Source organism: Protopterus annectens, chromosome 3.part0 (genome assembly GCF_019279795.1).
Source record: "Protopterus annectens isolate FY-2018-M chromosome 3.part0, PAN1.0, whole genome shotgun sequence".
Classification (NCBI taxonomy): domain Eukaryota; kingdom Metazoa; phylum Chordata; order Ceratodontiformes; family Protopteridae; genus Protopterus; species Protopterus annectens.
Genome location: NC_056731.1, coordinates 744358503 through 744502681, shown reverse-complemented (window position 1 = coordinate 744502681; position 144179 = coordinate 744358503).

Below are 144179 nucleotides of genomic sequence, written 5' to 3'. Positions count from 1 at the left end.
CCCTGGACTACATGAAAAGAGACATAGAGGAGCTGTCTGAGCATGTAGCCCAGGCCAGTATGACCCTGGCCTTGAGTAGCATCTTACCCTCACCAAGATTGATGCCACATTATGAAGACAAGATGATCAATTTCAACAATTGGGTTAAGTATTGGTGTCATTCAAAGGGGATCCAATGCCTGTCAGAGTGGGATGACATGCTCGACAAGCCAAGATGCTTCGCTAGGGATGGCTTGCACCTGTCACCCCTGGGCTTTCGGATATTGGCAAAGGCTCTTGCTACCCCAATAGTGCCTATTTTAGGCAAGGCTCAAAAGACAAACCCACCTCCATAGGTATCACAAGGGATAAGAAACTAAGAGTAATGCTACTCAACGCCAGAAGTCTAAACCTCAAGATGCATGCACTCGAAATTCTCTTTAGCATGGAGAACATTGATATCTGTGCAGTAACAGAAACCTGGTTCAAGGCTCCCGAGTGCACCCCAGCACTACCAGGTTATACCTCATACCATGCTTTTTGGCCCCAAAACTTGGACCGAACCACAAAAGTAGGGGGAGTATCAATATTCGTCAAAGATACCCACACCTCCAGGTTGGTAGCACAGCACGAAGCATCAGAGACTATCCATGTGCAACTAACAGTGGGTAAAACTGCCTTCCAGTTACAGTCCACCCTCCCAAACCCAGGAACCCCACTCGGCCTTTCTGAGAACACTGGAAAATATGAAGATCTCTCCAAACACCATTATATTGGGCAACTTCAACTACCCAAACATAGACTGGGAGCATTACTCTAGCTCCAACACCCTAGCCCAAAGGTTCCTAGAATTTATAAACTCAAATGCTATGGAATAACTTGTTACCACTCACACAAGAGGGGAAAACATACTGGACCTGATCATCACCAACATGGGGACTCTATGCTCCAGACCAGAAGTGTATCCCTCACCGGTAAGATCAGACCATAAACTAATCTCACTGGATATTCACATCCCGACCCCACCCCCGCCCAGAAAACCACAGTGAAAAACTTCTCTAAAGCAAATTTCACACTCCTCAAAACTGAGGTGGAATCCTTCAAAGCCCCCGGGCCTGTGGAAAATATGGCCCAGACCGCAGAATCCTTTATAAATGCATTCTATGAACACCTTCAGGAATGCATGGATTATGCAATCCCAAATAAAACCAAGACCCAATCCTCCAAAGGCAGACGTCCTGTCTGGTGGACCCCAGCCATAAACAAACTGTACAATAGAAGGAGGAAACTACTACATGATAGAGCAAAATCCCAAAAAGGGAAGGCATTTCTGATCAGTATTAGCAAAAAACTATGGGCACTCATAAAATCGTCTAAGGCCAGCTTAGAGAGAAAAATTGCACAGGACACTAAGGATAATCACAAGGCTTTCTTTAGTTATGTTAGGAACCTGGGTGGGAATTCCCAGATATGCTCAGAATTAGTCCAAAATGACAAAAAATACACCAAACCCACAGACATTGCCAACATCCTAGCTGACATGTTCAGCGCAAACTCCCCCCCCTCCCCACCAAAAGGGCAAATATCTATCCCAGCAGAGTGCTGCCCCCCTGACATCTCAGATTCTCAGGTAAGAGCCGCCTTCTCCAAAGCAAAAAACACAGCATCAATGGGACCAGACGGTGTCCCGGGCTGCGTCCTACATGAACTCCAAGAAGAGCTAAACCCAAACATAAAACTACTGTTCAATCTCAGCCTTACTACAGGATATGTACCCAAAGAGTGGTGTACAGCAACAGTGGTCCCTCTCCACAAAGGTGGTGCCTCAACGGATTCTGGAAACTATCGCTCCATAAGCCTGACTAGCTTGGTCTGCAAAGCTATGGAAAGGATCATCATGGACCTCATAAATAAAGATATTGGGGACCTACAGACACTGGATCCTACCCAGTTCGGCTTTGTTAAGGGCAGATCCTGCCTCTTAAACCTGGTTGATTTCTTTGAAACAGTCACCAAGGCCATTGACAAGAGGAAGGTGGTCCACACAGCCTATCTGGACCTCGCAAAAGCCTTCGATACAATACCCCACTCGGGCATTATAGATAAGCTCACCAGCTTAAATATAAACCCCTATGTCACTAGATGGGTTGCAAACTGGCTCAAGGACAGAACCCACATGGTTAGAATTGCTGGAGCCATGTCAGACTCCAAAGCAGTTACAAGTGGTGTCCCACAAGGCTCAATCCTGGGACCTCTCTTGTTCAGTATATATTTCTCGGAGGTACAGGCCAACACGGAACGACTGTGGCTGACCAAGTTCGCAGATGACTGCAAACTGGGTGCCAAAATTGACTCTCCAGCCAACACAATCATCCTCCAAAAGGGCCTCATAGAAACAGACAACTGGTGACAGAGCCATGGCCTCAAGCTAAACGCCAAAAAGTGTATAGTCATCCTTTTTGGCAAAAACAAAGTGTCCACAAATTACCACATAGGTGGTAATCCATTAAGTACGGAAGAAGTAATTAGGTACCTGGGGACCCAAGTTGATAGCAATCTCTCATTTGACAACCACGTGGCCAAAGTGGTTAGAGAAACATTTTATATAGCCCACCTAATCATGAAGGGATTCACATCTAGATCAGGGGAGGTCATCGTGCCTCTTTACTCATCCCTTATCAGGCCCATAATTGAGTACAATGTCCCTTTTGGGATATACCTTACCAGACACCTGCAGCAACTGGAAAGACCCCAAAAGTACCTCACCAAGAGGATCAAAGGGCTCAAACAGATGCCATATGCTGCCCGGTTAAAGAAACTTCAGCTCTACTAAGTGGCATACCGCCTGCTCAGAGGCGATCTGTGCCTGACGTATAAAGCCATGTCCAACCTGGAATTAATGAACATGCTGCATCTCAGAAAATCCAAATCCCATCGAGCTACACACTCGAGAGATTTGAACCTCAGCACTGAAATAATAGGACATGCTGGAGGGACAGATTCATAACCCAGAGGCTCCCTTCATGCTGGAATAAAATCCCAGTCCAGGTTAGGCAGAGTTCCTCATTGACTCTCTTCAAGAGGAATCTTGATGAGTGGATGGGAGTTTGTAGGTTTACCCCGGGTATCACTTCTGTGTCACTGTTAGACAGAGGCACAGTATACTAACCTCGAAAAAGGGCATAGCAAAATTAATTTAAATTGGATGGCTAAAGCCAAACACACTCTGGCTAGGCTTATAAATGCCCTATGGCAGATAGCCTAGTATGAACCTATGAACCTATGAAACTCATTGGAGTTCCATTGATAAGGAGTTTTATTTGCCAGCCTCAGTCAGCAGTAGGCCTTAATAGTTACTGAACCCAGGAAGGATTTTTTTTTACCTTTTCCTGAGTTCTGTTCAAATTAACAATTTACTTAACTTAGTTTTACAAACAACAGCAAAATGTCCCAGCGCGTTTCATTTTTTCCACCTTCTGCCTCATGTTGCACACTATTCTGACATGATAATAATTGCAACTCATATGTTTGCTAAGCATACATACTATGCTCTTGTCTGTAAGCTTAACTTTGACCAGTATTATATTTCCTTTTAATTTCATTTTTTTCTGTGCTTTATCATTTCACTTGCCATATTCATTTTAGTACTTTGTTCCTTTACTAATTCTATTTCTCTAGCCATTTATTGCATTTTACAAAGTTAAATTCACTTCTTGTTGCAACATTTTAGTGATATTAATATCAACCAGCCTAATTACAATTCTTTTTCTGAGTGTTTATATCAAAGCAACAGTTTTCAGCAAGATAATAGCATCACCTTACAAAAGCTTTTGAACTTTCACCTTTAGATTGAACATATTGTACACAAAACATTGACTGTGTTATTTATTAGCTTATACATAATACTCTGCTGTTTGAAAATGAAAATGAACTGTATATTGGTCCATGGCATATAACATAGAGGATTACAAGGAGGTCACAGACTGTAACCACTGCATTATGTGCCTGGTATATGCATGCCAAGAAATTCACCTTAAAGGTGAGGTTGGTTTCCTGAATTTCTTTGCTTTTCTTTGTCTAACTCATATGCTATCCAGAAATTTGTTTATTTCTGCCTTCAAATACTTTTGCAAAGTCAAATGAACCTTGTGGGTTACACTTCTTCCCACTCAAGGAAAATTCAAATTTCTGTGGTTAAACAGCTGAAAATTCCATAAAATAACAAATTTGTGTGTTAAAACTAATTCTCAGTAAACCATCTCACTATAAGCTCGGTGGATGTCACTCATCTCATTAATGTGGTTTTACATTTTCTGTTTTATGTTCTGACAAAATCCTGATTTTGATATCATGTCTTAATGTGCACCTCTAGTTACTAAAGTCATGTTGATTGGCAGTGTTAACTTCAGGATAAACTAGCATTTGTAGAAAAACATCAACTTTAATGTTACAGAAAATAGCAGCACAGCAATAAAGATGCTAAGAGCTACTCCACTCACCATAAGCACACTAGCAACTGTCAAACCAGACTCAATGCATTATGGGATACAGTATTAAAACATCAACTTTATTCTTTACTTCTTAAAAGTGGCAAGCCATTATGTATTCACAGTATATACAAGCATATAGCATCAATGCAGTTCCTATCATCACCACTGTAGGTTTTGCTTGTTTAATTTGGTTGACCTTTTCTTGAGGGTGCCATTTATGCCTTTGTTGGAGGTTATTCTGTCCATGCCACTTATTTTGACCTTATTAAAGCATTCAGTTTAATTACTCATGCAGGTTTTGTTGGTTAACTTAGCAACTTAAATAACCATTAAGTAACCATTATATTACTCCATGGCTTGTCAATTTCACTTAGGGTGAAAGTTAGTAGTATCTTATCATCTAATATATTAGTCACTAGTGCAGTCCCTTAGGAATTTGTGTTGGGTCCCCCACTCTGTATCATTGATTTCTCTGGTGAGAGGACAGATGTCCAAGGTTTCTGGTTGCCAAGCGTGTGAGTGTCTGCAAACAGGGTCCCATTATTGATTCTTCCACAGACGCTTATATTACTCAAGAAGGATAACTAGAGCTAGCATCTGAGGTTCTGTCTATAGCCTTAGACTCAATGGGAAATAATGCAGGGTAGTCATGCCAGGGAAACAAATCTTTCCACTGATTATTCCATAAATGGAACCACACCTTAAGCCTGCACAGACATAAATGATCCAGGTACTGTTGTCAAGAAAAAACTGTTATTTTATCATCCAATATCAATTAAACTAGTAATTTTTTTCATTGCCCAGTTAGTTAGCAAAAGTATATTTTGAAGATTCCAACATGTCTTACTTTCAGTGTATATATATTCCTCAATTACTAGCTGACAAATTAATATAATGGTTTAAGTAGCACATACCTTACCAAGTACATATAACGGCTTGAAGGTCTTCAATGATTTCTAACCAACAGACTCATCTGGCAAGGCTCTCTTTGCTATCCAAGTATATTAAATTTTTTACTTTTTTCATCTTTTACTGATACCTCCATGTCTTGCTTTCCAGACTATGAAAAATCCTGTTTTATTAGCTCTTATCGACTTACAAAACCCTGTCAATATTAAGAAGCTGCACTCTAAAACTCTCAGTTTACATCACTGTATAAATAGGACTTCTTGGAGGGATGGTTTTATTACCCAGTGTTATCTAGCTGAGCAACAAACTTTTATTGAGTACCAAATAGTGTAACAGCCTAGCCTTTTTCAAGCTGTCTTGGTAGTTAAATAGGTTCACATAACCTAATGCAAGAAATTAGTACTATAACATGAATCAATGAGGAAGGTAAATCTGCAGGTGATACTTCTTAGGGAATATAACTAGTATATATATGTCTTTTCAACCTACCCATATAGCAATAACTTATGAACCTACTTTTGTGTACTTAAGAAACAACAATGGGACAACCACGGCAAAGCACATATATTTAATAAACAATAAGCAGTAAACAGGTAAGCACTTTCGGAGATGCCTCCTTCATCAGATCAATAAAAAAATATAAAATCAGTCTGCGTATAAATGCACTCGAAAAACCAATTACATTAATTAAAACCTTTAACCAATTAACAATTACTAGCCTTTAAAATAGGCTTTAAAGGTATAAAACCATTTAAGCCTGGTGGAACATTTGCTCTCAAACCAGCTATCCAGTGGGTTTCTTTAACTTCTGTGGCATTCTTTATATCACTACCTTTAGGTGCAGGAGTGTAAATATCCAAAGTCATAAAATTAAAATCATGCTGTGGAAATTCATTAATGTGTTGAGCTACTGCACTTCTTTGCACATTTTTCTGTATATCATCCATATGCTGTAAAATACGTTCCTTTAACATTCTATTGGTTTTACCAACATAAAAAGAAGTGCATTCTGAACAGGTTGCTATATAAATCACATTTTTAGTAGAACAGCATACATAGTGTGAATACTTATATATAATTTTAGTAACAGGATGCTCAAACACATTATCAGTCTTAATATACCTGCATGCCTTACATCTTTTACATGAATATGTACCTGATTTGCCACTATATAATTAACCTAGGTTATTCTTATCACCAGGTCCTGGTAAATAACATAACAGACTCTTTAAGTTGCGATTTCTAATGTAGCTGAAGTTTGGCACATCACCTACTATATTTTTTCATCCTGACATCAGACAGTAATATCTTCCAGTTATTTTGTAGTATATTCTTTACATATTTAAAATCAGTACTAAAAGTGAAGGGTATCCTAACCTTACATATATTTCAATGTCCCTTATTAATTGAATATCCAGTATTATTTGAATACCAAGGTCTACCTTTCCCATCCCTCATGGACTTAACCCTTTCTGATGCTTCCCTAACTTCCCTACTTTTGTTACCACGTTCTAACAAATTATTCTCTGTTACATTTATATGATGTAAAAAAATCACTTTCCTTACTACAAAGTTGGGAAGTTCTCAGAAGCTGATTATCCATACATTCTTAAAAATCTGCCACCCCTTCCAATAGAGCATTTTTCCAGCATGACTTATGGTATAACAAAATGCTTATTTTACCCCCTTCATCCACTTTTAATAAAATATCCAAACATTCTATAAAATCTACTGATGAATGCACAATAAATCTTAAAAATGTGGTGGTTGTCTCTAAATAATTAACAAAAGTATCCAATTGTTGTGCATCCCCTTTCCACAAAAAAAGACATCATCCACAAATCTGCAATATAAACCCATACTAGCCACAGATTTTCTTCAGTCAAAATGTATCTCATCTCCCATTCAGCTAGAACCAGGTTTGCATATCTGTTAGCACAGGGTGTGCCCATGGCAACACCCCAACATGTAAATAAAACTTCTGTTCAAAGGCAAACACATTTTTCTCAAGTATAATACTCAAAAATCTGCATATATGTTCAACATAGTTTTTGTCCATATATGCTACTCTTTCATTAAAGCAATATATGCACCTTAGTCCTATATCATTAGGAATGACTGTAAAGAGATTCTTTATGTCTAAGGTCACAAGAATAAATCTTGCATTTGAATTCAAGTTCTCCATATATTCACTTAATTGTTGTAAAAATGTGAAGAGTCTCTTAACACAGAGACAGCCTTATTAACCATAGGTCTAAGTTGTCCTTCTACCCATTTAGAAATTGTTTCTGTAACCCATCCTAAGCCATTTACGATTGCCCTTAGAGGAGGTTTTTCCAAAGATTTATGTATCTTAGGTAGACCTGATATATTAGGAATCTTAGGGAAATCTACCATAAAGTAATCATATAAATCCTTATAAATAACGCTAATCTGTAATAGATGAAACAAATCATTCTTCACATTACTAACAATCTCTCTCACTTTTTTCATGTTCACAAGAGTATAAGTAGTTTAATCTAACAACATATTATCCATAGTTTCCACATATGTAGAATAATCTAGCACCACTACTGCACCTCCTTTGTCTGCAGACTTTATAACAATACTTCTGTCAGTAATGAGATCATCCAGTGCTTGCTTTTCTTTCAAATTTAGATTAAAGTGTCCTGGTCTACACCTGAACATAAGAAGTGCATCAATTTCACTCTCACAAACTTTCAAAAATGTATCCATCACTGGTTGAGAAACAGGCATAAATGTACTAGGTTTTTTATACTTATTATATTCAGCAGCAGCAGTGTTAGAAAACATAACATGTAAATTTGCATTCCTAGCAAACTGCCTTAAATATAATTTCACATAATGTAACTTCTTAGTAACAGCTGGTACAAAGGGCAAACCCTTGTTTAAAACATCAATTTGCACATCAGTTAAACATTTATGAGAAAGATTAAATGCCAGTTTAAACGTCTCTATATTGGACTGTCCATAGAAAGCTTCCTTCTCTTGTGGTTGTTGCTAAACAGCAGACCTCTCAACTGTCCCTAATCTTCAGATATGTCCCTGGTTTAGACTCCGATTGTAGGTTTGTCCCTCTTAATCCCTTTTAAAACTGGTAGCTGCTGAAGAAAAGGTGGTGAATTGCTCTTAATAAATAATGATAGTAATTCAGAGTTATAGACGTTTTATGTCAGAAAATTATATTAATCCACATTCTCTTATTCTGCAAATGTTTCAAGCTAATAGTACAGATATTTAAAAATGTCCCTGATTGTTCCTGATTGTCGCTGATTATATGAGGATTTGTCCCTGATTCTGTTGAGATTTGTCTCTGATCGGTTGAGAGCTATGCTGAACAGCATTCTTCTGTTGTTCTCTGGTGTCCTCATTTGTAAAGGTAGATGAGTGAGCAGGGGTAAAAAAGTTGCTTTAGTCTTTGGTCTGGCTCCCATCTCAATATTCTTAGTGGTTAGTACAGAAGAATTAAACATTGTGTGTGGACTTTCATCAGTTTATGTTGTAGCCCTATTTTCTGACTCCTGAATTATTTCAGTGGCCTTGATTTCAAATTCTGATGTAATAATATTATTCATTATTAATAATAATATTGAGACATTCATCACTTGATACATTCTGACCAATCACTGACATGGATGGCACATTGCTAACCTCCAACATGCCATCCTTTAACCTGCTGTTTTCTACATTGGGACTGATTTTCTCCTTTTTGCTGTTTGCCTACTTTATATACTTTTGCATACTTGCTGTAGTATCTTGGGTTGCAGCAATATTCCTTTGTAATGCTGAAAATGAATATATTCTTTGTATTAGTGTATGGCCCCTGCAAAGGTTCTAATGTACAATTTGACACATGTCCTCTTGCAATCATATTTCTTTCACTTATACTACTGAAAAATATTATAATAGTTTACCTCACTATATCTACTCTACTTTATGCAGCTACAGATATGACACAGTTGAAACACTTTTCTTATCTGATTCAATTCTACCTGATAAAAAGATATTATTAAGAAATATTAATGCAGGTGGGGACTTGTTCACTATTCTAGAGAAAAAAATTTATTTAAATACTGAATTAACTGCAGCTAGCCTGGAGATATGTTTTCAATAATACAGCTAAGATTAAACTTATGTTGAAATATAAATGTTTGAAGTAGTACTTCTTGTTAATCCTGTCTGTTGTAAATAGTATGTGTATTTATGGCTTCTGGTGATATTAGATTTTTAGCAGGTTGAAGATGTCAGTGGATGACAAAACTTACTGTTAGGTTTGCTGTGCTGCTATAAAGGGAGCTGTATATTGACCTCGTTGTTTTGATTTTAATAAAAGGGCCACCCGCCTTCCATTTTAGGCACTTTCAGCAAGCTTTCCATCTGTTATAAATCATGTTCCTCAGAAGACTTAACTGTTTCCCTTATTTTGTTCTCCTTTGTCCACTTGGCTCATGATCAAACCCAGAAGTGATTCCTCTATGGCATCAAATGTTGTAAGGATACACTCTGCAGGTAGAAACTCCTGAATGAAAACAGATTTATTTCATTGGTATATCTTTGTCAATTTTCTGACATTTTCTACAAGTACTTCCCTGGGCCTCTGTTGATAATAGGTGTTAGATATAGGAAAATCTGCCTGGTAACAAAAAGTAAGATAAAGTAAATCATAATTTCAGCATCTGTCTTAATAAATTAAATGCATACTCAAGTTTTCATGAAATGTATATTGTCATACTCCATTTATTAAACATTTATACAACAAAAGCACTGAGATCCATTTTGAAATAAGACCTAAGCAGAAAAGTCGCACATGGAACTACAATTCAGCATGGTTAGAGGTAAAATTATTATTGTGTTGCCATGCTTATAATACTTGCTTTTTCATGATTTGATGAAATAAACATGGTTATCAAGAAGTTAACTGATACAGATAGAAAAAGCTAGAATATCTTCTTGTTTTCCAATTTTGCATGCAGCCAACCCGACTGTAGAATGTTTTGTTTTTTTACATTTTTGCATATAGTATATTTTCTTATCAATAGAATTTGCACATTTGATTGCAGTGGTCTTCCAAAATTTAGAAAAGAAAGAAGCTATATGATGGTATCATTTTAATTGCAAATGCATTTGCATTAGTAGACAAAAAGCAGAACAGACAGCAAAGAGAAATAAAAGAACTTTTTAACACATCATTTAGCAAATAATAGTAACAACAAAACATTTCAAGAAATGTAATAAAAGTAATACAGCAGATATGCAGAATTAAGCTTCTCTAAAGGGTTCCTCCTCACTGAGTGTCAGGTGCCCAGATCACAAGACAGCAAGGATTAAACATGTTGCCATTGAAATCTGCAGTTTCTAGATGTCAACCAACAATGATTCCTTTGTTTTTGGAGATATTTTTCTTTTCTTCATGTTTGTTTTATATAACAGTTGGTATATACTGTATGTATGTATATATATGTATGTATATATATACATATATATATATATATATATATATATATATATATATATATGTATGAAAGACCAAAAGACCAGAAGGTGTATGTGTGTGGGGGGGTGTCTCCACATTCAGGGTACAGGGGTGACTTGCTTCATGCATACAAACAACACTAACTATTTGAGTTTCTCCCTTTTGTGTTTTGGAAATTTGTTTTCAGTGATATTGCTCATTGTCATGTAATCAATAGTGATTTCATAGTGTAATCATATAACTTCTACTCATTAAAGGAAAAACAATCATAAGATGTATTCTGTATCTAGAACTGTACTGTATCTAGAACAGTACTTATAAGTTGAATCAAAGGCACGTATGAGTAAGGCAATTGACATGGCCACTGAAAATTTGTAAGTGCAATGTTTCCGAAGAGTTCATCTTTCATTGCACACAATCAGTAATTTTTAAATAATTTATTACAATAAATTTTTGAATAAAGCTACGGAAATTATTTATATGTTCAAATAAATCCAATGAAGGACAGCAACAGTTTTACAAAACGTTGCTGTGTGATATGTACTAAGTGAAACCATAGTTTATATATATATATATATATATATATATATATATATATATATATATACATATCTGTATCTAAGTATCCATCTCTCTCTTTACACATATATATATATATATATATATATATATATATATATATATATATACATGTGTGTGTATACATATATACTTATAAGATACAGATAGGCTCCAGTCATGATGGGGAAAAGCAATGGAAGACAAAGTTCCTGTCAAATAAAGACAGAAAGAAAGAGATGGACAATAAAATCAAATCATTAAAGATTATCAGTAGAGAAAGAGCTGCATAGTGTCCTGAAGAACAATTAGCATACATGCATACATGACTGTGTTTAGGGAGATGCAATGAAAACCATCCTAAATTTTGCTATTAATATGACTGAAAATAAATCTTCTTTCATGAATAGTGAGATGTGTTTTAAAAGCCTGCTTGTGTGCATATAAGACTATCATAGAGCCCTTTCTAACTTGTGTAGATGCCCCTGAGGTTGTTTCCCAATTGGGTCATATGTGGTATTGCACCTATGTAATTATGCTGAGAATTAAGAAAAATTAATAGCTTGTTTTTGTGTTTTGACTGCTGCACAGGAGGTCCTCATGTGCACCTACTCAAAGGTGGTAAATGGCCCTTTTGGGTCCCATGAGAAATGTTGATCACTGTCTGACAAAAAGATTGTTCCAGACAGTCTCTATGGTACAGAATTAGATAATGTCTAGGTTTGCACCTGAGCTTCCAACCTAATAGGATGAGCTGTGGGAACACTTTACAGTCCCTCTGGACTTCTACTTGTTTTTAGCAAAACATATATTTGTCATCTTGTCATTCAGGTGGGATTTTTACAAGTTTATCTTGTCTGACTGCATTCATGTCTATTCTCTAGCTTCAACATAACTATCATATGTAGCATTTAAACAAAAATTTGTGTGCATATGTATTTTGCAAGATGTAAACTTATATCACTTGTTCATTTATCACAGTCTTGGAATCTACATCAAAAATGATATGTTTTACCTCCTAAAGAAACATATACAAGAAGAAGGCAGTACTCAAGAGGTACATTCAGTTGTGAAGGAACAAAAGATTTGCATGGATGGCACTTTCAGTTATACTGTATCATGTATGAGATGCAGTCATCTTCATTGTATGCAGACATTGCCATGATCAGTCTGGAAACCTGCTCATATAGGAGCAATGAGGACAGCCCAAAGAATGTAACCACTATTAATTCTTTGGACCACTGTTGATTACAGAACATACACAGGCTAACAAGCATTGCAGAGAGGGTTTGCATAGACACTGCTTAGGCATAATACAATAAAGAGAGTATTTAAACACTGGCAAAGATGGGATTTGATGAAATTAAATCAAGAGCAAGGATATAGTGTAGATGCATGCTATGATTTCAGTGATCCACCACAAGTTGTAGTTATTCTGTTTAACTGGTGTATTGTAGAATTAAAGCTAAAAATTAAACTACACACAAACTGGGAGGTCTTCCCTTCTAGTTTATGCAGCAAATGAGGTCAGTTATAATTAGGTAATTAGATACAGTCACATATCTCCAGTTTCCTGTTTACAATGCATGTTCTACTTGTCATATGAAGAGAATTTAGACTTCTTTGCGTAATGCTCTGTTATACCTGCTACATATGAAGACATATTTAGCATTGAGTAAGACCAAGCATAATTGGTTTAGAACTCTGTGAAATATCAGTCAGTTCTTGGTAATGGACTTCCTATTCCTCTAGAGAAAATAAGGTATTATGTACAATGACAAAGAAATATTACCCTAAAATATAACTCCATGTTTCATTTAAAGTGTAAACATCATCAGTAAAATTTGTCCAATCATTACCATGCACATTTTTTTTGTAATTTAAGTCAGAGTGCCACCATTTAATATACTTTTGAACCTGATCTGCTGCAGGAAGGAGGATGCACACTTTTAAATTCTAATACAGAACCTGATTGAATAGTAGTATTACTGGTTCACAAGTATTTAGGTAAGCTATGAATTATATAATTTGTTCAAATGTGCTCCCATGTGCTCCCTCTTTTCCCCCATTCTAGTGTGTCTTTCCTAATCCTCCTTGTTTCTGAACTTCTTTTTGATGAAAAGTAATAGAGATGTTACAAAACAGACTATAATGCAGATAGAATGTATAAACCAACCCAATTATTTACCATAAGACATCATGCCATTTAATCTAAAGTGTAGCCCTATTAGGATGTCAGCTTGCTGGTGTTGTAGTAGAAAGAGAACTTCATGAATTATATTGAGTTACTGTGTGCTGATCCTGTATAATTTTTATTTCTACCTTTATGAAAGACATAAGTGTTTTGGTTGTATACATGACCGTCATTAACTCAATGTTTTTGAAACCAATGAAGCAGAATTTTAAATGATAAATCATCACCTTACTTTCTGTTTAAAATCATTACAAGATATAATATGCACAAGTTTATTAACTGGTATGACTGAACATAAGTCACTTCTAGCACCATTGCCTCTCTATATACAAAATAGCTTTAGAATTCATCACAACCCCTCTGTTTTGCATATTAAATTAATCTAGAAAACTCTCTTTCTTTCCTGCCTTGTAGAAATAAGGTATTATCATATCAGTCCTAAAGATTAAAATGCCAACAATGCCTGACCACAAATGACAGCTGTCTGGTCTACTGTTCAAAATGCTAATGAAACTTGCAGCCTAGAATCTACAAAAACATTCTGAACATATATTTTGTTCTTTGTAATGATCAGCATGGCTTTTGAGGTGGTAGTCGAACCTCTATGGCTCTTTAACTCCTGAATGATTCTGTTGATGGTGATAATGACCAAAGCATGCTGACTTTCACCATGCTCACTGATCTTACAGAGACTTAACACAGTCAATCACCAACCCCCTTCTTACTGAACATCATTCATTCAGGATTTGTGATGATCTCTGGTGATTCATAACTATCTTCCTTAAATAAACTGTAAAGTAAAGGTAAAGAACTCTCTTTTCTCACCTCATGACATTTAAGTAGTGATAGTAAAGCCTGCTCTTCTAGAGATGTTGATTTTAAATGGCTATCAGTACATTGGATCCAGTAATATCACTGCATCTACTAAAGTGAAGTCCAAGTGCACTTCACTGGGATCCTGTATTGTGCTTGTAGTCAAGGAGTACACCATCTATTAAATTTGAATGACAAACAGATGAACTATGTTCTGACCACAAAATAAATGTCTAGTTGTCAGCAAATCTAAGATTAAATATATTTTAACTGAAACATGTATGAGATTAGGATAAGTTGTCAAAAACTAGTACATTAATCTTCACACTGAACAACCTATGAAAATTATTACACAGGACTCTATTTTAATCCAACCTTCCCATTTACTCCTTACACCGATTCACTAAAAATACATAAATTTAACACCAAGTTCAGCTTGGACATCTGGGAATTAATGTTTCAATGTTTTGTGGCTCACTTTACATCTATCACAGGACTCGTCCTTCCACAGCATGAATATGGGCTACCTACCTTTCCCAGTTCCTCATCATATATTGTATCCTTTCTGCAAATACTTACTAATAAAACATCTGCATTCATGCATTGTAACTATCAACCTCAAGATAACACCATTGCCATATCCCAATAAATACCAATTACCTTTCACCAAACACAGCTAACAATAAATACAGAGCTACTTCTTATTCAAATTTAAATTCAAAGAATTCTGTCTAGTGGTATCAAGGAAGCTTTCTAGCCAAAATTAAATCATGCCCTAAGCAATGGCCAGGATTTTGCTCCAGCATTCTAATCCTAAGAAAAAGCACATAAAGTGGACAAAATCTGGTCCACATTAAGACCCTCAGCATTATCAGTTTTACTGTCTAAACTCAAATAGCAAAAAAAAAAAAAAAAATGTTTTAATCTAAGGCTGCTCCTATAAGTGACCTTAGAGAAATAACTATCAGTAAATGAAAAAAAATTCAAACTAACAGCTGATATTAGCCTTGCAGTAATCAAACCTATCACTAATTATTTTCCTCTACACCATTATCCTATTTACTTTGAATAACAGTTCTTTGTATTTACATATATGTTATATACAATATATAAAATATAGTATAAGAAATGTATTGTAATTTGCAACTGTAATTATATTTAGTCTTTATATAGTTTTAATATAAACGTGCATAATGTTATAAAAAGCTATTTGTCATTGCTGTAAATGATATAAAATGTATAGCCTTTAAATGTAAGATTCTAACACTTTAGTAAATTCACAACATAACTTTGACCTACTAATTGCCTAGATTGTAATATTGAAATCACTGTTTCATCAATCTTTGTACTAAACTGCACAAACAATAATTGTAATAAAATATATTGTTTGTTACTGATACATGCATTATCTGATGACTCCGTTTTGTAAAATACATGTATTGGTTTGTCTTAGCCATTTAAATCTGTTAGAAATTAACTGTGTTTACTACTGAATGTATCATTACTGAAATGAATTAGAAATGTTTAAAAAGTATTGTTTGCATTGTTTTTGCCTTGAGTCTGGGTCATAGTTGAAAAAAGTATGTAGCAAATCAGAAGGGTTCCTATTAAGAGACTGAAGACGCATTATTTTGAATGCGTCTTGGTCGAACTTAAAAGACTGAAAACGCAAAATATCGAAGTGGCTTTTAAGCGAATTCTTTCCCTGGGAAAGAATTTGTTTGACCGCTTCATTACTTTGCCATTTTCGGTACTGTAGTGCGATCTCGGAGTTGGTATATTTAAGTAGGGGGGGGTGTGGGGGGTGAAGCCCCTTACTTAACGTAATGTTTAAAGTGTTTTCTTTTTTTTTTTTGTTGGAACAGCGATTTTTTTTTCCCTTGGAAAAAAGTTGCTGTTCTGACAGTTCGACATTGTAAGCTTTCGCTTAGATAGGGCCAATTAATCACCGTTCACTTTTTTAAATATTCAGTGATGTAATATAGACCCAATCAGAACATCTACAGCAATAAGCAAGAATGTAAATAAACTTTGTAAAAAGGATCAGCAGACATTAAAATGATTCTTACATTATTCATTGAAACTGGACAATTCAGTTTGGCTGCATAAGATATCACAAGATTTGTTAAGGGCAGTATATCTCCTTTAAATTCATAGTTTAATAAATTCATAGAGGTTACAAGGCAGAACCTTTCCATGAATCATAATCACTTTTCCAATACCCACTCTCATACAGCATCTCCTGTCTCTAGGAAGGCACACCAGGTCAGGCTCATGATGAATTTAACAGTGGCCATCCAATTGTGAAGGTTTGCCTAAAGGAAGTGAAGGTATTTATCTGTTCTATATGTAATGGAAGATTATTCCAGAGATGGGAGAAGCACTGAGCAATATCTGCCAATCCAGTATGTCTTATTTATTTGTTGACGGATCTTAGTTTAAGTGTTAATGAAGCTTAACAGCACAGAATGCTGGACATAAATCAGCCTACAAAAATTTATAAGACGCATAGTGTAGGGAGAGAGCTTCAAATCTGTCTTGGTAGCTAAAGATCTTTACTCTGGTCATCCTTTTGGTTAGGAATTTCTGGGGTCTTTCTAGCTGTATGATGTGTTTATTTGTATACATACTAAAAGGAGCATTATATTCTATAACTGGTCTGATCAGGACAAAGTATAGAGGAAATATAACTATTTTAACTTTGATTAGGTACCTTTAGTTAGTAACTGGGTTAGATGCAAGGATTTCCTGAATACTATTGCTATAGGATGGTGAAAGGATAGGAAGTTGTCGATGAAGGTAATAAGCTCTATGATGATCATTACCAGTCTGGACCGGGCTGCTATCTCAGCTGCCAGCTGCTGTTGAGATTTGTTTACCAAAGGTGACAATGCTACTCTTCTTTATATTCAAGTTGTCAGTTTGTAATGCACAGCTGATTTGTATGGTTTTGATCTTGCTGTAGAAACAAGTTATCAGTGAGCAAACAGCACTGCACTTTCTGGTATTGGCACATTTAGTTAGCCATATGATTCAGTTACTAGTTTGGAGATCCATGAAGTAGATGCCAAACAGAAGGGGTCCCAGTACTGTGCCCTAAAGAATGCCATTAGTAACAATTTTGCCCACCTGATGTGGTGCCTAGTACTTTAACTATGTGGGTTCCATCTGTCAGTCACTTTGTTATCCATCTCCCAAATAAGGGTCTACATTTAGTTGTTTAGGCTTATTTATAATTCCAGAATGGGGATAGTGCAAACAGCCTTTGTCAGATCCAAGTATGCTGTATGAATGGTATAGCCACCATCTACAACTTGGTTGATGTGTTTCAAGGAAGGTTACTAAATAAAGTAGTCATGGTCTCCTTTTGTCAAAACTATATTGCTGCAGGTCAAGAACAACAAGATGCTTTATATCAGACCCTATGAATGAAATGAAATATAATACATTTAATGATTTTGCAAATTTAGACAGATAGATAGAAAGATAGAAAGAAAGAAGGAAAGAAAGAAAGAAAGAAAGAAAGAAAGAAAGAAAGAAAGAAAGAAAGATAGAAAGAAAGATAGAAAGAAAGAATGATAGATAGAAAGCTAGATAGAAAGATAGACAGACAGATAGATAGATAGATAGATAGATAGATAGATAGATAGATAGATAGATAGAGAGATAGTTTGTTCCTGGGATCTGAGGTTGGATCCATTTATTATGTGATGAAACAATAACAGTTTTCCATATCTCAGGATCATACTCGCAGGCTATGCTTACATTGGACACTTTTTGCAGGAGTTCCGAGATGGTGTGTTTTGAACTGTTGATCAAGCAGCCAGGTATGTTGTCAAGGACCACAGAGGTGATTTATTTAGCTTGAGAGACTGCAGTTAAGACAAATTCGATAACAACAATGAAGTAAGGTAGGGACTTTGGACGCAGGAAATAGTTGAATCTACATGGAAGAAATTAAGTAATATAGACTATTCCAAGAGTAGTGCAAATACAGTTAACAGACAGAGTTTGGTATGATACCTGCTTGGTATTATAACAATAGTGTGAGTACTGGACAAGTAGTATGAAATAAACACAATAAGATTGCAGAGCAATACATAACCATAATTTAGTACAGATCATGATCACAGTAGTAACAGACTAATACAGGAATTATGTATAAAAGCAATAGGATGACAGCATCACTGTTGTAAAAATCACAAAAAGTCTACTCTAGAATAGTAGGATTTAGTGCCCCCTATAGTATGACTGGACGCTGTCTTGCATGCCACAAACTACACACTTAAAGGATTGATTGCCAGCAATAGAGTGAAGACATGTTGACATAGAATTAAAAAAACACACACTCCAAAGAGTTAATAGGCTCAGGTGCCCAAGGGCAGCCATAGGTAAAATGGAGGCTTAGGAAAGAGTTCCACTGCAGCCTTTGCTGCCTAAAACATCACCGACTTTCCATCATGCCTGCCCACACTATAAAAGCTATATTTTCCTGTTTCTTAAAACTCTGTTACTCTTTAGTTTATTTAGCTATCCTTTAACCTACCTACACTCTACAAGACTGTAGAGGTGTTGTAGATGCCCTGAAAACAATTTTAAAGTTGTTTCTGGTATTTTGATTCTATTTTTCTATCATTTCAAAATACAATTAACTGATCAAAACTGCACTGCAATAAAAGAAGAAGTGATAACTGAATAAATCTGAGGGTTGAGGAATCAGTAGACCCAACCACCATACACCATGTAGTTCTAGATGCCCTGAGGTACATTTTACAGATTTGTTTTAAACGTTTGATCCAGTGATAACCTGAACAACAAAAACAAAAAGAAAAACAATCGGTCTTATTTTTGGGGGGAAGAAATGTCTATACATGGTTCAATGTTCAAAGCTGACAAAAAAGTAGTTCCCAATAAACTGAGAATACAAATGCTTGTGAATATTAACAAATCATATATAGGAATAATGTCTACCTCCCTACCTCCCTCTGGTGTTAGGCTGGCTGAAACTAAAATAATAAATGATCTCAGACGTATTTCAAATTATTGTTGTTGTATGTATATTTACATACACACGCGTGCACACACACACACACATGTATATGTATATAATATATAATATATATATAAATATATATATATATATATATATATATATATATATGTATAGAGAGAGAGAGAGCATGCCTCCTCACCCATAATCCTCAAGACAGTCATCTTCTGAATGCCTCACTGATGTCAAACAGGGGTAGAAAATAAATGGCCACAGTAATGGCTTTCATCTTCTTGCTGTCAGATATATATATATATATATATATATATATATATATATATATATATATATATATATATATATATATATATATATATATATATATATATATATATATAATATATATATATATTTATATATATATATATATATGGATTTACTGCATTCTAACGAATTTGCGTTTCACTAAAATGTAAATCCACGAATGCGTTTACACGAAAGGGCGTTTCAACGAAAACACACTTTTGTGTAAAGCCATTAAAAAAAAAAAACACTTTTATGCAGGGAGGCAAGTCCCCCTGCACCCGCCATGTGGGGGGGCTATGCCCCCCACCCCCCCCTACTTTAATATTCTCACTCCGAGATCGCACTACAGTGGAGAAAAGGGAATGTTCCCTCATCCCCACTGTACTACTATCTCAACAACAGTCTGCTTAGTTGTACATCAACACTAAACGTTGATGTACAACTAAGTTAACATGGAAACCGCATATTTTTCTTTATATCACCACTTATTTTTTTATTTTACCTACTTATTTACGCAAAAGTGTGTTTACGATAAAACGCACTTTCGCGTAAATGCACTCGCGAATGTCACATTTCGGTAAAACGGGTATTCGCGAGAATCAAGCAGATTCATATCTAAATATATATATATATATATATATATATATATATATATATATATATATAGATACACACACACACACACACACACACACACACACACACACACACACACACACACACACACACACACACACACACACATATATGGGTCTACTTCTTATTCTGTAAATCCCAGATGCTGAAAATCCTGAAATGACAATCGCAAAACAGGAAACACTGAACCACATAAGTTTAACCAGGATAAGTAAACACTTGCCCAACATAGGCAATTATACCCTTTCTCGGCTGTAGTGCAATCCTGGAGTTGATATATATAGTTAAGGGGGAGTGTGAGGGGGGGTGCAGCCTCCCACCTAGGTGGTTTTAGTTAGTGCAATGAGTATCTTTGTTGTGTTGGGCAAGTGTTTACGTGGTTTGGTGTTTCCTGTTTTTTGATTGTCATCTTGGGATTTTTGTCTTCATGCTTCTGGGATTTCAGGAATTCAAGAATAAAAAGTAGACCTATAGATATATATATATATATATATATATATATATATATATATATATATATATATATATGGGTGCTCCAGTTTCCTCCCACATTCCAAAGACATGCAGTAGGTATATTGGACACTCTAAATTAGCTGTAGGTGGAAGTGTGTGTGTGCTAAAATGTGTGGTAAGAATGAACTACCAAGGCAGGGCTAGTCTTCTGGTGTTGCAAACCTTGGCTCAAGATGATTGTCACTGTTGAAGTGACACTGTGACCCCATGTGCAAAATGGGAAAAAGGGGATGATATAGATGGATGGATATCTATATAGATAGACAGACAGATAGATAGACAGATATAGATATAACTATAGATATATATATACAGTATGCCTTCTTACTATACCTTGAAGAGATCGCCACCAGTATACAGGTATGATGTTTGATTGAGAGGAATGTGAAAGATAATGATCACCATAATGCATTTCAACTTGTTGCTCCTAGACATTATATTGTCCCTAATCAAGCTGTAGTCATCTTCATGTGCAATTCTCTGAAGCTTGATTGTCAGAAAAATGAAGAGATAATAACTACACTGTCCCCAGCTCCTACCCAGGCTACAATAACCTGTATACCTTTGTGAATCACTACTTTTAAGCTAGATTATTCACAAGGCATAGTTTGATCATGGAGACTCTTCTTATCAGAATCACAATCCAATTATATAACCTAGGATTTGGGGGCTGCCAGACTTCCAGAAACTCAGAGAGTGTAAAGAATACATGACATATTTTATACCTTATTTTTGAAAGATAATTACTTAACTATCATTTTACTGTCACCCATAGGAGCATATAGTGAATGCGTGTGTGTGTGTGTGTGTGTGTGTGTGTGTGTGTGTGTGTGTGTGTGTGTGTGTGTGTGTGTGTGTGTGTGTGTGTATGTGTGTGTGTGTGTGTGTGTGTGTGTGTGCACAGATAAAATCTGTGATATTTTTCATACATGCACAAATACACATCAGTATCATTGGCTCAATAAGTAGTACATTCTCCTTTGATGCTGGATGATCAGAATATTATTAGTTCTTTCCCAAAAGAAGATAAATGGGCTAATTTTCCAATACTGACACTGAAGAGCAGCATAAGGACTTTGCTGAATTCTTCAGTCACCATTCTTCAGATGGGATATTAAAAGAAAGACAGCAGTTCAAATGGATGTAACAGAGCCCATGTAACAGATACCATGCCACTTACTGATAAGATTAGGGGGGATGTCCTCAGTGCCCTGGCCATATTTCCTTTAGTCTGTATAAATACCACCTTGGGTCTCCACTGAAAAGACCAAAGGCCTAGTGAGTCTACCCTTGTCAACAATGCATAAAGAAAGTAATACACACTCATATACAGGCTTACATGCAATTAAAATCGAGGAATTCTAATTCACCTATAGCGCATTGTTGGGTTTTGATGGAAACCAGTGTACCTGGACAAACCTGATGCAAAGACAGGCAGGACAAGCAGACTTCATAATGAAGGAGCCACAACCAAGAACACAGGCAGAGAATCAAGTGCTTTTAGATGATAATGCTACTCGTTCTGGCACTGAGCCAAAAATTAAATACTTTCACACACATTCTGCCCAGACCACCATAGATAGCCACTTATCATGTACAATGCTTGATATTTGGCTATGATAGAAAGTAAAATAAATTATGTCCAACTTGTTATTCTTAAGTATATGACAACACTGCCAAATGCAGACATCTATTCACAAGAAACAGTTCAGAAATCTATGTAAACACCCACTCGATGGATCTCAATCTCTTTTGCAAAATAAATAGATTATGGGGCAAGGACAGGCTTGTATTGCAAATAATACATATTTTATTGATGTGTCTGCCAGTCCACATAAAGCCAAATACTTCTCTTACTCTATTCAAATGTAATTTTGATGAATGGATGGGCGAACCCAAATTCAACATGGATAGGAACTCCTGTCCCTTATGGATAGGGGAAACATGTACATTTCCCAACATATCCTTGTTCAATCTATGTCTAGGTTATTTATATGCAAAACATAATGACTAAAATCTACCATGGAAATGCAAGGCTAGGCTTCTTAAAATGTTCATGGATCAAATTGCCTAATAAGTACCTACAAACCTATAAGTATAAACCATGGCAATAGTCATTTCAAACTGCAACACCTCCCAAATACATACATATAAAATCATAAGCTAAAGATAAGATGCTTTGGCACTTGCTTTTAGCAAATGCAATACATTATGTGAATCTGCAACTGCCAAGTCAGATCACTGAATTTTTAACAGTGTTTAAACAACAGCAGTCATAAGTCTATTTGATCTACAGACAGCATTTGTACCCAGGATGTATGACCCATGTACACCTTGGATGTCTGACTGATTTAAAAAATGGCTGCAATAAAGTATTCAAACTTGCTTTCAACAAATACACTCTAGATCTGCAAATACAGGTTAATGACTGTTTAACTAGATCATAACAATAGGGCCAGTCTTTTTCACCCAGCGGCAGCTGTTATATCCAGGAACTATAGCCAGTTTGTTAACTTTATAAATCTCAGATGCCTGTTTGTTGTAACACAACAATAGTCACAGTAATGTCTTTCTCACATAAACACACACTAGCCACGGTTAAATATTCAAATGTGCTTCTCACAAATGCACAGTAGTTCCACGAAGCTAGATTAATGACTGCTTACATTAAGTAAATGACAAAATGGTCAGGCACTTTCATACAGACAACCTCCTTACCTAGCAGTTATAACTAAATCTTTGACTGTGTGCACCTCAGAAGTCTGACTGCAATAAAGTGACCATGGTAATGTATTTCAGGTTTGTTCCTCACAAGCAATAGCAACAGTAAAGTATTCCAAATCAATTCTCATGAATGGCATTATTCCTACATAGCCAAAATAATAACCATACAACAGCAGGGTCAGTCATTTTCATCTGAATATTATCCATGGCAATATCTAGCAATTATAGCCACTTTGCTAACTGTGTACATTTTGGATGCCAAACTATAATAAAATAAAAAAAAATAAAGTAATGGCCACATTAGTGCATTTTTACATTGTTTCATAAAGTACATAGTTGCTAGCCAACCACATTTTTGCAAAGCTGTCCTATGTGCCTAATATCTGTTTGACTGCCAGAATAAAAAAAAAAAAAAAATATTTCCCCCTGCCACCAATTTTAGACTCTGTCTGCTGTTTTTACCATGGTCATCATATCCATTTAACTCTTTAAAACTTGTGGATTTTCATAACCCCATAATCTAGACAAATAATAGGATTCATTCCTCAAACATAGGAGAGAGCAGAGCACCATCAAATTAAGTGGCCATGGGTAAAATATATCACCTGCCAAGTATGGAACCATAGCCATAGCTACTTTTGAACAGGAGTGTAGCATGTTGTTTATTTTTTTAATGTATTTTAAGTAAAAATGTTGCCACCATGATTCTTTACTTATAAATAAATATGTAAATACATAAATAAACATTAGAAAGATACCCTAGCCAAGTGATACCCTAGGTGGCTATGGTTGAGGCTAGCTATGTGGGTAATGCACAATGATTGCTTCTAGGATGACATAAAACACGCATTCAAGAGTAAATACACTCAGGAGCTGTGGTTGTAAAATTCATTGGTGCATTTTGCTGTTGATTTTCCAAATGCCTATTCAAAACTACAGCATTTTTTTTTTTAATCTGCCTAACATTTTAAGTGAGACATTTCTGTATAGGTTTCATTGGACAGTAATTGGCTTGTTTGGCTCTCCAATCTGTTCAATCTATTTTGCCAAGAAACCAAAGTCTTTAGGCAAAAGCAGAGGCCCCCAAAAGTAAATTAGGTGCCCTTAATATTGTGGTCATATTCAGAATAATCTAATCCAAGTTACTTCAAACATAGAATATACAGAGATTGCTTAACCTAGTATGGTGCCAACTGTTAACAAAGCGGCTGAAAAACCTGAACCTGCTTTTCAAATTTTAGTAGACACAAAGAGTAACCAATACAGACTATTAAAAATGGGCCAAATGCAACTGAATTAGCTGTAACTGCCTTTTCAGTAGTTATCACAGATTACATAACAGAGAAAAAGGTCAGTTCAACTTTAAGAAGTCCTTCCTTGATAATTTCATACATGTAAAGAGAACGATGTTAAAAGAAGCATGTCCTGTAAATCAGTTATTTGTCTTAAATAAAATCTGTGAATATGGCTATGGTTTCTCTTTCTAAAGCAAATCTGTCATGAGTTACATATATTAACTTTTTCGCTAAGCAGACTTTTTTATTACCAAATACATTTTTCTAATTTTTTTAAATTTGCTAAATATAAATATCTCAACTACATTGGTTTGTTATTCTGCATAAAGTGAAAAACTTATATTTAATTTGATCAATGCTAAATAATTATTTTACTGATGTGATAGCTTGGAAAGCTGACATAGGCAAAAATAAATAAATAAATAAATTGATAAATAAAAAAATTAAAATAAAAAAAAAATTCATCAAACAGTAAGGATCAAATGACATTGATTTGCTTTAGGTTGCATTGATTAAAGTAAAAAAAGATATTTGATTAAAAAAGAGAGACTCTTCATTTAAACTGCAACACTCTGAGTTAGTATCTAGGAATAAGAGCCCATGGACCATGGGAATTATTAAATTCAAGGACAAAACAGTGTGTCTGGAAACCTGCATTCACAAAAACACTGCCAGTTTTGATGAAAGATCCAATGGTAAATGCAAAAAGCATTAATTTGGAATAACTTCATAGGACTCCAAGTCTGCTGCAAGTCTGGTCACATCTAAAGTCACTTCTTGCAAATATTTTGTCTCTAAAGACAGAGATAGATTGTTTGACTGCATTATTAACAATCAAGCATTCATTGCAGAAGGCTTTGTATATTTAGATTTCCATATAAAAATGAAATACATCGTGATAGTGTGGATGCTAGGGAGTTGCACAGCAGTGGATGTAAAGTGTATGTGAATGAAATACATGTCTTCTGTGCATTCTTAAAAGTGGTAATCCCATCAGAAAAGTCTTAGCATACACACCCAACAGAAATCAGAGACAGACAAGAAGTTGTAGACACTGCTGATAAAGAAGACTGCTAAGGAAAAGAATGCATTGCAGTTCACTCACAAATGCATACATGCTGGCAATAGATGGACTGCAGCCAGTGCTAATAGCACCATTACAGCCTGAGTTTGTGAATCTGCTACAACTTCCTCGACAGTCAAAATAATATGATTACTACTACCCACGGATGAGTGCACACCTGCCTGTCCTACCCCATAAACTGTGCAGAAACATGTATGCCCAGGGCACTGGCAGACATCTAGTAATTTGAAAACATCAGTGAGCACAGTTCTATTTAACCAGCACAGCTCCTGATGCCAAACAGCAGGACTAAATGCCTTCCAAACACACGTATGCTTGTTCTGGAAGTCAAAGGCAAAAACAACAAGCTGCTACTAAGCCAACAAAGTTCCTTATTCCAAGCAGCAGAACTAAACACCTCCAATAAGCACAGGCAGAGAGGTAAAACTCATCAAAGATAAACTCAGCCAGATAGCCAAACTCACTGAAGCAGGTCTTTTTAAATTCCAAAGGGATAAGCAAACAAGACAAGCAAAAACGAACGACTTCAATTTTATTAATCACCACGATACTGCTTTTCATCGGCACCCGGCACCAACTTCTTCAGACTTTGAAAAATAACAACTCACACTTAAGTGCTGCTACATTTAAAGCCATTGCAAGCAAAGTCTATTACAAAGCATACCCTCCAATTACCTTAAAGGAACAGGCACAAGTAGCTTCAATCTAACTAAAATGTTCCTATCCCATAAACACACAATATAAAAAGTTGTATGTGATATAAAATATACAACTGTAAAACTAATGCTGTTCCTTACATAGCACTTAAATAATGCAATCGAAAGTTAATAATATTATAAAAGCACACTTACTTTGAACCAAATATGCATAATAACACCGACACATTAAAATAAATAAAAAGCATGCCATAATATTTCAAATATTGATAAAAAGACATTCCATCTACCAAACATGGTATAAAATATATATCAAGATCACTCAGCCGGTCCTATGTCCAAATCACACCCGATGTTATGCCCACCATACATCATCTTTCCAAACTCCTCAGCTTAAGGACACAGCTGATAGATAACATACTATTGAGGCCGGGGTGATGGTAGGCTTCAAGTCTCAACTGCCACATAAGCTCCTTCATTTCTAATTTCAGGGATTCAGTCCCCCCCCAATTCACATAGTTCAACTGGTTAAGGACCATAAATGTAAAATCATGGCCAGGGTGATTGTAGGCATGACTTGCTAGGGCATTCTCCCGTTTAATCTTCTTCATGGCATATAAATGTTCATACATGTGTTCATTCAATCTCCTGTCCATCTTGCCCACATAAAAAGCTGGACATGATGAACAAGAAGCGAGATACACCACATGTGTCGATGCACAGTTGTATCTCCCTTTGATAAGGTACTTGGTGTCCCTAATCATGAAATATGTGCCTGACCTCACATATCTACAATGTTTGCACATATTGCACTTATACATGCCAGCTCTTGGAGTCATGTTGCCACCTTTCCTTTCCAACATGTTCATGATATTCAGACCCCTCCTGAATGTAATCTTCGGGGCCGGCCATAAATTATTGGGTCCTGTTAGTTCAGTTGGCAACAAACCCCAATTTTTCTGGATGATGGACACTATAGCTCTTGCATCCATGCTAAAGGTAGTAATGAAACTGCAATGGTATACACCTCTAAGTTGGCTGTCACCCCTAGGGTAGCTATTTTCCGAGACAGAGTGGCCCAAAATTGCTTATTGGAGGTGTTTAGTTCTGCTGTTTGGAATTAGGAACTGTGTTGGCTTAGTAGCAGCTTGTTGTTTTTGCCTTTGCCTTCCAGAACAAGCATACATGTGTTTCGGAGGCGTTTAGTCCTGCTGTTTGGCATCAGGAGCTGTGCTGGTTTAGTAGCAGTTTGTTTTTTCTTGCCTTTGATCTTCAGTTGTTTATTGTGATGCCCAGCTCTACCCTAGACAGTCAGGACAATATGGAGCAGAGTGATCTTACTATGCTTATTAATTTGCTCACTCAGAAAGTCGATATGCTGTCTCAACGATTGGATGTGATGTCTGAAACTATGCAGCCATGCAGCGGGTAAAATTATAAGGGTTTACAGCTCCCTAGTCCAGACCATTTTGGGTTGCAAATACTGCTACCACATAATAGTGAAGCAGGTTCCAGGATGGGTGACCCAGGAGCCCCAAGCACTGGATCAAGCCAGGGGTTGGGAGGAGCTGGCATCAGGCCATCTGATGGAACCTTGAATGGCGAAAGAGGAGCCGTACTACCACCTTATAATCCCCCATAGGGGAGTGGGCAAAGCAATGCTCATTTTAACTTGAACCAATGGTTGAGTCGAACATTCCAGCTGTCTACTGACTATGGATCAGCCGGTCCAGTATCCAACACACCCGAAGGTAATGACCTTTCTTCTAAACTCAATGCTTTTGACCAGAAATTAGTTAAGAAAATTGCAACTGGAAGTTTCTTATTTTGGAGAGTGTCGGCGTGTGAAGATAGTACCCAAGGGGCTGCGTTCTTGGCAATATCCCACGGGTTTAGAGGAGGGATCTAAATTCCATGCGGACCTCCTCACTATGTTCGATAGGCATGAATCTGAATTGATCGACCTTATTAGCACACACTACCATGAAGCAATCTCATCCCTAACTAGAGAAATTGCGGACTTGGATGAGGTTATTAAGTCAGACAATAATTTTCCTAGATATAAATTTGACTATGAATGGATATACTCCAGTATTGATGAGTATATTTCCAAAATTACCTCAACCAAGATTAAAAAATGACATTGAGATATCAAGGCTTACAGAGAGGGGGTAGCTTACCCAAAATCTCCTAAATCGCAAGGCAACTTTAAGGGGCGAGAAGGCGGAGTTCATGCCCCTTCGAATGGTCCTAATACTTCCATGAATCTTGGATCTTTGCCGAGTAGTTCAGTACCGGAGGAAGAGACTGGTGATAGGAGGGTTGGACATGCCAAACCCGAGGGAAGACGTGAGCCAGCGACTCCGACTAACCATTCGGGGAACCCTAGTTCTGGTTTGGATGGGGCAAATTTTTGGGATCCAGCCTCTTCTCCCCAACAGGCTTCAAACCGGAAGACCAGGTTCAGATACAGGACAAGGAGGAATCAAATGTGAGTGGAGTAGGGTACCCCGGCCCTGAGCAGACCACATTTGAAGTCATTTCCAACTTGGGGATGGAATTTCATATTTATAATTTTTCTCATTTCAAGTTTACCCAGACATTAGTTGATTTCATGGCTAAAGGAATTTCTTATGTTCCATCTAGAAGAGCCTGTGTGGCCAGATCCATTTTGGATCTTAAATTGTTTGTCAGGAAATTAAACTTATGTTTGTTGATGGGGGACCATGAGTACCAAAAGAATACTTTTCATGTACCTAGCACATACAATCCACCTATCCACCCTATGTCGGGGGCATTTGAGAAAATGTGTGATCTGGATTTTCAACATTTGCTACAGTCTAGGTCTGTGATGCATTTTAATGTTACCAAAGAGGAAAGGGTGGATTTTAATGAGTTATGTGCCTCTTCAGTCAGAATTATGCAACCCGACAAAGGAGGCGGCCTGGTTGCAATGGACATAGATGATTATAACAACAGAATGTCAGCAATTTTGTCTTCTGAAACTTACCAAGAGGTGTCCAAGAATGAGTTGAATGGAAATCTGGCAAGAGTTCGGTGAATCCATTGACCAGAAAATTTTCAACTTCATTTACTGTGCATCGCCTCGAGTACCTGTTTTGTTCGGGAACCCAAAAAGCCACAAAAACATTAGAGACCCTCCCATGCACCAGTTGGTGAGTGCTAGGAGTGTAACATATGCAGCAGCCAAAGTTGTGGATCACATTCTAAAAAAATATGTAGCTAGTGAATCATATATTTCTAAAGATTCCTGGTCCTTTTTGGAGAAGGTGAAAAACATTTCGTACAGTCCTGATTACTACTTTCTGATGGTAGATGTTGTTGACTTGTACTCATCCATTCCACACAATGTGGCGGTGGAATGGATTGAGTTGGAAATGACCACAAAGAAGGCACCAGCGAGTGAAACTTCAATGGTAAAAGACCTATTGGACATCATTTTAACATGTAACTACATCTCCTTCAATGATAGATGGTTCCATCAGTTAGTTGGAGTCCCCATGGGCTCACCATGTGGGGCGAGTGTGGCCAATTTGGTCATGGCCCATTGGGAGAAGGAATTCGTGTTTACTAACTCTATCTTCCTAGAACGAGTATCCTTATATACCCGTTTCTTGGACGACATTTGTATCATCCTCAAGGGTGACTCTTCAGTGACCAATGACCTGGTGGAGATGTTCAACAAGTCCACGCATTTCTTAAAGTTTACCTCTACTTTTGACACAGACAGAATAGCATACCTAGATGTGGAATTATTCAAGGACAGCAACCAGAACCAGTTTTTAAGCAAAATTCATCGCAAGCCCACTTTTTCCAATTCTTATTTGCATTTTGATAGTGAACATCCGGCCTTCCAGAAGAGATCAGTAGTAAAAGGCCAATTTGTGAGGGCGGCCAGAATGGTCTCGAGAGATGGTGACTTCCAGGAAGAGTGCCGGTTCATATCAAATTTGTTTTTATGTAGGGGCTACCCTGAGGAGTTGGTTGTGGATTTGTGTTAGAGGTTAGATCTAAAAGGGAAATGGGCTATTTTCAACCCATTTTGGGCCACTCTGTCTCGGAGAATAGCTACCCCAGGGGTGACAGCCAACTTAGAGGTGTATACCATTGCAGTTTCATTACTACCTTTAGCATGGAGGCTAGAGCTATAGTGTCCATCATCCAGAAAAATTGGGGTTTGTTGCCAACTGAACTAACAGGACCCAATAATTTAGGGCCTGCCCCGAAGATTACATTCAGGAGGGGTCTGAATATCATGAACATGTTGGAAAGGAAAGGTGGCAACATGACTCCAAGAGCTGGCATGTATAAGTGCAATATGTGCAAACATTGTAGATATGTGAGGTCGGGCACATATTTCATGATTAGGGACACCAAGTACCTTATCAAAGGGAGATACAACTGTGCATCGACACATGTGGTGTATCTCACTTCTTGTTCGTCATGCCCAGCTTTTTATGTGGGCAAGATGGACAGGAGATTGAATGAACGCATGTACAAACATTTATATGCGATGAAGAAGATTAAACTGGAGAATGCCCTAGCAAGTCATGTCTACAATCACTCTGGCCATGATTTTACATTTATGATCATTGACCAGTTGAATTATGTGAATTGGGGGGGGGGACTGAATCCCTGAAATTAGAAATGAAGGAGCTTATGTGGCAGTTGAGACTTGAAGCCTACCATCACCCCGGCCTCAATAGTATGTTATCTATCAGCTGTGTCCTTAAGCTGAGGAGTTTGGAAAGATGATTTATGGGGGGTATAACATCGGGTGTGATTTGGACATAGGACCGGCTGAGCGATCTTGATATATATTTTATACCATGTTTGCTAGATGGAATGTCTTTTTATCAATATTTGAAATATTATGGCATGCTTTTTATTTATTTTAATGTGTCAGTGTTATTATGCATATTTGGTTCAAAGTAAGTGTGCTTTTATAATATAATTAACTTTCGATTGCATTATTTAAGTGCTATGTAAGGAACAGTATTAGTTTTACAGTTGTATATTTTATATCCCATACAACTTTTTATATTGTGTGTTTATGGGATAGGAACATTTTAGTTAGATTGAAGCTACTTGTGCCTGTTCCTTTAAGGTAATTGGAGGGTGTGTTTTGCAATAGACTTTGCTTGCAATGGCTTTAAATGTAGCAGCACTTAAGTGTGAGTTGTTATTTTTCAAAGTCTGAAGACGCTGGTGCAGGGCGCCGACGAAAAGCAGTATCGTGGTGCTTAATAAAATTGAAGTCGTTCGTTTTTTGGCGTCTTGTTTGCTTATTCCTTTGGAATTTTAAAAGACCTGCTTCAGTGAGTTTGGCTATCTAGCTGAGTTTATCTTTGATGAGTTTCACCTCTCTGCCTGTGCTTATTGGAGGTGTTTAGTTCTGCTGCTTGGAATTAGGAACTGTGTTGGCTTAGTAGCAGCTTGTTGTTTTTGCCTTTGACTTCCAGAACAAGCATATGTGTGTTTGGGAGGCATTTAGTCCTGCTGTTTGGCATCAGGAGCTGTGCTGGTTTAGTAGCAGTTTGTTTTTTCTTGCCTTTGATCTACATTTCTATTTAACTCTGGAAAAAGTGTTTTCCAGTGGAGTACTGGAGACACAAATAGCATTTCCCAGTCCTGAGACAGGAAATCCCAGACAAGATTATGACTTATATGAAGCAACACATCATCATATACCACTGCCTGAACGAATGTGTGAAATGTTGTGATGTTACAGCTTGGGAGAACTTTTATGGATTACAGGTTCCATAAATGCAACATGCACAATGAATGCCTGTACATATGTCAGTAGGTAGAATTTTATTTATTTATTTATTTTATTTTACATTTGTTGACTGAGCTGAATATATGTCCATTTTCAGTAGAGGCCCGGGGAGAAAATTTCCAATGGTTATAACAAGTTAAACAGAGACAGGCAATACAATACTAAAATGTGAAGACAGAGCTAGTTAATGCGCGATATACACAATATAGTCGGAGCAAAAACCAAAAGTAAAATAGACAAATGTCTTCTAAATTTTATTTATTTATTTATTTATTTTTGTTACAGTATGTAAGAGATAACATGTATCTATATTGATGTTATATAAAGGTAGACCTATCAAGGGTATAGGGAGCAGAGATTGTAAGAATTATGGAAGAAGAAACGATAGAGAGGAAGAAGCAGAGCTAATCCGGGTTGTTGCAGGAGCATAGCCAGTGTTTATTGAGATGAATTTTCAGTTGACTTTTAAAAAGTGGGAGAAAGGACAAAGATAAGATATCAGAGGGTAGTTTGTTCCACATTTTTCCAACAGAGTTGGAAAAGAGTCAGTCACCTGCAGAGTTATTGGGTTTGGTTATATTAATCAGTAGTTTGTTGGAAGAGCATAAATGTTTCAGGTTATTGTATGGTGTGATGAGGTTAGAGAGTATAGGTATTTTAGTTGGTTGGTATAAGATCTTGTGAGCTATTAAGAACTGTTGAAGTTGGTTTGGAAGTTCAAGCCAACCTAGTTGTCTTAGGTTCAGGCAGTGGTGAGTTCTAAATGAGGATCCTGTAGCAAATTTAGCAATATTATAGGAAGATGTTGATAGTTTCTTGAGGTTGTTTTTGGGGAAGTGTATTCCCATCATTGTGCAGACTATGTGTGACCACCCATAATAAATATGGACCAACTAGTCATCCATTATGTATCTATGTATCTATATATGTGTGTGTGTGCGCGCGTGTGTGCGCGTGTGTGCATGTGTGTGTGTGAGTGTGTTTGTGCGCGTGCACGCGCGCGCGTGTGTGTGTGTGTGTGTGTGTGTGTGTGTGTGTGTGTGTGTGTGTGTGTGTGTGTGTGTGTGGCAATCCCTAGCCTATGGATGACTCAGAACTACCCTTGAACTACCCTTGAATTTCATGATGTATGACAGCCATGCACAGTAAAAGAAGATGCCTACAATATATCACACCAATGTACCTGCAAAAATCACTGAAATTGTATTCACACATCTCAAGATTCAGCTAATTTAGACAAGGTATAGGGATTCACCCCATGACATGCTCTTCACATCTTTATTACATGCTGTATGCTATACAACATGACATTGCATGCAATGACCTGGATAACTTAGTGCTTAATAGCAGGTATACCTCTCAGCACCTACTAAATGTTCAAATTTTTTGTGGGACTCCAGTGTGGATTTTACTTGTGGTATTTCTTGCCTCAACAAGTTTCCAACTTTTGTCGTTTTTTTTTTTTGTATTGTGGTTATACTTCATTACGTTTGTATACCTCTCAGCCTCTCAGAGTACGAAATCTAAACATAACCAAAAATAATGTGGGGACAAAGGCCCAAAATAGGGACAGATTTTAAATATTGCCCTTATAAATGTACAAAGCTGTTAGAATAATAAGCCTTGCTTTAATATGTGGTTTAGGAAGTATACAAAGTCTGAAACTCAAATATATGTCATTATTTAGTGACTTCTATCCTCACTAATTTGCCAGAAAACTACAAATTTTGTGAGGGAAAAATATGTACATTCTGCAAACGTCATGGTAGTTGAGAGATATGGCTGCAGGCATCCTCCCAGTGGTAGTCTCTGTCTACATGAATGGCCTGAAATGTTTTGGCACCAGCTATAGGGCCTGCTATACCTAAGGCTAGGTGAAGAGTACAGACCTTCACATTTTAGGTATGCACATGGTTCTCCATTACATAGATTAGGAACCAAGAATTATCTCTATGGTCACAGAAATCAAAGCCATCACCCAGAAGATAGTCTTTTGTGCCGATCAGCACTGACTGCATAGAGTCCACAGACATTAACTAAAGTAGTAATTTGAGAGATTATTATGCTAAGGTCTCTTTTCTTCTCCCAGAATATTGTCCAGTGCCTTCAGCAGCACCTAATTGGCCCATTCATTCTAATGGTAATGAATCTATGCATTTCTAAGTCAGGTAAGGGCCCTATGATCCTTTCATTCCTGCCCAGAAATCCCTAATCAGCCCTTCCTTCCCCATCAAACGTCAGTTGGTAGAGAGAGGTCCAGCATGCTTGTCTTTGGGGTTGCCTACTTTCTCCACCAGTGAGCATCCCTCTTCCCCCAAGTGGCTGCTCCAAGCTCCAGCATTTCTCTCTCCTAAGGTGAAGTATTCTTCTGCATGTTGAGGTTCACCTTAGCTACCTGTGTAAGATGTGCTGTCATAGCTCATTTCTGCTATGTGTCACAATTGTGGCAACACAGTAATTTCTCTACACCCTTGTTGGGTGAGCTGACAGCAGCTGCTTATGCCGTTCTTGTCCTATAGGTGCCACATTGAGTCATGAACAAAATTTAGGCAATTAGGTACTTTTTCCTAAATAAGATGAAGCCTAGAGTACATGCTGTAGAACCTGTAATTATTTATTCCAGTTTCAGCATTTTATGGTGAGATTTTTTTTACATAATGAGAGTTACCCTAGCTTGAACCAGAAATAACAGTTTCTTACATATCAGACATTACTCTAAAGGAGAATTTATGGTAACATCAGCATTTGATGTGGCTTTTAATTCTATGACTGGATGCAATTTACGAGAGGAAGAGGAGGATGAGGTATAGAATGAGATTGCAGTTTGTTTGGTTAGCAATGTGATTACATGTAAACATGTTGGCAGTATCAAGATGTGAAAGAGAGAAAAACAAGAAGCCATTTTCTTCACCTTTGGTAGCAATGAAGCCTTTATCCTTTGACTCTTCTTACGGCACATTTTAAAAGATTCTTTTGAAAAGTCAGCAAGACAGCAGGATAAAAGAAAGGTCAAATAGCAGCTTAGAGCTTTGCATGCATCATTCAATATGTACACAGGGAACTAGTGTAGGGATGAAAGTGTAGAAACTACCTCAAAATCTTTACAAACTGAAAAAAGTCTGTCTTTGATTAAGACAGATGTTAGGATTTAATTTTTTCTTAAATATCCAGGGAAAGTGTACAGACATCAGTCTTTTACTGATGGTAAAACAGTACCTACTGAAAGGTGAAAGCAGTATCTTCTGTAAGGTGTTAGGCCTTCCATTCACAGAGCAGTCTTTGAGTACATTGATACCAGTTTTAACGTTACAACTTGTAAAATCAGTAGCTAGCTAACAGAACATTACACTGCAGTTGCTTGAGACCCAGCTGCTCATGATCAATGCGCATACCTACAGGTGCTCACTTCCTCACTGGTCGCGGCCCACATTCTCACAGCCAGGTGTTCTTTTCCCTGCTGCACATGATCTATACTTTCACAACCAGGTATTCATTTCCCCACTACACATGACCGATACTTTTACAGCCAGGTACTCATTTCCCCACTACATATGACCCACATTCTTACAGCCAGATGCTCATTTCCCCACAGCTGATGACCCATACTTTTACAGCCCCTACTGCACATGACTAACATTCATAACCATGTGTTCATTTCCCAGCCAGTCAAGATCCACACCCTCACAGCCAGGTGTCTTTGCCTCACTGTTCATGACTCTCACATTCACAGCAGGTGCTCTGCCTCACTTAGCCTGCAGAGGCTGTTGCTCCAAAGGCAATTTCAGTTCATTCTATGCCGGAAACATCATTGCTTGCAGGAACCTGGGTAAGAAGAACAGCTATGTGATAAAACTTATAGTGTTATGGCTAAGAATCTAGTTGCAGTTGTATGGTTTAGGAGTGAATTGTAAGAGCAGCGTTAGAGACTGAGTGGCAGTTTTAAGTTTAGAGAATGGCGATTATGAGTTTAGAGAATAACTGGGAGTTTAGGTTTAAGGAGTGAGGTTTGGAATAAGGGTTAAGGAGCAACTAACAATGATCATTTTAGAGAGTTTAGAATTAGTGTTAGGAAGTTACTAGGTGATAAGCTTTAGAGATTCAGGTTTGAGATTAGGGTTAGGGAGTGAATGTGAGTTTTAGGTTTAAAGAGAGAGGTCTGATATCAGGGTGAATGAACAGCTGAGCATTCTAGGTTGCAAGAACAAGGTTTTAAGATTAGGTTAAGGACAATGTGAGATTTCTATGGTTAAAGTTAGGATTCTGGGCAGGCATAACTAATATACTATGTTCAGAGTGTAAACTCCTTTAAAACCCAACTGAAACATCACCTATCAAGTCAATTGATCTGCTCCTGTATATCACAAGGATAAATACCACTGTAATATTCATCTTGACATATAATTGAACAATTTCTCTTCACTCAGAATCCTATGTCCACACAACCAGTTTTCATATACACAGTTTATGTGACACTGCTCGCCCTCACTTCTATACTTCTAATATAAACCTTATGACAGCCATATATAATTATCTGTGAACCAGCTTAATACCTCACCTCTTCACTAATATATTAACATATTCTGCCCTATGACGTTCAGTCCCTCACTTCCCATTTCTTTGAATTTCCTGATCTATTATCAAACCCACCGATACATCTCTTCAAGTGCTCAGTGTTCAACATCTACTAAATGCATAAGTATCTTTTATACTCTTAACAGATACCTCTATTGTGTATAAATGTAATCTAATTAGCGAATATAGGTATAGTTTTTAATATAGATTATTTAATGTCTGTTCACGTATATTATAGAATGTCTGTTTAAAAATGTTTGCAATATGTTGGAGCTTTTCTCTCCAGGCTTCAGCTGAAATTTTTTTTGACTAACCCCTGTTGGAAAATCTGGTAAAAAAAAGCAAAATAAAAATAAATAAAATTACACATTATTTTCTCATCTATACCTTGAACCTCTACATACTCACTGGCAAACACCCTAATTGTTTATACTTTTAGCCCTTTGACCAAATTAATCATTAAATTGTTTGACTGTTACACCACAATCCTGGACATTTACTTTACACCAAAAGAACACATTTTGTACCTTCTCATTGTAAACAGCATCTGTTAATTATATTAATTAGTATCTGGCATCCTGTTGCTTCATCAGCATCCTCATGCCAGCGTTATGCCTCTGCTCTTCTGATCACCTGTTTTTATAACAAAAACTATGAGCCGTAGCTGGCTGTACATCTTGTAGACGTTGCACAACCTTTTTTTGCTCAATCTGCTCTTTTGCCAGAAACAGAATTCCCTGATTAGTATCCGCTAAGTACTGATAAAAAGATGGATCAGTGCCACGGATATTAAGTACCATTAACAATGTCCACAAGTATCTTTGGCATTCTTTCACTATTTCCTTTCATTCAAAGTTGTAATGTGAAAAATATCTCTGAAGTGTGAAGCATCCACTCCATTTCATTAGCTCTAAAACTAATGAGAGATTGCTGATGAGCAGTAACAATAGCGGCATGCAGGCAACCGGAATCAATGTTTACTTAACATAGTGACAAACCATTGGAAGAGAAGTGTGGCAGCATGCTGACGAGTAGTGTGATAGCTCACTTTTTTGGTTTAGGGGATCTCCTTTTCTTTTCAAGTGAGCATTTCATTAGCACTTTAACTATATTGAAGTTATTGTTAACCCCAAACTGTTTTCATGGACAAATTTTTTTCTACTTTGAAAAGTGCATATTTATAATTTACAATTAAAACTCAAATACAGGAAAGCTGACTTTTATCAGCAGCCATTGTTTGCACACTCACATCCATTGTTAAGGAATCAAACATGCAAGATGGCTGCTTGGTCATATGTTATGTTCAATTTTGCAAGTTCTGTGTAGTATCCTGTAGGTGTGTGATACCACTTTTAGATGTCTGTACCTGTCAGAGTGAGCCACGTATCTAAGGTTGATATTTCAGAGAGAAAATAACAGTTGATCATTGAGTTTTAGTAGCTTTACCAAGTGATGGAATTTTCAGATGCATGCTAAAGATCAGTTGTCTGAGTTCTGTATGAAGAAATTTCCAAAACAGAGAGTGGTTAACAAAACTTTCTGGTGTAGTAAATGTTAGAAGACAAGACATGAAAAGGAAGAGTGATCTTAATGAAAACAGTGGAGCATGTTATGAAATAGCTATATTGAATGGAAAAATAGAATCATATGGTATAGTTGGTTTAAAGTCCCAAAGAAACTAAAGACATAGAGGACAGTTGACTTTTTTCATGAAAATAGGCATTTTCTGTAAAATGTGATTTCTTCATTTGCCCATAATACCTCAGTATAGGCATGAGTTGATAATATATTTCTATGCATTGCCAGAGTTATTCTAGCTGAGTTCTATATGCATCTGTTGTGGAACCTTTGATTTTTTTATTGGTACATTATTTTTCAAACACAGACACATATGAGACTTCATTTTACTATTTCATATCACAGTTAGATTTTCCACATTCTGGATCAATGTGCTCAAATAAGGCTACAACATGTCTAAAGCTACTAAAATCTGGGTTGTTGGTCAGAGTGCATTTTTAAAACTCTGTATATTATTGTGCATTCAAGAGCCAGTGAGATGCAGCTCCTCTATTACTTCAGTACAGGTTTGCATACTTTCTATGATGCCTTGATAGGGGAGGCTTGCAAATATGTTTGTTTTGATGTTTCTGTATTATAACAGTGCTTTTTTGACAACTTTTCATATGTATGTGCTACATGTTTTTTTTTGTTTGCTTGGTGTTATCACTAAAAAGTATCCCCAAGATTTTCAAATTAAAAGTGATGTTGGTTCCTTTTGTAAGAGGCTACAATAGGACAGTTAGGAGTCTGAAATGATAACATCACTAACCGTATGTCATTGAACAAATGTAGCAAATGTGGTGAGCTCTATGTTGTTTTTGAAATGGCAAAGCCATGAAGTAGTAATAGTAAATGTTTATACTCACCTCTGACTGCCTATTACCCAGCAATGCCGGCCACTGAAGTATCCTGACATACCCTCCCATCCTGTTCTCCTCTCACTTCTCAGTTCATGCTTCCCCTCCTTGGTAGGAGCCTGTTCACTTATTACATTAATCCTATTTTGTAAAGCAAGGCGCTAACCATAGTTATGCCCATTCTACTTGTGATACCATGAAGATCAAATCTGTTTCAAGAACAGGTGGGAACTGCTAATATGGCAGAGTGTACTGGCAGTAAGAAATCTAGTTTTCAAAATGTTGGGCTATCAGGTGTCACAATGAAACTCTGCCATCATGATTCCTAATTTTTGGTTGGGATAAACTTATTTACCATGGACTTACTCTTGAATTAAGACATTTTCTGCTGGGGCATTTATTTCACATTTGCTCACAAAAAAAGGGGGGGGGCATGGTCCAAAGTAAATAATGACTGACTTCTTCTTCTGGCTTTTCCTGGTTAGGGTTCACCACAGTGGATCATCTGTCTGCTCATGATTGGCAGTGGAGTTTTACAGTGTCGAGTTGCCAGCCCGGTGCCCAACCTTCACACAGAAGGCATACACATGCACACACTCACACCTAGGGCCAATTTAGAGTGTCCAATCCACCTACAGTATGTCTTTGGGATGTGGGAGGAAACTGGAGCACCCAGGGGAAACCCACACGACCACAGGGAGGGCATGCAGACTCCACACAGAAGGCACCCCAGCCGAGGATCGAACCGGAGAACCTCTTGCTGTGAATGGCAATGCTAACTGCTGCACCACTGTGGCCGCCCTTAAATAATGACTGACTACGAGACATATATTTTTATCCCTTTCAAGAAGGTTTGCCATTTTTCATGCAAAGTCATTTCCTTGGGTCAATGTGTTGAAGTCCGCCTTGTTTTTTTTTTTTACTCAGCCAAAAACACAGTCAACCAAGGTAAGCCACAGTCTCCAAATCATATTAATATTAATTTATCTACTGCTTCTTGCCATATTCTCTGTCACTGCTATAAAAGTAGGATCAAACAACATTCCACCTCAAACTTTACCTTAACCTTTTCTTCCTCAGGCACAAACTCATTATTTAGTATGGCTTCATCATTCCTCCCCCTGACCCATCATGTCCACAGTCTTCATTTCCCAGCCTATATGCCTGAACACATGCTATATATTCTCCTGCCACTAATTCCTGTATCACCTACTTCACAACATTTATTAGTTTTCATACATCATGCTGCAGTTGTTTACAGACACCCATTTTATATCACAACCATCACAGCTCTCACTAGAGGATTGTGAGAACTGACCGTATATAGTATACATATTGTAAATATTGCTTTCCCTTGATTAGATATTGTTTTCTTTCCTGAATTATTTGCATACTATCTAGATCTTAAGGCATGTTGCTTTGTTTTGTCCATATGCTCCTTTATTTTCCAAGCACAGCATGTTATTTACATAGTGCTTATTGTATTTCACCATGTTGCATACATTTATTTCATTTGTCTCTCTTGATCTGTACCTGGGCTTCTCCTCTTTGGGCTTGCAAAGAAAATAGGATACAATCCAGGTGGTTACAATATTTAATGAAACATAAATGAATACATTTAGCAGACAGATTGATAGGAAAACACATAGATGGATAATAAGAAATATATGGTAACACGGGAAATTTTGGGCAACATGAGCCACATATTTCCTCTAAGCATAGTTTTACAAATTTCCAGGATCCATCTTTGACTTTTTTCTATGATTAACAAGCTTGTTTGTGTTCTGAAAGAACATGTCAAATGTACAATCAGTGGGGTGTATGTCATACTTTATTTTTAGATCCATATAGCCTAGGAAGAACATTAGACGTTTGGAATTTAAAGTTTAAAAAATATTGCATATAAAGCAATTGCAGGTCTGGAAGCAGCAGATGTCTTCTTGAATGATACAATTCTATAGTAATAAAATATATTTACAATTATATCAGCATTACATTTCCATATGGAAAATATTTTTAATTGCATTTATAGTAGTTACTGGCAACTTCCAGTTCCACAATTAAGATGCTGTTACTCTGTGTGATCTTCTTTGATTAGCTGAGTATTAAACATGTTCTAAGGGGCTTCAGAAATTTCAATTAGCCCCCTACTCTGTAAGGCATTTAATCCAGCTGAGACACCTTATGCCAACCTTTTTTTTAATCAAAGCTTGAGGCTGTTATATTGTATTGGGTTTGCTACAATAGCACGCCTAACTATTTAACACAAAACAGACATTTAAAATGACATTGTCAAAGTAAGTGAGCATTTCATCTCTTAGTGCTCAGTTCTGCATGTAGTATGCAAAATGAGAATGCTGTTAATGAGTAGAGGCACAGTGCTGATTAAATAAGAAAATATATCAAAATCCAGGCAAGAGGAAAAAATGAAGGGATAAATGACAGCATGTAAGCTTAAGTCAATTGCTGTTTTCCTAAACTCAGAGGTAGAATTATCTTAATTTGTTAGCCCTGAATATTCAGAAAGTAGAACAGCCTGTAGTGACCTGTAGAAAGTCAAGCTACAAGCTCAGTGCCTGAGGCTTAGTCAGCATAGACATTGTAAAACACAAACTGTAATGCAACCCAGATTTGAAAGCAGATGCCATGCATTCTGCATCACTCATAAAAATAAATATTAACTTTCTGTTAAAGCCTGGTATAACCCTGAGAAAATGTTTACTGCTTGTCAGGACAGCAGTTTTCATTATTGTACGATATGCAAGTTATTTGAACATTGTACATTTCAGGCAGTTCTAATTCTGTACTTATTCATGTCAAGCAAAGAACTGCAACTCAGATGAACAGAAGTGGCTAAGTGTTAAATGAAATCAGATAGCTGAAAGCTGCTTAGGATGTTACACTTGTCAAAAGAAATGCTGCCTCCATCCTTTATTTAATGTAATTACATTATTTGAAGAAATTGACAGTGCATTAATCTATTTACTTATTCATCCATTTCTTAACCAGGTGGGTAGGTGATCTGCTCTGAAAACTTCAGCCATGACCCAGGCCTATGGCAAATTAAAGGTCACAAATGGAGTTAACACCTAAAGATAAATAAGTACATTATATGCAAGTGCTTATAGAAATTTACAAAGAAAATAGATGTCAAAAATATTTCAATTGGTAGCCAAAAAGGACAGCATTTACAATTAAATTTAAAAATGTAGTATTTAAAAAAAGAAGTATGACCAAATTATCTCAGCTTCAGAACATGTGAATCACACTGGTGTCTAAGAGAATAGTAGTTGCCGTGATATTTATATATGCAATATTTAAAAAGGGCATATGAACAAATGAAGTGGCCTACGAAATATATGAATGCCACTGCCACAAAAGGGAATACTGCCAGCCCAGCTATCTGGAGTTTTGTAAATAATTAAATGTCATTTGTGAATATCAATATGATTTATATAGAAGTGTGACAGAAGGAGATACGGCCAGCACAGCTATCTGGAATTCTGACAATAGATATGTATCATTTGTGAATATCAGCAGGATGCAATTGCTTGTGGTACCAATATATTAGAACTCTATGTTGTCTGTATATCAAGCTGCTGGTACAGAAGTGTGTGTGTGTGTGTGTGTGTGTGTGTGTGTGTGTGTGTGTGTGTGTGTGTGTGTGTGTGTGTGTGTGTGTGTGTGTGTGTGTGTGTGTATAAAGTACCCTACTGGGAAAGAACAGAAATTTATATAAACTATTGTTCCTGTGTAAATATATATGTTTTAACAATGGGAACTAAAACATAGAGTGTTAGCTTGCAAAACATCAATAAAATAGTTGAAATTAAATTGTTTTATACTTGTGCTATAAAATTTAGTTTGAATGCAGCAAGCAGACAGGATATCTAGAACTAGGGAGCCTTCTGCATTATATTGTAAGTGTTGTATTGTTTTATATCTTCTAGCAGCTGCAAATATCTGATGGCTATGTATTTTCACAGGGAGATGCTAGATGCTGCATCAGTGGGGGCTGTTTGTGAGCCAGGGAACTTAAGTCAGGGGACAAAACGTGATGTCATGCTGCAAGTATCCCAGCAGCAATAGTTGAGATATTATTTAAGAATTCTCTGAGAGAGAGAGGGATAGGGCATTTTGTATTTGTCTTTGACCTGACAACATCCACACACCACCTCTGCACTTGCCTTGCTGTAGGTAAGTTAATTAGGGCACAGTAATTTATTTTAGATATAGTCAGGAATATAACTGATCATAATTTAGATGTTTTTCTTTATTTGAGTCTGTCCTGCAATGTTGTTTTAAATATTTCCTGTGATTTTGAACTCTGAGATCACTATGAATACATTTTTAGTGTTGTCTTTTTCTTTTATTATTTATTATTAACAAAAAATGATAAAATCCCACAGAAAATATAAAATAACCACCAAAAGGAAGCAGCAATTCAATCAAGATGAAGTCTTTTTCCAGCTAATAATCCAAACGTCAATGCTGAGTTAGAACTTCTTTATTTCAAAGAACAAAATGTGAGCGCTTTTGCAGAGATACTCTCCGCTTCTTCAGACATTACAAAATCAAGCAGTCATCATCAGTTATATAGCAAACATCAATCAAGCAATGATTCAATTAACCAAATTAGCTCAATCTTAAAATTACTACTTGGTAGTACTGTTGAAACAACCTGCTTCTATAAAAACCTAAAGAACACATTAGATACCAAGGTATCCTATATAACACTTAGCAATCTAATGTGTTCTTTAGGTTTATATATATATATAACTGATGATGACTGCTTGATTTTGTAATGTCTGAAGAAGCGGAGAGTATCTATAGTATATATTTATTATTAAATATATTTAAACCTTTCAATTGTGGCTGGTCTGTTAGTGATATTTAAGTTCTTAGTGTACTTGCATATCTATTTGGTGACACTGTACAGACCACTCCTAATAGACTGGCTGTTGGTCAAACTACCATTTGGATTAGGAGTAACATTACACATTAAAATTGGACACCCTTTGCTAAGGGCCTTAATGTACCTGATAAGTAGTGACTGGTGGCAGTGGAAACTACCTTATAGTTTGGGCAGAAGGGGGCATAGCTAATAAACCTGTGCCAGCCTTTCCCAGGTGTGTGTGTGTGTGTGTGTGTGTGTGTGTGTGTGTGTGTGTGTGTGTGTGTGTGTGTGTGTGTGTGTATAAATTAAACCTCAAAGTGGATGTGTGTGTCAGCTACTTGGGCAGGAATATGAAACACTGGCTGGACAGAGAGGGTGCTGGAGGTCTTAGTTTGGCCACTCAGCTGAGATCTCAACCCTATAGCTGTGCCATTTGGAAGTCTTACTGGGGATCTGGAGAAAGAGGGAGAAACCAGCCCTAGACTGACTGTGGTCTCTGTGTACCCTTAAGGAAAATTGTACTTTACTGTGTGTGTGTACTTGTCATCCTCCCAGTGTGTACATCCCCCCACTGTTGCCAGTGGTGAGGATTGAGGCTCCTTGAGTACTTGTTCAGTGCAGGGGCATCACAGACATTATAGGATAAAGTTACCTATGTGAAAAGTCAGCCAACTTATGTATCTGCTACTACAAAAATTATTGCACATAATTGGACTGCATAGTTGTACAGCGGTTTGCGTTGTCACCTGACAGCAAGAGGTTCTCTGCTTCGATTCTTGGCTGGGGTGCCTTCTGTGCAGAGTCTGCATGTCCTCCCTGGGTGCTCTGGTTTCCTTCCATGTTACAAAGACATGTGTCTGGAGCATTTCTCCTCTGGCCTCCACTGAAAATTGACTTGTTCCAAGTCGGATTTTCATGGTAAGCAAATGTTAAATAAAGAAATATTCTAAAAAGGTGTATTGTAGTAAGGAAATCAAATCAGCTTGCAAAACAGTCCAATTTAACATCATCTGAGGAAATCACTAATAATAAGTTTCAGGGCATAACACCAACCATTGATAATATTATTTTAATAAAATTAATACATCGGTGTGCATAAAAACAACCACTGCCAATTTAATTATGACACATTTATTAAAACTGTAACATTATATGTTTGCTGTTTGTGAAAGTGATTTGCTAAATGTCAGTATGTTTATGACCTAGCCTAGCCTTATAAACTGTGTGCTTTTCATTTTGAATAGTGATTATGGAATATCCATTTACAATTGGTGTATGCAGTCACTAGATTAGGACTGAAAATAAGTCACTTTCATCAGACATAAATAATGCAGCTATGTATCATCTTCAAGAGGGATCTGCAGAAAACTCATATTGTTGCTACATATCAATATATTGAGAGTGCTAAAATTACAGAAGGCAATTTCTAACATTAAATGTATTTTCATAGATTTGGTAGCTCCCAGTAAATCAGGCTCATATTTCTCACAGAGTCATGGGAGGATACTTCCACATGATTTATGTTAAAGTCATTATAATGACATGATAAGAATAATGACTCTGAATTTTCCTGAGCAATTTCTTCCAAAGAGTGAGCAAACACACAGACTTAGTTGTTAGACAGATTCCTATGTACATATCATGATAAAATTAATTCACTCAGAGTTAGGATATAAGATCTGAATTATCTAAACATTGTAACGGCCTCAAGTTTAAAGCCATTAGCTACCAAAATAGCAATTGCTAGAAAATGGAAGTCACATGTCCCCCAGATTCAGCAAACTTCCCTGCAAGGATAGCTTATTCTTGCATGGAAGGGACTGTTCCCTTGCAGCATGGCAGTGTGCCATGCATATTCATGAAGGCATGCTATCGTGCTGTAATACGGACACAGTTCTGTGTATGAGCACAGGTGCTGTGTTTGAGAGCAGTGCTCTCACAATACACATGCCTCCTGCACTCCATAATTACCGTACAGCAATGTAAATGTAGTGAAAGTATCTGCAGACACCAGTAACACTCAACCGCACAAGAAATCTGGACAAAGCCATAAAAACAAAGGGACAAATAGGGGCAAATGTGAGATATTATTCTCACAAACTTATGAAGTTGATAGAATAACAGACTTCGCATTAGCAAGAATTACCCAAAGGGTATGAAGTGTAAAACTCAAATTTCTGACATTATATACTAACTGCAGTCTTTAATGCTTTGCCACTAATGTTCAGAAAGCCACAATTGTATGACAAATGGACCAAAAATATAAGGGAAAAATTTGGACATTCTGTGAAGATCTGTACAGTTGAGAGGTATGGTGGACACTGTTAGTGTCTGTGGAACATACCTCTCAAATGCAAAGCCTGTCATGTCATCACCATTTGAAAAGCACAGCCCACCCACAGATAATGTTGCAGAAAGCAATGTGCATACCCCTATATTACAAAAATAAAACACAACAGTTTCATTTTTATTTCAGTCCAGAATAAAGTTTGTGTAGCTAAGCGGGTGGGCGCATCGCACAGCTCTGCTCAGCCTAGCTTACACATCATAAGGAGCTAAATAGGAATATACTTCAAAACATAACACTGTGGAAATAGCAAAGTGGTTAGTGCATTTGCTTTGCAAGTAGTTATTCCCTGTTTGATTCCCCCATGATGTCAATTTGCATTTTGCATGTGAAAGTAGTACATAATTTATTTTATTAATAATTAGGTAGTAAATAACATATATTTGTTAACCAGAGTAGTGTAGTAGGTCCAGATATGAGGTGTCAGTGTAATAAAGTTGTGAAACCCTGATATAAACACAAGTGCCCCATACAGTATAGTCACACAAGAATAAATGTAATGAAAGCACACAGGGGGATGTCAGGGAAGGTAAACAGAATTATAATATGTCAGGAATGATGAATCAATCCCATACAGCTGAATAAAACATAAGCAATGCTAAGCATTGCAAAGCTATGCTTACCAGGAGTAAGCATTGCTTAAATATGAATGCTGAGCAATAAGTAGCTCAGCTAAGTGGATTTGCCCATTGGTAAAGTAGTCCTGTACCTGCTCCTTTAAACACTGCCAACCTGAGCTAAGCAGGTTTGTCCTTGGCTTAGCTCAGCATATTCAAAACCATCCAATCACAGGAAAGGGTGGGAAATCGGCTGTATTTAAACCATGCAGGTGGGAATACAGCTCATAACTGGTTGTAGCTCCCCACTGTAGGCAGTATGGCAGGTGTTGGAAAGGGCATGCACTTCTTTGTGCAGAGATGGGGCATACAGGAGTCCAAGGTCATGGTAGGACTCCTTGTTAAAAAACATAATGTGAGACTGCTGCAGGACCAGTACCAGGGCTTCCAATACAAAGTGGAAGCCTGAGAAAGTCTCGCTTGTGATCTCAACAGTGCCACTGGCATCACTCGGACTGGTGAGCATGTCCAGCACCACTATGCTGACTTGAAGTGGAGGAAGAAGGATCTCTTGGACTAGTGGGTCCAAGAAGTATGGCAGAGGGGTGATGTCCCTGGCATGTGTAAGTATTCATATCAATAACTGTTTACCAAAGTCCAGCCCATGTATGTGATGGATAGGTATGCATAAATGTTTCTCTATCTTCTTAGCAGCTCTAGCTGAGCAGGCTGTGAACCAGGAACCCCATGCAAGCAGGTTGCAAAGGTTGCATCACAAGGCTGGTGACTAACAATCTAGCTTGTAGTATTCATACCAAATAAATATAAAGGAGTAGAATGTCACCTGGCAGTATTAAATTGGATATGGTTTGTACTGAATAAGCCAGACAATATTACAGTAATAGTCTCATATAGGTTATATATAAATAAAATTGTAACAGCCTATCAATAAAATTCAAAACCCTGGACTGGTTGTGTTTGCTCTGGTATGGTATGAATTGAAATGTGTACAGGTTATGCATAGCAACTATAGTTCTGAAAGCATTAAGCAATCAAGTCTCATCTGACAAAGTTAGTGCCACTGCACCACTTATTTGGACAAAGTTAGTGCCTCTGTAAGACATGAGATTAACTGATATGAAATGTTTTGTGCTCTAACATCTGATATCTGAATAGTAATGTTGTGTTAACCACTGTTTTAAACACTGTGCTATGTCAAAACTTATGTATAGGAATGTATGTATAAGAATGTTACAATTACAAGGTCAGATTGTTGAGAATGAGACAGAAATAATTCAAGGAAAAGACAACAATTTCTCAATAACTCCTTCTGATGAAACACAAAGTTGTTGTATTTTTAGCAGAAACAGCCGTGGTTCGAATCCCAGGAGTGGTAGTAAGCTGTATGCATAATTTCAACTAGGATTTTCTGAATATGTGTAGAAACAGTCAGGTAGTGTCAACATAAATTCTCTCCACTGGTCTACAAAGTAAGAGAAGGTATAAAGTATCGATAAGAAGGCTGCAGTTATACTGTGTCCAACACCTATTGTCCAACCCCAAGGCTGCAAATGACAGCAAGATAAGTACATACACCAAGTGGTCTCCCCCAAGAAATGTTCAAAGGTGTCACGCTGTCACAGCTACCAGTCCCTGCTGCCAACAACCAGGTTGACCGATAGAAATCAAGGCAGAGTATGGCAGTAGCACACACTCACACACACATGCACACGCACACGCACGCACACACACACACACACACACACACACACACACACACACACACACACACACACACACACACACACACACACACACACACACACACACACACATCACACACACACACACACACACACACACACACACACACACACACATACACAGTATGAGTGCACTTATGTAACCGTGACTATGTGAATATGGGTAGAAAAAGTCAGGTAATATTAACAAACATTCCCTCCACAGGTCTTCCAGGTAAGAGAAAGTATAAAGTAGCTATAAGAAGGCTGTACTTATACACTGAGTACAAACATACCACTGCCCAACCCAAGACCATAGGTTCTTGTAATAATACCTGTAGAGTAATGATTAGAGCAGTGATCATTAAAGCTGTGACCACTGCAAGAATCAACAATTGTTAACTGACATCTCTCTCTCTCTCTCCCCCACCTTATCTTTACCAGTAATCTAAACACATAAATGAATGAGTATGTTTTCCACCAAACCTACTGCTGGGACATGTGTTCTATTGTTCTACAAATGTTGAAATGTATTCCAATTAATGTTACCTGTTCAAATACTGTCATTGGTGGCCTGTTGCTATCAATGTAACCTGAATGCCGGTGTAATGCCCACTGTGGTTCCATGTATGCATGTGTTCTGTTTGCTATGCAAATATTACAAATCTGTTGTTTTGGGTTAATGGGAATACTCAAGCATGCTGTTATAACTAATCCTGGAATGTGTTTACCATTACTAACCAACATATTTTCTAAAACTGCAACACCATAGAAAGTCTGGGAAGGCCGATCCCAGTGGATCCACCTCTCCTGCCTCATCTGACCATGGCACCGGGCCCCAGCACACCTGGGACCAACCCTTTTAGTGTAAAGCTTGTTGATATTATGGTTCCACCATGTTGGTTTATTTCTGGGGTTTGTCCTGCACTTGTTCTTATGAGGTACAGCTGATTCTGTGCAGCGGTTTACACACTGGTATAGTGTGGTGGTGCATATTTCTGCATATTCAGTGGCATTAACTGCATTTGGTAGGGATTTGAAGCTTGCCAATGTATCACTTAGAAGGATGTAGTTTTTTTAAGGAAATTTCTAAAAGCACCTTGGAGTTTAGCTTTATTTTGAAGAAAACTGTTTTATGTCAGTCATAACAAGTGATAAAGATACACAAGGAATAGTGCAAGATGCTCCCATATTAGTAAGGACAAGATCCAAGATGTTACTCTCCCTATTGTTCCCCCTATTGATTACTCTGACTAATTGTTCCATGGTTTTATATTGACAAAGTCCAAGAATCTCTGTGCTTGTACACAAGTGGTATATAATTTTCTCAGTCTATAACTGGACGGTTTAGATCACCTAGGATAATGGTACTGAGTTTAATACTGAGTGATTTTTACCTCCTGTAGATAGGCACTGTGGCATTCTTTTGTCATAAAGTGTGATCTGTAGCTAGCTAATGTATGGTATGGGACCTTTCTGATGGTTATTTGTATATTAAGAAGCTTGAGTGCATTGTGCTGCTTTACCCACCTTGATGTGAATATCTTCTGAATGTAGACTGAAACACCTCCACCTTTTTCCCCCATCCTGTGCAGTAGCTGGTCTAAACATGTGAAAGGCACTATATCCCTGTACAGCTGGAGCTCTCTCAGCTATTTTAAACCATGTCTTAGTCACTTCACAGACATCAGTGCCTTCCAAGGTGAAAAGAGCTTGTGGGGAGTAAGGTTTCTTGTTAAGGCTGCTAGCATTGGTCAGAAACACCTTCATATTTTTCTTGGCTTGTTTCACTATGTCAGTAGGTTTGTCAGGTTAGCAGTGCCTAAAAAAGCACTATGGAGGTGGACAATGTCTTCGCCTATAGTCAAAACCCTAGAGGGGACAGGTGCAGACTATACTTGGCAAAACAGTGCTGTGTGTGTATAATATCCTCCCAGGCTGACATATACTGGAGCCCCTTTGAATGACACCAAGAACTAAGCCCATTATTGAAGTCAATTATTTTTTCCTCATATCGCAGCATCATTCTTGGAGAAGTTGGAATTATGCTCAGTGCTAGGCTTATACCTACCTTGGATACATAGTCTGCGAGGTTCATCAGTCTCTCTTCATATAGTCTAGGTAGGTACACCTCAAATTATTGATGCCAGCATGAACTATGACAGAATCATACTGGTACTTGTTGTTTAAGGACTTGAGTGCTCACACGATCAAACAGATCCTGGCACCAAACAAGCAAGTAATCATCACTCTTTCCTTGCTCAGCCTGGTAAGAGACATACCTGTATGTCTTACAGTAGAGTCACATATAGCACTAATTTTTTATTTGGTTGATGCCTACTTTATGGGCACAGCATGTGTGACTTTGGACTCCTTGTGCTATGTGAAGATGTAGGCTTAATATGCTGAGTACGCTTTGTGCCTGTGTTGTATTTTGGGGTCTTTGAGGTTTATGCAAGTTAATCTTTAGGTCCTCAGCAAATGATAGACTTAAAAAGCCATTTAAAAACTTCACATTTATTTCACCTTTCTAACTTCTTCCAATTATTGACTCTAGAACTGCCTAACTATAGAATAAATCAATATCTTCCTTAAATTTACCTAGTTTTTCTGATTGAGTCTGTCTAATTCTATTGCATGTTAACATATTAAGCTGTAATGTTGGTTTCTACCAAAACTCAATACATTTTGTGTGCTATACACATTTTTACATTTTTGTATTAATATTCTCTATTAATATTTTGTATTTTTTTGGAGCTTTTCTCCTCAGGCCTCTACTGAAAATGGATTTCTGACCCAGTGGACATTCCTGGTCAAGAAATGTCAATAAATAAATAAATATATAAATATTGTGATGGCCCTGCAAAGGTGTGATATGTTCTATACTGCTGACAATTTCAGTGTCTCAGTTTATTGTGTGTAAGAGTTTTGCCTCCAAGGATATTATATATGTACATTTCTGATGCACTGTGTTATGCTGTTTGAGTAATAGATGATCATCAGAAAGCATGAGACAATTCATACTCTGTCTCAAGATACCCATGTCAATCAGCCTGACCAGTAAAGTTGTGAGGAAGTGCTGATCTATGATACCGACAAGAATGAATCTGGGGGCAGGGGTAACTATAGGTGCTTGGAGTTCGGTTTTTAAATAATGTTTGGGTGGACTTGCTACTGACTATGCAAATCTGAATACAAGACAACTAGCCTGGAAACTTTCTTCTGCCACCAGCAAGATCTAATAAACTGAATATAGTAAAAAAATTCACTAATTTGACTAAAATTTTTATTTATTTATTCATTCATTCATTCATTTATCTATGTATTTATTTATTTCACAGTAACAGTGGCACTACATGTAGCACACTCACCTTTGGTGCAGAAGGCTTTGGATTTTCTTCCCACACCAGAATAATTGATTGCTGACACTACACTCCTGAGTGTGTCATCCTTAGGATGAGATGTTAAACCATGCCCTATCTGCTTGAGTTGGTGGTAGCTCAGGTGGACCCAAAAGATCCCATGGCACCTATCAAAAATACTAGGCATTTTTTTTATTTAAGATATACTTATTGATTAGTATATACAATATTCACAATGCATAAAACATAAAATAATTCTTACATCATTCACAATAATATGTACAAACTATTTACATTTCCTTCTTTGTTATATACATTATTTACACTTAAAGCATTCAGGAAATAAATAGACTTTTATCTGACCCCCATTCTAATTTACATAACCACAATCTTATATTTTTCAACATTTCTGATAAATCCCATTTATCATTGTACACAATTTCTTTAATCATTTGATTCCAAATTATGCACATATCATTAAATATTTTCCTATCTACCTTCTCAACATAATCCTTGTCTGTATCCATATAAAATGTCATATTCAGTCATATCCGTATTAATATTTTCATATACTTTAATCTCCTCTGGGTAATGTACATCATCTAGTTGTTTCCATAATAACTCAGTTTTTTTTACATTTCAAAAAGACATGTTCATCGGTTTCTTCTTTATCACAGTAGTCACATATCCATTCAATTATTTTTTATAAGGCATGTTCTCTTTGACCTGCAATTTCTTTATCACCAGTTTCAACAGAAAATCATGACATTCAACCTTTCATCTTTTTAAATCTATCATTTCTTACTTTTATAGCTCTAATTATAACTTGCTCTAATTCTTTCCATGAATATACAAAAATATTTATCCATTATGTTTTTATACCACATTTTCCTCCTATCTTCCTGATCCTCCACACACATTTATTACTTAATTATGATTTTTCTTGATACACTTTTATCTCATCATTCATATATTTATTTAATTTTAATTCTTATCTCTTAGCCATTTAATAGCTATAGACAAATTCAAAGAAACAGCATGGACAATAGAGTTTATCAATCCCAAACCATCATTTTCTTTCTCTACGTATAACTCCTCTCTGTATCAAATTAAGTCAAGACCCTCGTATAAAGGAAAAATAATGCTAATAATTTCTATCTCATATAACAAAGGCATATTAAACATACTAGCTAAATAGGATAGCTTTTCCAAAACAATAGAATTCAACAAATATACATTTTCTTAAATGAAAGTCTAAACTTTTCAAAAATCACACATATTTTTCATTTTTCTTATCACCTTTTGTCATTGTAAAAATATATCTTACTTTCCATATCTAATCCCTGATACTTTTATTTTTTGTAAATTAAATTTAATATAATTTATTTTTCCCTCATACTTCAGAACTTTACTTTTCACTGTATTAGAGCTCATGCCATTTTCTAAGCATTCATTTAACTTACTTAGGACTTTAACCATCTCACTCTAATGTTTAGTAATCAAAATAATATCATCTGGATAAGATAACATTAGAGGAATCTCAATACCTTACTTTGTTCTGTACGTACCATTGCTAACCACCTTATTCATTTAACTAGTTACTATATTCATAGCTAGTAAGAACATTATGCCAATCAAAGGCTATCCCTGTCTTATGTCTCTCTTGCAACTTATTTCATCACTCAACCACCCACTGATTAATACTTTTACTTTATTCTGCTCATACACCATTACACACACATTTTGTACCTTCTTACTCAACTTATGTGCACTGAATATATCCCATAACATGTCATGTTGAATAGTATCAAGTATTTAAATTAAATCTCCTACCATAACAAGTACTCTTTCTTGTCTGTTGATTACATCATCTACTATTTCTCTAACAATCATTAATAATTATTTATATCATCTAGATTTAACACTGTGTATTGTAACTACTATGATATATCAAAGTTTTAACTCCATTCTTTTGCATAATTTTCATAAAAATCTTATAATCAGTATTGTTCAAAACAATAGGCCCCCAATTCCTTATATCTTTCCTTTCAACTTTTTCCATACAAATTTAAATATTTCTTCTGTCATATTATTATACATTTAATATGCTAGCCAATCTGGTCCTGCTGTAGTATTTATATTATTTTGTCCTAATATTTTGTCCAATTCCTTAATTTCTATCTTTTTTCCAAATCCATATTTTCTAAGTAAGAAAAGATTTTAACATTCCATAACATCTTATCTTTCTTGCCCATGTTTTTTTAAAAAAATCTTGAACATTTTCTGCAGCTCTTCACGTTATATTTGTTTGATCTTTCTGCACTATTCCTTTTTCAACTATCACTTCTCTCATTAAACATCTTCTTTTATGACCTTGTTTAAGTACAGTGCTACCTCTTGTTTGTCCCTGAAGAAAATGTCTTTATTAAAATGCCAAGTTTTAAATTTTATCTTGATTCACTGTATACATTTCCTTTGCCATACTAAAATACTTATTATTTCTTTCTAAATTATCAAAAACTTCTTTACTTAAAATATTATACCTCTTCTTCATGTATTTTCTCTTTTGACTTGCTATTCCTGATAACATTTTTTATATTTCTTTTTGAAGTACATCAACAATTCTGACCATTCATTATAAAACTACATCATAGATATACAATCTCCTATAATTCTTTTTTTTCACCTTCTTCCTCCATTCTTCCTCATTCAGCCTTTTTAAGTCTTTCCATATCTTAACACCACCTATATTATCTTTTAACTCTATCCAAATAGCTTAATGATCTGAGAAATCTATTTCTGTTGTACCTTTACCTTTTTCCTCTAGACCTCCTGATATGAGAAAATAATCTATATGTGTTTTATATATTCCTTTGCTCTAGGTCCATATATTGTTCTTCTACAAACTTAATTTATCACGTCATAATTTCTTCAACCTTTCTAAAATCATTCCCTTTCATTTTCTACATCGTCACAATTGAAATCTTCCACTATTACAATACCCATGTTTATAGCAATATAGTTAAAAATTAAGTTAAACATATTTTTTCTTTCTTTGTTAGTCACGTATGCATATAATGCGAGTATTCTATATACCTTACATATCCATCTCACATCAATAATTGTTATCATACCCATTAAAACTCAAGCTATATCAATGATATTTACTTCTTCATTGATAAATATTCATATTCCTGAACATAAATCTTGTCCTAAATTCCAAAATATCTCATTTTCCTACAAATCTCAGCTTGCAATCTCTCTTAGTTTTGGTAGAAATAGTGTTTCTTCTAATATAATGTCACTATGAAATCTTTTATTCCATTCTATAATCACAAGTCTTCTAACTATCATTTTTGGACTATTAGCATTTAATGTCAGTATCCTAAAACTGATGCTATTATTCCATGAAATCCTAGACAGAAACAAGAAATAAAGCTTTCACCCATTTTCTTTCTTATTTCTTTAATATTTAATCCAAATAATTTTGTTTCCCTTTCCCTTACAGTTTTGTCAGTAGAGTTTTTTTTTTTAACTATAATCCAACTCACAGTTTCCTCATCACTGATTTACAGGCCGTCTTCTATACTTAGCTGTTGTTCTCCATGAAATGAGCTACTACCCTTATTTTTATTTTTAACTATTTTATCTACATCCTCTTCCACATTTTGACCCCTGTTATTCATTAGTTTGTTCTTGCTTTTGTAACATAAGATATTCATTTGACTCATCCTTCTTTTCCTTATAATCCATCCATGTGTCCAGACTTATTTCATTTATAACATTTTAACTAACATTTTTTGTATCATGTCCTTTTATACCATATAAAAGACATTTCCTTTTTGCACAATCAACAATCAAATGATCTGTTTTTCCACTATAGAAAACAGTTTTAGGTTGACCACAGTATTTCACAATACCTTTTTCTGCTTCCACATTTATAATACTAGGGATATATTTTTTCCATTTTCCATTTTTAAAATAAGATTACAATACCACCCCTACTCCATAAACCTCTTTTAGCAAACACTTTAGAAATGTCCAGTACTTCTCTGCATGTGTTACTTAAGTGTCTTTTTAAAGTCTCTTTTTCAATTTTAGCCCTAAATTGTACATGATTTTTTTCAATTATTTTCTTTTAAAAAGCTGTTATCACATAAGCATTTCAAGCCACGCAGTCTTTTTACTTTCATATTCCCCCAGAACTTTTCCATTGCTTGTCCATTTTTAAAAATATTACAAAACGTCTCCTTGATTATATGAATAAAATCTCTTACCTCAGCTGGTGAAATGCTGAATGGAGAAATAATGTTGTCCCAAATAATATACTTCTCCATCCATATTGTCCTTTACTGAAGATCCTTGCTGTGTAATTTCTTCATTGTTTTGCAACAATTTCTTTACCAGCTGCTACTGTTTTCGCTTTCTCTCTCACCATATCACCATACATTTTCACTCTTTTTAAAGCTTCTTTATGTAGAGACTCAGTCTCTTCATTGTGAATTTTGTCCATTATGTTCTCCCATGCCACATCTTTTCTGCACTTTGGTTCACCTTCATTTATTGCCTCTTGTAAGGCAACATCATGCAACCCTCCTGACTGCAGAGTTGTAACCACTACTTCATTATAATCCACACTATTGTCAAAGAACAGTTTCTCCTAAAACCTGACTCCTGAATCTTGAGATGGCACAATTGCCTTCCCTTCCTTCTCTTTCTCCATTTATAACCACATCAATATCAATGAATTAGAAGGCTCTACCATCCCTATTGCACCATTTAACTCCAACTCTTCACCAACTTGCTGTGAAGTCTCAACTGACTTCATCACTTGAACATTAGCTCCTTTCTCCTCTCCTCTCGACTCACTCACCAACAAATTATCTCTGACTTCAGAACAACATAACACGTCTGCAGATGTAGCCATAGCTGCAAGCCTCCTTCTTGTGCTAGCTGCCTACATGCTCAGAATGGAAGAAAGAAGAGTACCACTTGCAACAGTCCCACTCGCCAAGAAATGATGGAGTAGAGGAATTTCCCCAATGCCCTGGCAGATTTAAACTAGTAGTATAAATACCACATTGGGTCTCCCATGAAAAGAGGCTAGTAGCCTAGTGGAACTAACCCAATCAAAAAGACTAACTAACTAACTAACTAACTAACTAACTAACTAACTAACTAACTAACTAACTAAGTAAATGTTGTCAGATTATCGTAAGGGGCAGGCAACAACAGATGCACTGGGTGTAAAAACATTTCTACACCTTGGTGGGTGGAAAGGAAAAATGAGAGCACTTATCTGTCTTTCTCTGATATATAATTATATGTGTGTGTGTGTATGTTTGTGTGTGTATGCACATATGTATGTATGAATATACATGTGCAAACATCATAAATACAAATCACTGACATACAATTAAAAAAAAATCAAGTACACATATGATTGCCCCCCAAATGAAACACACTGTGTTGCACTCATATAATACATACTACACCTAATGCCCACCTAAATTGATACCGTTCCTCACTCAGGAATTATTGATAAACTCACCAAACTAGGCATGAACCCCTATATTGTTAGGTGGGATGCAAATTGGCTCACAGATAGAACACACAGTGTGAAAGTACCAGACTACAAGTCAGACTGCCAACCACTCTCGAGTGGACTCCCACTGGGATCGGTCCTGGGTCCTCTCCTGTTTGGCATCTACTTCTCAGAAGTCCAGGCCAACACAGAGGGACTCAGGCTGACCAAATTCACAGATGACTGCAAGCTGGGAGCCATTAATAACTCCCCAAGTGATGTAGACATCCTACAGGAAGGCCTCACTGAGACCACTGACTGGTGTCGAAACCATGGCCTTAAGCTTAATGCCAAAAAATGCGCTGTCATATACCCTTTGGGAAGAGCTCAGTTCCCACTAATTACCACATTGATGGGGGCCCACTAAACACTGAAGACATTATAAGAGATCTGGGGACACAGGTTGACAGCAACCTCTCCTTCGACCACCACATTGTCACTGTGGTCAGAAAGTCCTTCTATGTGGCACATCTCTTTACCAAGGGTTTTGCATCTAGGAAGAAAGAGGTCATCATTTCTCTCTACTCTTCCCTTGTTAGACTAATCATAGAGTATAATCCCCCATTTGGCATGTACCTCACTCGACACCTGCAACAGCTGGAGAGGCCACAAAAGTAACTCATGAAGTGGATCCTAGGCCTTAAACACATGTCCTACATGGACAGACTCAAAAAACTCCAGCTATTCTCTGTCTCATTTCATCTACTAAGAGGCAATCTCTGCTTGACTTACAAAGCCATGTCTGTCCCAGCACTGTTAGAAATACTATATCTAAAGAAATCCCAATCCCACCACACTACACACTCCAGAGACCTCAACCTCATTACCACAATCAACAGAACATGCTGGAGGGACAGGTTCATAACCCAGAAACTGCCCATGCTCTAGAATAGACTTCCCATACATGTCAAGCAGAGCACCTCACTAGCCCTCTTCAAGAGCAGTCTTGATGAGTGGATGGGAAATCGAAAGCTCAACCCTAGGATCACTCCAGTGGCTCTACTTGATAGAGTGACTGGGAACTAAAGATGGGTGGCACAATGCCAGAGCACGTCTATGGGCTAGGCTTTTAAAGGCTCCAGGGCCATTAGCCTAGTACACAGCTATGAACCTATAAACCTATGAATTAGTACAGAATTAATGTACAAAAGATGCACAGGCACCTATCTAACAAGTGCACACCTTACACTACCTCAGTTGTGAAGGCAATAACATTCACAAGACACCAAAATAAGTTATTGGCTCCCTCACTTTTGGAAGTCAGTAACATCCCCAAGACAGCAAAACAATTGATTAGCTTCCTAATAATTCACACCAAAAGGGTATAGACACATACCTGAATACACATGCACTACGCAGATTAAAGTAAACAAAATGCCATTTACATAAGAGACGTCACCCCTACACTCCCCAGTATGAGGCTCCTTCATTACAACACCATAACATATACACAAACTGCAGATGTGCTTTGCTTAGCACATATTCCCAGCTGTATAATGTGTGCATTGTTTGGTGGTATTACATAAAAAATTCAGAACAAAGCAAAGGATCATGCCCCAGGGAAGGGAAAGAATATGACTGTAAATAACCAATTACCACCCCATAGCTATTCTCTCTCCACTCTCCAAAATACTAGAGAGATGCATACACTCTCAGGTCTCAGACTACCTCCTTACTAACAACCTCCTTTCCAATCCTCAGCATGGTTTCTGACCAAACCATAGCACCACCTCTGCCTTACTCTCCTTTACTAACACTATCCTTCAGCATAAAAACAATGGCTATCTCTCCTCTGCTACTTTCCTAGACCTATCTAAAGCATTTGACATGGTCCCACACAAACAACTTATCTCTGTCCTCAATAACCTATCCTTCTCACAATCAGTCACCAACTGGTTTCAGAGTTACCTGTCTGACCGCCAACAATCCGCTGTATGGCAGAATGACATATCTCCCCAACTACCTGTCTACATAGGGGTTCCCCAAGGTTCCATCCTTGGACTCCTCCTCTTCTCTGTTTTCAAAAATAATCTAGCCTCTGCCACCACACATGGCACACTCATACAATACGCAGATGACTCAACCATCATCTGCTCAGCCCATTCCCTCCCCAAACTGCAAAAAGTCACACAGGAAGCCTTTTCCTCTGTTGAAACCTGGTTATCTGATGCCCAATTAATACTCAACCCAAACAAAACTAAACTACTCATCTTCCAACCCACTAAACATACTCAAAACAACTCTCATCACAGCAAAAGACAACACCACTATATACCCAACTGAACACACCAAATTGCTAGGAGTGGAAATAGACAATAAACTAAAATTTGACTTTCACATATCCATGACCATAAAAAAAGTCCACAAAAAACTAGGAGCATTATACAGAAATAAGCATCTTCTCAGCAAAGCAGCAAAGATTTCAATGGCAAATTCCTACATTATCTCCACCCTACTTTATGCCTCTCCAATATATACCAACCTAAGGCAATGCGATCTAAACAAGCTAGAGACCTGCTACAACAAAATTGCCAAATTCGCCACAGGGGCATCCTACCGTAGTCACCACTGTCTCTCACTTGCTGAACTAGGCTGGCTTGAATTCACTCACCTCCTTCAATGGTATCAACTCTCACTCGCCCACAAACTAGTAAACCATCCACTAAATGTCCCATCCCTCCAGAATCTACTCCAACCCTATCACACCACCAGACCACTAAGATCCAGCAACAAAAATCACTTGCAGATCACTAAAGCCAATAACTCTGCTGGTGAAGCACTATTCTCTTGCACCATAGCCAAATTATGGAACTCGCTCCCACCCACAATTACCTCCGTACCATCATTCACCCACTTCAAAACTTTACTAAATGTGCACCTAAAAACATGCTGGCTATGCCCTTGCAACTCCCACTCTAATATCACCCACCCCATCCAACCACTACCTTTCTTTCCACTCCACTAACTACCTTGATTATAGCAAGCTCAGATTCTCATAAACCTAGTACTTATATAGCAGGAACTTCTTATTTTAACATTTGTTAATGTCTGTTATGTACTTCACAGATAAAGATTCTAGTTGTCTACTGATGTACTATGTTCTTCATCTGTAAATATGTTGTAAGTAATTGCTATGTAAATTGTTAATCGCTATGTAATCCAATGTAACTACTGTCTGTTTATTTTAACTGTGGAGCTTTTCTCCCCGAGCCTCCGCTGAAAATGGACCTACGTCCAGTCGGACACTACCGGTCAACAAATATAAATAAATAAATAAATAAAATATGGCTGAGAATCCTTGGAGCCTGGTAGTTGTGTAAGCCCATGAGTATGAGCAAAAGAGAATTACAGATACTTTGCTCTATGCGATTCCTTTCCTTCAGATGTGATAGCCAGAAATGACATAAAAATAAGGACTACAAACTCCTAAAGAAAGTGTGATCCCAGGGCTGTGACTGAAACTGGTTATTTGTTATCATTGCTCCACACTAGATAACAAATTCAAATGCATACATTGATTTCTTTCAGCCCCGACATGTGTACTGAGGAAGATGAATAAACTTTTTAACATGTGGAAGTGTAGGAATCATTCTAGTGAGAGAAAATACACTCTGGATAGAGGAAAGGAAAGGAAATATTGAGTTTAGGGCATAGCTGTTTTATAAGTTACCTAAAACAAAGTCATTCCCCAATTCTGAATCTGTACTTTATCCAATTTGAGGTTGATGGAAGTCTATAAAGTCATTGAGTCTGTACAAGGCAGGAAACTAATCCCAGGTAAGAGGTCATTCTATCACACATATTTTTCATTTTTCTTATCGAGACCCCTGTATAAAGAAAGAATAATGCTAATAATTTCTTTCTCATATTTCAAAGGCATATTAAACATACTAGCTAAATAGGATAGCTTTTCCAAAACAATAGAATTCAACAAATATACATTTTCTTAAATGAAAGTCTAAAACTTTTCAAAAATCACACATATTTTTCACTTTTCTTATCACCTTTTCTCATTGTAAAAATAAATCTTACTTTCCATATCTAATCCCTGATACTTTTATTTCTTGTAAATTAAATTTAATATATTTTATTTTTCCCTCATACTTCAGAACATTACTTTTTACTGTATTAAAGTTCATGCCATTTTCTAGGCATTCATTTAACTTACTTAGGACTTCAACCATCTCACTCTAATGTTTAGTAATCAAAATAATATCATCTGGATAAGATAACATTGTAGGGATCTCAATACCTTACTTTGTTCTGTACATACCATTGCTAACCACATTATTCATATAACTAGTTACGATATTCATAGTTAGTGAGAACATAATGCCACTCAAAGGCTATCCCTGTCTTATGTCTCTCTTATTACTTATTTCATCCCTCAACCACCCACTGATTAATACTTTTACTTTATTCTGCTCATACACCATTACACACACATTTTGTACCTTCTTACTCAACTTATGTGCACTGAATATATCCCATAACATGTCATGTTGAATGGTATCAAGTATTTAAATTAAATCTCCTACCATAACAAGTACTCTTTCTTGTCTGTTGATTATATTATCTACTATTTCTCTAACAATCATTAATAATTATTTATATCATCTACATTTAACACTGTGTATTGTAACTACTATGATATCTCAAAGTTTTAACTCCATTCTTTTTGCATAATTTTCATAAAAATCTTATAATCAGTATTGTTCAAAACAATAGGCCCCCAATTCCTTTTATCTTTCCTTTCAACTTTTTCCATACAAATTTAAATATGTATTCTGTTATATTATTATACATTTGATATGCTAGCCAATCTGGTCCTGCTGTAGTATTTACATTCTTTTGTCCTAATATTTTGTCCAATTCCTTAATTTCTATCTTTTTTCCAAATCCATATTTTCTAAATAATAAAAGGTTTTAACATTCCATAACATCTTATCTTTCTTGCCCATGTTATTTTTAAAAAATCTTGAACATTTTCTGCAGCTCTTCACATTATATTTTTTTGATCTTTCTGCACTATTCCTTTTTCAACTTTCACTTCTCTCATTAAACATCTTCTTTTACGACCTTGTTTAAGTACAATGCTACCTCTTGTTTGTCCCTGAAGAAAATGTCTTTATTTAAATACCAAGTTTTTAATTTTATCTTGATTCACTGTATACATTTCATTTACCATACTAAAATACTTATTATTTCTTTCTAATTTATCAAAAACTTCTTCACTTAAAATATTATACCCCTTCTTCATGTCTTTTCTCTTTTCACTTGCTATCCCTGATAACATTTTTTATATTTCTTTTTGAAGTACATCAACCATTCTGACCATTCATTATAAAATTACATCATAGATATACAATCTCCCATAATTCTTTTTTGTTTCACCTTCTTCCTCCATTCTTCCTCATTCAGCCTTTTTAAGCCTTTCCCTATCTTAACACCACACATATTATCTTTTAACTCTATCCAAATAGTTTAATGATCTGAGAAATCTATTTCTGTTGTACCTTTACCTTTTTCCTCTAGACCTTCTGATATAGGAAAAGAATCTATATGTGTTTTATATATTCCTTTGCTATAGGTCTGTATATTGTTCTTCTACAAAGTTAATTTATCACATGTCATAATTTCTTCAACCTTTCTAAAATCATTCCCTTTCATTTTCTACATCAAGTCATAATTGAAATCTTCCACTATTATAATGCCCATGTTTATAGAAATATAGTTCAAAATTAAGTTAAACATATTTTTTCTTTCTTTGTTAGTCACGTATGCATATAATGTGAGTATTCTATATACCTTACATATCCATCTCACATCAATAATTGTTATCATACCCATTAAAACTCAAGCTATATCAATGATATTTACTTCTTCATTGATAAATATTCATATTCCTGAACATAAATCTTGTCCTAAATTCCAAAATACCTAATTTTCCTACAAATCTCAGCTTGCAATCTCTCTTACTTTGGTAGAAATAGTGTTTCTTCTAATATAATGTCACTATGAAATCTTTTATTCCATTCTATAATCAGAAGTCTTCTAACTATCATTTTTGGACTATTAGCATTTAATGTCAGTATCCTAAAACTGATGCTATTATTCCATGAAATCCTAGACAGAAAGAAGAAATAAAGCTTTCACCCTTTTTCTTACTTTTTTCTTTAATATTTAATCCAATTAATTTTCTTTCCCTCCTTTACAGTTTTGTCAGTAGAGTTTTTTTTTAACTATAATCCAACTCACAGTTTCCTCATCACTGGTTTACAGGCCTTCTTCTATACTTAACTCTTGTTCTCCATGAAATGAGCTACTACCCTTATTTTTATTTTTATTTTTAACTATTTTAACTACATCCTCTTCCACATTTTGGCCCCTGTTATTCATTAGTTTGTTATTGCTTTTGTAACATAAGATATTCATTTGACTCATCCTTCTTTTCCTTATAATCCATCCACGTGTCCAGACTTATTTCATTTATAACATTTTAACTAACATTTTTTTATCTCATGTCCTATTATACCATATAAAAGACATTTCCTTATTGCACAATCAACAATCAAATGATCTGTTTTTCCACTTTAGAAACAAGTTTTAGGTTGACCACAGTATTTCACAATACCTTTTTATGCTTCCACATTTATAATACTAGGGATATATTTTTTCCATTTTCCATTTTTAAAATAAGATTATAATACCACCCCACTCCTTAAACCTCTTTTAGCAAGCACTTTAGAAATGTCTAGTACTTCTCTGCATGTGTTAAGTGTCTTTTTAAAGTCTCTTTTTCAATTTTAGTCCTAAATTGTACATGATTTTTTAAATTATTTTCTTTAAAAAAGCTGTTATCACATAAGCATTCCAAGCCGCTCCGTCTTTATACTTTCATAATCCCCCAGAACTTTTCCATTGCTTGTCCATTTTTAAAAAATATCACAAAAAGTCTCCTTGCATATATGAATAAAATCTCTTACCTCTGCTGGTGAAATGCTGAATGGAGAAATAATGTTGTCCCAAATACCATACTTCTCCATCCATATTCTCCTTTACTGAAGATCCTTGCTGAGTAATTTGTTCATTGTTTTGTAACAATTTCTTTACCAGCTGCTACTCTTTTTCCCTTTCTCTCTCACCATATCACCAAACACTTTCACTCTTTTTAAAGCTTCTTTATGTAGAGACTCAGTCTCTTCATTGTGAATTTTGTCCATTATGTCCTCCCATGCCACATCTTTTCTGCACTTTGGTTCACCTTCATTTATCGTCTCTTGTAAGACAACATCATGCAACCCTCCTGACTGCAGAGTTGTAACAACTACTTCATTATAATCCACACTATTGTCAAAGAACAGTTTCTCCTAAAACCTGACTCCTGAATCTTGAGATGGCACGATTGCCTTCCCTTCCTTCTCCTTCTCCATTTATAACCACATCAATATCAATGAATTAGAAGGCTCAACCATCCCCATTGCACCATTTAACTCCAACTCTTCACCAACTTGCTGTGAAGTCTCAACTGACTTCATCACTTGAACATTAGCTCCTTTCTCCTCTCCTCTCGACTCACTCACCAACAAATCCTCTCCAACTTCAGAACAACATAACACATCTGCAGATGTAGCCATAGCTGCAAGCCTCCTTTTTGTCCTAGCTGCCTACATGCTCAGAATGGAAGAAAGAAGCGTACCACTTGCAACAGTCCCACTCACCAAGAAATGATGGAGTAGAGGAATTTCCCCAATGCCCTGGCCAGATTTAAATTAGTAGTATAAATATCACATTGGGTCTCCCATGAAAAGAGGCTAGTAGCCTAGTGGAACTAACCCAATCAACAAAGACTAACTAACTAACTAAGTAAATGTTGTCAGATTATCGTAAGGGGCAGGCAACAACAGATGCACTGGGTGTAAAAACATTTCTACACCTTGGTGGGTGGAAAGGAAAAAAATGAGCACTTACCTGTCTTTCTCTGATGTGCAAAACTATTACAATACAACAGTAATAAAAAAAAAATCACAACAAACAGCAACATCACAGCAAACAGCTACTTTGGAATTCACAGACCCTTAGCTCTGAGTTGATATACCTGGAACTACCCCAAAGCAAAGACAAGTCCTGAACTAGCCTGGCATACACTCAGTACACAAGAATGGAACCAGAACTTAATAACAGCAGTTAGAACACTTAAAACAGTGAACAATGCAGTTCATTGATGTACTGGAATCACTAATGTAGGCTTAAAGATCTTAGCTAAAGCAGATACAAACTGATGCTCTTCATATTGATCACTTTGTAAATCTATTTGTTCTTCTCTTTATTTTCTTACTGCTTTGGTACTGATGATATACCTATGCTATTCTTAATGAACATGATTTCTTTTGCTTTGAAACTTTTCTCCCCAGGCCTCCACTGAAAATGTTTTATGGATCAGTCAGACTATCCTGGTCAGCACGTGCAATAGCTAAAAATGGACATACATACATAATTAATAATAACATTTGCCCAAGATACAACTATATTATAAATTCTTATTTATAGTATGCAGATTAATAAAGTAAAGTTTGTATATTCATTCTGCTGTGAGTCTTAAAAAAGGACTTTTCCGTCTCTTATCCTAAGACCATCAGCAGCCATCCAAGTCACTTATTATGACTGTACTTCTCATTTTAAAATTTGTGTTCTAAACGGTTGTCTTATGTTAACACAATTTCTGCAAAGCTCCACATCTACTAGAACTTTCTGCTCCTTAGTGAGTTTTAAAAAATACTGTATCTCTAAGAAATCAAGACTCATTAACAGTGGGAGACAGATAAAATCAGTAATTGTATAATTGTATTACATGAAGCTTTATGTATGTTTCTTTGTTACATATGGGGATGTTATAGCGTCAAAAATATGAAAATAATGAAACTAGCTGAAGACGTTTAGGATTATATAGCCTAATACAGGCCACTACCTATTAATGACATAATGCTAACTACAAAATGAATATAGAATGAGGTTATAGTTTGGGTCATCCAAAGTATATTATTACCTCAGGTTTTATTACCCAATTTTCATAGAGTCAGAGGTGTCTCCTTTGAGAAAAGCTTCTTGCCCCTGCCCCCCTGAAGCTCTAGTAATACTTACTCTAAGATCACAAAGTGAGAAAAGGACATATTCCTAATATTCATCGTAATGTGATCTTTCGAACAAAACTGCCTGCAATTTGTGATCGTATGTGCAAATGATCAGTCAGGGCACAAATCAGTCCACTCTATCAGCTGTGCTTTCAACAGACTGCAAGTAACTTTATATCTATATATATATCTATATATATATATATATATATATATATATCTATATATATATATATATATATCTATATATATATATATATATATATATATATATATATATATATATATATATATATATATACATATCTTCATAAATATATATATATATATATATATACACACACACACACACACACACACACACACACACACGCACACACACACACACACACACACACACACATACAAAATCCTGGTACTCGCAGTCAAACACAGAATGCACGGACCAAAACAAATACACACCACCAAAGGTCCAGCATAAATATTTTCTTCCAGAATACTTTCAATAAGTCACTCCATATGGTCTGTTGAGTCACTTGTTCCTCTGTGGAATTACCTGTTCCTGATGCTGCTGTATGGCAGCTAACTGTTGTATGTGCTGTTGCTTCCATTAAACCTGACTTATTTGGATTGCTTCCATTAAACCTGACTTATTTGGATTGCCATACGGACTGACTTTTTTGAAAGTATTCTGGAAGAAAATATTTATGCTGAACCTTTGGTGGTGTGTGTGTGTGTGTGTGTGTGTGTGTGTGTGTGTGTGTGTGTGTGTGTGTGTGTATATATATATATATATATATAAGTTATATGTGTGTGTGTGTGTGTGTTTGTGTGTGTATGCACATATGTATGTATGAATATACATGTGCAAACATCACAAATACAAATCACTGACATACAATTAAAAAAAAAATCAAGCACACATATGATTGCCCCCCAAATGAAACACACTGTGTTGCACTCATATAATAAATACTACACCTAATGCCCACCTAAATTGATACCGTTCCTTACTCAGGAATTATTGATAAACTCTCCAAACTAGGCATGAACCCCTATATTGTTAGGTGGGATGCAAATTGGCTCACAGATAGAACACACAGTGTGAAAGTACCAGACTCCAAGTCAGACTGCCAACCACTCTCGAGTGGACTCCCATCGGGATCGGTCCTGGGTCCTCTCCTGATGGGGGCCCACTGAACACTGAAGACATTATAAGAGATCTGGGTACACAGGTTGACAGCAACCTCTCCTTCGACCACCACATTGTCACTGTGGTCAGAAAGTCCTTCTATGTGGCACATCTCATTACCAAGGGTTTTGCATCTAGGAAGAAAGAGATCATCATTTCTCTCTACTCTTCCCTTGTTAGACTAATCATAGAGTATAATCCCCCATTTGGCATGTACCTCACTTGACACCTGCAACAGCTGGAGAGGCCACAAAACTAACTCATGAAGTGGATCCTAGGCCTTAAACACATGTCCTACATGGCCAGACTCAAAAAACTCCAGCTATTCTCTGTCTCATATCATCTACTAAGAGGCAATCTCTGCTTGACTTACAAAGCCATGTCTGTCCCAGCACTGTTAGAAATACTATATCTAAAGAAATCCCAATCCCACCGCACTACACACTCCAGAGACCTCAACCTCATTACCACATTCAACAGAACATGGTGGAGGGACAGGTTCATAACCCAGAGACTGCCCATGCTATGAAATAGACTTTGCATACATGTCAAACAGAGCACCTCACTAGCCCTCTTCAAGAGCAGTCTTGATGAGTGGATGGGAAATAGAAAGTTCACCCCTAGGATCACTCCAGTGGCTCTACTTGATAGAGTGACTGGGAACTAAAGATGGGTGGCACAATGCCAGGGCACGTCTATGAGCTTGGCTTTTAAAGGCTCCAGGGCCATTAGCCTAGTACAGACCTATGAACCTATAAACCTATGAATTAGTACAGAATTAATGTACAAAAGATGCACAGGTACCTATCTAACAAGTGCACACCTTACACTACCTCAGTTGTGAAGGCAATAACATTCACAAGACACCAAAATAAGTTATTGGCTCCCTCACTTTTGGAAGTCAGTAACATCCCCAAGACAGCAAAACAATTGATAAGCTTCCTAATAATTCACACCAAAAGGGTATAGACACATACCTGAATACACATGCACTACGCAGATTAAAGTAAAAAAAATGCGATTTACATGGGAAACATCACCCCTACACTCCCCAGTATGAGGCTCCTTCTTCAAAACACCATAACTTATACACCAACTGCAGATGTGCTTTGCTTAGCACATATTCCTAGCTGTATAATGTGTGCATTGTTTGGTGGTATTACACAAAAAATTCATAACAAAGCAAAGGATCGTGCCCCAGGGAAGGGAAAGAATATGACTGTAAATAACAATATGGTTGAGAATCCTTGGAGCCTGGTAGTTGTATGAGCCCATGAGTGTGAGCAAAAGAGCATTACAGATACTTTGCTCTATGCGATTCCTTTCCTTCGGATGTGATAGCCAGAAATGACATAAAAATAAGGACTACAAACTCCTAAAGAAAGTGTGATCCCAGGGCTGAGACTGAAACTGGTTATTTGTTATCATTGCTCCACACTAGATAAAAAATTCAAATGCAAAAATTGATTTCTTTCAGCCCCGACATGTGTACTGAGGAAGATGAATATACTTTTTAACATGTGGAAGTGTAAGAATCATTCTAGTGGGAGAAAATACACTCTGGATAGAGGAAAGGAAAGGAAATATTGAGTTTATGGCATAGCTGTTTTATAAGTTACCTAAAATAAAGTTATTCCCCATTTCTGAATCTGTACTTTATCCAATTTGAGGTTGATGGAAGAATATATAGTCGTTGAGTCTGTACAAGGCAGGAACTAATCCCAGGCAAGAGGTCATTCTATCACAGGATGTATATGCCCGCATGTATACACAAGCATACAAACACACACACACGCGCACATGCACACGCACACACGCACACACAAACACACACACCCACACACACACACGCGCACACTTTGACACATTGAATCACTGACATTAATCTCCCTTCCAGACTTCCATTTATTAACGTTTTTTTCACTGTATGCAACCTTTTGTACTTCCATCCAGCTGTAGTCATTGCTGCAGCAAGTTTTAATCTGCTGTTAGAATCAATAGAGACATTGTGTTTGTTAATATATAATCGGTGCTCTATTTCCAGAGAAGTCCTTGCTTTAAGGTGTGGTTAAGCACATTTTCTTGCCTCAAGGCTTTGTTCTACATTAGCAAGACTAAAACGTTGATTATGCTGGGTGGAGATACTTAGCAAAACAATACTTAAATTTCTTAAGAAAGAAAATATCTTCCTGTGAACCAAATTTATTAACACTAAAGTACTTTAAGTTGTATTTAATCTCCTTAATATGATCAATGTACATTCCATAAAATGTTCATTTCACAGTTAACCTGAATTAGACAGCATAACTGTTTTTTTTATTTTTATTTTTTTTTTTTGATAAATTTTCAGCATATTAGATACACAAAATGATTTCCTCACATGCTTGCTCTTTACCAGTAAATGATTAGAACTATTCTCCACAACTTTCAATTTGTTCTCATACATATTGGTGCTGTTTCCTCTTTGTTTAACCTCCAGCTATAGCCTTCCTGTTTCATTTTTATTCTTGTAATCAAAAATATAGTCTTCATTCTTCCCTTTTTTCATCCCTTCTCTTTAACCGACAGCTGCACTTGCAAACAAAAATATCATCTACCAGATAAAGTGTGTACAATGCAAAACTTTGTGGAGAATTTGTCATATTTCTCTGTTAACTAAAAAGGTACCTGGCATATGTTGCAAACATGACAAAAACATGATGTAGTCATGTTACTGAATCAGCATTGCTCAGCCTAAAGCACACCCTATAAAGAAAGCCAAGTATTGTACATTAGGTACATTTCAGGAATTTCTGCATTATACTTTCTTTCTGAAGATCTAGCTAGATACAAGATAATATCCCAAAAGTGAGTACTGATTCAGACAGATGGTCTTACCCTAGGGTCTGGAGGAGATCCTTCTCTGTTACCCCCTTTTGTTAGATATGGAAACAAATAAATCATATATAAGGTGCTTAGTGCATCTTTCTAGATTTCCAGTTACACCACACCTATTACTTCTGTGGGGAAATATGTTTCATCAGTAGCTCTGATTAGTCTCAGAAATTCTGACACTGTAAGCACAAATGTGATTCTGACTTCCCGCAAAAGACAATGTCGCAACAAATCCATGTATTTATCAGTCCTACTTATTGTCAAATACAATGAGAAATTTAAAAAGAAATTCACTTGGTGAGTAGCTGATATAACCAAACATTATGATAAGGAAAAATGCCTTAACTGCACTGTAAGGCTAGAATTCCTCATAATAAGGACAATATAAAAAATATCATCAAGGAACTGAAAAGCACTATAAGGACCGGTAAAGCAAGCTGTTAATAAAGATTAGCTTTTTGTAGTGAAGAGTAACTACAAATCCTTATTTGGCAATTTTAGAAAAATAGGAATTAACATCTAACATTGGTCAGTATTTTTCTGTATGTGACCTTCTACTCCAACTGAAATAGCAACAAATATACTAGCAGAGAAGATCTCAACAAATTACATTCAAGCAACATCTGTGTCAATACCATCTATCACAATATCCCTTACACTCTCTGTCATCAATAAAGAATAGATTTCTAAGGTATTATCAAAAACAGTTTCTCACTGTTCCTGAAAACATGTCTGTATGCTTATTAAGTAGTGTTGAGTAGGTTGTCACTGAACCTCTCCTTAAAATGTTTTATCTAAACCTAAGCCTAGTTACAAGCTATTTTCCTGAATCCTGCAGCCCTGCTGTGGGTATACCTTTCCACACGTGTGGCCCTACCATCACTTTATTATAAAGCTTAGCCCTAAGCACTTCACAAAATTGAATAGAAGCAAATGTATATGAAGAGATACAAAAAATGAAATATGTGACAAATATGAAGAGCTATTTTGACATGCACGCATTCATAGGTTCATAGGTAGGTACTAGGCTATCAGCCCAAGGACCTACGTAAGCCTAGCCAACAATGTTCCCTGGCTTACGCCACCCAAGAAAGTTATTTTTCTGTGCCACTGTCAAGCAGAGACAGTGACACCATCCCGTCATTATCCCATCGATAATTTCCATGATAATTCTTTCTATGGCTTTACATATGAGACTAGTGAGATTTATGGGTCTGTAGTTTCCAGAATCTGTAGATACTCTACCTTTGAGAAGAGGGATGAGAGTTTCTGCTCTCCATTCATGAGGCACAAAACCTAGAAGGCTATGGTTAAATAGTGATTCCAGAGGCCCTGACAGGTCATGTTTCATGCTATTTAAAAGGTTGCCTGGGATATTGTCTGGGCCCATTGATTCAGTATTCCTGGCTTTAGAGAGTTCATTGAGGACCTGTTCCCTAGAGATAGTATGGTGAGTTATATTTGATGGTATTCCCTGAGGGGAGGCTGGGGGGGGGCAACGTTAGAGCTGAATTTGTCTGCCAGGATGTGTGCTATATCTTCTGGATCAGTATAGATGAGTGTTAACTATGAACACTGCACACATCTGTGTACTGCCTTTGAGGTTGTGGATATGACTAAAGAATGTCTTGTGGTTGTGCTTTGCCTTTGCCTGGAAGACCACATTTACCTCAGATATGACTTTGGTAGACTATTTGTCCTCCAAGTTGTGTTTTTGTAATTTGAGAGAGTGCTTTTATCATGATAGGTGTTACACCTCCTATTTTTTGTCAAGATTTTCTTCCTTCTATTATACAGCCTATTGATTTTATGAGTCCATTAGGGTGGCTTATTTTTTGAGTTATTTCTGTACTTATTCTTGATAGACAGAGCTGCCTGCCTGCAGCTTTTAACATGCTTGTATAGGGTTGCTTTGAACAATTCTGTGTAGGCAGCAGTGTTCTCAGGGTCGGGGGGGCCTGAAATGTTGCCAGATTATTATTCTTACACCCCTCTATCCCTGATTCATCCTTCCTTATCTTATGTTCCATCTCCTCAGTTACTACCTCTCATTCATCCTACCTCCCCCTTCTCTTTGCATCTCTCACCATTTCTCTGTCTTCTGTCCATGGTATCTATTCTCACTTGCCTCTTGTAATGTCTTCATACTGCTTTATACAATAAGCTGCTACCCCTGTAGCATAAGCTATCTCAGCCATTATGGCTACAGCTTATCCAAAACTCTCTGCTAAGCATAATTCCATTTTTTAACCCATGTTTTGACTTTGTAAACTGCTTTTTAAACTAAATGTTGTATTATATTTTTACATCTGTTAATATGTATGTTTTATACCCTATCCTTGTATTTGTAAATATTTTTTCATTTCTTATGTCATCCTATTTTCCCAGACTGTTCCTGCAAAAGGTCCATTGAGAATAGTGCATTACCCTGATAAACAAATATAAATAAAAAAATAAATACATAAATAAATTTAATGCTAGGAAATCAGCCTAAGAGTAGTTCTTGAATACTCCAGGGTTAGCTGGGGTCCCGGGTTTTATTTTTAATTCAGAGAAGACCATTTTGTGGTCTGACCTAAGCAGAGAGGACATTTGATTAGAGTATGTGCAGTCTTCTTCCATATTAGTGAGGATCTGAACCAGTATGTTTGTGTCCCTGGTCTGTGTATTGATAATCTTGTCCAGTGTGTTTATGTTTGCAAAATCCAGAAATCTCTGTGCCAACACATTCGGTGTTATATACGATTCCCAGTTAACAGTGTCATAAAATCACCCATAAATATGGTATTGGATCAGATTCTGAGTGTTTTCAGTAAGATTATGTACGTATTATGGGTTTCCTTGGTCATACAGGGGGACCTTTAGTTTGTAAGAAAGTGGTATGGAATTTTGTCTGGTGATTTCAATGTGGAGAAGCTCAAGCACATCATCCTGCTTGACCAGCCTTGAGGCATATTTATTTTTGTAAATTGAGACACCTCCATCTTTAGTCCATCTCTGTATAGTAGCTGGTCTAAATGTGTGGAAGGCATTATAGCCTTGTACAGTCAGGGTGCTCTGCACAGCTTTAAACCATGTCTTAGTGACTACACAGACATCAACATTCTCTCGAATTAAGAGAGTTTGTACGGAGTGGAGTTTCTTGCTTAGACTACTAGTAAAAAACAGTAACACCTTTAGATTATCTTGATTTTGATTTGCTATGTCAGAAGTACTTTCAGTTTGGTATTGCCAAAAAGGGCAGTATGGGGAGGCAATGTTTTAGTTAATATTCAAAAGCCTAGAGGGGAGAGGTGGAGAACATCCCTGGTAAAGCAGCGTGGTCTGCTGATCATCTCTTTCCGTGCTGACAAATACTGCACCCTCTTAGAATGACACCAGAAACTAAACTAATTACTAAAATCAGTCATTTTCTGTTCGTATTGTGGCATCATCCTTGAGGCAGGTAGAATGCTGCTCAATGCTAGGTTCATACCAGCCTGGGACACATACTCTGAGAGCACTATGATGTCTCTCTTCATGCAGTCTAGGGAGGTGCATCTCTGTTCATTTATACCCTCGCAGACTAGGACAAAGTAATTCTGGTACTTGGGGTCCAGAGACCTGACTGAGTGCATAATATGACGAATCTCGGCTCCTGATAAGCAACTGACTGTGACTCTCTACTTACTCATCTTGGTAAGAATAACATCTGTGTGTCTTACAACAGAATCTCCAATGATCAGAATGTTGGGTTGTTTGGTGGCTTGCCTTATGTGCTTAGAAACAAAGGCTTCATGAGACATGGCTGTATGTGTTGATGTGGGTGTTGTTTTAAAGGAGTGCATTTCTGGCAGCTGAGGGCATTTGTTATGTAGGACACTTCAATGAGCTAAACAATCTTTTAGAATAAAATAAATCTAACTATTACTTTCAAGTTGATCAGGATGACCATATTATTCCTACCCACTTCACTATTGCCATTTTGTTTGTCCTTCCCATAGGAACTCTCAAGACAATTCAGCCCACCTAAAAGCCTGCCTCTATGACTATACTGATACTTCTCACCTTTAGCAGGCAACAAGTACAGTTGTCAAAAGATGGCTGAAGGAATAGTAAACTGTGGTTCTGCTGTATCCAGCAGACAGACCTCTGAGCTCCTTAAAGTCTGTAAACATTGCCTTAGATACACCTCTAGAAAATATTATTAATGAGTGACTATCCTCAGTGTCTCCCAATCATAAACAAGGATCTCTTAAGTTTCACTGCCCATCTTGTTTCTGTCTCCATTATTAAAAATCCACACAGATTATCTATTACTTAAAAACTAATACAGTCTACTCAGCAAGGAACAGCTTGACTTGAGAAAGGTCATATCACATGGTTGTTGTCTGTGCCTATCTACAGTATTTCAGGGAATATGGATTATGGTAAAATAACCAAAATGATCTTTACTGAGCTCTCCAAAGAATTTAAGATTTAACCCTGCCCAGGACCTTTAATCTTTGTTGCAGAGTTTTCACATTATGACCTCTCTCCTATCTCCCCTGACCTGAAGAAAATTATCTCTGTTACAACCTATACTGTGAAAATGTAACAGTTCTTTGTCCTTATCTGCAGAATGTGGTCATTGGTGTCACATGAAGCTCACTTATGGTGTCACTGCTGTTCATAATATTTATATAAACTTTTAGTACCTTTAAACCAGGGAATCCCCAGCTATATTTTTTTGATGATGATATATTTATTTGGACTGGAAATGGTTATCTTAGTAAGGACTGGCCTAAGGTCAACTGGTGCCCTAGGCAAAAGGGCTCCACGGCACACCACCATCACACTATCTGGTGCCCCATCCTTGTCTACCTACACCAAATAAATACTGGAAAAGCACCCCTGCTAGACCAGCACCCTAGGCGGCTGCCTAGTTGGCCTATGCCTAAGGCCGGCTATGATCTAAGTATTATTAAAGAAAAACTTTCTAAAAACATTGCCATGATCTATATCTCTCCTTCAGTAAAATAAATGTGACTGGAAATGGTCTTTTAAATAGGCATATATTCACCCCCTCCTTGTCCTCGACACTTGGATTGTGTCCTCATGACAAGTATATTTCCTTCTCTCATTACAGTGTTTCTGGCTTGACCCTCAAGTAATTGCTGCAATTGTGGATAGGCTGATTCACAAATTAATATCAGCATTTTAAATGAATTATTATTTCGCTAAATGTTTAATTCAAGAAACTAAAGCCACTACACTGAAAGTCATCTTCATTTCCCATGCAATGGCAAGCTCCTGGACTTGTTTTTCAAGTGAAATAGAATACCAGTGATGCAAAGCAAACCAGACAGACTTATGGCTTAGACCTCCAGGTATTAGTATCACTGCAATACCTTCAACAAACCCAGCCTTTCTTTCTTAAACAGCAAAAATGTTCTTCTACTATTAATGTTCATAATGCCTTTTCTTGAAGCAGTTCTCCATCTTCAGCTATCTACGTAGTTTTAAGAAATTTACACACGGCTTGTACATCTTATCATGCAGTCTACTACCTTGGCTTACTGATAACATTGTTTCATAACGACTTCGTCTTTGTGGAGTTTAACAATTTAAAATGCACTGTCACTACATACAAATACTCTACCTACTTTTCAGCAATTTTCTGGCTTATTCACTATCATGAAACAAAAACGTTCTGCAACTAAAAGAACCAATAGATACTAGCAGCATGGATTGTTTTTAAGTAAAGTATATGTTCTGTATACCATAATATGTGTACTGGGTTTCTGTTCAAACTCTGAAGATTACAAGGGCAATTTACACCAAGATATAGAGTGCATTGCAGTGTTCTTACTGCTCTAAGATACAGTTATGTCAAAGTACTAAGTACCAAGATTAAGTTACGTCAGAGTACTAAATGGCAGGACACAGTTATGTCAGAGTACTAAGTAATGAGATACAGCTATCTCAGAGTACTAAGTTACAGGATACAGGTATCTCAGCGTACTAAGTAGCAAGATAAAGTTATCTCAGAGTACTAAGTAGCAGGATACAGTTTTCTCAGGTTACTAAGTAGCAGGATACAGTTATGTCAAAGTAATAAGTAACAGGATACAGTTATGTCAGAGTACTAAGGAGCAGGATACAGTTATGTCAGAGCACTAAATAACAGGATACAGTTGTCTCAGAGTACTAAGTAACAGGATACAGTTATGTCAGAGTACTAAGCAAGATAAAGTTATACCAGAGTACTAAGTAGCAGGATACAGTTATCTCAGGGTACTATGTAGCAGGATACAGTTATGTCAAAGTAATAAGTAACAGGATACAGTTATGTCAGAGTACTAAGGAGCAGGATACAATTATCTCAGACTACTAAGTAGCGGGACACAGTTATGTCAGAGTACTAAGTAGCAGGATACAGTTATGACAGAGCACTAAGTGACAGGTTATATTTATGTCAGAGTACTAAGTAGCATGATACAGTTATGTCAGAGTACTAAGTAACACGATACAGTTATCTCAGAGTACTAAGTAACAGGATAGAGTTATCTCAGAGTACTAAGAAGCAAGATAAAGTTATCTCAAAGTACTAAGTAGCAGGATACAGTTATGCCAGAGTACTAAGTAGCAGGATACAGTTATGTCAGAGTAATAACTAACAGGAAACAGTTATCTCAGAGTACTACGTAGCAGGATACAGTTATGTCAAAGTACTAAGTAACAGGATACAGTTATGTCAGTTATGTCAGAGTATTACGTAGCAGGATACAATTGTCAGAGTACTAAGTAACAGGAAACCGTTATCTCAGATTACTAAGTAGCAGGATACAGTTATGTTAGAGTACTAAGTAACAGGTTACAGTTATGTCAGTGTACTAAGTAACAGGTTATCGTTATGTCAGAGTACTCATTAGAAGGATGCAGTTATGTCAGAGTACTAAGTAAGAGGATACAGTTATCTCAGAGTACTAAGTAGCAGGATACAGTTATCTCAGGGTAGTAAGTAGAAGTGTACAGTTATGTCAAAGTACTAAGTAACATGATACAGTTATGTCAGAGCACTAAATAACAGGATACATTTGTCTCAGAGTACTAAGTAACAGGATACAGTTATCTCAGAGTACTAAGTTACAGGATACAGGTATCTCAGTGTACTAAGTAGCAAAATAAAGTTATCTCAGATTACTAAGTAGCAGGATGCAGTTATGTCAGAGTACTAAGTAACGGGATACAGTTATCTCAGAGTACTAAGCAGCAGGATACAGTTATGTCAGAGTACTAAGTAGCAGAAGTACGGAGGCCCCATGACCTCTACACATAAACGTCTGGGGAAGGGGGTAAAGTCCCATCACATCATTCTTTTAGAAGTATATCAAGAAGTTTCTGAAACTGTTTTTACTTCTCTGAATCACAGATTACTTGCAGTGTCAGGATGCTCACGATCAGGCCTCATGTTCCTGATAACCACCATGTGTGCTTACTAATTAATGCTGTAATGATCATGTATGATATTTCTGTATATTATTTCTATGAATTACATTTTCTATGTCCTATTTAAGTTTTTTATGACAATTGTTTCATGTATTTGTTTTTGTAGTACAGTAATCATGATATAGATGAAAAACAGCCTGCCAGCCCAGTCAATTTACCTTCGATAAAATTAAAAAAATATAATAATAACACAAAGTATTCTTCTGCTCCCAAGATCTACTTAACATACTCACTAAAGACTCACACCTTAAAACCATAAATTATTCTTCTGATTCTTTAACAATTGCAAAACTATACAAGATAGTACTTTTTATTCACATTTAAATACCTTTCAATTTTTTTTAAGTCTCTTATCTACTTAATTCCCTTATTCCACTATTTCCCAAAAGTCCAACCACCCAGAAGCATCCACTTCTTCCTGTGGTAAAATCTTCAGATTATCATTCAAGTTCATGAGTACAAGTACATGAGTGAGGTGTATGCATCCCAGGAAAAAGTGTGAAGTCCCTTGTTTATCTGTTTTTCCTCTACAGTGAACATTTCTTTATTACTCTGTCACATGATATGACTACCATTAAATGAACATCTACACCACATTTTGAATAGTTTATTTTATTTATTTATTTATTTATTTATTTTAATGTATTGATGAGGTAGGCACTGGTCCATCTGGGGAGACTTTAGGTCATACCAGTGGGCAAAAAAAAGAACATTTGATTAGTTAAATTTGTACAAAGACAACAGTACACAATGCTACCATTATTTAGTAAGCTGTATCAAAAAACTAAATAATGTTTAAAGAGGCAAACAGCCACAATACCATGTACATGCATTGGCAGGACTGAGTATGTTTGTAAGAGATAAGGAGTAGAACATTGAGAGGGTTGGATGGGGGCAGAAATATACTGTGTCAGAGCAGTAACGGAAAAGGAAGATATTCTGAGGAAAGTAGCTTGGGGTGATACTTTTGGATATAGTCTGCGGTATTATGCTGCTTATTGTCTTTTTCCACTCACCATCATATCTGTCAATCTCTTAGCACAAGAAGTCTACACAAAGCCAAACATAATAGGGGGACTAATGTCCAACAATAGGGACAAGTTTTAAATATTGCTCTTATAAACTTAAAATGTCTAATATAATAGGTTTTGCATTGGTATATGTTTTCTGAAGGATATGAAGTCTGAAACTCAAATGTTTGTTATCTAATTACTTCAGTCCTCAGTTATTTGGCAAAGAAGCACAGATTTTATAAAGAACAGACCAAACTATGAGGTAAAAAATCTAGGCATTCTGCAAAAATCTGGACAGTTGACAGGTATGCTCACCATAGATAGTTTACCCGTCCTTTAATCTTTTTTCAACACCCTAAGACATTAATTACTCTTGTTTTATACAGAAACAGTGCAGTTTTTGCTGCCCTTCATAGTGCAGTATACATACATTCATTCACTTATTCATTCTCCATTTACGCATTTTTTTCCAGTTCAGGATTGTGGGGAGCCATGGCATGTTCCAGCACTCAGTGGGTGCAAGCAGAGACACAATTTCTTGGGGGAAAGTTAGCAAATTGCACGATGCACACACACACACACACACACACACACACACACACACACACACACACACACACACACACACACACAAACACACACACTACACCTGTATGTATGGGCAGTTTGTTGGATTACCAAATGACCTATTTTGTATGATTACCAAATGACCTACTGTACATCTTTGAAATGTGGATGGAAATTGAAGCACCTTGTAAAAGCCCACATGGGCAAAAGGAGGATATATAGAATCTGCACAAAAGGTGCTATCACTGGGAACCATACTGGAGACCCAAAGCACTTCATCACTGTACAGTTGTTGTTCTTTACAAATTTTACGTTAGCTATATGTGTCTGTTTTGTATTTGAGAAAATTAGCCAAACTTTCCCAACCATCAGTCCACATCCAGATAGGATCCTTAGTCTTTTACATTTCATGCATTCCTGAACCACACTTTTTTAGTTGATTTGATTTATTCTCAAAGTTGTAAAATCTTTTTACAACTGTAAAAATCCCTTCCACCTGAACAAAAGGAAACTAAAATCATAAAAATGCACCCGCCATCTGTTTTTTTTCTTCCTGTACTGAAAAAAAGCATTATTTGTTTTTATTTTGCCATCACTACCAAGCTGAGATTTGTAGTTTGTGAGGAACCTTTCAATCTGAGTTGAGATTTGGATCCAGGACTCATGAGACTGATTAAAGCCTGTCTTGTGATTTTGAATTGCTCATAAATCTTCCAGAAGGGGATATTCCTAGATGTTTTGAATGAGGTGGCAGCGACCCTAATACTTTAAAAATTCTTCTTTAAGTCTAAATGTTTTGGAGAATTATTGCCCTGTCTCAGTTCTTTCATGTCTCTGTATGATGACTGAGAGAGAAGATGCATGATTATTTGATGTCACACAAACTGCTTGACCCATGTTAGTCTGACTACAGATCTCTGCATATTATGGAAACAGTTCTCTTAAGAGTAGTAAATGATCCCCTGATGGTAAAAGTAAGAGAAAATATTCCATCATACTTGTATTAGATCTCTAAGTGATTGTGAAATTCTGAATCATGAGATCCTAATTGTGCAGGTCAGTCATTATTTGTAGTATTTTTGATTGTTTAATTGTATTTGTTTTCTGGGGTAGTGCACTGATCTTCATGGACCTTTTTCTGACTTACCCCAGGAGTAGTGCCTGGTATAGTGACTTGCTCAAACTTACATAGTTAGACAATGGAGGCTGAGGGAATCAAACCTTGCACCACAAGAAACAGCTCATTAACAGCTCCTTAATCCTCTAAGCCGACTGATAGACTTTCAGACTTTTCTCAAGGCATTGCATCTAGTGTGAATTCATCATGTGCCTATGCCTTAGAGTGTGGTGTATGCCTTTGTCATTTACTGTTTATACACTGCTCTAGAGATCATTATGAGGAAGGGTATTTACTATCAGTTGTCTGCTGATGTTACAACCTTTTTCCTTTCCTTCTCTCTGAGTGTATTGTCAGATTTTAACACCTTAGAAGACTGCCTGGAATTCACCTTTGACTGGGCATATGTTAATTGATTGAAACTCAGTCAGACCATAACCAACACTGTAGCATGCAGGGATAAAGCCCTGAATATGGCCCAGCTGACCTTTGTTCATTTAGCAGCTTGGGAAACTGAAGCACTGGCAAAGGAAGGATCGGTGTGCTTATTGTGTGTGGGGTGAGTTCACTGGGATATTCCTTGCATTTGATCCCTAGCAGAAGCTGGAGACATACAAAGGAAACATTGTTCAAAGGTAAAATGGTAGGGGACAACAGCTGAGTAATGCTAGAGACAGAACAATACAGCATGTTCCCATTACACATCTTCCCTGGATGAAAACAGGCATGTGCAAGGAATGGGGTATAATGGTCAGGGAAAGAGGTCCTCATTTGCAATATAATGTTGTATATGGAGCATTATATTGAGCATATGGAGCATCAGTCTATTCGCTGACAATTAGCATGGATCAGAATAAGCCTGTTGGAGGAATAGGAGTACCCAATACACCAGGTGGATGGGGAGAGGCCCTGTTATCAGCTGCTGATCAGCTGTGAGAAGGTAAAAAAAAAACAAAGAAAGAATGAAACTCAGTGCAGCCAAGAATGAGCCTTTACTAAAGCAGGTTACTATTCATCCACTGAACATTCCACTACTGGCACAGTTAATGATGTGTGATGACAATCAGTTTTGAATTTTTTTTTTCAAGTGCACTATTAGATCATCATTTTTTTAGTCTCCTTGAACCTCATGTTTACTGTCCTGGCCTCCAGGAACCAATATCCATTCTGGGTCTTTCAGCTACTCTCAGATGCTCCTCCCAGACTTAATCTGTTTTCCTTGGGGCAGTTTGTGGATCTTAAGGATTTTCTGGGGGTTCGGTGTTTTTGTTCTTCCATCGGGGGGGGTTATGACCTTCCAACTCCCTTTTCCCACACCCATGCTCATTGGTTATGTCTAAGGGCAAATCCCTCTTTGGACCATGCCTCCCTTAAGGGAATGTCTCAATGAGAGCCTTCTCACTTTGGATGGGCATGTCCATCCCTTTGCTGCTGCTCCATCAGTTGGCCAAGCCGCTAATTGAACCTGGGTCTGTCAGGACATCATTCTTCATGATAAGCTGGCCCTTATACATCAAATGCCTGATGTCATCAAAATATCATATTTCCATCTTAGAAACATTGCCAGGATTTAGTACTTTCTTTCTAGTTCAGACCTCCTGAGGTTAGGTTAAATGTCCTTCTTATTCTGTGGCAATTCTGCATAACTTAGCCTTACGAATAGTGATTTGTCAGACTTGTAGAAGGTTCACAGTTCAGCTGCATACCTCTCAACATCTTACAGCATGAAATCTGGAAAAAGCCACAAATAAAAATGGGGCAAAGACTCAAAAATAGAAACAGTTTTCAAATATTGCTATTGATAGAATAGCAGGTTTTGCATTAACATGAATTTTCTGAAGGTCATGAACTCTAAAACTCAAATGTTTGTCATTATTTTCCAACATCACTCTTTAATGATTTGCCACGAATTTGCCTGAAAATCACAATTTTATGAAAAACGGAACAAAAGTATGAAGCAAAACTCTAGAAATTCTTCAAAAATCTGTATAGTTGAGAGGTATGTTCAGCTGCCAGGTTAATTACTGCTCTGCCAATTACTTGCCTCATCACTTCTACTCTTTGTGACTTAGGCTGGCTATCTGTTGCTGTACACTGATTTCTTAAACATCTGATGTCCACTTTCTGCCCTCTTCATGCCCTAGGATCTGGATTTGTAATAGCTGTTCCATCCTTGTGCCCTTGCTAGGCAGCTTTGGTTTTCAGGGTCAGGACTGCAAGCCATTCCTGATGTATGGTTGAAAAGATTGAGCAGAGTTTATTTTTTTATAAAATCCAAAGGCACCCTCAATATGGATTGGACGCACAGCGCAGAAGTTCTATTTCACAAATTTAATTGCAGAACACAACACACATTAACGCTGTTAAAAACACGCACTACATTTTCGTTTCAGTTGACTTCATCAGATGCAGACTGAGTACTGCCAATTTATATTTATAAATACCTCCAAAACACAGAGTTCATCAATTAACCTTTCAACTTGTTTTCCATTTCAATGTAGCGCCTACAAGTTCAATAATATCCACTTACCGAGTCTTTCAATCCCCCAAGCTTTGCCGCCTTTTTTATATTTATTTAATTTTACATTTGTTGACCAGGTTTATCCGACTCAGCTAAGTATCCCTTTTTCAGCGGAGGCACGGGGAGAAAAGCTACACATGTTCTACAGATTATAATTTACAAAAATAAGTAAACAATCACCAACTGGTTTACAGAAAATATTCAAAGCAACATATACATAAAACAAGGATTTGCTACAGTAAACTAATCATTATGTCTGTCAGATTTAGAATCCTACATCATTCATAAGGACTAACAATAGTTTTGTCACGAGATGAAAAATCTTACATTATGTAGATAAGAATTATGTAATGCGCTTAGGTTAGAGAAATTAATGTGAGCCAGTGTCTAGAGAGTTAAAGAAAGTTACATAGGTTGGGAGCAGCTAGCGGTGTGCAGTTAGGGTTGATAATCTGTTTAAGGGGGGGTCGGTACAGAGGCAGGTCCATTGGCTTAACAGGTATTCTTTAGTGGCTAGCTTGAATTGACTAAGTTGTTTGAGTGACCTGATCTCTAGTGGGAGTTTGTTCCATGCCTTGGAAGGATTATAGCTATAGAGAATACATCCTTTCTTAGTTTTAGGTTTGTGGATTTGTAGCAGATCTAGGTTAGAGCTCTGGAGGTATCTAGCAGTTGAACAGTGGAAGATGACAGATGATAGGGTAGGACAGTAAGAAGGCTGATAAAGGATGAAGTGGATGATCTGGAGTTGAGGGAGAAGAAGCTGGTGAGGTAGTTCAAGTCAGTTAAGGTGTTTGAATGAGAGACAGTGATGTGACTTGTAAGTTTGACGTGCTGCAAATTTGGCTATCTTGTTGTAGGTAGATTCAAGATTGGCAAGGAGTGTGGAGTTAAGGCAAGTAAGAATGTGAGACCCAGAAAACAAACTGGGTAGGAGGTAGGCATAAGAGAGAGTTACTTTAGCGTCACTGGTGAGAAACTTTTTGTTGTGGTAGAGGAGCCCTAGTTTCTGGTGTTTTTTTTTGATACAGTTGTTAATGTGTACATCGAATTTAAGTTGGTCGTCAATGATGACACCAAGGAGTTTAGTGCTAGTTTCCACCTTGGTGTGTGTTATTGAGAGACAGGATTGTGAAAGTTGATTTAATGTGGTTGTAGTTTTTAGGAGGAAAAAGCAGTAGCTTAGTTTTTTGGGGGGTTAAGGATAAGCTTGTTATCAGAGAGCCAGTTTTCTACTGAGTTAAAGGAAGTCTGTGTTGCAGAGATGAGTTTGGAGGGAGAGTCAGCAATAGTGATGACCATAGAGTCATCAGTGTATTGGACCAGTGATGACTGAGGACAGGAAGAATAAAGAAGATTATTGAAGATGTTGAAAAGTAGTGGACCAAAGATGGTACCCTGAGGGACACCTATTTTAACTGGGAGAGGAGGGGAGAGTGTAGATTGCCACTTCACTGCTTGTGATCGGTCAGTGAGGTAGCTGGAAAACCATGCAACAGTAGCAGAGGAGAAGGTAAGGTTGGTTTATGCAGAAGGAGAGGGTGAGAGATGATGTCAAAAGCTTTAGAGAGATCTAAGAATAGGCAGGAGACAAGTTTGTTGTTATCTCTGGCAAGGGATATAGTATTAAGGAATGATAGTAGGGCAGTAGTAGTACTATGCTTTGGTGTAAAGCCATGTTGAGTAGGTGTAAGCAGATTTTCAGAGAGTAGGTCATGCATAACTTATTTATGTATGCACTTTTCTAGAAATTTAGAGAGAGGAGAGAGGATGGCAATTGGTCTACAATTAGTGATGTCTGAGGAGTTACCTTCTTTATGTATTGGTAGAGTGAAGAATTGTTTCCATATGGAAGGGATGCTGCACTCTGAAATGGAGCAGTTCATTAAGATAGATACAGGGAGAGCAAGAGAGTCTGCAGCTAACTGAAGGAAAAGGAGGAATGTTGTCGGTAGAGAAATTTAGAGAGAGGAGAGAGGATGGCAATTGGTCTAAAATTAGTGATGTCTGAGGAGTTACCTTCTTTATGTATTGGTAGAGTGAAGAATTGTTTCCATATGGAAGGGATGCTGCACTCTGAAATGGAGCAGTTCATTAAGATAGATACAGGGAGAGCAAGAGAGTCTGCAGCTAACTGAAGGAAAAGGAGGAATGTTGTCGGTAGAGAAATTTAGAGAGAGGAGAGAGGATGGCAATTGGTCTAAAATTAGTGATGTCTGAGGAGTTACCTTCTTTATGTATTGGTAGAGTGAAGAATTGTTTCCATATGGAAGGGATGCTGCACTCTGAAATGGAGCAGTTCATTAAGATAGATACAGGGAGAGCAAGAGAGTCTGCAGCTAACTGAAGGAAAAGGAGGAATGTTGTCAGTAGAAGCTGAGCAAGGTTTGAGTTTAGAGAGTAGGGATTTGATGTAGTTAATAGGTACAAGTTTGAGGGAAAAAGAATTTGATGAGAGTATAGTGGGATTTGATAGAGAGTGGTTTGAAATATTATTAATGGTAAAAGAGTTGGTACTGGGGTTAAATAGCTTGGATATAGAGTCAATGAGATATGTGTTGAAGGTGGAGGCAGTATCTTTGGGAGTGTTATCTGGACAAGGATTGGGGAACAGGGACCACCAGAATTTAGTATGTGGTTTAAGGAGTTCCAAAATTTTGGAGGAATAGATTTCAAGGCTGAGGGTGGATTATAATAGAAGTCTCTTTTATCTTTATTAATACACACACAAGTTCTTTGTATTTTAGCAAGTCTGCAGAGATGTTTGTTTTGGTCCATGTTTTATAGGTTCATAGGTTCATAGGTTGGTACTAGGCTATCGGCCCTAGGGCCTATATAAGCCTAGCCATAACAATTCCTTGGCTATTTCTTCACACACTATTTACATCCCTGGACCCATGTTTAGCAGGGTGACTGACGTGATTCCCAGGGTGAATTTCCTTTCTTGCAGCCAATTATCAAGTTTCCTTTTGAAGAGGGCCAAAGAGGCACTCTGCTTGACATGTATGGGCAGTCTATTCCAGATTCTGGGGAGTCTCTGGGTCAGGAACCTATCCCTCTAGCATGTTTTGTTTATTGTGATGACAAGATTTAGATCCCTGGAGCATGTGACTCTGAGGGATTGGGATTTCTTTAAGTGTAGCATGTCCAACAGCTCTGGGTTTGACATGGCCTTGTATGTTAAGCAGCGATTGCCTCAGAGTAGACGATATGCTACAGAGTATAGCTGGAGTTTTTAAGGCGGTCAGCATAGGCCATCTGCTTTAGGCCTGTGATTATTTTAGCGAGGTATTTCTGTGGCCTTTCCAGTTGTTGCAGATGCCTTGAGAGGTACATACCAAATGGGGCGTTGCATTCTATAATGGGTCTAATGAGGGATGAGTACAGTGGGACAATGACCTCCTTTTTTCTGGATGAAAAGCCCTTAGTGATAAGGTGCGCCACATAGAAGGATTTCCTGACTGTTTGGGCGATGTGGTTATTGAAAATGAGACCACTGTCTACCTGTGTCCCTAAGTCTCTTATCACACTTTCGGTGTTTAGTGTACTGCCCCCTATTTGATAATTCACGGGTACATGTTTTTTCCCAAAGGGGATAACTATACATTTCTTGGCACTGAGCTTGAGCCCATGTCTCTGGCACCAAGCATCTGTTTCAGTAAGGCCCTTTTGTAGAGTATCCACATCATTTGGGGATTCAATAATGGCTCCCAGTTTGCAGTCATCTGCGAACTTTGTTAGCCAGAGTCCCTTAGTGTTGGCCTGTACTTCAGAGAAGTAGATGCCAAACAAGAGAGATCCCAAGACTGAACCCTGAGGTACTCCACTTGTCACTTGTCTGGAGCTGGATTTGGAGTCAGCTACTTTTACAGTGTGGGTTCTGTCAGTAAGCCAGTTGGCAACCCATCGAGTGATGTAGGAATTAATGCCCAGCTTAGTAAGTTTATCTATGATTCCAGAGTGGGGGATGGTGTCAAAGGCCTTGACGAGGTCCAGCTAGGCTGTGTGGACTGCCTTACCCTAGTCCATGGCTTTGGAGACTGATTTGAAGAAGTTTTTTACCTGTGTGGCTGTTATTATTGGAATTTGGCAATCTTCCAGTATTGAGAATGGCCATTTAGGGGGGTGAGAGGGGGGTGAAGTTGGCACTGAATCGATCTGCCAGGATATTGGCAATATCCTTGGGATCAGTATATTTAATGCCATTCTATTGCAGCTCAGAGCAGATCTGAGCATTGCCATTTAGATTCTTAACATAGTTATAGAATGCCTTGTGGTTGTCTTTGGAATCTTTGGCAATTTTATTTTTGTAACTAGCTTGGGCGGATTTTATGAGGGATCTCAGCTTCTTACTGAGGCTGGTAATGGGGTTTTTTGCATCCTGGGATTTTCCTCTTTTCTGCAACAGTTTTTTCCTTTTGTTGTAAAGTTTGTTTATGGCAGGCAACCACCAGATTGGCTTCCTTTTTTTGGAGGAGAGCATCTTGGTTCTATTTGGGATGGCACGATTCATGCATGAGTGGATGTGCTCGTACAGTGCCTTAGTGTAGAACTCAGCAGTCAAACTATCAGTTCCCATCTGCATGGGTGTTATGAAGTTTGTAACTTATGACTTGAGTAGCATGAAGTTGGCCTTGGAGAAGTTTTTTATGGAGGTTTCCTTACTGTCTCTGTTTTTTATGGGGATGCTGGTGGAATTTGATAGCCACGGAGATATATTAGATTTAGTACGGACTGTGCGAAGTGGGGCAAGTGAGTCAAGAATACTGAGAAGGTTGAAGTTGAAAGACAGGGCGGCATCGTCAAGGGGGGAGTTGGGCAAGGAAATTCCAGTTAACTTTAGAGAGAAGAAATTTAAAGGTGTCAGGGTGGAAGTTAGTAAGCCTGTGGCATGTGATAATAAATCTAAGCTGTTTAGTAAAGTGAGGGATATATCTAAGTACTTTTATTGGGGAGTGATCACTTAGTGTGTTGGGAAGGGTTTCAGGATTGTGATATTTAGAGGGATGAGAGACTAGAATCCAGTCGATAAGGGTGCTGTGCGTATGACAGTTGTTGGTATGGGTGGCATCAGTGATAGGTCGAGTAAAGCCGTACAAGTTGATGTGTAAGGAAGAATTTGGGGTACAGAGAGTTATCCAATTAATATTGACATCACCAAGTATAATGGTTTCATTAGGAATATGTTGAGAGAAGTATGAGAGAATTCCATAAGGGTTAAGTAATCCCCTGGGGGAATGTAGATTGCTACTATTGTGACGGTGGTATGGGTATTAAGTACAAGGTTGGCTGTCAGTATTTCAGCAGCAGGAGAAAAGGACGGGATAGTTTTATTAGGAGTTGTCAGAGTAAGGTAGTTAGAGTAAACAATGACAACTCCATCACCCTTTTTCTTTTGGCAGTCAAGGTGCAGTGTACTATAGCCAGGAGGGAGAAAGTCTTTGTCATGATGTTGGGGTTTTAGCCAAGTTTCTGTTAGGGTGATGACATCAGGAGTGTGGATTGAGATCCAAGCATGAGGTTCACTAATCTTGTTTAATATACTTCTAGTGTTTATTGAGTAAAAGGAGGTTTGTTTGTTTGTTTGTTTGGGGTGTAGAGGTGTATAGGTTAGTGGTAGTATAATTATCAGTGGAGTTGTGCTGAGTGGGACCTGGATTGGGATGAATATCTCCTGCAAGTAGAAGAAGATTAGGGTAGTAGTGGCAGTTATATTTGTAAAAGTTAAAGATAAAATACTTTGTTTTATTTTTAGGGAATGTGGTGTAGGTGGGGGGAATTTTGATTTTAGGAAGAGGAGTTTCAGTAGAAAAGATAGAAGCGAAAATAGCACATGACTGATAAGGAGAGGAGGTACCCCTAATATGAGGTATTGTACGAACTCTGAGAATAGGAGATAACGGGATATTAAGTGAGCTGAGAGTGTGAAGGAAGAGTAATGGAGGATTACGTTGTTCCTTTTCACTGTGATAGGCTACCATCCCAAATTCAGGCTTGTAACCCATTTTTGTATTCATTAGATTCGATTGTGAACCTGGCTGAGGAATTTACTCTAACTTTTAGTTTCTTCATTTTTGAAATTTTGCATGATATTGCATGCCCTTAAGTGATATGACGTTTATGCCAACCAGAAGTGTATTTGTTTATAAATATTCTCTGCTAAGAATTAAGTTGTTTTATTGTACATGCTTAGTGATAAGTATCAAAGTTTACATGCATACATAAATAAATCTCCTGCATTCCTCTGCATCATCTCCTCACTGAGTGATACAAGTATGTCTGCGTGCATCTACACAGCATTCGCTTGCTTCATACATATCTGGCATACCTTCCTTAACATGTAGCACTCCACTGACATTCAGAAAGTCCACTGGTTTGCTTCTCTCTTATTCTGTCTCTTTCTCTCCCAAAAATTCCACATTTCTACACCACATCTTCTCTCCTTGGCATTGTTTAGAATTGATAGTCAGCAGCAACACTTTATTTGCCAGAAATGTTTTACCAAAATGCATGATTTGCAGAGCAGTCATTTAACGCAGCTCAACCTTCATACTCCTGTCTCTTATGACAGTATGATTTTCTGTCATTTCTTAGAAAGACACTCAGCAGCATTCAGGATACCAAGAAGAAGAAGGGGGTTTCAGCTATTTTGTGTTGTCACTATTACATTTCCTCCCTCAAAATAGGCCGTAAGTCTGGTGGGAGTAACAAGGTCAACATTATCAATTCTTTAAACTTCTTGCTCTTTTTCAGCATAGTCACCAAGCAATTGCTTAAAATTTAAAGTTCTTTTTCAACATAACCATTATCTAAATGCCTGATTGCTTATACTGCATCATTCCTGATGTGATATGATGGATGTTTTTGGTGTACCTGTTAAAGTTTCAAGTTTTTTATCTCTTTCCATGGTTGATACTGGTATATTATTTTTTGCAAAAATGTCATGCAATGTCATAAAAAGCAATTAAAAACTGTTACTGAGTTGGGTCTATTAAAACATCTTTCTGTACCTTTATCCCATGTATCCTCACAAACCTAGACACTCTTAGTTCTTCCAGGACTATGTCTAATGTGGGTGGCATGTGGTCAGTACTCATCATCCTAAACACTTCTATTTGATGGGTTTGATGAATTTGTATTCTCTACTTTTGTAGATACTGTGCAATAACTTTGTGTGTAGTATGTCTGATTCCAGCATGAAATAAACAACAGAATGACTTTCATTGTAGTGGATTTAGTTTCATGGATTAAGCATTTAGAAAAACAATAATTCATTTCTAATACTCATATGAGAAACAAAATCAGCGGATTAACACTGGATAAAAAAACACATGCAAAAAATAAAAATGAAAATAAAACAGTATTCCTGATTCCAGCATTTTCATCTCACAATCATTTATTTTTTCTTGGTTTAACATTCCTCTCATTGTCTTCCTCTGTTTCTTTAGGTATCTATGAAATAGTTTATCTTCTTTACTGCATGAATACACCATTTGTCTTTCAAAGAAGACTGCTGTTGCTTGCTCCACTGAAATTGCCTTCTTAATTCTAATTAATGCTTTTCTGTGTCATAACTTCTAAGTTTGTTTATATTTTCTAATTTATGCTTCTCTAAGCTTTGATAACATGAGGTTTGAAAATGCTTGTATGTCTCTCTTTGATATATGTATTTGTTCCACAAAAAGGATTGCTGTTTCTTAAATAATAAATGCTATTATTGCTTCAGTGCTGTTTGAAATAATTTTTCTGAGGCACTGCCAGTTCCAATACAATTTGCCCTCCTGGTGTCCAGAAGTCTCCCTTTTTTGAATGATACAGCTCTAAAGTCAATTAACGGTGCACAACACAGCCTGATGATCTCATGATTTCAAATGTCTCTTCACCTACATATCTGAGAACCTTGCCTCTTTCCTAAATGATAACACAAGGTCAAAGATGTTCATTCTTGTGTAGTTTTTAACTCCAGCTGTCTGGGGTCTGTCTACCTCTTCTTGTTTGTAACATTTTAACTACAGGCTGGGAGTTCCAGCTCAGTTGTGATGACACTGCTAATACTGACTTATTCATATTTATAATAGGAGTTTCTAGGCCATCTAGTCCTGAAACCATGTACACCTTGCCAATACCCACCCCCAGGCTTTATCTCCTTTTCCTAGAAGTGCAAAACCAGTTAGTCCTGGGGAAACTTGATAGCACCTATCCAGTCATCTAGGTTTAGTTTGACGAAAGATATTGAATAGCATTGTTTAGCCTGTAGAAGAAGTTTATTTCAGAGAAGGAGGAGGCACTAGACGATGACTGTCTCTCCATAATATTTTGTTTATCTGTTGATAACAGTTTCATCTTTGGTTCTATATTAGTTGAGCTGTTTAAGTTGTTGAGTTATAACAGCTTGAGGGCCACTAGATCTCTAAATGAGCAATAATCCAGTTAGGAGTCTGCAAAACAAAACAAAAAGTATAAGGATGGAACTTCCAGTCTCTCCTAATAACTAAGATGTTTAAGACCAGAGATCGTTTGGGCTTTTCAAGTTGACTGAAATGCCAAGTGAGACACATATCAAATTACATTTTATACTCTATAATGGGTTCAATCAATGTTAAATAAAGAGAAATTGTAACCTCATTGGATGTAGATAAACCACCTTTGGTTACTTGTCTGCTAAGTAGAAGGATTTCCTGACTACAGCTGTCATGTCATGGTCAAAGGACAGGCAATTGTTGACCCAAGTGTCTACATCCTTGACTACCTTTTCATTTAGTAAAGTATTACTTTATATGCTACATGTTCTGAGTAATTTGCATTTGCCAAAAGAAACAATACTGCACTTTTTGGCATTCAGATGAAGCTAATGTTCTTCATACTAGATATTAACTAGGGAAAGCGCTTTCTGAATAGTGCAGATATCTGATAAGGTTTTGACAGTTAAACCAAGTTTGTGGCTGCCATCTGCAAATTTAGTTAAGCAACGGTCTTAGTTATCATTTTTGGGGTCAGTGAAGTAAATCCCTAACAGGAGATACAGACTCCTGAGGACTATTCTGGTTACCTTAGCACTATTTGAAGTAACTCCTGCTTCACAGGCTATGTGTGTTCTATTTCTCTGCTAACTGGCCATCAATCTTACTTCAAAAGGGTCTATTATTTATGCATATTAGTTTCCTTAATTCCACCATGAGATTTGATGTCAAATGCTTTGCTCAAATCAAGACAAACTGTCTGTGTGAATAGCATAACTGCTGGTCTGGTTGCTAATAAAGGCATCTACCAGAAAAAAAAAGGCTACTACAAGCCTACAACCTACAGACTCTGCATCATCTGGGACAAGGTTGTTGATCACCAAAGAGCCTGTGTCCTGCTTCTTATCTCAGAATTAGTGCTGCTGTTTTTTTCTGGTGAAAGAACAAGCAAAGGGACATTGTATCACAGCAGTTTGAAGCTGTAGTGAGACTAGCACTAGTAGTAGCCAGGTAGCAGCCATTTAGGTGAATTCCCACTAGTCATGATTTTTGACAAAGCTAATTCTTTGTTTTTTTCTTTTCCATAAGTACTGCTTGATTAGCAACTGTTTAACCTCACTTCAGAATATCTCCCTAAATACTTCATCCATAAATTGTCATGGCCTACTCTAGTAGTTTTCTGAGTGCCCTGTATAGATAGAAACACCTTTAGTTGACATTTTTCCTGTAAAAGCACCCCTCAAATTTCAGAAACTAGTTGCACACAGAGTAGTTAGTTGGCAGTGACAAGAACTGCCCTCAGAGTTGCAAACCAAATACTCCCGACTTTACTTTGTATTCTCACTGCAACCATCTAATCAATAAAAAGGGCCTGTTGCCATGGATATAAGCTTTCCCAGTACCTCCATTACCATCCTGGTGATATGGTCATCCTGAAGCAATACAAAAATTGCATCATATTTACTGACAAGCTAATTCTCAAGCAAACTGATAAAGAATGTGAGAGATATATTTATACAATGCCACTGGATGAGAAGCTGTGACATAAAACACTCCTATTGTCCATCAGCTTGTTAGTAGTACATATGCTACACCCATCACACATGGTACAGAGCTGATACATAGATCCACATATGCTGAGGCACTTGAATGTAATCTTCCAAAACTCCAAAGACACCCTAGATGAAACACACACAGGGGAGGCTCATACTATCAGACTGCAGGACTGCAGCTGCTCCCCCAGCTGTCAATTGACTTTTAAAAATAAAACAATTAGCTTGCAAGTGAATTCTCAGAACAAACTGCACATGCTTGCTCGGCAAGTTTCTGTAAATCTGGACTGCTGTTTAACCAGTCCGGATTATGAAGAGAAGGCATCTATACACTGAGGCTCGGAAGTCTATGCAGTTTGTAACTGCATAGACTTGAAGGGGATCAGACTGCAACATCTGCAGTCACATTCATGGGGATACAAGGCATTACATACGTAGATAGCTACTGATTGGCTCTGGCTGTAAGGGAATTTGTATTTCTTACAAGGGAAGGCTTGTCTCTAGGAGCAAAGCTGCTCTGGTTGCAAGGGAATTTGTATTTCTTACAAGGGAAGGTTCATCTCCAGGAACAAAGCTGCAGCAAGGGAATGTAGAGGTAGGAAAATTTGTATGTCAACAAAGTGTGTGTATAACGCCCCAGTTAAATACACCTGGTGGCTAGACTTACTCAGGCTCAAACCCTGTACCTTTGGTACAGGTAGCAAGAGCCTGAATTCCCTACCCACCACCACTTGTGAAAACTGGCCCGATTTTTGCCTCATATTTTTGTTCTCTTCTCATTCCGCAGTGGTACGGCGGAATTTCAGACTTCATATTCTTCAGAAAACACATGGTAACACAAAGCCATTTATTCTAGCAATTTTCTACATTTATAAGACCAATATTTGAAAAATGTACATATTTTTGGGGCTATATTCCCCCATTATTGGCTTTCTCCAGTTTTTTTGTGTTAAGAGGTTGAGAGCTATGATGAGAACTGAATTGGCTTTGTCCAGGTGTTTTGTGCTAAGAGGTTGAGAGCTATGGTGAGAACTGAATTCACTAATTGATAGCAAATTAGGTTTCTTTCTTCCTATCTTTCAAGAAACAGCTGATTTAGCATAGTGGTATGTTGCTCTGACTGTAGAATATAGGGTCCTGGGTTCAAGACTTTGCAGTGAAATGCACGGTGGTGACTCCCAACCGACTTGAATTACTTAGTTTTTACTGAGTTTTGGGGTCCAAATAATGGGGTGCCACCATTCCCGAGTGGCACCCCTTCATTTCTGAATTTTTTCAGGTCTTGTCAATTTTCCCTGCTTTTGGAGCTAGCGTCATCGCGTGCACAATGACGTCAGCACCGTCAGCCACATCAGCCAATCAGAATTGAGCTCTAGGGCTTTCTCAGCTGGCTGGCTGTTTGAAATCTGGCTTGCTAGCAACTAGAGTGCAAGCTGGTATATGAACGCAAGTCTGGCCGAGTGGATTTTACTTACGAGCGCAAGTCTGGCCAAGTGGATTCTTTTATTTCTTCCTGCTGCTGCTGAGTGCGATGGAGTTTAACGACAAATGCTCAGGTCTTATACTGCTTCTAAGGTACTGTGCTACTTCAAGTGTGTGTGTGTGTGTGTGTGTATGTGTGTGTGTGTGTGTGTGTGTGTGTGTGTATATGTGTGTGTGTGTATGTGTGTGTGTGTGACTGAAGGCCTGAATTCACTAAATAACTACTATTAAACTTTTCATTTGAACATTACCCTGCCCAATAAATCCTTCAAGCAGTACATTTTTGTAGTGACATGGAAGAATTAATTGGTAAAGGAGAATCTTACAAATAATTAAAGTAGTAGTTTTACTACCCGTAGAACACTGATGTGATATTCATATGCTTAAGTGGCATTCCAAAACACATTTAATTAGCCTGGCTATTGCACATCACTTTCTGGGTGGGGGTTTCCCTTGACCCTCTGATTACTTTATACATCCCAAAAGGATAAAGCATATATGTGTGAGTGTGTGTGTGTGTGTGTGTGTGTGTGTGTGTGTGTGTGTGTGTGTGTGTGTGTGTGTGTGTGTGTGTTTGTGTGTGTGTGTGTGTGTATGTGTGTGAGTGTGTGTGTGAGACTGAAGGCTTAAATTCACTAAATAATGACAGGCATTTGAATTTCAGGCTTCGTATTCTTCAGAAAATAAATGGTAACACACAATCTCTTATTCTAGCAATTTTCTAAGTTTATAAAAACAGTATTCCCCCATTATTGGCTTTGTCCAGGTTTTTTGTGCGAAGACGTTGAGAGCTGGGGTGAGAAGTGAGAATTGAATTCAGTAAATGATAGCCATTTACAGTTCAGTCTTCCTGTCTTTCAGGAAACTGCTGATTTGGCATAGTGGTATGTTGCTCTACCCTCTGACTGTAGTGCATTGGGTCCTGGCTGGGTTCAAGACTCGGCAGTGAAATGCATGTTGGTAACACAGCATTTTATTGTAGCAACTTTACAAAATTATACAAGCAATGTTTAAAATGTGTCCCTGATTTTTGTACTTTTGTCTATATATAAAATAGTAGTTTTGTCATTATTGGTTAATGCATTTTGTTTCATTGCCTACTGGAAAAATGTTCAAACAATAAGTTTAAAATGCGCTCTAACTTAAGTCTAACAAGTATGCTGAAGTATACAAGGAAATATATATAAATATATATATAAATTTATATTGTGTGTATGTGTAAGTAGACTTTTATGATGGAAATGTTCTGAAGTGGGCAGTTTGTCATTATTGGTAAATTGCATTTTGTTTCATTGCCTACTGGAAAAATGTTCAAACAATAAGTTTAAAATGCACTCTAACTTAAGTCTAACAAGTGTGCTGTATTATACAAGGAATTTGATTTAATAAAGTCAGGAAGGTGTATCAAAGAACCCATGTATGTTTCTTGTTTTGTGTGCAAGCAAGGGGCCTATGATTTGAAAACAGCACAAAGGTAAATTTTATCCACCACTGGCCAGATGCATTTTCTTTGGATGTGGTGTGGGTTTAAATGTTGTTTCAATGAATGAGTTTCAAGGGCAGAGAAATTGTAATGCCAAGTCTATTTTCATTGTGAGACAGTATTGCTTTGTTTGGCAGATATCTTAGCATTTGTGCATTGTGCTATAAAATGTAAAAATAAAATCCAAATAATAATTGAAGTAAAGCAGTATGCACACATTAGGGTTTATGGTAAATGGGGCAAAACAGCCAGGTGATGGGACATTGGAATGGCTGCAGGGGGACTCTGGTGCCATATTTCGGTTGTCTGTTCTTCTGTTTGCGTTTGAAAGTTGGTATCTCACAATTCCATCAGAGTGGGTGGGGTTACGTAATTATGTATGCAAATTTTACGTTAATCAGTGTACACATTTGTACCTATTTTTCATGGGCCTTGTCCAGATTTTTGATTTTTCCATGTTGAGAGGTATGGGTGACACACACTTTATTCTAACAACTTTCCAAGATTATACAAGCAATGTTTAAAATGTGTCCCTGGTTTTTGGGCTTATGTCCCCCTCAATAAATTTTAGCTTTTTCCAGATTTCTTGTGCTGTAAAGTTGAGCGATACAGTTGAGTGTCGAGTGGATTTTACAAGGAGCTGAGAGATTCAGGAGAAGAGAAATTTAGTGCTGCTTATGCTAAGTCTGCTTGTACTGTTAATAGCATAACAAATTAAATACTAGCTTTTGATGTAGAAGGCTGTGAGTTTTACTCCCACAGTATGTAGATGTATTGCTGATACTGTACTGTGTTGTACTTTTAAAGGGGGTGGATGCTGCAGTGCTGAGAATGTCCTCTTTGGCGGAGAACCTACTAACTATGAACCTGTTATCAGTTTGCCATCCATTCCCTATTGCAATATTACTAGCTTATCATTTTTTTAATACAACATAGGCATATTATTCCTCAAAGGCAACAGGCACTTTATTTGTAGATGAAACAATGAAATATAAAGTTGTTTGCTAGAAGCAACCTCTTCATTAGTTACAGATCTCTTTAATGTGGAATTATTTAGATGACTTTTACTTCTGTACAGATTGTGCATATTTACTGATACTGGTGGATGGTAGAAGTTTGAGTAGACTTTTATGATGGAAATACAAAACAAATTGCTATTTTCCCACCTTACTAAGCTAGAAAAGTCCAGTTTCAGATACCTGCTGATACCTGGACTGTGTTTAAGCTTCTGTGTTTGGCCATACTTTACTTGGGCAAAAAGAAAGTTTTTTTGATCACCAGTGAGAGTGGGGAGCTCTGAACAGCCTACCTGCCCTTGGATGAGTGGTTTCTGCCCAGAAACTGTAGTTTTATTGGCCATTGTGGGCTAAATTCTATCTCTTTAATCCTTCTGATACAAAAAATGCATTTGTGTGGTTTTTGTGTTTGTATAAGCTCAGCAGATCCTGCCCAGGTGTCCTGGAGAGACCTACAATGCCAGAGAGACAAAATGAGAGACTTTGGAGTGTTTAAGTAGCCTTTTTTTGTTTTTTTCTTGTTGCTTATTGCTATTTCCGCCTAAACACTTGTTTTCTGATGTTTATTGCTTCTCAGAATGTTCATTTTACACTGAAATTACATTTATTTGTGCCTGCACTTTAAAATTTGTTTTTATGTTGTAAATTGTATTTTTAACTGTTACTGGTTTCCCACTCAAGTGTGACAGCCATTACTGAACTATGAACATGTTTTTGCATTTGTTTCTACTGTTTTCTTGAAAAAAAAAATCTTGCTATTTTTCCACCTTACTAAGCTAGAAAAGTCCAGTTTCAGATACCTGCTGATACCTGGACTGTGTTTAAGCTTCTGTGTTTGGCTATACCTTACTTGAGCAAAAAGGAAGTTTCTTTGTTCACCAGTGAGAGTGGGGAGCTCTGAACAGCCTAACCTGCCCTTGGAGGAGTGGTTTCTGCCCAGAAACTGTAGTTTTATTAGCCATTTTGGGCTAATTTCTATCTCTTTAATCTTTCTGATATAAAAAACGCATTTGCACAGTTTTGCACACTGGCCAGCGCTGGTTAGCTAGGGTTAAACTATTCCCAACTCCACAAAGTCTACTCTTCAGTTTTACCCTTGGAACTAGACAAACCTTCAACTTTAGCACTCATACCATTCAGTTTACAGCCCAGCAGGCTCTACAATAGGAATAGGAAACTAGTACAGATAAGAGCAAAATACTTAAAACTCATAACAAGGACTAAATACCCCTAGCACTAGCCCCCCTTATACTGTCCAGATAGACAAGGCTCTCTCTTCGTCTGCACCAGTCAATCAGAAAAACAGCTACCTCTACCTATTCAGGTATGTCCAAAGGGCAGCTTCTGGTGTACTCTCCAGTCCATCTGGTGAATGTGGGCATTTTGAGGCAATGTTACAACTGCCTCATGTACACAGACAACCCTCTCCTCCTACCACCAAACACTAATATATGCGAGAGATGCAATTATACAGCCAGTCTGGAAGCAAAGCTCTCTCAACCCCAGACTGTAACTGACTGTCAAGAGGAGAAGGGTAATACTTGCAACACACCACTAGTCTCACATAGACCTAAAAAATCAACACAGGCAAAAAACACACATAAATACACCAAAAAAAAAATACTCGGAAGCACTAAATAAAAATCTGCAAAAGCAACAGAGATCTCCAAAGCAGACATCCAAGCAACCTCCACGACCCAACACCAACCATGAAACACATACTTCACATAATCAACCATGCAATCACAGCCCTTAAGGCAAAGTAGCATGCCCAACACACTAGTGATAGATGACTCTATAGTCAGGCCCACTGATGTCCCACTATCTAGGCTGAACAAGGAGAAGGTTACAGTTAGCTGCCTGTTGGGTGCCAGGATCCGCCACATAACACAAGCACTCAGGTCACTGTAGAACAAGTACAGATATGACTCTGTCATTGTACATCTTGGCGTGAATGACCTGAGACGTACCTCCCTGGACTACATGAAAAGAGACATGGAAGAGCTCTCTGATCATGTAGCCCAGGCAGGTATGACCCTGACCCTGAGTAGTATCCTGCCCTCACCAAGAATGATTCCACAGTATAAAGAAAAAATGATCAACTTCAACAATTGGCTAAGTTTCTGGTGTCATTCAAAGGGGATCCAGTATCTGTCTGCCTGGGATGACATGCTCGACAATCCATGTTGCTTCACAAGAGATGGCTTGCACCTGCCACTCTTAGGCTTTCACATACTGGCAAAGGCTCTTGCCACCTCCATAGTGCCTTTTTTAGGAAGGCCTCAAAAAACAAACACACCACCGTAAATAGCACAAGTAACCAAAAACTGAGGGTAATGCTACTCAACGCCAGAAGTCTAAACCTCAAAATGCACACACTCAAGGCACTCCTCAGTTTGGAAAACATCAATATCTGTCCAGTAACAGAAACCTGGTTTAAGGCTCCAGAGAACACCCCAGCACTACCAGGCTATAACTCATACCATACCTTTCGGCCACAGAACCCGGACCGAAACACAAAAGGCGGGGTTGTATCCATATTCATCAAGGATACTCACACCTCCAGGTTAGTGGTGCAGCACAATGTATCAGAGATCATCCAAGTGCAACTAACAACAGACAAAACTGCAATCCAAATTGTGGCTTGCTACAGATCACCCACCATGATCCAGGACCCCCATTCTGCATTTCTGGAGACACTGGGAAATATGAAGGTCCTACCAAACACCCTAATACTGGGTTATTTCAACTACCCAAACATTAACTGGGAGAACTACTCAAGTACTAACACCCTTGCCCAACACTTCCTAGAATTTATAAACTCGAATGCCCTGGATCAACTCGTCAACACCCCCACCAGAGGGAACAACATATTGGACCTGGTCATCACCAACATAGGCGACCGGTGTTCCACACCTGGTGCCAACCCCTTGCTGCTTAGATCAGACCATAGACTAATCACTCTGGATATTCACATTCCATCCCCAACCCAAATCAAGGAAACCACCGTGAAAAACTTTTCAAAAGCAAACTTCACTTTGCTTAAGACAGAGGTGGAAATGTTCACAGCCCCCACGCCAATGGACAATGCTGTCCAAGTTGCTGAAAACTATACAAAAGCACTCTATGATCATCTGCAGGAATGCATGGATCATGCTATCCCAAGTAAAACCAAGACTCACTCCTCCAAGAAAAGGAAACCAGTCTGGTGGACCCCTTCCATAAACAGGCTCTACAATAGGAATAGGAAACTAGTACAGATAAGAGCAAAATTCCTAGAAGGAAAGACATCCCTGATCAGTATCAGCAAGAAACTACGATCCCTCATTAAATCATCCAAGGCTAGCTTCGAAATAAACATTACCAAGGACTCCAAAGACAACCACAAAGCGTTCTTTAGCTATGTCAAGAACCTAAGTGAAAACTCTCAGATCTGCTCTGAGTTGGTGCAAAATGGCACATAATACACTGAACTGACTGATATTGCCAACATTTTGGCAGACAGGTTCAGTGCAAACTTCACACCCCTCTCACCACTAAAGGGCCCATAACCATACCAGAAGAATGTAAGACCCTGGCAATCACTGACACACAGGTTAAAACAGTCCTATCCAAAGCCAGAAACACAGCCTCAATGGGACCGGACGGTGTCCCAGGCTGTGTCTTACAAGAGCTCTAAAATGAACTAACCCCTTATCTAAACGCACTGTTCAAACTCAGCCACTCTACAGGCTACGTACCCACAGAGTGGTGCACAGCAACAGTTATCCCACTCCAGAAAGGTGGCACCACATCAGACCCCAGGAACTATCACCCTAAAAGCCAGACTAGCCTGGTCTGCAAGGCTATGGAGCACATCATCATGGAACTCATTAACAGAGACATTGGGAACCTCCAAACCTTGGACCCCACCCAGTTTGGCTTTGTTAAGGGCAGATCATGCCTCCTAAACCTGGTGGACTTATTTGAGACAGTTACCAAGGCATTAGATGAGGGTAAGGAGGTTCACAGAGCCTACCTAGACCTCACAAAGGCTTTTGGCACCATTCCCCATTCTGGTATTATAGACAAACTCACCAATCTGAACATTAACCCCTTTGTCATGAGATGGGTTGCAAATTGGCTCATGGACAGAACCCACACGGTGAGAGTTGCAGACTCTAGGTCCGACTCTAAACCGGTTACAAGTGGTGTCCCCCAGGGCTCAGTCCTAGGACCCCTCCTGTTTGGTATATACTTCTCAAAGGTACAAGCAAGCACAGGAGGATTTTGGCTTACCAAGTTCGCAGATGACTGCAAACTAGGGGTGATAACTGATTCTCCGGCTGATACAGACACCCTCCAGAAGGGTCACACTGAGATGGATACCTGGTGTCAAAATCATGGCCTGAAGCCGAATGCCAAAAAGTGCATAGTCATCCCCTTTGGAAAAAACAAAATACCCATGAACTACCACATAGGTAGTAGTCCCCTAAATACATAAAAAGTAATAAGGGATCTGGGAACCCAAGTAGATAGCAATCTCTCCTTTGATAATCATATTATCAAGGTGGTTAGAAAATCCTTCTATCTGGCTGACCTAATCTCAAAAGGATTTGCATCCAGAACAAAGGAGGTTATTGTGCCTCTCTCCTCATCACTTATTAGACCCATTATAGAATACAACACCTCATTTGGGATGTACCTTACAAGACACCTGCACCAGCTGGAAAGACCACAAAAGTACCTCACCAAGAGGAATACTAGCCTCAATCAGATGACCTATACAGCCAGACTAAAGAAACTCCAGCAGTACTTGGTTGCATACCGCTTACTCAGAGGTGATCTCTGCTTGATATACAAGGCCATGTCCAACCCAGAATTGATGGATATGCTCCACCTAAAAAAAAAAACAAATCCCTGAGAGCCACACACTCTAGGGATATAAACCTTAACACAACAATAAATAGGATGTACTGGAGGGATAGATTCCTGACCCAGAGGGTCTCCATGCTTTGGGACAAGATTCCAATATACATCAGGCAGAGCCGCTCACTACCACTCTTCAAGAGAAACCTTGACGGGTGGATGGGAAACAGAAAATTTACCCTGGGGATCACTGCAGTGGCTCTGCTGGACAGAGGTGCAGGGAACTAATGGCTCTGCTGGTCAGAGGCACAGGGAGCTAATCTAAGGGGGTGGCAGAAGCCAACACACTCTAGCTAGGTTTCCGTAGATACAGAGTCTACAATGGACTTTAACAGAAATTTGGAACTGTTGGAGAGGAAAGTAGGTACATAAAGCATCTCCAATGGCAATGGTTTAGCTTCCTAGCCTACCTGGATTTAGGTATTGTTCCACGAGACTTAAAAATTTTGAAAATGCCACCATATGGCAATGCGTATCCAGAGTTACTTAAATGCTGGCAACAGTTAAATCTTAAGCTGAGCCTTGATTACATGTCTCTAATGAATGAATTTTCTCAAAAAATGAAAATGATTTGAAAGATGAAATCACTATGGAGAATAAATGAATGTCCATGACGTGCTTTACAAGTATGTTGAACACTTACCAACATATGCTTGATAGACTACAAGCATTAGATGATAGGTTAGAAGTGACGAAAAAACGTAAAATAATGAGGGACATTAGTGATTTCCAGAAGGGGCATATCTTTTCTTGGCCCAAACAAGATCTTATTAACAGTACAAAAAAGATTTACAGTTCACGTAAACATTTAGCTCAGCTGGATCGTTTTTGTGAACCTGGATCGATGTCTATACACCATGACAACCACTCTGTAACGTCACTTCCTGGCTCCTCTGCTGCATCATCTGACTTGCCCATAACCACACCTCCTGCTGCCATTGCTTCTGTAACGTCTAACACACTGGAGGCTGATACTTCAGTACATTTATTTAATGCAACGATGGCATTGGGTAAAGATGGTAGTAAAGAACGCCGGAAGAGCCGACAGATGGTTTTAAAAGTTTCTCAGAAACGTTTTCAGTTAAACTACCTGGAGAAAGTACATGAATGGATCAAGTCAAGGGGCAGGTCTCCACAGAAACAGAACTATACTGGAACCAAACAGAAGAATGAGAGCACAATGGGTCAAGGGAAAGTAACTCGGCGATAAAACCAGGTATTTTTAATATATCAAGTTTTACCTTGGAGGTTTCACACATATCTCTGCTACAGAAAGGTCTTCATTATATTCCTACAGCTATCGATGACTTGGTGACTGTGTTAACTGATCTAAAGCAGTTTGTGAGGAATGTTAATCTGAAAATTTAAAGACTCGGACTTTAATTCATCTGCGTCTTGTAAGAGACAAAGTATCTTTATACCATTAAGCTTACCGGTGCTTACCGCATTTCATGATCTATGTGAAGTTGATTTTAGAAAATTATATTCTAATCATAGTAAAAATAAATTTTATAATTTAAGTTATGATGAATTTTTAGCTTTAAGAATGTTGGAAGCGGACCATAATATTGTAATTAAACAAGCAGATAAGGGGGGCTCAGTGGTGATTATGAACCGTAATAAATATGTGGAATCCATGTTACTTTTATTAGAAGATAGGAATACCTTTAAATGTATTACAGCAATGGATGTTAAAAATTATATAAGTAATGTTAATATATTGATTTATGAATTACAGATCGATGGAGACATTGGTCTTGATCTTTTTCATTTTTTTACAGTCCTTGCCCAGTTATTCCGCAACTTTATGGTCTTCCAAATATACATAAATCCCTAGAGCAACCCCCCCATGAGACCTATAGTTTCTGGCAATGGTTGGATAACTGAGCCTGTCTCTATATATTTTCAAAAACAACTGCACCATTATTTAGCAAGCTGCAATAATGTTTTGAAAGATACCACAGATTTTATTATTAAATTAAGAACATGGTACCATAACCTACATGTTACTTGAACTGCATCAAGGTGATTATTTGTTTGTGACTCTAGATATTTCATCTTTATTTACAGTCATCCCTAATAGCTATGGGATTGAATCAATTAGAGAATTATTGACTGGGCAAGGTTCTTTACCAACTAAACAAGTGGAAAATATTTGTTGTTTATTGGAATTGGTTTTAACTACTAATGTTTCTTTTGTTTAATAACCAATTCTATTTACAGTTAACTGGTGTAGCGATGGGTACGCCTGTCGCTAATACCTATGCTAACTTAGTTCTTCACCAATGAGAAACAAAATATATTTGTAGTGATTATAATATTTTAAACCACAATGTTTGTTTCTATCCGTGCTTTGTGGATGACTGCTTCCTTATTTGGAAGGGAAAACAGATGAACTTTGCCATTATATTAATTACCTAAATAGTACGACTAGTTTTTTTAAAGTTTTAGATGGAATATTCAGAAAGTAAGGTTGTATTTTTAGATTTATTTATAGAGTTGAAAGATGGTACCATTAATACCAGCATAGGCAAAAAGGATGTGCATGCCAGTAGGTATATACACAAGAGTTATAGGCATGCACCCCATGTTTTTAAGGGGATAATAATGGCACGGTTCAATAGAGCTAGTAGGCTTAACACTGACAATTCTACCTCTTTGAAACAACTTGATGAAATGCAAACTGATTTTTTGAATTGTGGTTATGACCCAATCTTGGTTTCAGAATTAAGGAACAAAACTATGAGGGATAGGGACACGACCCTTAAACTGATTTTTAGAATGGAAAATGGCTCTACCATAAATCTGGGTAAAACTAGAGAAGACACAGTTAAGGTTAGATATGTAACAACATTCAATACTAAAACCATGTTTATTAAAGATATTTTAGAGAGAAATTGGGTTGCTTTGATGGCATCTCCAGAAGTAAGTAATTTACTAGGTGCCCGCCCCTATTTCTCATATAGGAATATGAGAACTTTGAAAAATAAGCTATGCTATAAAGATTTTACTGGTAGACAAATTCCTCCAGTTAATACAAGAATTGGTACGTTCAGTTGTTTGAACTGTACATGTTGTACTGATATCTATGGTAAAGGAAGTGAGAAATGTATTCATCCTTCTACAAGAAATGAATATACCTTTAAGCTTACAACCAATTGTGTTAGCTCTAATGTGGTTTATCTAGCTACCTGCACCCAATGTTCTTGTTTTTTATGTAGGCAAGACTACTAGAAAACTTAAAGAGCGCATTATTGAACATAAATCCGATATTAGGAGAAAGAATGAAAATAATGCATTATATAAGCACATTAGTACCAATGGGGATACCCATAGATTTAAATTCAGGGTGATAGATATGGTGTATGCATCTATGAGAGGTGGTGATGTTAACAACTTCCTAGAAATTAAGGAATATGAATGGATTTTGCATTTTGCTGCTGACCATTCACCTGGTTGTAACACAGCTATAACTCTAAAACCAATTTTAGTAAGGTTACAACATACCAAATTTTAAAGTTTGGATTTTATTTATGCATTGTGATTTTATCTATGCATTGTTGTTTTAATTAACTATTTATTTCAATTTTGTCTATTAAGTGTTTTCATCACATGGTTGGCTGGCTGCAATGATGTTATGGTTCTGGCTCCTTTTTAAATTTAATTGCTTTGATTCATGAAATGTTTGTAGTATTGAAGAAGGGTTTAGTCCCGAAAGCTTTGCTGTTATCATTAAAGGACTTTCTCAACGTTAGTGTTTTCTTTGGCATATTCCTTTTCATTTCATAGTAGGAATTCTGTTTTGCTCGCCTAGGCTTATAAATGCCCATGGGCAGATAGCCTAGTACTTGCCTATGAACCTAAGAACCTATGTTCTGAATTAAGAAGTTTTGTCATTATGCATGCATGCATTTTGTTTCGTTTACTGAAAAAATATTCAAAACAATAAATTTAAAATGCCCTCTAACAACTTTACTGTATTATACAAGGAATATATTAATACAATCAGGATTGTGTTTATTGATTATCTGATCAGCTCAGGTACTGCCTCTCCCAGTTCTTGGTTGGATGTGTTCGATTAGGAACCAGTTAAATTAACTGTCTACAAGCACAAACTTGTTTTGTTACTGAATATTTTTACTGATTGAGTCTGAATGCTACTGAAAGTGATGAATCTAGATTGAAGCAATCACTTCTCTTAGATCTTCATGTTTTTTTTTTTTGGGGGGGGCGAGTACTTATTTTCCACACCTAGGGAGCTAAGTCGTCTTTTAGGATTTCTGCCGCACAGTTTTCCTGGCTGAGCTATACCTCTCAATTGTCCAGATTTTTGCATGATGAATAGATTTTTGCTTCTTATTTTTGGTTTGTTCCTCATAAAATTTGTGGTTTTCTGGTAATTCATTTAAGAATGAAGCCACTAAATAATGGCAGACATTGAGTTTCAGACTTCATACCCTTCAGAAAATGCATGCTAAAGCAAGACCTGTTATTCTATCAACTGTCTAAGTTTATACAACAGCAATTTTTAGTACTGTTTGTTCCCCCAGTGTATTTAGCCTTGTCCAGATTCCCTGCGTTAAGAGATTGAGATGTATGTGCAAATAAATTGCTTTATAGAATTAGGTATATCCAAACCTCTCAACTGTTCCCGATTTTGGTTCAAAATGTTGCTCTCCCCCTAACAATCCCTCTGCAAAAAGGCAATTTTGGAAGAAATGTGGAGAGTTTACAATTAATAAGTAATTGTAATGGTCAGAATTAGATTACTTTTATTACAGAAATGCATGTCAATTCTCTTATTTTGTCAGCTACTCAACTTAACAGTACTAATATTATAAAAGTGTCCCTTCTTTAAAAGGTTCCTAGCTGTATTGTGTGGTTATTTTATATTTTTGCATCACATTTCTGGTCTGTTTTTCATAAAATTGTGTTTTTCTGGCAAATTAGTGGCAAATCATTAAAGTCTGAAGTTAGAAAATAATGACAGACACTTGAGTTTCAGATTTCATACCCTTCAGAAAATTCATACTAATGCAAGACCTACTATTCTATTATCTTTTTACGTTTCTAAGAGCAATATTTAAAAATTGTCCTTATTTTTGGGGCTTTGTCCCACTTCTGTTTTTGGCTTTTTCCAGATTTCTTGCTCTGAGGTTCAGAGGTTTAACAAAAGTGTCAGGGTCATCACCATCAGCTGGAGACATTTCAAATTGTGACATACTTGTTGTACCCCACTCCCCCATGTAGTGACTCTGGATGTGTCCAAGTAAGGCAAGAAGCAGTTATGCAGTGCAAGTGTGCATAGTATCCCCCCATCCAAGGTAGACACAAGTACTAAAGTGGCTTTTCATCTGACCTTGATTTTGCAGAACGTTCTGGATTTCTGTCATATTTTTATATTGTTGATTTATGCTTCCTATTATTCAGAAAATGCATGTTGTTGCAGTGCCTTTTGCTCTGTGTTTAAGTAGCAATGCTTTAATGACCATCAGGTAAGCTTGTCTGAGATTGTAAGATGCAAGTAAGCTTTAATAAGCATACTGTTAAAGAATTATCAACATTGAAAGCCTTTTGTTGTTGCCATGCAGAGAATATTTACATAACTAGATAACGTATAAGCCTTAGGTATTGATATGCATATGACAGTATTTGTAATAAAGGACAGGATTACAGTATTTTCAGAAACTTATTACATTTGTTGGAGACTTACAGTCATCTTTCCAGGATTTACCCGTAGTCTAAACAGAATGCCAGTCTATCATGTGTGGTCCATAACATGTGCAGTAATCCTTTAAGCAATTTATCTTGAGCTTGTTTCTTGTTTGCTGCTCATTTTTTACTTTGATCAAAGTAGATAGTTGCTGGCAGGCAGCAGGTCTTTTTTGGATAAGAAACATTTTTACAAGTGGGAGTATTGCTACTTTCAGCATGTTAATTTGTACTTTTACAAATCTGAATATAAATTATAATTAGAACTGCAGTGCAAGGAGAAGTAGTTTGAGTTGAGTGTTGCTTGTTCTTTTATACTTGATTTGACTGGCATTCCAGTAAAGTATTTAACAAGTAATTTATTTTGTCATGCCTCACAACCTTTTTGTTCCCATCAAGATATTAAGTAAGCTGTCATGTAGCCAATGCATTGAAATATTTTTTTTTCTTCTCCACTTCATTTTGTCTTAATTGGACTCTCATAATGATGGTTTGGCACCCAGGGCAGTATATTTAATTAAAGTTCCATTTGTTTTGCAGTTTTGAGCATAACTACACCCCTTTCTAGTTGGACACACCCCTTCCCATTGGCCCACCCATTCAGCAGTCTCCTGCAGCCTCCCTTTGATTTGAAGTTACCAGCCCCCACTGCTTCTAACTGATACATTTACAACATACCTTTGAAAGTTGATCCCATTTTCAAGGATCTCTGAACCTAGGTCAACAATGAGCTGTCTCTGATCATCATGTATATACTATCATAAGGAAGTTTTTTTGTTTGTTTTGTTTTTTTCATTGCACACTTCATACATCCAGGTCCAGGGGATGTCCACTGAACTTGGCTCTCAGACCAATTATTGTATATAATGACCCTTTTCATATGTATTTTTCCAAAGACTTGCCACATCTGGAATTACCACAAAAATTTCTCACTAAAAAATGAGGGGGTTAATTAATCATAATTACTATGCAGATCATCTCAAAGCTTAGTCCGTCTTCCCGGTTTGATAAAGGCTACTACAAGTTGACATTTGCTTCACTACTGAGCCTCAGCAAACAAGTCATATCTACTACACATTTGCAAGTCCAATGGTAGCATAAATACCTGATCAAGGATCTCAGTTACCTTTGCAACATAAACAGGACATGCCGGAGAGAGAGGTATGTAAATATAGAGAATACTGCATGGTTTGGATGGAACTGTCTTAAATGCCACATAAGGCAAAGTACTTCTGTTACTCTTTTCAAGCATAGTTTGACTAGATGGGAAAGGAGAAATTCACCCCCCCTCCATGCTGGATTGTGGCAACAAATAAATATGTCAACATATCATTGTTCTGTCAGGGTCTGTGTTATTCATATATACACAAAATATAAGGGTAAAATACTACCATGAACATGTAAGGCTAGTCTTATGAAGATCCCTACAGATCAATAACCTACCAAGTAACTACAAACTTAAGGAAGTACAGAAGGTATTAGAAATGAGGTAAAACATTGTACCTTAGGAAAATCAAGAATTAGAACAATCAGGTTGACAATAAAAGTAAGGAAAACGGAATTACAAAATGAAGTAATGATGTCCTTTTACACTGCATGGGGTTGTGAGGTATTGTAAGGAAATATTAAAGAGGTGAGAGAGAGAGAGAGAGAAAGAAAGGCAAAGACAGAGAGAAAGAAAGAGATGCATAGAATATAAGAGAAAACAAAAAGAAAAAAATATGATATGAGTTACAGGATTTCAAATGACAACTGTTTCATAATAATTATCAGGGAAGGCAAAGATGAAATATGGAAGAGAGGAAGTGCCTAGTACAAGATATAAAAGACAGGATAAAATACAAAACTGTTTCTTGTACTGTAATAATATTAAGTTTTTTTGAGGATGTGCTGATAGGGTAGTGGAGTCTTTGGAAAAGAAAACACCATCATAAGAGGAGAATCATAGAAACTGGCAGCAAGGGTGGCTTGTAATAGTGGGATGCAATCCCCCCCCCCCCAAAAAAAAAAATTAAAGTAAAATATATATTTATTTATTGTAAAAATAAAAATTTTAGTTCAGCAAGTCGTAACATGGCAGCTACATTCCATCTGTGCCATGGAACTTAAAACTTGAGTATCCATGTGCACAGCTTGAGTTCTGATGTAGAACTTTAATTAAAACAAGAAAAAAATCTGTGCTGTTTTCACAATCAGCTAGCTTACCCACTCTATGTATACCCTCATTATCCTAACTAATATCTCCCTCTCCTCCTCACTCCCTCCTGTTACTTCCTTCATATTCAGCTTTCTTCCCCTAAAATCTATGGTCCCTCCACGCCTCTTTTTCTTACTCACTCTAATTCTCTGGCTGCCTTCCATCCCCTCCTTGCCTGTTACCCCTTTCTACAAACCTAGAAATACAGGATCAAACTGCAAACCTATACTTTACTCGTTGCAGGATTAACTCTCCTCATAGCTCTATCCTCTATTTCATCCCTATCTAATTTATGTCACAATAACATAAATCTAGCCTCTGGACATAAAGTGTACTTCATTAAATGCTTTCTCATCAACTCCTCTCGAAAATACTCACTTATTAGCTTCTTTCTAGTCCTGTGTTCTAATAACACCTTCTAATATAGTTCTGTGTTTTTTGTATAACCTTTCAAATTTTGTTCATTGTAAAATCCCTTGTTCTTTAAGTTTTATTCATATTTTATAATCTCCAATTATTGTTCACTGTATAATTCTGTAACAACTAGCTTGACCTGTATTGGAGCTTTTCTCCCCGGGCCTCCACTAAAAATGGGCTACCACCCAGTCGGAAATTTCCTGGTAGAAAAAAGTTAATCAATAAATAAATCATTGCACAATTTGTATGTGGGACTGGGCTGTTAGAGTTAGCAGCCTATCACGTGATCACGGCTTGCCTGCATAGTGCATACATTATGCGGCTGCTGAGAGTCAGAATTGTAGTGACATGCGTGGATCTCAAACAACAGGGATGTTTTGTTCTGTTACTTTGCAGAAGATAAAGAGTGAAGACTTGGAGTATTCTTTTTCAGCATTCTTGGCTTGCAGTTTTAACTAACTGCAGTGCAAAGTGCAAACTAACAACCAGAGGAGCCCACCAGTTTATTTTTGCAGGCTGGAGCTATTCTTTTTTTTCAGGTTAGTATCCCTATTTCAGATGCTGAATTAAAAAAAAAAAGACAAAGAAAAATTTGTGAACTAAGCAGAACTAGTTTTATGTTTTTACATGTCTACCTGTTTTTTTTTTCCCTGGGAGGGTCAAACAATTAAAAATGACATATTGCATGTGGAAGGAGATACAGCACTATAATAGTGGCTGGCTTCTCCCAGAAATAGTCCTGTAAGTGCTCCAATTTACATAAATATCATAAGTGTTCCAATTTACATAAGTAGCATATTATTTTAGTGGCTATTTGGAGAGCTGTTTATGAATGATTTTTTTTCCTAATACCCTGGCAAGAGTAGCCAGGTCAGTGAGGTTCTAACTAGGCACTAGGCAGTATGTTTTGGGGCTTTCTGTTTTTGTGGTGAAATGTTTTTGGCATTGGCTAGGCAGTGAATTTTGGAGTCTGCGGATTATTTTTTCTTTTTAATATCCAAGCACTGTCAACCAGATACTGGGTAGGTAGTAGGCAGTTTTTTTAATAGGCCTTGGTAACTACATTTCTTTTCTTTTCTTTTCTTTTTTTAATCCTGGCAGGGTCAAACCACACACTTTAGGTAGGTAGGTAGGTAAGAGTGGATATGGGGGCTATTTGTGGATGCAGTAAATTGTTCCTGTTATTTTGTGGCTGTAACCACAGGACTGAAGTGTATGTGTGAAATAAGATCAAATACAAGCTCTTGACTTCTGTTATGTGAAAAATAAATTAGTATAACCATTATCTTCTTTTTTACATTTTTTAACCTGGTAGGATCAAACCAGATACTGTGAGAAGGCAATCTGAATGGGGATTTTGCGCAAATGAAATTACAGGTCCTGCTGTGTATTGCTGTAGTTCTGACTTTGCAAGACTAATGTGCATATGGCTGAAGTAAAATTGCCTACATGCTTTGAGCCCTAGCTATTGTGTATTTGAAAAAAAAGTAGATTAATATAACAAATAATCAGTGTCTTATTTTTTATTTTTATTTTTAACCTCACAATGTCAAACTATTACTGTGGATGGACAATGGTATTTGGGGCTCTGCATGAATGAAATGCCTCACTCAGTTGTTTATTGTTGTAATTCTGGCTTTGCAAGATTAATGTTCATTTGAGTAAGGCAAGCTGTCATACAAGCTCTGACTACTGTATCTGTGCACAAAACTAAATGAATGCAATCACCATTACTGTTATTTTATTCCTGACAGGATCAAAGCAGATAGTTTAGGTGGGCAGTGGATATGATGGCAGTTTATGCATGAAGTGACTGGCCCAAATGTTTTACTGCTGTAGCTCTGGCATTGCAGAACTATGGTGTGACTGAGTGAAGTAAGATCAACCACAAACTCTTAATTCTGCCTACTGTTTATGTGAAAAACAAACATTAATATAACTGCTGTAATCCTTTTTTATGTTTTTTGAACCTTGAAAGGTCAAGCCAAATACTGTGGATGGGCAATGGGGATGGGGGCTGTGTGTGAATGAAATGACTTACCCTACTGTGTACTACTGCAATTCTGGCTTTACAAGATTACTGTTCATTTGGGTAAGGTGAGCTGGCATATAGACCATGACTACTATTTCTGTGCAACAAAACTAAACTAATGTAACCACGATTACTGTGATTTTATTGCTGGCAGGGTCAGAGCAGATAGTTAAGATGGGCAGTTGATATGATGGCTGTTTTTGAATGAAATAACTGATCCTGATGTTTTTGTTGTTGGAACTCTGGCTTTGCAGGACTAAGCGTATCTGGGTGCAGGAGGGAAAGTTGATGACAAGCTCTGAGCTCTGGCTTATACTTCTGTGAAAAATTAATTTAATATAACTAGTGTTGTTTTTTCTCCTTTTTATAACCCTAAACTAGATACTGTTGGAAGAGAATCAGGTGGTGGGGGTGTATGGTGGAGGACTGTTTGTGAATGAAATGACTGACCTTACTCTTTATTGTTGTAATTTTGCTTTGTTGGACTAAAATATATTTGGGTGAAGTAAGATCAACCACAAGCTCTGAGCTCTGGCTACTATTTATGTAAAAAAAAATAATTTAACCATTGTCTTTTTTATGCAATAGTGAACGAGCAGTTATTTATGTAAAATGCTAAGTATGTTCAGTGTTGTTCAGCTGTAATATAATTCCCTCCAAGTGCTGCTAGGCTAGGCTTGCCCCATTGCAGTTGGCCCTACCCCATTCAGCTGCCTCTTGCAGCCCCCCTTGTTTTGAAGTCACCATTATTAGCCACAACTGACTGGAAGTATTAAGCAAAGTTGTGCATCAGTTTTTTTTGTAAACAAATTATAGTTGTTGGGAATGAATGGTGGTAGTAGCTTCTTTCCTTTTTTATTATTTAACTTCCTGACTGCAAAAGATGTAAGTAGCCACTTCCAGAAGAAATAAACTGTGTCATAAATTTACAATACCCCATCAAACATAAATGAAATAAAATAAAATAAGTGCTGGTCATGAAATCCTACATTTTATCCACCAGATATTAAGTTTAACACAGGACCCTTGAGCTGTGCGACAGATCTCTTTACACTCTGTTTCACTGCTAGGAAACAAATGTGGACAATGACTAAGGTATGCATATGGGAAGGTTAAAATCAAATAAAGAGCACTTGAGATGTAGCCGGCAAAAATGAGAAACAGAGCAAAGCTAACTATGAACTGTGCATATGAAAGCAGACCAAAAGCTGTCTGTAATTAATTAAAAATGGTAGCAGCACTGATTCATGCCAAAACCCTAATCATCATTTTCTTAAATAAAAATGAACAAAAACAAAAATAACGGGAATAACAGTAACCTTGAGTACATAATCACTTTACATGAGCAATATAGAAAAATGATACAAAGCAAATAATATTATACAAATACACGTGAAACACAAATAGAGTGTATTCCAACCCCTAAACAAATACCATTAAACAAGCTGTTAAAAAAATAATTCTCAACAAAAATAAAAAAGGTAAAAATGCATCAGCACAGGCCACCATGAAGTCATGTGTTACTGCAAAACAAAAATATATGAATCCTGTCCTTCCATCGCCTCTTTACTATTATCATTATCACAGCCTATGTATATATGTGTATATATATATATATATATATATATATATATATATATACATATATATGTATATATATATATATATATATATATATATATATATATATATATATATATATATATATATATATATATATATATATATATATATATATATATATATATATATATATATATATATATATATATATATATATATTATGGATCTAGGACTGTTGAACAAAACTTCAGCAGTCCGAATCCAACTTCATCAAACACACTTTAACAAAAGTGCTTTTACCGAAAAAGCACTTTCGCTAAAGTACATTTAAAAAAAAAAAAAAAAACAATAAAAACGCATTTATGCAGGGGGGCAAGCCCTCTGCACCCCCCATGTGGGGGGGGCTGTGCCCCCACACCCCCCCTACTTTAATATTCTCACTCCGAGATCACACTACAGTGCAGAAAAGGAAAAAATTCCCTCTACCTACAGGCATACTTCTTCGCTGAAAAGTACTTTCGCAGAAGTATGCCTGACTGTTTAGGATTCAGTGAAAAGGCCATCCGTGCATCAGTTCTAGACCCATAGATATGTTATTCTTCTTTCAGCTTTTCCCGGTTAGGGTTCCCCACAGTGGAACTCAGGTCCACTGATTGGCAGTAGATTTTTTACGGGTGCCGAGGTGCCAGCTCGACGCCCAACCTTCAACGAAGGCACGCCCATTCTACACATGTCTTTTGAATGACACTCGACCGTGGGGAAAACATGCAGACTCCACACAGATGGTGCTCCAGCTGAGAATTAAACGGGAGAACCTCTTGCTGTGAGGCAAGAACGCTACCGCTGCAATATCGCTATATATATATATATATATATATATATATATATATATATATATAGTTAGGGGGTATGGGGGACAGCCCCTCACATTGGGGGGATGTAAGGGAATAGACCCTCACTTGGTTCGAGTACATATTGTCTTGGAGAGTGAGTAAGTCACTGATGTTGTAACTATGCATGTCTATTGTTTAAAATGTATTGTTTTGAAATTTTTGGTAAAATACATTATAAAACAAACAAGATGGGGGGCTATGCCCCCCCACCCCCAACAATATATACTAACTCCAGGATCGCACTACAGTGGGGAAAAGGGCATATACCTTTTACTTGACTTACAGTACTCTACACAGTGCCATATATACTAAGTTCAGTTCAGTGAAATGAGTTTTTAGTAATTTGTGTTTTCAGCGATGTGGGCAGGGTGAAATGAATTTCACTGAAATGAGATTCAACTAAACAAAGCCGACCCATATATATAGTGGGTATAACAAGTGTACACACCACTGTTAAAATGTAATATAAAAAAATGAGACCACAATAAATAATTTCAAAACTTTTCCCACCTTTAATGTGACCTATAACCTCTACAATTCAATTAAAAACAAACAAATCTGTTAGGGGAAAAATACAAAAAATAAAAAACGTACAATAAGCTGGTTGCATAAGTATGCACGCCCTTAAACTTATACTTTGCTGAAGCACCTTTTGATTTAATTACAGCATTTTGGGTACACACCTGCCATCAATTAACCCCAAATAAAGTTTAGCTGTCCTTGTAGGATTTTGCTGACATTTACTCAGTTGCCTGCTACAGCAAAAGCCATGGTTCTCAGAGATTACAGAAGGTGTTAACAGGACCTTTTCTGCTGATCTTGCGGTAATTAATGCTGGTGGCCAACACATCATGGAACCTCAAGCACCCCAATCATACATTGAGTCCCCCATTCAAATAAACACATCCAAATACAAATACACACACACACACACACACACACACACACACACACACACACACACACACACACACACGCACACACGCACACACACACACACACACACACACACACACACGCACACACACACACACACACACACACACACACACACACTATGCGACCTCTTGCATGTTACAGAGTTTATTAAATGTTTCTGATGTTGTCCCTTATTTTCCCATTCCCTAGTAACTCACGTGATTACACTCAATCAGTAATAATGCCATCTATTAATGTTTCATCCTCCTTATTGTTCAGAAAATACATCATGATGTAAAAAATGGTTTCTCTGCTAACTGGATAAATGGATTAGAGTAATATTTATAAAGATTACCTGATGTCATCTAGTGCTATTGGCTTTCTTCAGAAGTTTTGAGCTTGGCCCATCTATGTCACAGATCCTGAAAATCAATCAATAATGCCAAAAAATTAGAATTTCATATTTCTTCTAATTCAAGAACTATACCTAGATATAATATACAGTGATCTATTAACTTAATATATAGAAATAATCACTGCTGTCTAATGTCTCCCCCCGGCCACCCCTATGTCTTTCATGCTGCAAAACCCTTTGACCTATCACATTTCTGGAGATTATTTACATTAAATATTGAGAAGAGAAAGAGAAAAAGGCTCACAATATTATATTCTTTTTTGGGGGGAGGGGGGTAGGAATGTTTAGGCACTTTTAAAGATTGCATCTCTGTAACTATAACTGTTTGGCTGAGTTAAGGAATAGAGGAAGGAGAAGTAACTTAAAACGTTAGTAAGTCTTTATTACACTACAAAAAGTTACCTGCTTCCAACAGATTTTTTTCCCTTTTTTTTTTCAAAAAATATACATTGACATAGCCAGTTAAGTGACAAATGTTGTTTGAGTCTAGTTTTAAATTGACTTAAGGTGGAAAGTAAGGTAATATCAGCTGGAAGAGAGTTCCAGGATCTACTTACAGAGTTTGCAAAGAGAGACTCACCGGCTGTGTTATTAATTTTGCTAGTCTGAATTAGTAGTTTGTTAGAGGATCGAAGCGGTCTAGGATTGTTATAGGTGGTGATAATATTTTTAAGTGCAGGAGTATTGTCCGGATTATAGAGGATTGTATAGGCCATAATCAGTTGGTTATACTGGATTAGGCTAGGTAGTTCAAGCCACCCAAGCTGATTTAGATTGATGCAATGATGTGTCCTAAAAGGCAGCCCAGTGGCAAACCTGGCAATGTGGTTGTAGCAAATTGAGAGTTTGTTAAGGACAGTCTTGTTTAAATTCGAGAGTAGAGGGGATGCATACAGAAGGGTTGAAAGAAAGTGAGAGCGATCTATGGCAATTTTAGCTGGAAGGGTTAGGGAGGCTTTTATTCTGTAAAGTGACCCTAGTTTTTTATTGACGTTTTTGATAGTTTGGTTAACATGTAGGTCAAATTTTAGATTATTGTCTATGATGACACCTAATAGTTTTGTAGGGGGGTCAGGGGAGATTATTGTGCCATCATTTAAATTTATGGTAAAGGTGAAAGCGGTAAACCTACGTGTTGGTGAAAATAACAGCATTTTAGTTTTTTTGGGATTTAGGATCAGACGACATTCAGAAAGCCAGTTTTCTGTTGTATTAAAGGTGGTCTGGGTAGCTGACCATAACTCTACTGGAGCTGTGGCTGAGCAAATCAGAGTAGAGTCATCAGCATATTGGATACAGCTGACTTTTGGGATGACAGTATAAAGGTCATTAATTAAGATGGAGAACAGCAAGGGCCCTAGTATAGAGCCTTGTGGTACTCCAAGGGTGTTAGGTAGAAGGTTAGAGAGTTTGTTCTGCCAGAGGACAGCCTGCTGTCGACCATTCAGGTAGGATTGAAACCATTGAAGGGCTCCAGTATCTAGACAGAATGTTTGCAGGGTGTGGATTAAAAGTTGGTGATCAACCATATCGAATGCCTTGGAAAGATCCAAGAAAAGGGCTGAGGATATATAATTATTGTTCCGATTATGTTTTATGGTGTTGGAAAGGCTAGGAGGGCTGAAGTAGTGCTGTGATGAGGACGGAAGCCATGCTGAATGTCTGCCATAAGGTGATTCTGGATTAGGTGGTGCATGAGTTGTCTATGAATACATTTTTCCATAATCTTTGCAAGTGGAGAGAGTACAGCTATTGGCCTATAATTGGAGAATTCAGTAGAGCTGCCTCCTTTGTGAAGTGGGATTACATATGATATTTTCCAGATGGTGGGAATTTTAGCTTCTACTATGGTTTGATTGAGTATTGAGACGAGGTAAGCAATAGAATCAGCTGATTTTTGTAGGTACTCGGCAGGGAGTTGATCAGCAGAAAGTGTAGTAGGTTTTAATTTCTTGATAAAGGTACGGATAAGTGAAGTGGTGACTGGTTGGAAGCTGAATGTGAGTAGGTTTCTAGGGGTGCTACTTGCAGGACCAGGGGAGCTAGGAGGTAGTTGGCTAGCTAGGGCTTGAATTGTCCCAGTAAAGAATCGGTTAAAACTGTCAGAAACATCTTCAGGGGTTTTATCAATAGTAGCAGCAGGGATTGGGGTTAAAGTTTGTCCAGGATGTAGTAGATTATTTAAACCTGCCCAAAACTTCTGATGTTTATTTTGATTTACTGTCTGCAAATTATAGTAGTATTGTTTTTTTGTCTTGTAAAATAGTTTTTTGGTTTCGTTCCTGGATTGCCTGTATTTAATGTGATCTTGAGGGTCTTGAGAAGAACACCATAAAGCCCATGCTTTGTTTCTAAGGGTAATTTTGAGTTTTGCGTCAATTGGCACAGTTTTTGTCTTGGTTCTCTTTGAACGAACAGGTGCATGCAAATCAAGGATCTCAAGGAATTTGTTGTTAAAGTATGCTACTGCTTCCTCTAAGGGCAGGTGTCTTAGACTAGACCAATTACATGAGTTTAGTTCTTGTTGGAATTTGGCAGGGTCAAAGTATTTATTGTTTCTAACCTTTCTGAGTAAGGGTTGTTAGGAATTAATGGTTTTGTGCTTAATTACATATGTGAGAAGGTGATCGCTTAGGCCATCAAGGAGAGTACCAGAGGTGTACAGTTGGGGTTACTGTTTATGAGTACCCAGTCAAGTATGCTTTCTTTTTGGTTGGGTTTACCTATCCTTGTAGGGGTGGATATGATTTGTGTAAATGCATGCAGGTTAATATGGGTGGTTGGGGATTCTAAGGAACAGGTGCCCCAATCTATGTTAAAGTCTCCAAGTAGTAGGGTTTTTTGGGGGTAGTGACATTATAGCCAGTGCAGGATATCTTCAAGTGTAGATATATTGTCACCTGGGGGAATGTACATGCAGATGATATTAATGCATTTATTTTTATTAAGTTGCAATTTGGTGGCAAGAATCTCTGAGTTATTAATCTGAGGTGGTTGTATTGCATCTATAGTGACATTTAACTCAGATTTATAGAGTACAGCTACACCACCCCCTTCCTTGAACCACGATCCAGCCTGTATATGTTGTACTGAGGTGGTAACACTTCATTGTCTTTAGTGTTAGGTTTTAACCAGGTTTCAGATAAACAGAGAATCTCAGGGAAGTGGACATCCAGAAGTGCATGCAATTCATATACCTTGTGATTAATGCTTATAATATTGAGATGACAGGCTAGGAGATAGTTAGTTGGCCTATTAATTGTAGGTTTGTAGCTTAGATTGCAAGTAGAGGGGGTATGTGTATCTGAAGTGGGTGGGCCAGGGTTGAGGTGAATATCACCACCAAGTATTAGGTTGAGTCTATTCTCAGGGGGCATTGTCAATTTGGCAGCTCCCTGGAGTAGATGACTTCCCAATGGATATGATAATGTACTTCTTGGAGTTTAGCTTCAATTCATGATTCTGGCACCAGTTATTGTTTGGGACAAACCTTCCTGCATGATGGTTAAATCATTTGGGGATTCAATAACTGCTCCTAGCTTGCAGTCATCTCAAACTTAGTTGGCCAAAGCCCTTTTATATTTCCTTTTACTTTTGAGATGTATATGCCAAACAGAAAAAAATCTCAGCACTGAACTCTGGGGGGCACCATTGGTGACTGGTCCCTTCCCCTATTTTGGTCTCCTGCATCCTGTGAGCAAGCATACATGTATACATTCTTTGACTCACCTTCTTGATTGTATTAACCTGATTGTATTAAATAGTTTTCCTTGTATAATACAACACCACTCGTTCAAATGTGTTTTAAATTTGTAGTTTGAAACAGTCTTCTAGTAAGCAATGAAACAAAATGTATGAACCAATAATGACAAAACTGCCCAATTCAGAACATTTCCAACATAAAAATCTGCTTCCACATCCACACTATAAATAAAATAACAGCAGTGTAAGCCATAGGCATTTTGCACAATTTCTCGCACTTATTTTCAATTTCATTTTTTTTGGGGGGGGGCAAAAATTCAAAAACCAGGGACACATTTTAAACAGTGCTTGTATAATTTTGTAAAGTTGCTAGAATAAAATGTTGTGTTACCACCATGCATTTCACTAGTAAGTCTTGAACCCAGGACTCTATGTACTGCAGTCAGAGTAGCATACCGCAAGGCTAAATCAGCAACTTCCTGAAAAATAGGAAGACTGAAACTTACTGGCTATCATTTAGTGAATTCATTTGTCACTTCTCACCACAGCTCTCAACTCTTAGCACAAAAAAAAATGGAATACAAATTTAGTTCTAACTATAGCTCTCAACTCTTAGCACAAAGAAACCTGGAAGAATACAAATTCAGTTCTCATTATAGCTCTCAACTCTTAGCACAAAGAAACCTGGGGGAATACAAATTCAGTTCTCACTATAGCTCTCAACTCTTAGCACAAAGAAACCTAGGCAAAGCTGACAAGTGGTGGTGGCTAGGGAGTTTAGCCTCTTTTTACCCTATACTGAAGGAACAGGATTTGAGCCTCACCCTATACTTAAGGTACAGGGTTTGAGCCTCTAGCCACCAGGTGTATTGAAGGGGGGCATTTTCACACACACACTCTCTCTTACCTTACTTCATTCCCCACCAACAGAAATTGCCCTATATTCTCTTCATTTCTCCCTGCAGCACTCTTCATTTCACCCTGAATCCCTGCACACTCATCCATGTTGCTCCCGAAACACGTTCTTCATTTCATCCTGAATCCCTGCAGCACTTATCTGCGTCGCCCTGTTAATTCCTGCAGCAGCTAGTAAATCCCTCCCGCTCGCATTTGAGCTGGCCAGCCGAGCCAGAATCGGAAATACGTGAGCTCCTTCAGCTCAATTCTGACAGGCTGGTAGAGGTAGCTGATGTAATCACACAGGCTGGAATCCTTGAGGGAGCTTATGTCATTGTGTACATGATGATGTCAGCTCCAGCCGCAAAAACTTAAAAAAACAAAGATCAGACGGGCCATGTAGTTGCTGGATCTGCTGCAAAAGTGCATGGGGGGTGTCCCTCCCCTCTTGCTCTATGGCTCCAGCGCCTATGACTAGGTGACCTAGACAGCTGCCTGGGGCCCATGTTGGCTGGCGGGGGCAGTGTTGGCTTTGAGGGAGTCCAATAAAAAAAATAAAATCTTCCATAAATTAAGCAAGTTGGAAGACTTCAGTAAACACTAATGGGTGACTTCAGCAAACCTCAGAGTAATGTAAATCTGGGGATAATGCAGAAGATGTCCAGAATGGGAGATTTTGACTATGAGCAGTTATCTATTGCAGACGATTTTGGTATGGAGGAATCAGAGCAGATGTCCCATGTGGGAGAAACAGATACTCCAACAGCAAGTGCAGTTTGATTTAAGTTCAACCTAAGACTGTGTGCACATGTGTGTGAAATACCCCAATCAGGAGAGATGTCTAGTTAAGTGACTTTGCTCAGAGTCAAACACTGAGCATTGATTTTTGGCAAGCAAGTGCCTTAAACAGCCACACCAAATGCCATTTGATCCTTTTTTTTTTCTTTGTTCTTGTGAATCACCGAGAATTGCAGTCTGTCAATGTCAGTCACAGAGGTTTAGCAGCGCAGGTCAGTGTCAGTGGTGCAATCAGTAACATGCTTGCCATTGGTGCTAAAGATTCTGGGTTCTCTTCGCACACTAGGTAGAGTGATTGCTGAAACGACTGTGCAGCGTGTGGTTGGGTGGGAGGTTCTGCACTCCTGAGCATGTCCTCCTTTGGATGGGATGCCTACATAGCTATGACCTTATTCATTTCCATATTGCATATCTGCACCTTGCCATTATTTTTTAATGGAGTGTATAGGCAGTTTGTGCTTCAAGGCTAGCAGGCACTGAATTTGTAGAAGAAGCACTGAAATGCAAAGTTGTTTGCCAGCAGCAACTTCTTCATTAGTTACAGATACCTTTAATGTGGAACTATTCAGATGACTTACTTCTGCAGAGATTGTGCATATTAACTGTTATTGGTGGGTTATGGCGACAGCAGTTTGAGTGGCCTTTTATGATTGAAATGTTCTGAAATGGAAAGCCTTTTCATTATTGGTTCATATGTTTTGTTTCACTGCTTATTGGACAAATGTTCAAAACTACAAATTTAAAACTCACTCTAACAAGTAGTGCAATATTAAACAAATATAACTGAATGCAATCATTAAGGGGGACTCAAACAATGCATGCATTAAACATGGCCCTAAAAATGTGTGCAGTGGGCCCATGGTTTGAAAAGAGCCCAAAGGTGCACTTAATCCACCACTGGACAGATGCATTTTCTATAAATGTGGTTTGAATGCAGTTTCGATAAATGTGAGTTTCAAGGAAAGAGAAGTTTACTGTTGCTCATGCTAAGCCTGTTTTCATTATGAGACTGTACTGTTCGCTTTAGCAAATGGCTGTCAGTGTTTGTGCTATAAAATTTGAAATAAATGTTTTAAATTAAATACGAATATCTGTAACCACTGTAGAAGTAAAGTAGAAAATAATATATACACTGACAGGTTTGGCAGTGTTTTATGGTAATGGGGGGAGGCAAGTAATAGGACTCTGGAATGGCTGCTGGACAGGGATGCTGGAGGAATTGGGGATGTGGGGGAGCCCTGAGCCATTACCCTGTCAAAGACCCATTTTGTCCAAGATCTGGCTTTGCCTCAGGGGGTAAAGCCAATGACTAAGCTCAGGTTAAATATCTAGAGGTTGAACAGAGCATGTTTAATGCATTTCAGCTGGCATATTGGTATATCATCAGGTCCCTTGGAGGATGCATTTTTTTGTTTTAGAAAGTAACTTTAGCAAATTTTCTTTTGTGACGATAAGGAGTTTGAGATCCCTTAGAATATGTGGGTTTTGTGTAGTTTCCTCTGGGTGAAATTTTCACTGGATTTGTTATAGGTTCATATGGATGTGTACTAGACTAATGGCCCTGGACCCTTTTCAAGCCTAGCCCATAGAACTACCCTGGCATCGTGCCACCTGATGTTAGTTCCCAGTGCCTCTATCAAGTAGAGCCAAGGTGAACTTTCTATTTCCCATCCACTCATCAACATTTCTCTTGAAGAGGGCCAGTGAGGTGCTCTTCTTGACATGTATGGGAAGTCTATTCCAGACCAGGGGCAGTGTCTGGGTTATGAACCTGTCCCTCCAGCATGTTCTGTTGATTGTGGTAATGAGGTTGAGGTCTCTGGAGTGTGTGGTGTGGAGGGAAATTGATTTCTTTAGATGTAGCATTTCTAACAGAGCTGAGTCAGACATGGCTTTGTAAGTCAAGTAGAGATCACCTCTTAGTATATGATATGAGACAGAGAATAGCTTGAGTTTTTTTGAATCTGTCCATGTAGGACATGTATTTAAAGCCTAGGATCCCCTTCATGATGTACTTTTGTGGCCTTTCCAGCTGTTGCATGTGTCTAGTGAGGTACATGCCAAATGGGGCATCATACTCGATGACTGGCCTAATGAGGGAAGAGTAGAGAGAGATGATGACCTCTTTCTTCCTGGATGCAAAACCCTTGGTAATGAGATGTGCTACATAGAAGGACTTTCTGACCACAGTAGCAATGTGGTGGTGGAAGGAGAGGGTGCTGTCAACCTGTGTCCCTAGATATCTTATAACACCTTCGGTGTTCAGTGGGCTCCCATCGATGTGGTAATTAGTGGGAACTGAGTTTTTCCCAAAGGCGATGCTGATGCATCTTTTGGCATTAAGCTTAAGCCCATGGTTTCGACACCAGTCATTGGTCTCAGTGAGGCCTTTCTTTCTGTATTTTGTTTACATCATTTGAGGAGTTTATAATGGCTTCCAGCTTGCAGTCATCTGTGAACTTGGTCAGCCAATGTCCCTCTATGTTGGCTTGGTTTTCTGAGAAGTAGATACCAAACAGGAGAGGAGCCAGGACCGATCCCTGTGGGACTCCACTTGTGACTGGTCGGCACTCTGACTTGGAGTCCGCTACTTTCATACTGTGGGTTCTATCTGTGAGTCAATTTGCAACCCGCCTAGTGATATAGGGATGATGCCTAGTTTGGTGTGTTTATCAATAATTCTTGAGTAGGGAATGGTATCAAAGGCCTTGGCCAGCTGTATGAACTGCCTTGTCCTCATCCACAGCTCTGGTGACTGACTCAAAGAAGTTAACCAGGTTGAGCAGGCATGAGCTACCTTTCACAAAACCATATTGCGTGGGATCTAGAGTTTGGAGATTCCCTATATCTTTGTTAATTAGGTCCATGATGATGCTCTCCATAGCCTTACATATCAGACTCATCAGACTAATGGGGTGATAATTCCTAGGGTCTCTAGTCACTCCCCTTTATGGATAGGGATGCCTGTAGCAGTGTGTCATTCGGTAAGGGCAATGCCTGAGGTGAGGCTGCAATTGAACAGGACACACAGATGTAGTGCCAGTTCACTTTGTAGCTCACGTTGAACACATCCAGGGATATTGTTGGGTCCCATGGAAGCTGTATTCTTGGCCTTGGGCAATGCAGCTTTAACCTGTGCTGCAGTAATGCTGGGTGCCTGGCATTCCTCTGGTATTGTGATTGGTCCTTTAGGGGGGAAGAGGGGGGGTAAAGCTGGCACTAAATCTGTTGGCCAGTATGTTGGTAATGTCTATTGGCTCAGTAAATGAGGTACCATTGTGCAGTAACTCAGAGCAAACCTGGGTATTGCTGTGGAGATCCTTGATATAACTATAGAAGGCTTTGTGGTTGTTTTTAGTGTCTGCCTTAATTTTGCCTTCATTGCTGGCTTTAGAGGTTTTGATGAGGGATCTCAACTTTTCTTTAGGATAATAGGGGAGACTTTCCAGTCTTGGGACCTCACCATTTTCTGCAACAGTTTCTTCCTTCTGTTGTAGAATTTATTAATGGCAGGGGCCACCAGATTGGCTTCCTTTTTTTGGAGGAGAGCGTCTTGGTTCTGTTGGGTATGGCTAGTTTCATGCATTTATGTATGTGTTCATTCAGTGCATTGGTGAATGATTCGGCAGTCATGCATCTATTTTCCATCGACATGGGTGCCATGAAGTTAGCCACCTCTGTTTTTAGGAGCCCAAAGTCAGCTTTGGAGAAGGTTATCACGGTGGTTACCTTTGTGGGGGGTGTGGGCGAGATGTGGATTTCCATGGTGATTAGTTTGTGGTCGGATTTAACCAGGGAGGAAATGACTATTGGTGTAGAGCAATGGTTGCCCATGTTAGTAATAACCAGATCAAGGATGTTGCTTCCTCTAGTGGTGGTAAGAATGAGCTGGTCCAGGGATTTGGAATTGATGAATTCCAAGAAGAGTTGGTTCAGTGTACCGGTGTATGAATAGTTTTCCCAGTTGATAGAGGGGGAGTTAAAGTCACCTACTATGAGAGTATTTGTTTAGACCCTAATTGTTTCCAGGGTGCTTAGGAATGTGGAGTGAGAGTCTTGGGACATTTGGGACATGGTTAGGGGCCTATAGCAGGCTATGACCTGAATTGCTGTCTTACCCAATGTTAGTTGTACCTGAACTATCTCAGATGTGTTATGCTGGGCTACTAGTCTGGAGGTTTGCATATCCTTTATGAATATGTAGACACTAGCACCTTTGGCACTTTGGTCCATGTTCTGGGCCGAAAGGTGTGGAATGAGTTATAGCCTAGTAGTACAGGGGGTGCTTTCTGCTGCTTTAAACTAGGTTTCTGGTGCAGCACAAATTTTGATGTTCTCCATTTTGAGGAGTGCGTCAAACAAGTGCATCTTGAGATTTAGACTTATAGCGTTGAACAGCATGACCCTCAGAATGGATTTATTTATAGCTATTATGGTAGTAATTTGGTCTTTGGAATATTGCCTAGGGGTGGCAAGAGCCTTAACCAGTATCTGGAAACCCAGGGGTGACAGATGCAGGCCATCTCTATCAAAGCATTGAGGTCTGTCAATTATGTCATCCCAAACAGACAGATACTGGATCCCTTAGAATGACATCAGAAACTTAGCCAATTGTTGATGTCAATCATTTTCTGCTTGTACTGCGGTATCATTCTGGGCAACAGTAGGATGCTGCTCAGGGCTAGGGTCATACCTGCCTAAGCCACAAAATCTGAGAGCTTCTCCATGTCTCTTTTCATGTAGTTCAGGGAGGTGTGCTTCAGGTCATTCACACCCACGTGGACAGTGACAGAGTCATAATTGTACTTGTTGTGGAGTGACCTGAGTGGTGCATGTGTTATGTGTCGGATTCTGGCACCTGATAGACCGCTGAGTGTTATCTTCTCCTTATTCAACCTAGTGAGTGGGACATCAGTGTGACTCACTATTGAGTCACCTATAATTAGTGTATTGGGCAAGCTGTTTTGCCTTAGGTTGGGGGGCATACTGTGTAGGTGAGCTATGTGTCTTGTGGTTTGTGCTGTGTTGTGGTGGTTGAGTGAGTTTCTGCCTTGGAGGTCTCTCCTGTTTGGGTAGATTTCTATTGAGAGCCTCCACAAAGGTGGATGTATGGTTTGTGTTTTATGTGAAAGCTGTGATGGTGGGTGTTCTGGATGGTTATGTGTTGTATGTGGCGTGGTGCAGGTGTTTACCTTCTCCTCTTGACCAGCTATTCCGGTCTTGGCTTGAGAGTGCATAGATTCCAATTTGGATATATAAGTGCATCTCTCACAAGTCTGAGTGTTAGGAGGTAAGAGTAGAGGTGCACATGAGGCACTTGCTACACTGCCTCAGAATGCCAAAGTTCACCAAGTTAATAGGAGAAAGCACAGGGAATTGACCTTTATAGATGCTTAAAGGTAAGATGAAAAAAATGGTTTATCCTAAACACTGCAGTGTGCACTAGAGGAGTTAGATGTGATAGTAGATAACTTAAGTTTTAGCTGTCTAAAAAGTTAAGTTTTAGTGGAGAGTCACTATTTTTAAAACAGCAAGATAGATTGAAAGGGGGTGGTCACTTTTGTATTCTTGTACTTTGGAATACAGTAGGATGGCCAATAAATTTAAGTTTTACCTGTCTAAAAAGTAAAGTTTTAGTGGAAAGTCACTATTTTTAAAACAGCAAGATAGATTGAAAGGGGGTGGTCACTTTTGTATTCTGGTACTATGGAATAGAATAGGATGGTCAATAAAATTAAATAGTTGAAGGGGAGTGATTTTACAAAATGATAATTGTGTGCTTACTCACACCAGCCAGTAAAAGCAGAGAAGAAATGAGATATATGGTGAAATTAACACAGGGGCAGGCAACTAGAGAGACAGTGGTGTTTAAGAACACAACAGTAACCAAGTGGGAGGGTTGGAAAAAATTGTGGAATTTCTGTCTTGACACATAAGAGACAGAGCTGTGGTCTCTTCAAGTTTTAATATATAATTAAAAGCAGAATACAAGAAAAACACAGTGTAAAGAAAATAAATCACAGTATACAAAATAGAAAAAGGCAATAAACCCCCAGATTTATGAAGCCCTTTATAGCATGCAGGATTAGTCTAAGAGCTATTTTCGGCAATATGGCCAACGTGCGATCCAGGAACGAGCTCCCGGGATGTGCACGTGAGCTCTTTGGCTAATCCTGCACAGACTGAGCTCCTGTATGCAAATTACCCTCATTTACAGGTGAAAAACATGCAAATGAGGGTAATTTGTAATCCAGGAAGCTGTCAGCTGTCAGTGCAGGACGATTGCAGTCTGCAGAAATGTACTCGGTTAGCAACCGAGTACATTTCTGCAAACTAAAAAATGGAGCCATAACAGCTCAAAATAAAGGCTGCATATCATTGAGGAAGCATGCCAATGGCCAAGTAGAAGGCCACTGGCATTGCAAACTGTTTAAAAAAGTAAATAAACAACTTTTATTTTTTTTTCGCTGATCTCGCATGTTTAAGCATAGGGCAGCGGCACGCAAATGGGATTGTGGGGGAAATCATAAAATAAACCTAAAAGAAGCATTCTAACTAAAATCAGTATTCTGCCATGCAAGTCAATGGCAGGCAGAAGACAACCCAGCCAGTGAGTAATGGTTGCTAAGGGCGGAGGCTCAGTCTGGGACATGTAACTATACATTAACAGTCAATCCTATGCAAATGAGGGAAAGGTTAGTGAATCCCAGATATTCCCAGGGTGTGAGGCAGATCCCAAGAGTGTAAGATTATAAATAGCTGGGTGCAAGACTAGGATATAGGTGACATCTTGGGGGTGTATGTCAGGCATACCGTAAGTGGATTAGAGACCTGTGGCTCGGATTACTCCTAGCTTAGCACATAACTGCGTACTGCTGTAGTGATAAACTAGTTAAGGTAGTAGTCCTAACCCCAGACTTGGCAACTGTGTGAGTGTGTATTTGTGTGCATGTCTGTCTGTCTCTGACTGTGTAGAGAGAAATGCTTTTTATGCAACTCACTCCGTACAGTTCATATACACAACTTTGGCAAGGCTACTGATGTCACTCACCTAGAAATACATCTCTGGGGAAATCATAGCCCAGTAATCTCTGTAGCACAACCTATAACTTCTGTAGTGTGATAAAGTAGTTAGTTAAGGTGTTCTAACCCCAGACCTGGCAACTGTGTGCTGGTGTGTGAATCTGTGTGTGTCTGAGTAGAGAGCAATGCTTTTTAGGCCACTCACACCCCGTACGATACATATACTCAATTTTGACAAGGCTGCTGATGTCACTCACCTAGAAATACACCTCTGGGGAAATCATAGCTCAATAATCTCCGTAGCGCATCTTGTAACTGCATACTGCTATAGTGTGATAAAATAGTTAGGTAGGTGTTCCAACCCCAGACCTGGCAACTGTGTGGTTGTGTGTGTGTGTGTCTGACTGAGTCGCGAGCAATGCTTTTTAGGCCTCTCACACACCGTACAATTCATATACCAACTTTGGCAAGGCTGCTGATGTCACTCACCTAGAATTTTACCTCTGGCGATAGCATAGCTCAGTAATCTCTGTAGCACATCCTGTAACTCTGTATTACTGTAGTGTGATAAAGTAATTAAGTAGGTGTTCTAACCCCAGACTTGGCAACTGTGTGTGTGTGAATCTTTGTTTCTCTGACTGAATGACGAGCAATGCTTTTTAGATCGTGCACACTCCTTAGAATTCATATACCCTATGCTGGCAAGACTGCTGATGTCACTCACCTATAAATATACCTCTGGGAAAATCATAGCCCAGTAATGTCTGTAGCATGTCCTGTAACTGTGTACTGCTGTAGTGTAATTTAGAACGGTGGTAGGGTTCCATCACCACCCATGGCAGTTCTGGATGTTTTGCGTGTGTTTCAATGTTTGTGTATGTAGCAATGCATCATAGGCTACTCACTCGCAGTACATTTCAAATGCCTTACTTTGCCAATCCTGCTGATGTCATTCATTGTAAAATACAACTTTGGGGAGAAAATTCCCTGTAATCCATGTGGTGCGACCTATAACTGCTCCTTGCTGTAGTGTGATCTAGGCCTTGGTCAGGGGTTCTATACTCACACATGACAGTTGTGGATGTTTTGTGTGTGTCTCACTGTCTGTGCAGGAAGCAATGTATTTTAGGCTAGTCACTCACAGTACAGGTGAAATACCCTACTCTGGTAATCCTGCTGATGCCAGTCACTGTGAAATACACCTTTGGGGAAAAAGTACTCGAGTAATGTCCGTGGCACGTATTATAACTGCTTAGTGCTGTAGTGTAATAAACTAGGAAGGGGTTCAACTCCCAGACATGCCAGGCATGTTTGTGTGTGTGTGTGTGTGTAACACATATCCTGTGCACACATAAGTGTGTGACACCTGTGGCCAATGTGTAGGGGGTTTTGCTGATTATTTTTATGGTGGCCCTACTATATATCACAATGTCAACCATATAGGGATAACAGATGTAAATGAGCTGGGAGGCTAGGGTGCAAAGCCATACCCATACATCTGACATCAAGGTCAGCCAATCGACATTAGCAACCCCACTATTACTCAGAGCACACACTCAACCCATGTATCATATGCGCACACATGCCTATGCAACAGCCAATATGTGGGTAGTGCACTGCATATTGGCCACTGATAGTAACTATGCAGTGATAGCAGTGGACTACAGAGGGCATGTCACCCTGCTCATCTGTCCAATATGCACGTACATGCAGACAGTGCACCTCCACCATGTTTCCCAATGGACACCTGCACACCTGTGATGCCTTCACATGTGACTCACAACAGACATATTATGCCTGACAACATGCCCTGTATAGACAGATGACACTGACAACAGGGATTGCTGTTGACATGCTATCAGTGTAGGTGAAGGATAAACCTGCTACCCATTACCAGTTCCTGCCACAGGTGGGCAAGACTGGCACATCTGATGATAATCTGTGTTCACAACATGGGCCAGACATCCCAGGTACAGTTCCTCATGTCACTGTACATGCATGTGGGAGGTGTGCACATCCCAGACACTATCCATGTCATGGACTAAGGAACACATACATGGCATGTGGTGTACAGAATTGGCCACACACAATAGTCACCCAGCTGACTGGATGGGGGATGCAATACCCACCTGAGTGGGCAAATGCAGTAACTACAGGCCTGAGCCACAATGCAGACCATTGTCATGTGGCCTGATGCCAAGGTATACCCATTACCTACACCTGTACAGCCTGCTAGCACATTTGACCACCACACACCCATGTAGACATGCACCCATGCATGTCAAAAATGACACCCTGTGTGTTCGTGTGTGTGTGTGTGTGTGTGTGTGTGTGTGTGTGTGTGTGTTGTATGTTGCGTATATCCACATCCACACTCACTACAACCCCCCAGGGCATACTGAAGCATTCTGTCTGATGTCTGACATCTCCTCATACTCCTTGCCCATACAGCCTTCGTATGACCCCATGTGGTGCATGTGATACCTGCACATTGATGTGTTGTGGCAATCTCACTAGTGATGAGTTGCACTCCTGGCCCTGCCAAGTGTGTCAGTGTGTGTGTGTCCCTGTGTGAGTGCACCTGTGTTGACGCTGGCACCTGTTCATGCAGACAGGCACTTGTACGACACCTACTGTATATCTACCGTATCCTTGTTGCAGATGTCATTCACCCTCACATATATGTTCTGAGTTCTCCACATCAGGTAACCCATGTGGTGCATCCAATAACTGCATAGAACTGTGATAGCACTACATAGTTGTTGGGGGTTTGATCCCCTGTGCTGGTAGGTGTGTGACACAAACATGCTTCAGTTTTACTCTCCCACCCCTCCCTGACATGTCTCTGCCTCTGTCTGCCTCCCCCACTCCTTCTCTGGTGGATGTGGAGAACCACACCTGCCTTGCTTAGGCAGCAGCATGTGTATTTTATGTGACGCTCATAATCAGCTGATGGCCTCAGCACGAATTGCAGCCCTCCCCTAGCTGATTGAATGTGGAACAGCTGTGATAACAATCCCATAGCCAACTGCATGGAAACACACTCCAATATCCAGGAACATCGTGGTGGTGTTGGGCCTTTGCAGTCACTGTGAGCAGAAACTGGATCTGATGTTTGGCAAACAGCATCCCCGATGGATTGGGGATTTACCTCTGACAACATACACAGTGGAAAGAGGCAACAAACAGGAGGGTGATGTTCCTGACCTGGCTACAGACTGTAAGTGCTGTTATACTGCATTTGTAGTAATGTTGGTTTAACAGTGTTTGTCTGGATATGCCTTTCGTACATGTTGAAATACCTCCCATGTCAGTTCCATGTATATGAGGAATCCCCATCTGCTGGGTCATCTGCAGACTGGACAGTGTTGTGCCTATGGATTCATGTGTTAGCTACAGCGCATCAATCTGTGGAATGCAGAAGGTAGTGTGAGGATCGCAGTCTGTAGATGGTGAAGGCCATGACAGTTACTGACTTCATATCCCTCATAGGACATATGTTGCTACAAACCTCGTTACAATGGAAAATATATGAGGTTATCACAGCAACATGTTTATACTGGCCCTGTGTATGTGCTGTCAGCCTCACCTCTGTCAACCTTTGCACATATGGCATGCATGAAGTGGTGCATATGTGCTGTATACTGTAACTACTGTCATCATATCTGATAACAAGCCAGTGATATATCAGATTGCTACACATGTCATGTAAAGTAGTGGTTATATTTCATGACATAAGCTGGACATTCTGTGGATGTTTGTACAGTACTGAGGTCTGTGTAGTGATGGTGAATGTCAGCAGTGTGCATATTGTTAATATGTACTTCAGCCTGTGTACAGATTGTGGTACATGTCATTGCTCTAGCTCCCCTTCTATCAGATGTTACATGCTGTCATACTGTATACCATTTTGCCATACATGTTTATAGGGCCATACACACACATGTCCCATACCACAGACAGCCATCATACCAAACTGTGTAGTAGCCCAGTATATGTAGGGTCATTCTGTGAGTGACACATATAAGGATGGTGTAGAACAGATAGTCCATATACTGTAATATTATGCTAGCTTAACATATGTGGCTGTGGCTGTGTTCACATTGGTTGTCGTTATGCACTGTCACACAGGTGTATCTTACCTTGTGCTGTGACATGGCTGTCGAGCCTGCTATATATGCAGGTACATGTGCATTCCCCTATACGAGATGTAGTCCAGTGTTGAGCCAGTCTTCCTATAGCCTGCACAGTGCATTGTTACATGCCTAGCAGCTTAGTGTATTTAACCAGTGTGATGGTTGTGTCCATGGTACCCCAGTACCAGCAGTCATTATGTGTCAGGCCAGACAGGAGTGTGTGAATCCAACACCTTTGGTGCCAAATGTATACCGGTTGTTATGTGTTATACCCATCTACATGGCTGTCTTCATCCATATTGTCAGGCCTGGTACACATGTGGTGCACTAAGGTATTATGTGTATACCTCTGCACTGTACAAAGTGTGTCCAAAGTTCCACATATAGTGGCCAAAACTCTGCTACACTCCACAGGGCCATTACATGCTAGCAGCAGTACCTTATAATGATGGCCTTATGATGTCTGTCAGTAGCCAGTGGCACACACGTTATAAGCAGATGTCAGCATCCACACACACCATGTCTGTGAAGACAATCCCAATAACAGTAGCAACAGTCTAGTAATATACCTGCTATACATACCTGTCATCCCCATGCACTACGTCTTTGGGACTGTAGGGGATGCTGTATGGCTGCACTCCATGTCCAGGACATATGGTGGAACTATATGTACATATACTTATCCAGATAACTATATATATATATATATATATATATATATATATATATATATGTGTGTGTGTGTGTGTGTGCATATATAAAAATTACACATGTGTACTACATTGAATTACCACTGTCATTGCAACAACCCACTATAAATCCCTACAGCATGCGGGCATGGTCCCTTTACATTCCCTGTATGATGGACATCCTCCCTGTGTGTGGGCATCAGTGATACAGACAGCAGGTAGCAATACCTCTTACAGGAGAACCTGCACACTCAGAGCTGCCACATATTCGTAAGAGGAGCAGGAACTACAGACAGACTGTGGGTAGAGTTATGTAATGCCTTGCATAGTACTGGTGTTACAGGGTGTGTGTGTGTACATACTAGTATACCATGGAATGCAGTCTGTCTGCATAGCTCACTACTGTGGGCCTAACCTCTTGCTGGACAGAGGTATGCCTATCATGTGTTGTCCGTCCATCACATAGGTCCTGTGTCAAATATTACACTGTCAGTGTGTGTGTTGCATGCTATCAGTACATGGCTACATCCATGTCTATTTCTAACCTCAATCCCCAGACTAAGGGTATGTTGCAGACTATCCAGTAACACCAGCACCTTGCTTAGTGTATGGCAACAGTATTCCACATATGTGCCTGTGTTCCAGCCACTGTTCCCCATCTACATACCAAGCTTTGCACATATGTCATGCTGTTGGGGGTTGTTCTGTAGTGGGCTGTGAGTATATCACAGTACCATTGCTGCCATTAGTCCACTGCTGTTGTATCCCGCACACATACAGTGAGGCTGAGGCCATATATGTGTAGGTGTCACCTACACAACACATGTGCGCACTTATGCACTGTAGAGGCCAGTGTATGTAACAGTGATATATAGGCCTGTATTATTGAGTCTAGGTAGGGAGCACCATAAATGACCTAGGCTGTTACAAATTGTGGGGTTATCAGGGGTGAGCTGCATGTACAGTACCATATACTCCTCCTATATTGACATTACTTACATTACTTACATTACTTGGGGTACTGCAAGCCTACTGCCTTCTGCCATACAGACTGTTCTGTGCGTTATGTCTTGTTATGTACCAGGTACAACCCATCTGATCACAAAATGTCGTTACCTCCTACGGAGTTTGTACAGAGTGTAGGTAGAGGCTGCTAAACTACACACCTGCAGTACATACTGTTGATTGTGTGGTACCCTGTGGCCCAGTCTGTCTGCACTATTGTACATTCTGAAGGGCTTGGCCTGGACAGCACCAGTTGTGAACCTTTCCAGACTACTGTATTAGTGTAACTGTTTCACAGTTGCAGTACTCGGTTAATATGGTTGTCAGTATTTGAACAGCTATATGATATTGCATATAGAACTGTTATAGTACACAATTAAAGGATTCCCATTTCTGCAAACCTGTGTGTCGTGTCTTTGCTATGACCTTTCTATGGATATATGTTGCAGGCAACGATTTACATTAGTATGTGTCAGCCATACAGTGTCCAGTTGTTCAGGTGTTAACTGTAGCCATAGTGGCTGTTCCATATTGTGTGCACCTCCTACATATGTATCTTACAGTACATATATCTGCATGTGTATGTGTAGTCATATGTAGATACATATATATGTATATCTGTATCCGTATATATGTGTCTGTGTATCTGTATCCTGGGGATGTTGATGGCTTCCACATATTACATGTCCTATGGGAGGCAGACTGTACTTGGTAGTGTATTGCAGGGACCATGTGTTTGACTGTGGGGGGGTGCCTATTCATACAACATGTATAGTGTGTGGGGCCTGTCAACCTCTTTAATGGTGCATGTGGACATAACTGTATTTGTTAATCTGCAATTGCTATCTACAGATGTATGGCCATATATACCTATATAGATATATTTATCTGCTAACAGATATATAACTATATGTGCATAGATAGTGATATATATGTATATAGAGTTAGTAAAAACATATATTTATATATACGTATATCTATACATATATGGATATGTTGTATCTGTTAAGGTTGTAATATAGTTACACACGCAGACATCTAGATGTTGGCATACATTCTCTGTACTGTTGAATGACAGGACTGGCTGATATGTTTCTGAAACATTGAATATCTGTGTATCTGTCATGACTCAGTGGTACATCACTTTGTGTATGGTGTGCAGGGTCCGTGATTAGAGCCTTGCAAGAGCTGTTTATTTTGTTGCTGGGCAGAACAAGGCCAGTTGGATACAGAGTGATTAAGGCACGTTAAAGCAGTTGTAAGCAGGTTTGTGCGGGTTTGCACAGAGCTACACAGGTTAAGCAATTTAGAAGATAAATGAGTGTATGAAAACATAACCGGAGGTTAGCAGTGCTTACCATCGCACAAACCTGCGCAAACCCGCTTATAACTGCTTTACAGTGCCTTACTCACTCTGTATCTAATGGGCTGTGCTCTGCCCAGCAACAAAATAAACAGCTCCTGCAAGCCTCGAAACCAGGACCCTGCACAAAGTGATTTACCACTAAGCCATGGCAGAGATGCATAATCATGATGTTTTCACATACATATCATCCAGCCCAGGTATACAACACTACAGGGAATGTATTCTGCCATGTAGATGTATTTGTGTGTGTATATATATTCATTTTTCAATGGATATAACATATCTATATATGTAGATATAGGTGTAGAATTTTATATATATATATATATATATATATATATATATATATATATATATATATATACATTACATACATATATACATAGATGCTCATACATACATAGATATATATGTATACATCCACATGTCCACATATATACAGCACTAGGAATGCATATATGTCAGCATATATATGGCTCACCTTTCAAAGGGAGAAATACATGTGTCCAAAAGCTGGAAGGCCAAACGTATGTTCTCAATATTGCACAATCTTGCAATACATGAATCGAATGTGCAATGAGTGAATGTCACTATGCATTCACTCATTGCAGATCAGGCAATTTGGTTGCAGATGGCACTATAGTGGGGGTGGGGAATATATGCCTATCCCCACTGTAGTGCAAACTAGAAGTTAGTATATCACAGTAGGGGGTTGTGGGGGGCCCAGCCCCCCCTGACGGGGGGGGGGTGCAGGGGGTCATGCCCCCCTGCATTATGATATGTATTCCAACTTGCAGTTCGAGAGTCAGCAAAGGTGCCTTTAGAACTGCCATGTTTTGAACTGTGGTTCAGTAAGAAATGACGGGTTTGTCCTTTCGGTTTGCAGAAAGGACCGTTCGAAGAAATGATTGTCTCCCTGTCAAAGGTGAACACATATATATCAATATAGGTATATATGGACATACATCTGTAGATGGAACTGGGAAAGTAACCACAACATATATGTCCACATGCACCATTGATGGGTTTGAAAGACCCACACAACATACATCTCGCATGGATAGAATCCCCCCAGCCAAATATGTCTGGCCTGCAATACAATACCAACCTTAGCAGATCCCATAAGCAGGACCCTACATGACAAGGGCAGTACATGTTAACAGTACTTCATCCCACCTGTAGGATGTAATGCTGGCATTACTAACATATCATGCAGTACATTCAAGTGACATGTCATGCTTGAGGGAACCCCCTGGGTAGGTGCAGTAAGTAGTTGAAATCCCTCATACAATCCAATAGCCCTACACCTGACAATGGATTCACTAATGTTGGCAGGGACATCCACAAATCCACCATGTCAGCTGGGAACGACCACCCAGTAGCCTGATGACCATGGTCTGCAGGAACATGGAACATACCAACAATGAACCCATAGCCAATTTCAATGGTTATCTCAGCACACGGGACCCCACCAATGTTAGACTTGTCAAAGGCAGAAAATACAACCTGAACCTGGTATTCCTCCTTAACCCAATCATGACAGGTGTAGATGAGGTTTAGGAGGTGCACAATGCCTATGTAGAGCATAGCAGTCTTTTGTACACCATCCTGCTTGTAGGAAGGTGTGTTGTTGTTATGGGATCTACCTCCGTTAACGGAATATGTTTCCACCAGGACAGCTTGGCATATGCCAACATACCACAGGTGCCATCCCATGGGCATGCAGTCCTTCACAGGTCATAGATGTGTCAATTACCTCCTCCACACTGTTGAGGTGTGCAGCACTACTGGGGTTGTTATAACTCACTGGGTGTGGCTGTTGTGGACACGACTGCCATAATTGCAGTTACTGTTGCGTCTATCCCCCCACATAGCTGTCTGTAATACTGTACAGTGTATGTATGTAATCAGGTTGTTAGCTGTTGTTTACACCATTCACCATAGTTGAGCACCTCACACCCTCCTAAGGATAAGGCTATGCCACCGGCATTGGCACACGCACGTTACTTAGGTGAGGATCACAATAGAGTGGGGAGAGGGACATACACCCTACTGTTAGCATGTTCAATGTCATCCACATTGTAGACTACATATATAACACTATGTGGTTGTGCCTATCCTGTCTTGGTGGGATTACATGTGCAACAGATGTGTTACCTGCACGGGGCCATACCTCCATGTGTACAGTCCTGTACCTGTACTGCATTCTAACCAAAGGCAGTGTGTGCTGTACCCAACCATGGCATGTGTACCACCCACTACACTTACTGGTGTCCACTGTAGAAGGCCTGATGACACCACTACACCCATCAGCCATGTGGCACATTGACAAACACAACACAATCAGAACAGATACTGGTGACAACAACACAACATTGTTATTTAAAGCTATGATGCATCATGGTTGCACAGCTACACCTTCCAAGATATTAGCATTTCACTTTACTGCTCACAACATGCTACACACCATTCTATTGTACAGTCACCCTGTGCATCAGAACCATGTTAGCCTGTCCCTGCATTGATGTTACGGATGTCAAAGAGTGGCACAGGTATCATCATATGCACAGGGTGTGTTGTTGGTTTGCCAGAGGCCTAAGCTGAGCCATACAATTGACAACATGTGTGTGTGTGTGAGGGGGCTGAGTATTGTTTTGGGCCACTGGTGATGTCATGTGTGCAGGTATGTGGTTGCCCTAGGTTCATTGTTTGTGTGTGTGTGTCTGCATGCACACAGTTCCTCCATGTGGCTGCCCTATACAGGAAATTGTGGGACAGATGCAGACTGTACCTCGCAGGGTTTGCATTTCACCATCTCCAGCCACGGACACGGGACCTGTGCCTGGCAGGGGTGCTACAGGCAGTATCAAATACAGAGACAGACCAAGTACTGTCCCCCGAGTTTGACAGATGCCCACTGGATCCATGTCTCTCACGTGCATGTGGTCTGCCATAACGGGTTGTGGACAGCCCCCCCACAGTGCTGGGGCTGGTACTGCCACTACGGGAGTGGCTGTGACTTTTTGGACATCCACGGTGACCTCCAGCTGCTGGTGTTGCTGGCATACATCCATGTGACCGCCACAATCATCCCACCCTGTCCTGATGCATGAACATGACATCGTGGATGAGTTCCAATGTCTCACCCCACCGTCTATCCATGACCTCAGTGTAATTACGGATGGCACCTGCTAAATCATGGATGCTGTCAGTTACAGAGGTGTGATGAGCCCTCTGTGCCCTTAGTGTGGTGTACCATTCCATTCATGCCTCTGCCTCTGTGTTAGTCTGGAACATGCATGTAATTGAAATAGATATGGCATGTCTGCCAGGGGCATGATGACCAGCAGTACTCCATGAGCACCCCTGCACATCTGCCTATGTGATACCCCGCCAGACATCTGGCTATGGCTACTGTGTCCTGACACACATGCCATAGATACTACACTGTACTGACCCATGCCAACCATAGGCTGGCCCTCAGCTAGGGTCAATGGTGATGAGGTGTATAGAGGCAGTGTGAATGTGTGTGTGGATGGTGTGGATACATGTGGGTTGTCAATTGGTGGCCCAGCAACAGCCCCTGATGACCTTTCCTGTGCCTCAACACACCTATCTTTGTGGTCACTGTCTGTATCAGTGACATCAGATTCCCTGCAGGGGGGACCCAAACCCACCTTGCTACCTGTGAGGGGAAAACAGGGAACAGACTGTAAGACCTGTACAACACCACAAAACAGTAAAAACACACACACACATGTGTGCAGACATGGCCACACACACAGACATACACACATGCAGTCGACATACATGGCAACCCATACACTCCACCAGACAGCACCTACAGACAGCTCTCACAACCCCATAACACACATAATAGCAGGCAATGCTGCAGTACAGTATCACACACATACCTATAATTACACACATGTCAGCATGCAGGACATGTGGGGCTCAGCAGCATGCAGTGCAACTGTAGTCAATCCCCGTTACCAACATCATACATGGCTGTGATGCATGGCTTCTGTTTGTAGGTGATGGTCCTCCCCCTGGAACCCACTGCAACCATGTCCACAGCATTGCTGTGCATCTGTTCAGCACCCTGACATGTACTGTGCACCATACCTCATGGGTGTACACACCATTGCAGGATGTGTCCCTGTGTGTCAGGTGTGTTTCCACTGCTGCTCACTGCCTCTGCATGTTCCTGGATCACATGTGGGCATGTGTTTAGTGAATGCTTGATGTGTATTCACATATGTCATCATCAGTGGTGCATGTATGAGTGGTAGACTACCATTAGACTAACCACAGAGACAATGTACATTGCCTATGGTGAGTGTAGAGACCATTATTGACCATGATTGGGCCCTGGCTGATGTTGCCTGTGGTACACATAGGTTCAAAGGTGAGTACTAGTCTATTGGTCCTGGGGCCTACATAAGCCTAGCCACAGGGCTTCCCTGTCATGCACCACCCACTAATGTTATTCCCCTGTGCCCCTGTCAGGCTGTGGCACAGACATGCTACCCAGGGTGTATTCCCCATTCCCTATCCAATTACCAAGTGTATCTGGCAAGAGGGCCAATGAGTAGCATTGCCTGAAATGTATGGGTAGTCCATTCCAAAGTGTGGGGATTCCCCAGGACAGGGTTTTATCCCTCCAGTATGTTCTGTGTTATGTGTTGATTATGTTTAGGACCCTGGAGTGTGTGTTAGCAGAGGGAGTGGGATGTCATTATATGTAGCATGTTCAACTGATCTGTGTATGACATAGCTGTGTATGTTGGGCAGATGTCAGCTATGCCTGGGCAATGTGCACTGGAGTGTACCCACAGTTGTCTGAGATGGACTGTGTATTGCATGTGTTTGAGGCTGGTAATCCCATTTGTGTGTACAGCATGCATTATGGGTAGGTGTGTTAGATGTGTTAGATGTGTACAGGGCCTACACCTTAGCTTTGACATGCACAGTGAATTGTCAAGCATAACCTTAAACCATACTCACCAGCATCCTGACTTGCTGCTATCCCAGAAGTATCTACATTGACATGGGATAGAGTTGATGTCAGTGGCCACAGCTGTAGCATTGCTACAAGGTGGCTGCAATATTACAGTAGAACAACAGCTGAAGTCCACAGTACTACAGCTTATGCATTACTGTTTATCAGTACTACACAGCAACATACCCCACATCTCATATATGCATGGTCTACCTGTACAGATGCATACACCACTGTAGGCTACTGATATGCCCTGGAACCTATCCTACATGCTCAATGTGTGGTGTGTGAGTAGTACTCACCTCCATGACTGTATAAGTCTGGAGCTCTTCCGGGCGGGCAGGTGCTACCAGGCTGATGAGCAGCTCCTCCATTCTGGTGAGGGGAGATGGATGTTATGCCCTCCCTGTTCCAAGGTGGTCAACCCGCATGGGAGCAGCATAATGATGTACTTGCCAGAGCAGGTCACTACAATGGTGTCAGAACTGATCATAAGTATGGCTGTGCATCCCCACCTCATTCACCCTGCGGACCACATCAGTCCACATGGCTGTTCTCTCCTGCTGGTCCATGAGAACAACAGCTGATAGTTGTAGATGATGCTGGTGATGATAATCTCCTCCTCAGCGGCACTGTAGGTGGGGTTATTCGGGTGTGCCTTACTCCCTGAAAGACATAATGATGGAAATATGACTGAGCAACTCATATGTCAAGTTTACCATAATACAATACACATATCAGTCTCCAACCACCATATCAGCTCCAACATAATGTTCACACTATGCTAGTGATATGTGTCCTGTATGTGTACCATTGGGCCATATATTGTATTGTACAACACTTTCTGCTATGTGGTTGTAGACATGCTCCCTGTGGGGACACTAGAGTTGCAGGGCTGTTACAGGATATTTCACCTGCATGCCAATGTCATTGTCACTATGTTTCCAGATATGCATGTGGTAGGCCTGCTATGTGATTGCTACACCTCTGCCATCCTATAGTAATGGGGATATATATGCATGCCGTGGGACATGTTCTGGGATTGGGGGGACTATCACAGTCCACATATGTTCAATTACAGTTAAACATCAGTATATGTAGGGGTTATTTGCCAGCAGGAACACCACTCCAACCTAATGTGCACATGTTACCAGTCCACATCACATCAGTGGCCCACCATGGAACCTCATTAGCTACTATTCCATCACTACCTTCATGTGGAACCACCTCAGCGGATGCTGTCCCCCCATGGAGCACACACAGACATGTGTCTGTCACCCAGTTTCATCACGGGTATTGGGCGTAGGGAGCTCCACAAAGACATGGGGTATGTGCTACATCACTTGGAGGCATGCAGTACACATACACAAGGTCCAACATGCATGTCCCTCCTGCCCAGCGCACAGCCCAGGCACCTTTATGTCCATGTAGATGCTGTCATGACTGTCCATGGGTGGGCACTATGTTCCCTTTGTTCCATGTGGGGGCTCAATGGCCTCCACATTCCAAATGTAACTACCCATCCACAGTGTTTAACAACCACCACGTGTCATATACCAGCCCTGTATGTTGTCTTGTTTGTCATTCAACCAGACCTACATACCAATATGTGCCTAATACCCTTCACCAACATATATATCCCACCATCTCATACAATTGCAATGTGTTCCCAACATGGGTTACACACCTCACTCCACACTCCATCTTGCAGTCATGTACTGGTGTGTAGGTATGTTGTGTGTTGATGTGTGATGTTCTCTCACACATGTCATGGCAGGGGAAATGTATTGACATGTGTGTGTGTGTGTGTGTGTGTGTGTGTGTGTGTGTATATAGATATATATATATATGTATATATATATATTTATATATATATATATATATATATATATATATATATATATATATATATATATATATATATATATATATATATATATATATATATATATATATATATATATATATATATATATATATATATATATATATATATATATATATATATATATACATATATGTTGACATTCACACACACACACACACACACACACATATATATGTCTGTATACATATATATATATATACATATATATATATATATATATATATATATATATATATATATATATATATGTATATGTGTATATATACATATATCCGTATATGTGTAGATATCATTTTGTGTTGTTTATATACCTATATAACTGTATAACTGTTCACAGTTCTGTACGCATACACAGCTGTGAATATGTATCACATATATACGTATCTGTATGTGGGGTGCATACGAACATCTGGACCACCCTCATGTACCCTCTTTACTTCACAGCTGAACTGTTCTGCCTTGCTGCAACACAGACAGGTATTACATGTGAACACAGACTAACACTGGGGGGGTATATATGGTGACAAATTTTAGATAAGCATATTATACTGCTATGGCAGTTGGGCATGCTATGCTACTCTTTAACATGACTGTCCTGCAGGTGGTGTGGTCTCTCACTCATGTGTCTATCATTGCAGTATTAATACCCCGACCAGCCGTTGGCCAGAGTAATTTACAGAACACAGATATCATGGGTCACATCTTTGCCATTCACTGCTGGTCTGCACATTTGACAGGCACAACATCATTACAGGAACAAGTACTGATGGCACATATACATCTTTTCACAGTATACATCATATTATTCTATGCCTTATACT